Source organism: Pistacia vera, unplaced genomic scaffold (genome assembly GCF_008641045.1).
Source record: "Pistacia vera cultivar Batoury unplaced genomic scaffold, PisVer_v2 Contig160, whole genome shotgun sequence".
NCBI classification, from domain to species: domain Eukaryota; kingdom Viridiplantae; phylum Streptophyta; class Magnoliopsida; order Sapindales; family Anacardiaceae; genus Pistacia; species Pistacia vera.
This window is the reverse complement of record NW_022195685.1, coordinates 893,334-1,036,483: the sequence shown is the minus strand read 5'-3', so window position 1 is coordinate 1,036,483 and position 143,150 is coordinate 893,334. Positions and strand designations below refer to the sequence as shown.

General features: G+C 36.4%; 13 protein-coding genes, 1 non-coding gene and 2 pseudogenes across 18 annotated transcripts in view; 6 read left to right on the top strand and 10 right to left on the bottom strand.

Annotated features, from left to right (window-relative positions):
* The window catches only part of LOC116125096 (probable disease resistance protein At1g61300), a 3,730-nt gene extending 543 nt beyond the window's left edge, over positions 1–3,187 (top strand). The window contains exons 1-2 of the mRNA XM_031410821.1: positions 1–1,304; positions 2,113–3,187. The exon at positions 1–1,304 is cut by the window's left edge and continues 543 nt beyond it. Coding sequence (XP_031266681.1) covers positions 1–1,304; positions 2,113–3,187 — 2,379 coding nt within the window. The remainder of the gene's footprint in view (positions 1,305–2,112) is intronic.
* Positions 3,188–4,017: 830 nt separating this feature from the next.
* LOC116125181 (peptidyl-prolyl cis-trans isomerase CYP37, chloroplastic-like) lies at positions 4,018–19,300 on the bottom strand. The gene is made up of 13 exons (XM_031410919.1): positions 19,232–19,300; positions 18,105–18,365; positions 17,934–18,023; positions 17,347–17,442; positions 16,757–16,864; positions 16,488–16,537; positions 16,096–16,198; positions 15,550–15,608; positions 14,812–14,965; positions 14,680–14,729; positions 4,479–4,563; positions 4,236–4,284; positions 4,018–4,130 (listed from the first exon to the last, which is right to left on the bottom strand). Exons 2-13 carry the CDS (start codon positions 18,303–18,305, stop codon positions 4,018–4,020), a joined length of 1,158 nt encoding a protein of 385 aa, XP_031266779.1. The 5' UTR covers positions 18,306–18,365; positions 19,232–19,300.
* Positions 19,301–26,818: 7,518 nt separating this feature from the next.
* Positions 26,819–27,610, top strand: LOC116125095 (probable disease resistance protein At1g61300). The gene is made up of 2 exons (XM_031410820.1): positions 26,819–26,942; positions 27,000–27,610. The coding sequence occupies exons 1-2, from the start codon at positions 26,819–26,821 to the stop codon at positions 27,608–27,610; spliced, it is 735 nt and encodes a 244-aa protein (XP_031266680.1).
* A 7,951-nt stretch (positions 27,611–35,561) lies between these two features.
* Positions 35,562–37,066, top strand: LOC116125094 (disease resistance protein RPS2-like). The gene is made up of 3 exons (XM_031410819.1): positions 35,562–36,255; positions 36,360–36,496; positions 36,566–37,066. The coding sequence occupies exons 1-3, from the start codon at positions 35,562–35,564 to the stop codon at positions 37,064–37,066; spliced, it is 1,332 nt and encodes a 443-aa protein (XP_031266679.1).
* Positions 37,067–39,811: 2,745 nt separating this feature from the next.
* LOC116125192 (peptidyl-prolyl cis-trans isomerase CYP37, chloroplastic-like) lies at positions 39,812–45,267 on the bottom strand. The gene is made up of 12 exons (XM_031410932.1): positions 45,060–45,267; positions 44,040–44,300; positions 43,869–43,958; positions 43,282–43,377; positions 42,692–42,799; positions 42,423–42,472; positions 42,026–42,128; positions 41,469–41,522; positions 40,736–40,894; positions 40,531–40,653; positions 40,290–40,339; positions 39,812–40,176 (listed from the first exon to the last, which is right to left on the bottom strand). The coding sequence occupies exons 1-12, from the start codon at positions 45,237–45,239 to the stop codon at positions 40,065–40,067; spliced, it is 1,386 nt and encodes a 461-aa protein (XP_031266792.1). The 5' UTR covers positions 45,240–45,267; the 3' UTR covers positions 39,812–40,064.
* Positions 45,268–48,891: 3,624 nt separating this feature from the next.
* On the top strand, positions 48,892–59,326 carry LOC116125136 (trafficking protein particle complex II-specific subunit 130 homolog). The gene is made up of 21 exons (XM_031410852.1): positions 48,892–49,116; positions 49,837–50,066; positions 50,492–50,673; positions 51,342–51,525; positions 51,907–51,997; positions 52,632–52,792; positions 52,955–53,044; positions 53,170–53,331; positions 53,605–53,666; positions 53,846–53,936; positions 54,109–54,251; positions 54,423–54,636; positions 55,068–55,613; positions 55,709–55,921; positions 56,150–56,543; positions 56,652–56,742; positions 56,884–56,968; positions 57,258–57,447; positions 57,607–57,905; positions 58,615–58,705; positions 58,837–59,326. The coding sequence occupies exons 1-19, from the start codon at positions 49,053–49,055 to the stop codon at positions 57,726–57,728; spliced, it is 3,315 nt and encodes a 1,104-aa protein (XP_031266712.1). The 5' UTR covers positions 48,892–49,052; the 3' UTR covers positions 57,729–57,905; positions 58,615–58,705; positions 58,837–59,326.
* Positions 59,327–59,866: 540 nt separating this feature from the next.
* On the bottom strand, positions 59,867–59,938 carry TRNAQ-CUG. The gene has a single exon. It is a non-coding gene; the product is annotated as a tRNA-Gln (tRNA).
* An 8,312-nt stretch (positions 59,939–68,250) lies between these two features.
* On the bottom strand, positions 68,251–70,379 carry LOC116125141. Its single transcript, XM_031410857.1, has 3 exons — positions 70,095–70,379; positions 69,470–69,992; positions 68,251–68,956 (listed from the first exon to the last, which is right to left on the bottom strand). The coding sequence occupies exons 2-3, from the start codon at positions 69,969–69,971 to the stop codon at positions 68,574–68,576; spliced, it is 885 nt and encodes a 294-aa protein (XP_031266717.1). The 5' UTR covers positions 69,972–69,992; positions 70,095–70,379; the 3' UTR covers positions 68,251–68,573.
* A 6,730-nt stretch (positions 70,380–77,109) lies between these two features.
* Positions 77,110–81,632, bottom strand: LOC116125175 (PAP-specific phosphatase HAL2-like). 2 transcript variants are annotated; one of them, XM_031410907.1, is made up of 4 exons: positions 81,209–81,632; positions 79,164–79,851; positions 78,057–78,417; positions 77,110–77,176 (listed from the first exon to the last, which is right to left on the bottom strand). In XM_031410907.1, exons 1-3 carry the CDS (start codon positions 81,369–81,371, stop codon positions 78,114–78,116), a joined length of 1,155 nt encoding a protein of 384 aa, XP_031266767.1. In that variant the 5' UTR covers positions 81,372–81,632; the 3' UTR covers positions 77,110–77,176; positions 78,057–78,113. The 2 variants fall into 2 exon arrangements, with proteins under 2 accessions (XP_031266767.1, XP_031266766.1); XM_031410906.1 differs by lacking the exon at positions 77,110–77,176 and adding an exon at positions 77,585–77,681.
* Positions 81,633–89,250: 7,618 nt separating this feature from the next.
* Positions 89,251–89,898, top strand: LOC116125064. Its single transcript, XM_031410798.1, has one exon. The coding sequence runs from the start codon at positions 89,309–89,311 to the stop codon at positions 89,513–89,515; it is 207 nt and encodes a 68-aa protein (XP_031266658.1). The 5' UTR covers positions 89,251–89,308; the 3' UTR covers positions 89,516–89,898.
* Positions 89,899–95,147: 5,249 nt separating this feature from the next.
* LOC116125150 (receptor-like protein kinase THESEUS 1) lies at positions 95,148–98,281 on the top strand. The gene is made up of 2 exons (XM_031410869.1): positions 95,148–95,326; positions 95,495–98,281. Exon 2 carries the CDS (start codon positions 95,529–95,531, stop codon positions 98,064–98,066), a length of 2,538 nt encoding a protein of 845 aa, XP_031266729.1. The 5' UTR covers positions 95,148–95,326; positions 95,495–95,528; the 3' UTR covers positions 98,067–98,281.
* Positions 98,282–98,860: 579 nt separating this feature from the next.
* LOC116125074 lies at positions 98,861–100,382 on the bottom strand. Its single transcript, XM_031410806.1, has 2 exons — positions 99,913–100,382; positions 98,861–99,816 (listed from the first exon to the last, which is right to left on the bottom strand). The coding sequence occupies exons 1-2, from the start codon at positions 100,142–100,144 to the stop codon at positions 99,026–99,028; spliced, it is 1,023 nt and encodes a 340-aa protein (XP_031266666.1). The 5' UTR covers positions 100,145–100,382; the 3' UTR covers positions 98,861–99,025.
* A 1,684-nt stretch (positions 100,383–102,066) lies between these two features.
* On the bottom strand, positions 102,067–106,758 carry LOC116125151 (disease resistance protein RPM1-like). Of its 4 annotated transcripts, XM_031410874.1 has the most exons (4): positions 104,231–106,758; positions 103,761–104,186; positions 103,492–103,645; positions 102,067–103,123 (listed from the first exon to the last, which is right to left on the bottom strand). In XM_031410874.1, the coding sequence occupies exons 1-4, from the start codon at positions 104,850–104,852 to the stop codon at positions 103,105–103,107; spliced, it is 1,221 nt and encodes a 406-aa protein (XP_031266734.1). In that variant the 5' UTR covers positions 104,853–106,758; the 3' UTR covers positions 102,067–103,104. The 4 variants fall into 4 exon arrangements, with proteins under 4 accessions (XP_031266734.1, XP_031266732.1, XP_031266731.1 ...); XM_031410872.1 differs by having other exon boundaries at positions 103,474–103,645; positions 103,761–106,758; XM_031410871.1 differs by having other exon boundaries at positions 103,483–103,645; positions 103,761–106,758.
* A 5,731-nt stretch (positions 106,759–112,489) lies between these two features.
* Positions 112,490–113,431, bottom strand: LOC116125093 (annotated as a pseudogene).
* A 1,401-nt stretch (positions 113,432–114,832) lies between these two features.
* LOC116125092 lies at positions 114,833–128,967 on the bottom strand (annotated as a pseudogene).
* Positions 128,968–139,484: 10,517 nt separating this feature from the next.
* On the bottom strand, positions 139,485–140,624 carry LOC116125066. The gene is made up of 2 exons (XM_031410799.1): positions 140,367–140,624; positions 139,485–140,278 (listed from the first exon to the last, which is right to left on the bottom strand). Exons 1-2 carry the CDS (start codon positions 140,596–140,598, stop codon positions 139,485–139,487), a joined length of 1,026 nt encoding a protein of 341 aa, XP_031266659.1. The 5' UTR covers positions 140,599–140,624.
* Between the last annotated feature and the right edge of the window lie 2,526 nt (positions 140,625–143,150).

The following is a 143,150-nucleotide window of genomic DNA, read 5'->3' as shown; positions in this document are numbered from 1 at the left end:
CTCTTGGAAGAAAGAAATAAGTTTGATAAATTAATTTGGGCAATCGTATCCAAGGAGTATGATGTTGTTAAACTGCAACAAGACATTGCAACTGCACTGGGGGAAGATTTGTCAAAACAGAATGATAAAACCACGCGGGCAGCAGTGTTACAAAAGATGTTGAAAGGGATAAAGAGATATGTGCTAATTTTAGATGATGTGTGGAAGAAAATATCTCTAGAGGAAGTTGGAATCCCTGAACCAACTGTAATGGATGGATGCAAATTAGTTTTAACAACCCGTTCCACAGAGGTGGCTCGATCCATGGGTTGTGAGGTAATCAAAGTTGAGCCACTTTCAGAAATGGAGGCATTCAATTTATTCTTGAGCAAAGTTGGATTTGAGCTTTTGCGTGTTCCCACTTTACAATCAACTTTGAAACTAATTGTGAACCAATGTGGTGGTTTGCCTCTGGCAATTGTTACACTGGCCAGCAGCATGAAAGGAGAGCCCGATGTTCATATATGGGGGAATGCATTAAATGAATTGAAAGCACGTATAGGAAGTGTTGAGGATATGGTAGACGAGGTCCTTGAACGTTTGAAATTTAGTTACGATCGTTTGAGAGATCCAAAAATCAAACATTGCTTCCTATATTGTGCTTTATATCCTGAAGATTTTGCAATAGACAAGGAGGAGTTGATAGAATATTGGATAGTTGAAGGATTTATTGATGAATTGGAGAGTAGAAAAGCTATGTATAACAAAGGCCGTGCTAATTTGAAGAGACTAGAAGAAAATTGTTTATTAGAAAGCGTGGATGATGAGAAATGTGTGAAGATGCATGATCTGGTGAGAGACATGGCATTGTACATTACTAGTCAGAGTCCTCGATATCTGGTAAAAGCTGGGATGCAATTGAGAGAGCTACCAACTGAGCATGAATGGACTGAAGATCTTCAGAAGGTTTCCTTAATGCGCAACGACATTTCAAAATTTCGCTTAGATATGACACTTCTTAAGTTTACAGCACTCTCGACCTTGCTTTTGCAAGATAATGAATATTTAAGAGAGATTGATGACTCTGTCTTTACGCTCATGATTGAGCTTAAGGTTCTTGATCTTTCTGGTTGTCGTAGAATCAGAAATCTGCCAAATTCTATTTCTAGCTTGGTAAAACTCACTGCGTTGTTGCTTAACGGTTGTAGTGATCTACAACATGTGCCTTCTTTGGCAAAACTTGTGGCTCTGAAGAAGTTGGATCTTGGTCAGACGGGTATTACAGCCATTCCTGACGGACTCGAGATGTTGGTACATCTCAGATATCTTGGTATGCGTTTGGTTTAATATTTTTATCCCTATTCTGGATCCTATTTTTCAAATAGCGTTTGGTACAATATTCTCAAAATATTACCCTATTTTTTAATTACATTTTAACCCCATAAGGTTATTAATTTCACTAAATACCCCCTGAAAAAAAGTTTAAAAATTAACAAAAACACCCCCACCAACCCAATTTGTCAGATTCCGGCAACCACCGTCGGTGATAGCCGGAATCTGTACAACGGCCAAACTTCCGACCAGAAATGGCCGAAAGTTCACCGCTGTGGCCTTTTCCGGCCAGATCCACCACGGATCTGGCCGGAAAAGGCCAGATCTGGCCGTCAGCGACGGCCAAAGAAATGGCCGTCGTTGACGGTCAACGACGGCCAAATCTTGGCCGTCGTTGACCGAAAACGACGGCCACATCTTTGGCCGTCGCTGACGGCCAAAGATGGCCGTCGTTTGGCCTTTTCCGGCCGTCGACGGCCAAAACAAACCGTAGATCTGGCCTTTTCCGGCCAGATCCACCATGGATCTAGCCGGAAAAGGCCATAACGACGTGTTACGGCACAGATCCGACAAGTCTGTGCCGTAACGAAATTTTCCGGCCAGATTCCGGCGGTGGTGGCCGGAATCTGACACTGCAGATGGTGGGGGTGTTTTTGTCATTTTACATGTTAGGGTCTTTAGTTAAATTAGTAAACCTAAGGGCTTTTTTATAAATTTTTAAAATTTACCTCGTAATACTCCCATATCCAATAACCCAATACTACCCCTAAAATCCTATCCAAAATACTAAACCAAACGCACCCTTGATCTTTATGCATACGGTATAAAAGAGATGCCTGCTGGAATACTACCAAAACTCTTCCGTGTTCAATACTTGAGGTTAGATAATGCAGTTGCAGAAGCAGAAGAAGTTTCAAGATTGAGCAAGCTGGAATGCTTGGGTATTCGTTTCAGAAATCTGCAAGAATACCACATCTACTTTTCTCTAAAACAACAAAGATGCCTCAATTACTATTCTTTTAATTCTGTAGGATTTGACTATTACTTTATAGAAGGAAGAAGGGGAAAAGCGGTAGGAATTGGAGGATTAACAAACTTTGGAGACTCCATTAAGATACCGACTGACATTCAGACGCTATTCATTGACCGCTGTGATGATTTGAGAAGCGTAAGCGATATTTCTTCTTTAAAAGATGCAACTGATTGGAGGCAATGCTGGATTTATTGGTGCAAGCAGATGGAGTACTTCTATTATTTGTCCTCTCACACAACTGCACTTCAGACCCTTGAGTTTCTGTTTCTTGAGCGTTTTGATAATTTAATTGCAATTCTTGGAGAAGAAATAGACGGAGCTAAATCCACATTACCAACACCAATAACACCTGGAATCTTCTCTTGTCTTAAAACTATTGAGATAGGCAATTGTCCAAAATTGAAGAGACTGTTTCCGCCGAAGTTGCTGCGAAACCTACAAAACTTAGAAGAAATTGGAGTTTGGAGTTGCTCAGGACTTGTGGAAATAGTAGAAGCATCAAGTGATGAAGAAGAAGAAGATAAGGAAGCAAGTAAGAATTCTGTCAAACTGTCTCTTCCAAATTTAAGATCTATCGATTTGCGATCTCTACCGGAATTAAGGGGCTTCTGTAAGAGTTGTTACGCAATCCGTTGTGATTCCCTTAGAAGCATTTATATAGAGGGATGTCCTAAGCTGAAGACGATCTCTCCCTTGTTTCCGCAACCTGACAATGGGCAGCCATTTCCTCCCGCCTCCCTTAAACGTCTTATAGTTCGTCCAAAAGAATGGTGGAATTCACTGGAATGGGACCATCCCAACACGAAGAATGTCCTTGAACGCTTCCTTGAGTATTCAAGTTAAAATAAGTTGATTACAACTTTACAAGGTTAGTTAAAATTAAGTTTTTATTTAGTCTCTTTATAACAATGATTTAAATTGGTTTTTAAGACTTTCCTTATTCATCTCTTCTTCATTGAATTTATAAAATTTACATTAATAGTTCTTTGTTTAATTAGATAATAAGTTTTAAATGAATTAAGTTTAGGTGGCCTCACTTAATAACAACTTGAGCTTAATATTTACAGTCCATCAATGAACAAAGAACAATTTATGAAAAGTCTTTAGAAGTGTAAGAATTTTTGCAGGATTATTTTTGAACAATTTTGGTTTACTTACTGAATTAATGTTTATCGTAGCTATTTGTAATTCACAGAAAGACTGTGGTCATCATTCTAAACAATGTCACGAACACTCATATTAAGTTTTCTTTCACTTTCACTTTGCATCTCTTATTTATTTTTTTATTTTTTGGTTCTTCATCATCTAATGCTTATTTTATTTTCTTATTCCAATTTTCCCAGGCGGGGCCAGCTGACTAGTTATTCCTTGCGCAAAGTCTTTTTCTTCTATATTTATTACCATCTTTTGTAATGTAAAGTTTGTCCATCGATGTGTTTTCCTTAATTTACTATACTATGACAATTCAGTACTATGAAGAAACAAATATGTGAAGGTCTTACCATTGAAAGTGTTCGGAGTCAGAATGCAATAGCCAAAGATGGTCAAACCAATACGAACATTTCATCTAACAACACAGCTTGCACCAAGAAAATCAATACATATTATAGAAAAAAATCAAATAAAAAACAAAATGGAATGGAAGATGAAACTTAATTTTGTAAGAGAACATATCAACTCTTATTTGGCAAAACTAGGCGATCTTGACCTTGAATTAGCTTTGCAGATCGAAGCACATCCCCCGTTTTTATCTGTGGCAGAATTTCTCTCCCCACTGTCGTGTATCAAGATAGGACATAAGACAAGCATAAATATTCTTCCATACCAAAAAATTGAAATAATAAAACTTGCGGCATTTTATATAAACATATTAAAGGTTAAAGATGTTACCCAAAAACTGAAAATTGCCCTTCATCGAAAGATAGCCCTCCTAAACTGGCCCACGGAAGAAGTAAATAACAATATATATCATAACTTGGATAGATGGAAATCCAAAAGCATGGAGAAAAAGAAGGATAATGATAAGACAGAGTGTATGATACAATTAATAAAATTAGGCTTCTATTCACCATCTTCATTCTATAGTAAAAAAATAATAATAATAAAAAATAAAAAAAGAGCTACAATCACTTACATTTCTTTTATCATATAGATAGAAGAAAAACTGATATGGCGCTGAGTACTCCCCAGAAACTTCACTATGTGCCATAGTATTATGCCTGGGAAATAAAGGGCTGACGTGGAGTCGCGTGACGAAACGTGGCCTGCTCCCGTCAGAACGATACGCGTATGTCACGCTTGCCAAGTGCCCTAGAGCTCCCACGTGTCTACTAACCTACTCCAAATCGCGTAAAATCGGCTTGGGAAATGGGTAATAGGACGTAAAGCCAGATTACATCCTGACACACACACCAACCCAAGGATTTAATGATGATTACACGCATTCAGCTTGGTATAAGAAGAGGAAGACCCCTTCATTAAGGGGATTCGATCATTTTACATCTGAACTCTCTCTCACTAAACAAAGCTTTGTATTTACTTTTCAATCATTTGTAAGTCAGTCCGCTTTAGCGACCTGACCCACCATATTAATACAAATCAGTGGATGTAGGATTTGCTACCTTAGCATCCGAACCACTTTAAAAATTCTCATTGCATTTATTTCATATTCACAATCCATATTCAGGTGTGTTCCTAGCCCAGTCAACGCTGCGCACGTGTCAATTAGTTGGTGTCTAAATCACGCATCAACAGTTTGGCGCTAGAAGGAGGGCCTGATTTAGCGTTTACCCTTCATCAGGAGAATCTTTGACCTACTGGTCCTACAGCAACAAATGGCCCGCCAATCAGAACCTGAGCAAGCTAATCAGCGCGCTGAAGGAGTCCCCTTGACCCAAGGGGATACCCCCTCCAGGGTACTTCCAGTACCACAAAAGGCTGCGGGGGATATCCCGGCAGCTTCGCAACTCGACCCCGCCATCAGAAGTTACCTGGAGAGGTTCGACAACACTCTCCAGACGGTCAACCAGAGGTTGGACCGTTTGGACCAAGGCATGTCATCTACGACAGCTGGGGCGGTGCAACCGCCAAAGACGCCTACAGGTTGCGCGAAAGCACGGCAAAGGGCAATAGCCCGTGCCGCGAGCACTGCAGCGCGTAGACGTAAGGGAAAGCAAGTGGCAAAAGGTAAGCCTACGGGCTCCCAAGGACCAGCGAGCACAAATCGTGCCCCGAGCAAGGTGCTGGCAAAGCTGAGACTCGGCGAAAAAGTAAATCCCGAGCTGTCCCATGCCACGTCGCAGGCGAACCCAAGCAAAAATGCCAGGCGCGATGATTCCTATCACCGCCAGTAGAACGATCCCGATCGTTATGTGGGTGGCCCCCACACCTTGCGGGGCGGTTCGTACCACCGCGAGGGTCATGAAAACGCCCCGCGCAATCCATCGCCTTCACACGCCTCTAGCCAGCGTGTGTCGAGTGCGACCGGCAATGCCGACCGAGGCGAAAAGGAATTCGACCTCCGGACTTTCCTGAACCATAATCGCGAAGGCCGGACTCGCATGGGTGAAAGTAACCCTCAGTTGGGCCCGTTACCGCAAATTGAGGAGCTTCAGCGAGCTCTGGACAGGTTAAAGGAGCAGCAAAGCGAACAGGCCCAGGTCACCTCTGCATCCTTATTTTCACCCGAAGTGCTAGCTGCTCCACTCCTACCAGGGTTTAGAATGCCCGACATGCGACCATTTGACGAGAACCATGACCCGCAGGATCATTTGTACGAGTTCAACGACCTGATGGAGCTCCACCAGGTTTCGGACCTTGCAAAATGTCGTTGTTTGGCTGTGACGCTCACTTCTCACGCCAAGCGATGGTTAAGGTCACTCCCAGCGGGATCGATCAGTTCGTGGCCTCAGATGAGCACGGCGTTCTTACGGCATTTCCAAGCCAATCGAAAATTTTTGATGCCTTTGAGCTATCTCAGCAACATAAGGCAAGAAAGAGACGAATCCCTGCAGTCCTACATCGACCGTTTCCACAGGGAGCTGAACAAGGTGGCTCACGCTCCAGAAGAGTCCATCCGAACACTTATAATAGCCGGAGTTCGCCCGCAAACCGACCTGTGGAAAGAACTGCAGGCTGAGGACGATGTTTCCCTCACCAGATTTTACAATCTTGCAGAAAAGTATCTTCGGATAAAGAATTCATTGGCGGCACTCCGCCGCCGCGATCACGGTGCTTCGAGCAGTGTGCCTGGTCGGGGAGAAGGTAGGAGAGCTGATCGCAAAGGAGACATTGATGATCAGCGAAAAGGGAAGAAACCCCGCTACGAGCATAAAAAGTCCTATGCTCCTGTTCCTCGTCACGACAGGGACAGAGCTCAATACACTCCACTGAACGTGTCCATATCTGCGATCCTTGATAAATCCGAGGAGGCCAGCCTGCTCGGTGAGCCAAAACCAATGAAAACTCCCACTACGGCCAGAAACAGCAAAAAATACTGGCGTTACCATCAGGATAACGGGCATCACACTGATGAATGTCGAGCCCTAAAGCAGGCAATCAAAGAGCTCATTAAAAAGGGGCACTTCAAGGAGTATATTGATGACTCCCCAAAGGAGAGCCAAGGGGAGCAAAAGAAAAAACGTCGTGATCGCAGCGGGTACAGTAGCGTTAATATAATTTTTGGGGGACCACACCTCGCGGGGAACACGCGAGGAGCGTAAGAAAGGTATGCTCGCGAAGCATATCACAACCCGATCAGAGTAATGAATACTTCGCAGAGACCACAAAAGGCTCGAAAGGAGGAGTCGATCACCTTCTGCGAAAGGGAAGCAGCTCGCTTGCACCATCCTCACGAAGATGCCCTGGTGATCACACCCCTGATAGGGTGTCATAATGTCTGCAGAATACTTGTGGACAACGGAAGTGCTGTGAACATCCTGTTCAAGACTGCTTTCGATAGAATGAACTTAGACGAGGCCGACCTAAAGCCCGCCTCGATACCTCTCTACAGTTTTACAAGGGACCACCTGATCCCCAGAGGAACAATCCAGCTACCAGTCACGCTCACGCTCAGCGACTAGACGAGGTGACTAGGGTTACCGAATTTCTGGTCGTGGACTGCCCATCGGCCTTTAATGGAATCTTGGGGCGACCTCTGTTAAGAAGCTTCAAGGCAGTCACTTCCATTTATCACCTCAAGATGAAGTTCCCCACTCCAACAGGGATAAGGGAAGTAAGCGGATTGCAAAGCGCATCTCGCGAATGCTATATAAAAGCGGTGCAGATGACAGACAAAGGAAAGGGTATTTCGCGATGTGTGCCTCGCCAGGCTATGGCGATCAGTCGGATTGAGCCACAGCCTGGTCCAGCGGAGGATAACATAGATCCGCGAGTTCAGGAAATTCCTCCTAGTGGCCCGGTTGAGGATTTGACCGAAGTTTCGGTTGATCCGAAAGAGCTGAGCCGAGTATTAAAGATTGGGAGCTGTCTCAACCCTCAACTCGCTTCCGAGCTGATAGACTTCTTAAAGGAAAACATTGACGTGTTTGCCTGGTCGCATGCAGATATGGTCGGGATCAGCTCGGACATTATCTGCCATTCATTAAACATTAGCAGTGAAGCCAGACTGGTTCGCCAGAAAAGAAGAGCGATGGATCCAGAGCGGTACGCCGCACTAAAATCGGAAGTGGAAAACCTCCTCCGAAATGGGTCCATCCGAGAGGCGCTCTACCCGACCTGGGTCGCCAACTTGGTCCTGGTAAAGAAGCCAAACGGCAAGTGGCGGACCTGCGTTGATTTCAGCGACCTCAACAAGGCTTGCCTGAAAGACAGCTTCCCTCTACCGAGGATCGACCAGCTCGTTGATGCCACCTCAGGGCATGAGTTGCTGAGCTTTATGGATGCGTACTCGGGATACAATCAAATCCTGATGTACGGGCCAGATGAGGAGCATACGTCCTTCATTACGGACCGGGGGCTATACTGTTACAAAGTTATGCCTTTCGGTCTCAAGAAAGCAAGCGTGACCTATTAGAGGTTGGTCAACCGAATGTTCTCCGACCAGATCGGGAAGACAATGGAAGTCTATGTGGACGATATGCTGGTCAAATCCCAGGTCGCCTCAGAACACATTGCCCATGTCGCTGAGATGTTTGACATTCTTCGACTCTACAGAATGAAGCTAAATCCTCTCAAGTGTTCGTTCGGAGTGTCATCGGGAAAATTCCTGGGGTATATGGTTAATCAGCAGGACATAGAAATCAACCCTGAGAAGATCCAAGCCCTGCTCGATATGGAGAGCCCGACCAGCAAGAAGTAGGTCATGAGTCTAAATGGGCGGATAGCGGCACTTAGTTGCTTCATATCGAGGCTAACAGACCGCTGCTTACCATTCTTCAATGTTCTGAAGGCGAACAAGAAATTCGAATGGACTCCCGAATGCGAGCAAGCATTCCAGAGTATAAAAGAACACCTAGGGAAGCCACCTCTCCTCTCTAAGCCTCTTCCACAGGAAATCCTGCTCATCTACCTGTCCGTCTCTTAGTTCGTGGTCAGTGCAGCTTTAGTGCGGGAAGAGGAAAAGGCACAGTGGCCAGTCTATTATGCAAGCAAGCGTTTATCGGATGCTGAGAAGCGGTATCCAGAAATGGAGCGACTAGCCTTTGCTCTGCTGATCGCGTCCAGAAAGCTGCTATCTTACTTCCATGCCCATACAATCAACGTAATGACTAATTACCCCCTCAGGCAGGTCCTCTAGAAACTAGAAGCCTCGGGTAAGCTGCTCAAATGGGCCATGGAACTGATCCAATTCGACCTAAAGTACAAGCCCAGATCGACCACCAAAGGGCAAGCTGTTGCAGACTTCATCTCAGAATTTTCCTATCTCCCGAGCGAGTAACAACCTAGCGAGGTCGTGCAAGAAAGTATGCAGAACCTGTCGACCTGGAACCTCTACGTCGACGGGTCATCGAACAGGAAAAGAACCGGTGCAGGTCTTCTCCTTGTAAGCCCCGAAGGGGCTCGAATTCATGGTATTCTCCTGTTCGGGTTTAAGGCGACCAATAATGAGGCCGAGTATGAAGCCTTGCTCGCCGGGTTGCGACTTGCCAAAGAAATGGGTGCAACCGTGATCAGCATTTACAGCGACTCCATGCTGGTCGTCAACCAAATTTTAGGGGAATACCAAGCTAAATAAGAGAACATGGTCCGCTACCTGAAAGAGGCCAAGGTCGCTCTGGGGTCATTAAAGCATTTTGAGATCACTCAGATCCCCAGAGACAACAATTCTATAGCGGACGCCTTAGCAAAGATAGCCTCGTCGTTGGACTCAGAGGTTCCAGACAACATTCCTGTTCGTTTCGTGGATGCTCCAACTATCAGCTCAACCGAACAGGCCTTGAACATGACTCAACAGGATTCTTGGATGACTCCCATTTTCCAGTACCTCAAGGATGGGATTTTGCCAGACGACAAGGTCGAGGCAAGGGTCCTGCGAGCAAGATCTGCTCGTTACACACTCATCAGGGACCAGCTGTACAAAAGAATATTCAATGCCCCTCTCCTCCGATGTGTAACCAGTGAAGAAGCATACTACATTATGAGGGAAATTCACGAAAGAATCTGCGGTAATCACACAACTGCTCGATCTCTTAGGAACAAGGTTGTTCGCCAGGGATATTATTGGCCCCGGATCCAGGAAGATACGCACAATTTTGTCAAAAAATGTGACAAGTGCCAACGGTTCGTGAACATTCCGCAAGCCCCCTCGCACGAGCTGATAACAATGTCTAGCCCCTGACCATTCTCCATGTGGGGGATCGACCTCATCGGTCCCATGCCAGTTGGAAAGGGAGGGGTCAAGTATGCCGTGGTCACGGTCGATTATTTTACAAAATGGGTGAAAGCCGAACCTCTGGCCGCGATCACGACCAGAAAGTTGAAAGACTTCGTTTTCAAGAACATAGTGTGCCGCTACGGAATTCCCCACACCCTCATCTCGGACAATGGAAAACAATTTGACAACGAGGAGTTCAAACAGTTCTGCGACGAGCTGGGCATCCATAAAAAATTCGCCTCAGTCGCCAGACCGCAAGCAAATGGCCAAGTTGAAGCAATCAACAAGACCATCAAGCACACTCTAAAGGCCAAGCTCGGGGCGGCCAAAGGAAATTGGGCTGACGATCTCCCCGAAGTCTTATGGGCGTACAGGACAACTCCAAGAACTTCTACCTTAGAGACCCCTTTTTCGCTAGCCTATGGCTGCGAAGCGATGATTCCTGTAGAGGTGGGAACTGGTTCTCTTTGGAGGGACTTGTACAATGAGGTTGAAAACGAAGCACTTATGAGGGCAAGCTTGCATCTCGTTGAAGAGCATCGCAGTAAGGCTTCGCTAAGGATAGTAGCCTACCAACAGCGAGCAAAGAGGTTTTTCGATTCAAAGGTCAAGCGAAAAGACTTCCAGGTCGGGGACCTTGTGCTAAAGGAAGTTCTCCTTGGGACCAGAGAGCCGAGTGCGGGGGTAGTAGGACCTAACTGGGAAGGGCCGTATCGGGTCGACAAGGTGATCAGACCGGGGACTTACCATCTCAAAAGACTGAACGATTCCAAAGTACCCCAAGCTTGGAATGCCGAACACCTCCGGCCATACTATCAGTAATCCCGAACTCAGCTCTCAATCAGTTTTTGTTAGTTTCCTTTTTAATGTAAAGCTTAATTTTGTTCGCTGGAAACAGTTCGTATGTGTTCTGTTCGCGTGTAAGAATTCGCATGTAATATTGCCTATGTAAAACTGAATTGTAAATTGAACTTATGTATGAAAAAGCGAACTGAAATTGAAAACAAAATGTATCTTCATTTATGTACAAACAAAAGTTAGACCCAATTACAATGGAGTCGACTCATTATACTACGGCTGGTCGGGGGGATCCTTCGAAGCAGAACCAGAACCCCCTGCCTGGTCGGATCGTCGAGTAGCCGCGGCTGCCTGATCATCTTCCTCCGCCATAATCCGCAAAGTCTCTTGCCACCCCTTCGGGAGGTCGGGAATGTCCATATCTGGGTTTCTTAATCGGAGGGAATAAATGGACCTGATCGCCCAGTTGGCGGCCTTTTCCTCCGTCTCCTCTGACTGAATCCGCATTTCTTCAGTCAGTGAAGCAATCTTTTCCCGGCTCTCCTAGAGTTCGGCCTCAAGAGCTTGCCTCTGCTGTTCGGAGGCCTCTCTTTCCTGTTCAACTTGCTGGGCCCATATGGAGGTCGTCTGGATCTCCTGGTCCTTCTCCCCGACCTCTTTGGAGAGCCTGGCGGTTGTCCTTTGAAGTTCCTTCACTTCCTCCGCACGTCGCTCAAGCTCCGCCTTTTGGAAGTCCACCGTTCGTAAAGCAGCATCCTTTTGGCTCAGATACCTGTTCGCCGCATCGAATGCTTGCGTTCTTTTAGCTTCGACAGACTCCAGGCTTTTCTTGAGCTTCGTGACCTCCTCCTTTAGGTTGCTGGACCCCTTTGCAGCTCCCAGCCGAGTCTTCTCCATAGACATCCTCATCGCAAGTAGAGCCTGCGAGCAAGAAATGGTTAGAAATGAACTAGAATGAAATTTTAAGAGCAACTCGTTTACCTTGCTTAGATGCTGGAACGACGTGGTCATCAGGTCGTCGCCTGTGTCAGCAAACTCATCGTAAGATTCTGATAGTCCACACTCGAGCAGAGAATAGACTATCGGCTGCAGGTACTCAGGCAGGCTACCTAACGAGTCCAGCACTGGTGCGTCCTTCGCATTGTCGGCGGTGATCGCCTCACTTGCAGGTTCCTTGCCCGACCTCCTTGAGTCCTTTCGCGACCTCAAGGGCTCTTCTTCGGATTCGGTCTCAGACTCTTCGACCTGAACCTGTTTCCTCTTCTTCGACCTTTGGGCCGAAACCTTCCTTCTTGGGCGAGCCGGTGGTGCCTGAGCGACCTGTTCTGCCTTGGTCGCTTCTTGCACAGGTTGGGGCTGTGAAGGAGCGACAGTTCGCACCGGTCGTGCCGGAATAAGACGAGCAGCTTTGGCTGCTCTCTCTCTCCTCGATCGAGGGAAGACGAACGGTGCTCGGCGAGGCTGCTCGGACTCCTTCGGGGGCATAGTTTCTGCATGCAAGTGCGTTAGTAGACAAAACTACTCCGCGACCAAGAAAGAAATCAATGTAACTTACCTTCTAGGGGCTCTAAAGACGCTTTGCTATTGATAAAACCGTACTTTCGCAAGTTCGCGGTTGTCACAAGCTTCCTCGCGTCCCGGCTTTCCTCAGGAAGAACTCCAAAAGATACGAGCCTGTCCGGGTCATCAAGTAAGTCTTGGCTGGTCGTTCTGTTAACTGTAAAAGAATACAGGTCGTTATTATAGAGCATGCGAACAGATAATATGCCTAGCGAGGAAGAACCTACTTGGTATCTGAAAGCGGCAGTAGCCGTCATAGCAGAAAAAGAAGAATTTCATCTCGTAGGCCCCCGCGTTGCTGGGATAGCTATGTTCCCCTCGGCGATGGTAGGTCACTGGGACAAGTAGTATGAATCCTTGTCCCTACTCTTTTTAAGGTAATAGGCGACGCCGAGCTCCACTGCCGTTGGCTTGCCCAAGCCGCTTTCGCAGCACGCGATGTACATCGCGACGGCGATGACATACGTGTTTGGTATGAGTTACATCGGTGTGATCCCGAAGTGATCCAGGACCGACCTGATGAAAGGATGGAAGGGAATCATCCCTCTACCCTTGAAGATCTCTTCGGAGATCGCAGCAAGGCCATCAGTAGGATGCCATGATGACCGGGTGTGGTTGAGGAACACCTCTGCGCGGACATTGAACTGTTTCTTAATCCTATCCAGCTCTTCTCGCGTGAGCCGAGAAGACGTCAAGGGATGCGTCCTCGGGAACTTTCAGCGAGGACGAGCTGGTTCCTTCCTCGGGTCTGGATGTTGACGGTTCTATTCCAGAGTCTGCAACACCAACAGACACGGTCATTTTAGCCTTCGCATTTTGTCCCATGCGGCGGCATGGGACAAATTCCTAAAACCCTAACAGTAACTCGAGCCGCCACCCACGGCTCGAGCCCGGCAACAGTGGCGCGTCTCTGGTGGAACACCAGGAGACCCAACGCCGTTGCCCACCAACCAAACAAAAAAAAAAAAAAAAAAGAGGAAGGAGAAAAAAGAATCTTACCTTCTGGGATGCGTGACCGAGGCCGAAACTCATTTTAGATGCCTGAGAAGCGCCAATCGGAAAAGAAGAACTTCTGGTTTGCAAAGGCTTAGCACTCGAAGCAAAAGGGATTTTCGTGACCTCATCTGAAAAATGTGAGTTTTTATATGGACTGCGAATCGACGGTTACAACCTCTCAGAACCGAAACGACAGCCTTCTCTCTCTCCCCGCATTTAATGCGCCCCACGTCGCATTAAATGTCGTGATGGGGGTCGTCGTTTCAAATGCGTCGTGCAGTTAAAGCTGTCAAAACGACGTCGAGTCAGCACAACGCATTTAATGCTCCTGGCAGACACTGCAGCGCGTGCAGAGCGCCTGACAGAGTGGATGCAGGTTCATTGAATCTCTCCAAGGCACGGAAAAGAGCGTCCGACAAATCCAGGTCGCTAAAATGATGATTGTCAGGTCGTTTGAGCAAGAATTGTGCGAGGTCGTGTTCGCAAAATGTCCTGTCCCAAGCTTCTTCCATTCAGGTCGAAACAACCAGAACCTCCAATCGCGGCATGACTTAGTTTCCAAGGTTCGATCCTCAAACCTTAAAAACTAGAAGACTTCTGTTATGCCTGGGAAATAAAGGGCTGACGTGGAGTCGCGTGACGAAACGTGGCCTACTCCCGTCAGAACGATACGCGCACGTCAGGCCTGCCAAGTGCCCTGGAGCTCCCCGTGTTCGCTAACCTGCTCCAAATCGCGTAAAATCGGCTTGGGAAATGGGTAATGGGACGTAAAGCCAGATTACATCCTGACACACACACCAACCCAAGGATTTAATGATGATTACACGCATTCAGCTTGGTATAAGAAGAGGAAGACCCCTTCATTAAGGGGATTCGGCCATTTTTACATTGAGAAACTCTCTCTCTCTCTCTCCTGTAAACACATTTACTTTTCATAACTTTTCTGTAAGTCAGTCCGCTTTAGCGACCTGACCCACCATATTAATACAAATCAGTGGATGTAGGATTTGCTACCTTAGCATCTGAACCACTTTAAAAATTCTCATTGCATTTATTTCATATTCACAATCCATATTCACGTGTGTTCCTAGCCCAATCAACGCTGCGCACGTGTCAATTAGTTGGTGTCTAAATCACGCATCAACACATAGCAACAGCTCCATAAACTGATAGTGGAAGAACCGGCAATTCCCCATCCTTTCAAGCAAAAATAATAGATTGAGAATAGCTAATCTAGAAGAAGATATTAACCAAATTCTAGCTATAATAGATGATGCACCTGCACACTTAAGGTTGTTTTGTACAAGGGTTCAAATTGCCCAGATGGATTTATTTCCAAGGGAACACTATAACCGCTATTCTTATCAAGACCGCTATCCGTCAGAATGGCTTGTTCAGTGCAATTGAGTCTTGTCCCATCATATGCTCCATCAATCACTTGAAAATTTGTCAAAAATCTTTGTCTATTCTATCAGGAGAGAATGTATGGTCCAATAATTCTAAGCTCTCCATTCAAGGAAAAGAACAATAAAATTTCAAAAAACATCTTTTTTAACCATGGTATTAGCAGGACTATCAGAATTCCATGGAAAAGTTCAGCATATTAGAAGAAATCCATTGATTAATCCTCAACAAAAAGATCCAAGTCAATAACAACACTTTGTTCTAAGAATTTGATTACTTACCTAGTTATAATTACATGTAAGTTTTGGAGAAGGTAAAGGAAGAAATGAAATGATGCGCCAACAAATTTCATTTTTTTTTTTTTTTTTTCACTGTTTTTGAGCAATTTGTATTCTTAAAAAGTTGGTCTTGCTTAGTTAACAAGTCAAAGCGTTTTGTCCATTGTTTAGTCAGATCAACTACAATTGTTAAATTTCCTCTATATTCATTATTATGATGCACCGTTTAATTATAACAAAGACAAAAATAGAACGTATAGGATAAAGGATGGAAAATCAAGATCACGTGATTCATATACAGAGAGCACAATGAGGCTAAGGTGAGGTTCAACTACCTTACCAGTTTTGCGATATTCCCAGCCGTTAGTCGTGCTGAATATCCATCTAGAACAACCTGAATCCATTAATTGATTTTTAGCCAAAATTTATATTATATCGAATAATAACATTCATATAACTGCATACAAGTGCAGCCCATTTAGAGTGATAAGAGATTGGTCTAGTGATTGTGTTTAGCCACCACTCAAGAGATGATCTTGATGGTGGAAGAAAGAGTCAAAGTGTGAAAAGAGAACAGTAATCAAGATATTGGCCCTGTAGGTAACCATTACCATGCAACCACAATGAATTTGAGCGACAGCCCATAACAGAAGCAACAAGGAATCAATAGAGTTAGTGTGTGACAATAGATGAAATTGAAATATGTCCATGCTTAAGAGAGAGAGAGGGAGAGAGAGAGAGAGAGAGAGAGAGAGAGAGAGAGACTGGAACAGAGCGAGAAACAGTTTCTGGTGTTGTAAAACATATTCACGCAACCGGCCACTAGAATCATAGCAGAAAAGAAGAAGTTAATAGGACTCAACAAACTCGATTTAGCATACCTGGATTGTGGCGGTTTTCCTCTGTTCACCCCCAGCTTCTGGGGAAAATGATGAACCATCTCCTTTCTCAATGGTGAGTTCAACAATTCCTCGCCCTGTAAGCCTACAAATGAAAGAGCATCAATTTCAAATTTCAGGACAGATGATAAAAACAAAAAGTCTACTTATCTTTCACAACAAAGTTCATCATGTTTCAATCAAATAAGTCAATTTTTATCACAAAGCAGTTAAAGAAACAAATTAGAATTCTAGCACTGAAAGGAATGGTAATTTAAAATGGTTCCAGTATCAGAATAAATAGTTACAATAAATAGTCAATTTAATATGCATATAGCAATGCACATTGAAATAGAGACTGAAAAATAAACCAATCATTCTTGGAGATGACTGACCTTGGATATTTCAAGTATTGCTCAGGCAACAAAAAGGACAACCCAGGAGCCTGTTGTAAACAATGTTCAGTGAGATATTTAACATGCTCACATAGTCCTAATTAAATTTCTACTTGCTATTATTGAATTTATAGGCAAATTTATCGCAGATAAATATTATCAATGAAGTGGTTAAAATTTTAAGAAATGATGACAATTCATTTATCAAATATATATGCTGTTCATGCATCGGAAATATCATATGCTATTAGCAGAACAACTGCACTTGCCTGTAGCAACTCCAATTCTGCAACAGTATCCAGAGATGCCGCAACGCCAACAGGTACTTTATCTGGGTCCTGATCCTTAATACATTTTAGGAGTGCTTGCAAACCACCCTATTGAAAAAAGAAAACTGAAATATCATTCCAGTGGGTTCAGCAATGACCCTGTAAAATGAAGATTTTGTGGTGACATATATTAGATTTTCAAGACATTATTGCCACGCAGACTAAAGCCATGTAATGAGATGCATTAGAATAAAGAAGAAATAAGAAAGTTTTCATTCTTCAGTGATAGGTTGCTGATTTCAGGTCGTGCACCTATGAATTAGTCCAACTGCATATCTGGAAGGGATACCAGGTAGACTTGACCCCAAAAAATGCACATCAAAACGAGTAGAAAGGAAATCTAAAATGCTTGTATGGTCAAACTAAGGTCTTCGTATAATATAATATTATCTCAGTCAATCCAGCACTAGCAGTAGTTAGTGTATATGACTTATGAGTCATAGCAAATAAAAGAAGATTTAATATGAACCCGGTTGTTTTTCTCTTCTAAAGTAAATTTCAATTTCTTCTTTCAAATTAAAGTCTTATACCTTCCCATTAATGAGAGATGCATACATTTTAGAACCCTTTTCCTTTAGATCCGTTGGGATACTAGCGAGTATAGAGTCCTTTTCATCTGTTGCTATCTGAATTCAGAAGAATGAAAATTATCCATTCAGAATCATGATATCTGACGTACAAAAGGAGAAAAGAACAGAGCGGAAATGTATTAAAATAAAGAGAACAACATGAAAAATAAAATATGGCATGAATGAAGAGAAGAGTTTAACGTTTCAGAAGTAAATGAATTTAACAAGATAATACTGCCAATTATGTATGGTTTCCAAGAAAACAATACCAACGGAGAAAACTTTTCTAATTCAAATAGCAATCCGCATTAGCAGGAAATAATAGAAGAGGTACAGTAATTGGCAGCAAAAACAACAAAATGGTGAATCTACAGGACAATCTGAAAGGAGAAACTCCAGAACTAAAATTGAAACACAAAAAATTGGTAATATCCCTCGGTCAAAAATCTTCTGAATTGCATTAGACTAGGAAGTCTCTATTATCACCACTCCTTTATTTGAAATTCCTTCTCATTTTTAATAAGTTACTTTGAAAAATAAATGAATACCTTTAAAGCTTTCTTCACATTACCCTCCATGGTTCCATAAGGTTTTCTCTGAGGAATCCTTAGCAAAAATGATATGTCCTCCAGAGAATCCTAAAACAAAAACAAAGGTAGATATTGATTTATATTCAAGTTAGAGAGTATGAGAACACAATGTAATTATTATATATCTACCTGTATTGCCTTCATGTTCGTGTTTGCGGGGATTGCTCTTCTTAAAGCAAGTTCTCCAGTTCTCGGGAATTTGGTGTCAGGAGAATAAAGCACTGCCTTTGCAGGAGAAACAGACCAAAGTTCCCAGCCAATCATACACAACGGAGATGAAATTTGGACAAAAATGAAGATAGCGGCAATCAGAGTCTTAGCTGTCTTCATCCCATTTCCAAAAGCTGATATGCACAATTTGGTCGGGATACTATGCCAATACTCCAGCTCCTACATAACTATAAATGCAATTTAGATACTGTGATTAACTCAAGAGGAATATAATTTCCTCAATTATTCTGGTCCAACACTATAAAGGTCTAATCGCTATGGCGGAAACAGAGAACTGAAAAAAGAAAACCACCGAGCAGTGTACAACTTTATTAATCCTGAAAGGCAAGGCAATTTCATTCATAAAATTCTGGTTGTAAAGCAAAACTAATATCCTGGGTTTAGGTCATGGAAGAGACGACAAACAAAAGGATCCATGCCGGTAGAACACAAATTATATCTTGACAGCAAAATGCAGCTAGCAGGAAAGGAAAACGTAAGCGAAGCGCACAGCCACCATAAAAGAGCCATCACAGGTTTCAGACGGAACCCCACCACACTTAATAATAATGAATAATAAACTAAAATTATTTACAACAATATGGCATTTCCAAATGTCTGTCAATTTTTCCTTATATCCTTAAATATATTCAACATTTTTTCCACACAACTTTAAATTTACAAGGAATTCACCCCCAATCCAAGAAATATGTCAAAAACTATGCTTCACTAAGCGAAGAGAAATTATTGATTTGCCGAATCTAATAAGTAATAATATTGCCATCGGTACGACAGCCACCACCCTGACTAAAAAGTGCAAGTAAAAAATCTTATAAATCTACCTTCATTACATTGCTCTAGCAAATAATTTACCTCAATTTCATAAAAATGTGCAAATAAATGCAGTCTAACTAGCATGAGCAGCCCACATTTTTCAATACATCAAAAATATGCGCCAGTGAAAGCTAAAACACACTAAAAGAACCAACCCCACAAGCTATAATCATGAATAGAACATAGAATTAAAGTAAAATTAGAAGACCAACCGTTGTATCATCTTGTTTAGACTTGCATTGAACCTTGAGGAGGCCAAATCTTGCAGATTGTTTTCTGCTGAGAGGAAACGTGAAACGGACAGAGAGGATATTACGATTTGGTGTCTGTGGAGAAAGTGAAAGACAGGTTGTGGGAGAAAGTGAGAGTGGGAGAAGATAAAGAGAAGGCCATGAACGAATGGAAGTTGTTTGGCCGTTGAAGATGGAAAGGATTTTGGCGGGTCTAATCTACGAGGAAGAAACTTAAGCTTATCTGGAAACTTTTAATTAGCTTTGTATTATTTGGGAGTGAAATTACTGCCATGTTCGCAGATTAAACCTTTGTTTCCTATTATTTATAGGGTTTTAATTAAAATAACCAAAACTTGGGGGCTCTACAAATATAACTAAAATCCTAAGCGCTATGCCCATATGGCCACCAAATAAAAATGCCCCCATATATAAACCAAGTTTTCCATCATTTTCAACCATTTCAAAAAAAAATTCTTTGGAGCCTATTTTCACTTTTGAGTTTTCAATCAATTATTGGAGAATAATCAACAACTGATTTGTTGAACTAACTTTAGGGAATTGACTTTCAACAATTTTGTGCAAATTTTTGGTGGTGAGAACAAAATTAATGGCGACATTACGATTGCAGGTTTACGGTCAATTGGAAATTGGTTGAGATGGGTAAAAAAGCTAGTTTCTTGGCTCTTTTTTTGCCGATTTAGTATCACTGTTAGGTTTATGTTAACTTTTTAAAGTTTATGTTAAATGTCACGGTTTAAGGTTTTAGTTTTTTTTTTTTAATATAATTTAAACATTATTTTAATCGTGTTAATGTTGTGCATTTTGTTGTTTTTAATCGTGATAAAGGAAGTATATACGGCATCCAAGCACTTTAGAGAAACTTGACGGACACTGAACAAGAAGCAAAAAGCCATGTTCAAAAACACTTGTTTGGGGCCATACTTAGAGCTGGACGCCTTTAGATTCAGTGGAGTACTTACACATTCAGTACTCTTACGAGAGATTACAAGGGGAGATCCTAAGGAAGAGTTTTGGTTATGTATCAACTGTGTGGACATTCGCTTCAGTCAATACGAGTTCGCACTGGTGACTAGGCTGAGATTTAATCAACTCACAAACATTAACAAATATCTTCCATCGACTGTAGGTCGCAGGATACGAGGTCTATATTCCCCTAAAAACCGAAATTAGTAGCGTATAGTATCCTTACAAAAGTTTTTAAGGATACGAGGTCTATATGCAAACTTGACAAGGACGCAATGAAGAGGGCGGCATTGTTTTGTCTACATGTCGATTTATTAGACGCAGAGAATAGGATGATCATTAAGACAGAGGTTATGTAGTTAGTCCACTACCTTTCATTGTTTAACAAATAACCTTAGGGGATTGACGTTTGGAAAATAACGTTTGACTCTATGAAAAATGCGATCCCAAGCCGGTATGAGCAGGTCGTCAATCGGAAGACACAAAAGATTACTAAGTATATCCAGTCTCAGTTGTGTAATACCGATTAACCGGTTGGTAGAAATCCAAAAGGCATAGAAACCTTGCAATTACAGCTATGTGTGCACACGGTATCTGCTACAACTGGAACTTCCTACATGTACACGTTTGTTCCTACAGATTGACCATCCCGTGGTTTTTATTCCCACCCTGGACCTAGTATAGATGATTACTAATCGGGTGGACGATCATGTTCACCGATTTCCTTACATGGTTGGCAACCATATTTGTAGTCTGGGGAGTTAGATGTTTATCCCATTCAACTGTAATAAGTGAAAACAAAATAATGGTCAGTATAGTATGTATCGAGAACTAGGAATTAGTAGTTTAATAAACATTTTATACTTATATGTCATGTTTCGTTTCTCATAAAACCATCTCTGTAGTATCCTCCAAATGAATTCAGTGAGCATAGTGATCGACAAACCATGAGCATGTCATACCAACACGTTGAAGGACTCACCTATATTTGTTATCATTATGGTATATTGAAGTCCATTAAAATGAGACCTTGCCTATCTCTAATATCCCATACCCTATAAGTATGCACCGACACCAAGGTTCATTGCATAAATAGCAGCCATGTGTGCTCAAAAATCAAACATTAGATACGCCTTAGCCGTTTTCCAATACAATCCCTCAATGACCTTGACTTTTCTGTACCTAACTTTTATGTTCATCTTCAGTTGATGACAATAGGAGTCATGATGTGCATTTGGAAAAATGGTACGCATTACAGCCTCGATGGCAACATGACCACCCAATATCACTACTAAAGATTCAACCTCACCAATACAATCTCGTATTCGGTTCATCTATGTGTGTGCGCGCATGTGTGTGTACGCATATGTGTACGTGCGTGCGTGCATATGGGTGCGTGCATGCATATGCATGCGTGCGTGTGCGTGCATGAGTGCATGTGCATATGTGCGTCTGTATGTGTGTGTGTGCGTGTGCTTGTGCTTGTGTGTACGGACGCGTGTGTGTATGCGTGCGCGTGTGCTTATGTGCGCGGACGTATGTGTGTGTGTGTGTATGGAGATAGGTCTTCGGTTCATGAACCGAATGTAATTTTTAGTCTTTGATTTGAAATAATTTTACGATTGTTCAATGAAAAGTTACAAATAGCTATTTTATGTGCCATTTTATTACATTTTCAATAGTTGGATTGTGATTTATCAATGACTATAAATTAGTGTCTCAAATTAAGTTATATATATTAGGCTATCCTATTAGATAGAGGAAGTCTCCCATTTATAAGTCCAACATCTCCCTAATACGCTTCTAATGTGGCCCTTTATAAGCTCGAGACCTTTCCAATGCACTTTCAATGGGTTACCTTTAGAAGGGAACACCGTAGAGTTGACGTCTTCTTTTCTGCTCTGATACCAATTGTTACGACCTTATTGGGATTGCGCAACCTTAGAGCTTAAACTATAGTGATTGGCTCTAAGTAAGCTTGAAAACACACACACACAAAGAACACAATATTTAATGTGGTTCGACATAACTTGCCTACATCCATGATGAGAAAAATTCACTATATTTTCATGAACAAGAGATACAAGAGTACATAACACTATAATATCTAATACCCTGTGTACTCACATCCTCTCGTAACCTTGAATTGATTCTCATTCTTATATTTATAAGTAGTATATGTGATATTCTATTTCTAATAGAATTCATATTTCAATTTCTAATAGGACTCTCCTAATTACATTCCTAATATGATTCACATTCTTATAACAATTGTATTCCTTATTAAATTAACTTCCCAATGAAATAACAATTTTACAAGGAAACAATTAGGAAAATGAGCCACTTATCCCAATAATCTCCACCTTGCCGCTTTTGTCACGACGTTGCGAAATAAGATCGTGACACTCTAGCTCCTACACCCATTTGTATGCACGTCCTCGTGCATATTATTCTTGCAAATGCCCACAAGACAGTCGTCAAAGTTTTCAGTTTGTGGCACTACTTGATGGCTTAAGTGACGCCAATTACCTTTAGGCGTGACTCCGTGTCGTGTCAACCCATTACGACACCTCGGAAGATACATGCTTCCGCCTATGTCACACGATACCACTACTCACTTCCATGCTACACTATTGTCAATGCCCACATGTTGCACGCCCAGCATGTGTCTCGCACATGCTTCTTCGACTTCTCAAGTTGCCTGCTCTCAGTATCATTTGTTATACATCACTATGTCAACTTTCCACTCTCACAGTGTTTAACATGCGTCTTAGGGACCCCATCATTTTCTACACAAGCTTACGAGAGACATCTTTGGCCAAGGTCGTTTAGAAGGGAACACCACAATGTCGATGCCTTCTTTCTTGCTCTTATACCAACTGTCACGACCTTATTTGGATCGCGTTGTAATACTCTGTATTTTTATGGAATTTTATCAAATTTTAGTTTTTGATTTTTGGGGGTAAAGTATAACAAATTGAAACTTTTATGGGGGTGTAGTGCAATAGATGAAACGAGGGGCTGAGAAAATTTGCCAAATATTTTGATGAACGGTGTTCGCTCAAAATAAGTGGAGGACAAGAAGAGAAAGAAAAAGGGAAGAGAACAGAAAAGAAGGAAAAAGGACAACAAGAAGAGAAAGAAAAATGGGAGAGAAAAGAAAAGAAAGTAAAAGGAGAAGAGAAGAGAAGGAAAAGAAGAAGGGAGTTCGGCCGAGAGGAAGAGTGGGAGAAAGAAAGAAGAAGACTTAGCGAGGTGAGTGGATCAAACTGAATTGTCCCCTAAAAGCTTAAATCTCTATTTTGCATGTTAAGTTATGATTTTTAATTTAATGTTCTGATGAAATTTGAGAAAATTGTGAAGTTGTTTAAAATTGTCTTTTCTTTATGCTTCGGTTGGACTTTAGAAGTGTGGGGTTTGTGTTCTGAGTGAGACGTTTTCCATGTTTCGGCTGGGTTGAGCTTTACTTTGGGGAAAGTTGTTATCTAAAAAATGCTTGTTATTTGTCTTTGTTTTGATGGGTTTATTTTGGTTCTCTTTCTTATATATATGGAGTTAAATTGGTATGTATATATAAGTATTTATATATCTTGTTAAATTCTTATGTACGTGGTTGGAACAGCACACGACCAGTCAGATCTGACCAGTTGTGCACCGATCTGGCCGTTTTTGGTCAGATCTATCATTGACTTAGCCGAAAATGGCTAGATCTACGGCCAGAGATTTGGTTGTTGATGACTAGATTCTAGCTGAGATCTGGTCGAAAATATCTCTAACCATAGATCTGGTCAGAAATGACTATATCGGTGCACGATCGGTCAAATCCAACCGGTCGTGCATCATTTCGACGACAGTCGACTATCGTCCGGTGATAATGGCTGGCTGTCTTCTTGGGTGGTTGGGATGCTTTAGTTAATTTTTAAATTTTGATTGTGGGATTATTTCGCTAAATTAAAAAATGTAGGGGTTAAAAAAATAATCTTAAATATTTTCAAAAAATGTATCAAACAACTATTTTATTTTAAAAATATATATCAAACAACTATTTAGTATTTTATCAAACATTGATATACTTTTCAAATATTTTATCATTTTCATAATATGATCCAAATCGATTTAATCCAACTCAATTCAACTTAAAATACTTTTTCGGAATAACATTTTTCAGGTAATCTATCAAACACCCATTCTGTTTTGAGTGGGAAATAAGAATTGGTTAATTAAAGAATGGACAGGTTGCTTGTTGGGTGAAATTTTTGGGCGTTGTCTGCTGTGGTTGTCTTTATGGAACTGGAAAGAATGGGTGAGAGACAAATGTTTGGCTTGTTTATAAATTCCCAAGTTAGACACCCTTTGTTGGTGGAATTGTTATAATAAAGAAAGTTCTTTTATATATTGTATATGTATTTTAATATGTTTATGAACTCCATGAATTGATGGATATTGGAGGATATAAGACTTGAGATTTAATTAAATTGGTGTTTGGGTTCAATGGAAGTAATTAGGTCCAATGGTGTTTGGATTTAATTGAAATAATCGGACTTAATGGTGTTTGGTTAATTGAAATAGTTGGGCTGTTGAGTTTTATTGTTTAAAAGGGCCAGCTGTTTTATTGAGGGCCAGTTGATTGTTGGGTTATTAGGTTTTATTTATTAATTGGTGGGCTTAATTAAATTGGTGGATTTAATTATATTGATGGGCTAACTGAATTAAGGGGGTTTAATGTTTAAGTGGACTGACTTATGATTGATTAGGCTCAAAATTATGTTGATATGGTTTTTGGGTCTTATTCTCTAGTGGGCTGATCTATAAGTAATGTAGCCCATAATGTATGATTGGGTTTTTTTTTAAATGCTTTCATTTGCGAACACTGTCTTCCCTCATGTGAATTCTTCCTGTTTGGGAAGTTTGCACAGTGAATAAAGTTTGTGTTTGTTCTTATAGATGTTGTTATTATTATTCCGAATGGTTTTTTGAATGATAATGATAAGAAGATTATTATTTATAATTGGTGGAGTTTTAGGTGTTCGTTGTTGAGTTAGTACTAGACCTAGCAAAACGGCCAAGTGGACTGGGTATGTGTCAGACCCAAACGGGTATGGCTCCAAGGGGTCGATGTAAACGGGTCCAAAATATTGGACCCACACCTTACCCTATGCGGGTAGGTACACCCCCACAATTTTTGCAGTTTTAATATTTTATAGTTACACCCCTATAATCAAATACTCCAAATTCAATTAAATTCACCACAAAAGTTCACAAGGTACTCAATTTCTCATAAATTTAAGACTAGCAAGCATATAGAAAACAAATACACAAATACAAACACTCAACCAACAATTAACTTATATCTTACATACAAATGTTTATTTAATAAAATACACCCAACCAATCTTCAAAAGTTTCATATAGCAGCACTACCAAAGTAATGCCCCTTTCTAACTTATTTCAGCTTTCATTTTTTAAATATTCATAATTATGATTTATGCCATTTAATCACTGAGATTGTTTCATAGAGATAAATGAAATAAAAGTGATGTATTTAGTAACATCTCAACAATTATTAAAAGTAAAAAATTGATCTGAAAAATATTTTCAGGTTTTAAATATGGAAGAATTAGTCCACACTACTCACTACGTCACTATATGATTTTTTGTGTAAACAAACTTGGAAATATAACATAAACCTTAAAAATAAAATACCAGAAAATTGAGGAAAAAAAAAAAAAAACAGTTCAAGTCATCATTTCTATGCATTCTTGAATGCCAATATGTTATTTAGTCTACATTAAAATAATAATAATAATAATAAAAATGTAATATAAACATACATTGAAATTATTATGTTCAATCAGACCAAAATTACAACTTAAAAGTAGTTGATAATACATTGAAAACAAACAAATTTCAGAAGAACAAAAACAAAGCATAAGGAGCTCCAACTAGTTAATTAAACAAGAATGATACAAATAATGGTTGTCTAATAATATATGGATTATTATTTTAAGGGGTTGTTGATCTTGTTCTGTCTCATATATCATTAGACAACCATTATTTGTATTATTCTTATTTAATTAACAAACTATTTTCGTACTATTAAACTTGCATTCAAAATTCGAGTATAAGAATTATTCTCTCAAAAATAAATTATTGGTTTTGGCCCTAAACATGACAAACAGCATTATGAGAGGATAAAGGTTTAACTAGTCTAGTAAACATGACAAATCACCAGTACTTGAAGCTTGAAAACAGAATTCATTGTTTGATTTTGTTTTATAAAATAAGATTTTGGAAAGTAATGTTCTAAAATTTTGTCATTGTTGGAGCTTATTTCTTTTATTATTATTTTTTACCTATAGATTTGTAAATTCATCTACAAAATTGCCTAAGTCATTGTCTGGTCAATTTCTTTTTTTAATTTCTTTGTTCATTTTGATTGTCCTAAGACTTCATTTAGATTGGATATATAAAGAAGATAAAAATTATAGCTTATAAATGATATGATAATTAAAACTTTTTTGGTCTGCTACTAAACATAAATCCTTATCACCATTTATATAATACAATGCAGGGGAATTGTCAATGGATCCTGTGACAATTATTGAAGTTATAAAGTGGATAGCTCCTCCCGGTTGTAGATACTGGAAGGACCATAGAAAGTTTAATGAATTCTTGAGTTCTCTGGAAAGAGAGAAACGGGATCTTAGTACCCGCATGGAAACTATACAATAAAGATTGAATGGGGAACTTCGTTATCATAAAGTAACAAACAAAGAAGTGGAAAGTTGGTTGAGAAAAGCAGAAAAGATCTTCGAGGAGACAAAGAGAATTGAAGATAAATTCAGAAAAGGCGACTATTTTTTGCGTGGTTGGCGAGGAAAACTTCTTGATGAAAAGATTCAAGAAGTGAAAAGAGTTTATGATCAAGGTATTTTTCCAGCTGGTTTGGTAATTGATGCTCCTGATGACACTGGATTGCAATTACCAGCATCAAAAATGGTAGTTGAAGCTAGTGTAAAGGAAAAAATTTTGAAACTCTTGATTGGTGATAAGGTATGCAAGATAGGTGTTTGTGGAATGGGAGGGGTTGGTAAAACAACCATCATGAAACACATTCATAATCAGCTCTTAAAAGAAAGAAATAAGTTTGATAAAGTAATTTGGGCAACCGTATCCAAGGAGTATGCTGTTGTTAAATTGCAACAAGACATTGCAACTGCACTGGGGGAAGATTTGTTGAAACATAATGATATCACCATGCGGGCTGCAGTGTTACAAGAGATGTTGAAAGGGAAAAAGATATATGTGCTAATTTTAGATGATGTGTGGAAGGAAATTTCTCTAGAGGAAGTTGGAATCCCGGAGCAACTGTAATGATGGATGCAAATTAGTTTAACAACCGTTCCATAGAGGTGGTTCGATCCATGGGTTGTGGAGGAAATCAAAGTTGAGCCACTTTCGGAAAGGAGGATTCGATTTATTCTTGAGCAAAGTTGGATCTGAGCTTTGGATATTCCCACTTTAAATCAATTTTGAAACTAATTGTGAGGCAATGGTGGTTTGCCTCTAGCAATTTTACGCTGGCACCGCATGAAAGGAGAGCGGATGTTCTATATGGGAGAGTGCATTAAATGAATTGAAAGCACGTATAGGAAGTGTTGAGGATATGGTAGATAAGGTACTTGAACGTTTGAAATTTAGTTACGATCGTTTGAGAGATCCAAAAATCAAAATTGCTTCTATTTGGCTTTATATCCTGAAGATTTTGCAATTGAGAAGGAGGAGTTGATAGAATATTGGATTTTGAAGGATTTATCGATGATTGGAGAGTAGACACTACAAGAAAAATGACATTCTGCAACCATTTTTTAGCAACTAACCAGAATTAGTTGCAAAAAGGCTACATTTACCAACTGAATTACCATTAGTCGGACAAAGAGCAACTCAATTTTGGGGTCCACATGTTCCAACTTTTGGCCTCTAAAGTAATGTTCTGCGACTATTTTGTTAGTTGCAGAACAAGTTGCTTAGTGACTAATAAATTAGTTACAATTTTTGGTTGACCATTTTTCCCTCCATAATTTGACAATTTGCATCTAAAATATTTTATTTTGCATCTACATTATGGTTACAAAAAAACCTTTTTGGCAACTATCCTAGTTGCTAAATTAGTTGCTATTAATTGAGAATGTATTAGTAACTATTATGATTAGTTACAGAAAAATTAAATTACCAAAATATCCCATATTTGGACAATAATTACAAGGGCCCTGAGGCATTTTTAACGACAAATGTTTGTGTTAGTTGCAAAAAATATATACAGCAACTAAGTTCGGTTTAGTTGCCAATTTAGTTGAAAAATTCATCTTCCCCCCAAATATTTGTTCCCGCCAGACTTGCAACTATACTAATTTTTGTTGACTAAAAATTTAGTTACAAATTGATTTGTTTGCAAAATATATATTATTTTAAAAATTAAACAACTAATTACTAGTCATTCTTTTCAAGTTATTTACAAAAAAACCCTAACCTATATAAAGCAAACCTTTCCCAAATTCCCAAATTCCAATCTTCTCCACGCATGCCCGCAAATCCCTACCCTATTTCCCCAAATTAAACCTTCCCCAATTCCCCAAATTCCCAATCTTCTCCACGCATACCCGCAAATCCCTACCCTATTTCCCCAAATTAAACCTTTCCCCAAATTCCGCAAATCCAATCTTCTCCACGCATACCCGCAAATCCCTACCCTATTTCCCCAAATTCCCAATCTCATAACCTGACCTACCTCTTCTCTTCTCCACGCAAATCCCTCCCTGTTTCCCCAAATTTCGAATTTCTTCTCCACGCAAATCCCTGGCGATTACCCCAATAGAAGAGTTTCAGTTGCTGCTCATTTGATGGATTGATGCACCACGTCAGACTTGTATGTATTGTGTAGGAAACTGTTATTTGATTTCAGCTCTACTGGTTTCTAAATCTTTGTACATTCTGTGCGCAAAATACAAACTCCCTTTTGTAGCTTTTTACTTTTTCTATAATAATATCCCCAATTTATTTTACATCTAAAGCATTTGTGCCATGCTTTCTTTTCTTGTGATCATTCTAGTGTTTGCTTATAATATTCTATTAAAAATACATTGGTGCTGCTGTTGATCATTATGAAGATAATAAGCTATTATGGTTGTACAATAGACTAAACCAACGACAGTAGCTTCTATTCGGGTTTCTGAAGAATATGCCACAATAAACTTCTTGATTTGAAGTCTAAATTGTCATACATCCATTCTATATATATATATTTAGTATGCTCTGAGGTTGATGATTTACCAAATACTGTAATTTGCCTTGAAAATGAACCGAGCATCCTGTAAGTTATACTAAATTGCAAATGAAGGGCAGTTTTGTATATGCTATTTTTTTTATCCATCAAATCAGAGGGTTTGCTCCTCCAAGAGGTTAATGCTTGTTCATTCCTGACTAAAGTAATCTGACTTAGTCAAATGTGCATTGTAATTGTATATGAAATTAATCCTACTTTCATTAATTGTTGTTGTCATTCTTGTATAACCTAATCAGAACCCAGCTGCTTGGTTCTCCTCTTCTTCATGTGTGCTCAATGAAATTGCAATTACCTGCAATTATGATATAGTTGATTTCATATCAAGAGTGCGGTTGGAAACAGTTATTCAACTTGCAGTCTGCACCAATTGCACATAAAATCAATGTGTATTTATAAAATCATTAATAACTTGTAGGATATGAATTATTGTGATTAGTTGTGTACATTTGCTTCGTTTTCCAATATTAAACGATATTCTCATTTCCCATGGGAATTTCGGATTAATGGTTCTCTTTTATAGATGTTTATGGTTACTGTATTTTCTTATTTGTACTTAGTCTTATTATGCTGTGAGTTTGTTTTGTGGTGACTAACTGAACATGGTCTGGACATGCTATTTCTGGATGTAATGTTCTGTGATAGCTGCTTAGAGAATTACTTCATTCTGGTTCGGATTTGATTGTGGATTGTTGGACAGATTCTTGTTGTGTTGAGTAATTTGCAGGTCAGGTTCTATCAGAACTTGAATGTGATGGAACCTGCCTCTGTCTTTGTTACTCTTAGTTTATTTATTGTTTTACCCTTAATCTAACTAGATAAGGCCACGACAACACAATTATTTAAGGCTGAAATAACAATGAAAAAAGAGTGATTGTTAATTATAAATAAATAAATAAACTAATTTGTAATTTATTTTATGTGTTTTAAATTAGAATATTTATAAATTTTTTAAGCGAATTCAAATATTCTAATTTAGTTCTCCCTTCAATGGTGATTATTTTAAATTAAGCATAATTTGCAGGTCAGGTTCCTTGACTTTAATTTTAGCCTTTGCTTGCTGATTCATTTAATTTAGAGTGTGGTATTTATTTTCATATAAGGAAAATGACTATTCTTGATAAATTATAAAATTATAACCCAATTATTTGTTGTAAAAGGTATTAAGAATCTTAAAGTTGACTTGAAGACCGAGGCTAAGAAGAGTGCGGGCACCACTGCTACTAAAACCATAAAACAAAGGTATAAGTTACGTTAATTGATAATTAATTAATTTATTGATCGTTATACCCATTTACATTATCTTACCTGGTACAGTTTCTCTTATGTTGATGTTTGCAGATTCCGAAGATGGCTCCTGGTAGAAGAAGGACCGAGGTAGCGTGCAAATGTTGTTCAAGAGAATCATAGTCTTGTACCGACCTGAAATTGCTACAATCACTGGTAAAGTTATGATATGGTCCATATAACATACTGAAATATATACTTGGATTTTAGATATCGAGTACAATTGTTTGTTTAAAATTTAAGAATACATTTACTTTACCAACATGTAAACCGTCCTTGTGATAACATAGTATTAACTGTTGATGCATTATTTTGATTTTGTAGAGAATATAGTGGCGAGAATGTGAGAGGGAAGACTAGAGGAGTTGGATGTGAAAGACTCCTACAAACAGCGCAGTCAAGTTGCATGTAGATTTCAGAAAGAAGATGGAGTACCTACTGGAGTAAATGCATCAAAGTTGAGTACTGAGGTAGAATAGTTGCAAGGAACTATGCCCCCGTAAGAGTGCTTACTTGAAGAAAGTTCTACAATGTCGAAAAACAAATGATTGCTCGGATCACGGTAATGTAGTTTAATATCATTATCCATATTGTCATACTTCCTTACGAAAATAATATATATTACCCATATAGTTTAATGCATGTACATTATTGATGATTTAGACCAAGTTTGACATTGATGTCACGGAGCCCCATGTACTGAAATGGCTGAAGCACAAATTGTGTAAGAGATTCAACAGCTTCCGGAGTGCCTACACAAGAAATTCAAAGCATATGCTACAGGGAGAAGCATTACAGAATAGACCAGAAGAAATTAAAGATCCTGATGATTGGATATATCTTGTGACCTTTTTTCGAGTGAAAAGTTTCAGGTAAGGTCAACATGGCTTTTAATGCTGTTATATATGTATTGTATTTTAATTCCTTATTTTGTGGTGTTAGGCACGGTCAAGAACTTACTCAGAGAACCGGTCGAAGATGAGGTGTAACCACCGCGGTGGTTCCAAGAACTTTATCCAGCACAAGAGAAGGTATTTAATATGATTCACCTATACAAATATACAACATTGTTGTCCTGTTTACTAAATTTATTTCAATTTATGGTCAATGACGATATAATTGTTAAGGCGCAACAAGTTGGGGAAGCTGTCGGTCCTATACAATTGTTTCATGACACTCGTTGGAGCGCGGAGAAAGGGTGGATTAATGAACAAGCAAGAGAGCTATATGTAAGTTGATCATTTTTCGTAACTGTCCATATTGCCATGCTGGATTTGTTTTTATTTGAGTCTCATTGCATTTCTCTGTCATCTTTTGATCACCTGTAATTATGTTGCTGCTTATGCATTTTTTGATTTTGGCATTTAGTTTTCTGAGTGTTACCAAACTTTTATAACTTTGCTGTGGTTGGCTAGTAGGAAAAACTTGTATCATGGTTAGGAGAAAAACTTGTATCCACTTTTAGTATGATTTTCTGTGTTCACTACAGTCCCGAGAAACTAGATACATGGGGAGTTTTATGAAGTAACTGCAAAAAATTAAAAAGATAAATTATGAAGTAATTTTAAGATCATTCTGCAACAATAAAATGAGATGCCTCCAAAATCTAATATCCTTTACAGACAATGAATTGATGAAGTTGTCTCTCAATTTACATGCTACAGCTAAAACATATCCTACAGAGATATCAATCTCTTTGTTTCTCATCTCAATGCTGCATGTTGGCAGTTGTACATACATAGAATTTACAGTATTATAATTATAATGTGTTGTTAGGCTATGCATTTTGAATCAGAACTTTGATATGAAGAATCCATGATATCTCTTTATTGTTATATTGGAATTCAAATTCGTTTTATTTTGTCAACAAAGATGCATGAGTAGTTGATAGTCACACTAAAAATTATAGATTATTTATTAATGATCATAATTAACAAGAAATTAAAACATTTCAGAGACCTAAAGTTAGAAGCTCTCAATGCAATTTATAACAATAGTTGTCCACAAGGAAAGAGAATGAAAAGCACCAATTGAATTAAAACTTTTTATTATATTTGATAATCTGTTCATAGGGAAGAAGATAACCCATAAGTTTATTGAGAGGAAAGAACTAAGAAGTTAGTTCGAATAAGTGGTAGTTTAATTGGCTGCATATGTCATTTTGTTACCAAACCCTTATAAGAAACGCTTGCCAAATTAAAACAACCTCAGGTAGAGCCTAAACACGTGTAAGCGAATCTAAGGCTGCAATTTGTCTTATATAAGCCCTGTACTTACACCAACGCGTGTGGCTAGCCATGCACTTACCCCTCCTATCCAATTTTTACTCTTTTGTTGCAGAGTCCGTTACTTCACTATGAAGCTCATAGTACAGACATTTGGAAAAAGGAATAGAGAATAATTATAGCATGAAAAATTGGGTAACAACAAATGGTAATGTGCTTAAAATGGTGGCATATATATATATATATATATACATAGAAACCAAAACCAAAGCAATTGAATTGAATTAAAATGGGTAATGTGCTTAAAATGGTGGCATATATATATATATATATAATACACAGAAACCAAAACCTAAATGGATAATTTAATTAAAATAATCTATATTTTTAGTGTGACTATCAACTACTCATGCATCTTTGTTGACAAAATAAAACGAATTTGAATTCCAATATACAAGTAAATCTTGCTTTATGTGTATAAGAAAAACTTTATGTCAAAATTTCCTTTAGTATTAGATTGATAATGTTTGAGATACTTGCTTCTCTACTCCATCAGACTTATTTTTCTTTGCTGCTGTAGTATCTTTTATGTTGCTATTTTGTTTGTTGGTTGACTTATTGATTATGCATTCAATTGATGGTAGGAAAAAATGATAGAGCTGCAAGAGGAAACACAAGCAGGGGAAAGTGAAAAATAGAAGCTAGATATGTGAGGAAGTTTTGGGTAAAGCTTTCGGATTTAACAAGAATTTTGCATTTTCACAGATTAAGCATCAATCCACTGCAGCAGAAGCTGAGTTAAGGTGCATTGTGCAACAACAAGAAAATAAGATTAAACAGTTGGAGGACCAGCTAATCTTATTTGATCAACAAAAAGAGAAAATAAAAAGCCTTGAACACCAACAATTCATCATGTTAGAGATATGAAGCAGCTAACTATAGCCCTTGAGCTAGAGAAATCTGATAAAGCTCCAACTCGACAACACTTGCCTTCTCGAATTGATGATACTCGTCCTCATCAGCTACAGCTATTCAAATACCGGAAGTGGTGACACTGACATGCTAACGGTATTGAAGGTTTTTTTTTTGTTTTGTATGGACAAAAGATATTTTGACATGGGGGTAGAACATCTTTTTAGGATTGTTTGCATATTGTGTTAGATGGTGTACATGGTGGGACATTTTTTTGTTAGTTATCACAGATAGATAGATAGAGAAAGGAAAATATGGGTGCATGCTGTTATTTTGGGTTTCACATGTATAGTGCATTTTGGATTTTTATTGCTCATCATGCATAAAAATCCATGTATGGACTATATATATATGTATGAAAATATGATTTTGATTTAGTGATCAGATTTATATATTGTGCTATTATTTTTCATGTTGAATGTATAATGTAGGTCAATACGAAATGCTGAAAAAAAAAACACATTCTGCAACTAATTTTTTAGTAGCAAAAAGTCATTTAGCATAATTGCATTCCGTTGGATGTCAATATGAAATGCTCAAAAAAAACATATTCTGCAACTAATGTTTTAGTAGCAAAAAGTAATTTAGTATAATTGTTCATATTCAGCGTCTAAAAATAGTCGCGATAACATTTGGATTTCACATTCAGCGTCTAAAATGATAACAATTAACCACTAAATTTTGTCACTAAAAGATACATGCGCCACAATAAAATAGTCACAAAACTTATTGGATTTCACATTCAGCGTCTAAAATGATAACAATTAACCACTAAATTTAGTAACTAAAACATACATTCGGCCCTAATAAAATAGTCACAAAAACTTATTGGATTTCACATCAGCGTCTAAAATGACTATAATTAACTACTAAATTTTAGTCACCAAAGATAATTCGGCCACTAATAAATAGTCCCGAAAAACCTATTAGATTCCACATTTAGCATCTAAAATGACTATATTAACAACTAATTTTAGTCACCAAAAGCTACATTCGGCCACTAATATAATAGTCGCGAAAACCGTTTGGATTCTACATTCAGCATCTAAAAGAGTTACAATTAGCCACTAAAGTTTAGTCACAAAAAGATACATTCGTCGACTAATAAAATAGTTGCGAAAGCCTTTGACGAAATTACCCTTACACCTTTGGCGTCTAATTTGTGTGGGATTCGCGACAAATTATTAGACACTAAAACTAACATTTTGCAACTAATTGATTAGTCACTATAAAATTTTACACAATTACCCTTCAACTTTTAGCGTCTAAGTGGGGGGACTATTTTGAACAACATTTGCCGACTATTTTGATAGTCGCCAAAAAAAAACTTTTTGCGTCTAAACCACAATATAGACGCGCTATGAATCTACGACCAGCCTACTGCAACTAAGGGGGCGACAACCGAATTTAGACGCTAAAAATGGCTTAGCGTCTAAATGTGACTTTCTGCGTCTAATTTTGTTAGACGCAGAATGTCATTTTTCTTGTAGTGAGAGAAGCTATGTATAACAAAGGCCATGCTAATTTGAAGAGACTAGAAGAAAATTGTTTATTAGAAAGCGCGGATCATGGGAATTGTGTGAAGATGCATGATCTGGTGAGAGACATGGCATTGTACATTACTAGTCAGAGTCCTCGATATCTGGTAAAAGCTTGGAATCAATTGACAGAGCTACCAACTGAGCATGAATGGACTGACGATCTTCAGAAGGTTTCCTTAATGCGCAACGACATTTCAAAATTTCGCTTAGATATGACACTTCCTAAGTTCACAGCACTCTCGACCTTGCTTTTGCAATATAATTCATCTTTAAGAGAGATTGATGACTCTGTCTTTACGCTCATGACTGAGCTTAAGGTTCTTGATCTTTCTCATTGTTATAGTATTAGAAATCTGCCCAATTCTATTTCTGGCTTGGTAAAACTCACTGCATTGTTGCTTAACGGTTGTGGTAATCTAGAACATGTGCCTTCTTTGGCAAAACTTGGGGTTCTGAAGAAGTTGGATCTTGGTTACACGCGTATTACAGCCATTTCTGATGGACTAGAGATGTTGGTACATCTCAGATATCTTGATCTTTATGCATACGATATAAGAGAGATGCCTGGTGGAATATTACCAAAACTCTTCCGTCTTCAATACTTAAGGTTAGATAATGCAGTTGCAGAGGCAGAAGAAGTTTCAAGATTGACAAGTTGGAATACTTGGGTATTCGTTTCAGAAATCTGCAAGAATACCACATCTACTTTTCTCTAAAAGAACAAAGATGCCTCAATTACTATTCTTTTAATGCTGTAGGATTGGACTATTCTTTTCTAGGAGGAAGAAGGGGAAAAGCGGTGGGAATTGGTGGATTGACAAACTTTGGAGACTCCATTAAGATACCGACTGACATTCAGAGGCTAGTCATTCAACACTGTGATGATTTGAGAAGGGTAAGCCATATTTCTTCTTTAAAAGATGCAACTGACTGGAGGACCTGCTGGATTTATTCATGCAAACAGATAGAGTGCTTCTATTATTTGTCCTCTTACACTAGTGCACTTCAGACCCTTGAGGATCTGGTTCTTCAGTATTTGGATAATTTAATTGCAATTCTTGGAGAAGAAATAGACGGAGCTAAATCCACATTACCAACACCAATAACACCTGGAATCTTCTCTTGTCTTAAAACTATTAGAATATGGAGTTGTCCAAAATTGAAGAGATTGTTCCCCCCGAAGTTGCTGCGAAACCTACAAAACTTAGAAGAAATTAGAGTTTGGAAATGCTCAGGACTTGTGGAAATAGTAGAAGCATCAAGTGATAAAGAAGAAGAAGATAAGGAAGCAAGTAAGAATTCTATCAAACTCTCTCTTCCAAATTTAAGATCTATCGTTTTGCGATTTCTACCGGAATTAAGGAGCTTCTGTAAGAGTTGTTACGCAATCCATTGTGATTCCCTTAGAAGCATTTATATAGAGGGATGTCCAAAGCTGAAGACGATCTCTCCCTTGTTTCCGTAACCTGACAATGTGCAGCTATTTCCTCCCGCCTCCCTTGAAAGTCTCACAGTTCGTCCAAAAGAATGCTGGAATTCACTGGAATGGGACCATCCCAACACGAAGAATGTCCTTGAACGCTTCCTTCAGTAGTCAAGTTAAAATAAGTTGATTACAAGGTCAGTTAAAATTAAGTTTTAATTTTCTCTCTTTATAACAATGATTTAAATGGGTTTTTTTTAGGACTTTGCTTATTCATGCCTTCTTCATTGAATTTATAAAATTTACATTAAGATAATAAGTTTTCAATGAATTAAGTTGCTTAATAACAACTTCGTCTTAACATTTTTACAGTTCATCAATAAACAAAGAACAATTAAGAGCAATTTATAAAAAGTCTTTAGAAGTATAAGAATTTCTGCATGATTATTTTTGAGCAACTTTGGTTTACTTAGTGAATTAATGTTTATTGTAGCTATTTGTAATTCACTGAGAAATTGTGGCCATTATTCTAGACAGTGTCACGAACACTTAAAAAGTAGGTTTTCTTTCACTTTCACTTTGTATCTCTTATTTATTTTTTATTTTTTTGTTCTTCATCATCTAATGCTTATTTTATTTTTCTTATTTAAATTTTCCTAGGCAGGGCTAGCTGGCTAGTTATTCCTTGGGCAAAGTCTTTTTCTTCTATATTTATTACCATCTTTTGTAATGTAAAGTTTGATTATCAATGTGTTTTCCTTAGTTTAGTTCGTTGTACTATGAAGAAACAAGTGTGCGTGTTTTCCTTAATTTACTGTACTATGAAGAAACAAATATGTGAAGGTTTTACCATTGAAAGTGTATGGAGTCAGAATGCAATAGCAAAAGATGGTCAACGGATACAAACAACATTTAATCTAACAACACAGCTTGCACCAAGAAAATCAATACAAATTAAAAAAAAAAAAAAAATCAAATAAGTAAACAAAAATGGAATGGAAGATGAAACTTAATTTTGTAAGAGAACATATCAGCTCTCATTTGACAAAACGAGACAATCTTGACCTTGAATCAGCTTTACAGATTGAATCACATCCCTTGTTTTTATCTGTGACAGAATGTCTTTCCCCACTGTCGTGTATCTGTGTATCAAAATAGGACACAAGACAAGCATAAATATTCTTCAATACCAAAAAATTGAAATAAAAACTGGCGGCATTTTATATAAACATATTAAAGATGTTACCCAAAAACTAAAAATTGCCCTTCATCGAAAGAGAGCCCCCCTAAACCAGCCTACCGAAGAAGTAAATAACAATATAAGTCGTAATAATGATAAGACAGCGTGTATGATACAATTAATAAAATTAGGGTTCTATTCACCATCTTCATTTTGTAGTAAAAATAAAAAATAAAAAAAAGAGTTGGGTTCTAATACTGATTTTAAATTTTTAACAAAGAGCTGCAATTACTCACATTTCTTTTATCATATAGATAGAAGAAAAACCGATATGGCACTGAGTACTCCTCAGAGACTTCACTATGTGCCATAGCAACGACTCCATAAATTGATAGTGGAAGAACAGGCAGTTCCCCATCCTTTCAAGCAAAAATAATAGACTGAGAATAGTTAATGTCGAAAAGATATTAATCAAATTCTAGCTACAATAGATGATGCACCTGCACACTTAAGGTTGTTTTGTACAAGGGTTCAAATTGCCCAGATGGCTTTATTTCCAAAGGAACACTATAACCGTTGTCCTTTTCAAGACCGTTGTACATCAGATGGCTTGTTCAGTGCAACTGAGTCTTGTCCCGTCATATGCTCCATCAATCACCTGAAAATTTGTCAAATAGCTCTGCCTATTCTATCAAAAGAGAATGTATAATCCAATAATTCTAAGCTTTCCATTCAAGGAATAGAACAATAAAATTTCAAAAAACATCATTTTTTTCAACCATGGTATTAGCAGGACTATCAGAATTCCATGGAAAATTTCAACGCATTAGAAGAAATCCATTGATTAATTTTCAACAAAAAGATCCAAGTCAATAACAAAGCTTTGTTCTGAGAATTTGATTACTTACCTAGTTATAATTACATGTAAGTTTTTGGAGAAGGTAAAGGAGGAAATGAAATGACGCGCCAACAAATTTCATTTTCTTTCACTGTTTTTGAGCAATTTGTATTCTTTGAAAAATTGGTCTTGTGTAGTTAATGAGTCAAAGCATTTTATTCATTGTTTAGTTAGATCAACTGCAATTGTAAATTTCCTCTATATTCATTATTATGATGCACCGTTTAATTATAACAAGGACAAAAATAGAACGTATAGGATAAAGGATGGAAAATCAAGATGACATAATTCATTTACAGAAAGCATAATGAGGCGAAGGCAAGGTTCAACTACCTTACCAGTTTTGCGATATACCTAGGCGTTAGTGGTGCTGAATATCCATCTAGAACAACCTGAGTCCATTAATTAATTATTAGCCAAAATTTATATTGCACCTAATAACATTCATATAACTACATACAAGTGCAACCCATTTAGAGTGATACGTGATTGGTCTGGTGATTGTGTTTAGCCATCACTCAAGAGATTATCTTGATGGTAAAAGTGTTAGGAAATGACCCGGTTGCGCAGCGGAAAATAAAAATTTACAACCACGGATCGTTCCTTAGAACCCAAAATCAAGGCACAGATTTTACAGTTTATGCATAATAAGAATCTGNGCAGGGCCAGCTGACTAGTTATTCCTTGGGCAAAGTCTTTTTCTTCTATATTTATTAACGTCTTTTGTAATGTAAAGTTTGTTTATCAATGTGTTTTCCTTAATTCACTGTACTATGAAGAAACAAATATGTGAAGGTTTTACCATTGAAAGTGTTTGGAGTCAGAATGCAATAGCCAAAGATGGTTAAATGAATACAAACAACATAGCTTGCACCAAGAAAGTCAATACAAAATAAAAAAAAAACAAAAAAACAAAAATGGAACGGAATGGAAGATGAAACTTAATTTTGTAAGAGAACATATCAACTCTTATTTGGCAAAACAAGGCGATCTTGACCTTGAATTAGCTTTGCGGATCGAATTACATCCCCTGTTTTTATCTGTGACAGAATTTCTCTCCCCACTGTCGTGTATCTGTGTATCAAAATAGGACACAGGACAAGCATAAATATTCTTCCATACCAAAAAATTGAAATAATAAAACTCGTGGCATTTTATATAAACATATTAAAGGTTAAAGATGTTACCCAAAAACTGAAAATTGCCCTTCATCGAAAGATAGCCCCCCTAAGCCGGCCTACGGAGAAGTAAATAACAATATATGTCATAACTTGGATAGATGGAAATCCAAGAGCATGGAGAAAAAGAAGGATAATGATAAGACGGAGTGTATGATACAATTAATAAAATTAGGCTTCTATTCACCATCTTCATTCTGCAGTAAAAATAATAATAATAAAAAATTAAAAAAGAGCTACAATCACTTACATTTCTTTTATCGTATAGATAGAAGAAAAATTGATATGGTGCTGAGTACTCCTCAGAAACTTCACTATGTGCCATAGCAACGGCACCATAAACTGATAGTGGAAGAACTGGCAATTCCCCGTCCTTTCAAGCAAAAATAATAGATTGAGAATAGTTAATCTAGAAGAAGAGATTAAGCAAATTCTAGCTATAATAGATGATGCACCTGCACACTTAAGGTTGTTTTGTACAAGGGTTCAAATTGCCCAGATGGCTTTATTTCCAAGGGAACACTATAACCGCTATTCTTATCAAGACCGCTGTCCGTCAGAATGGCTTGTTCACTACAATTGAGTCTTGTCCCATCATATGCTCCATCAATCACCTGAAAATTTGTCAAAAATCTTTGTCTATTCTATCAAGAGAGAATGTATAGTCCAATAATTCTAAGCTTTCCATTCAAGGAAAAGAACAATAAAATTTCAAAAAACATCTTTTTTAACCATGGTATTAGCAGGACTATCAGAATTCCATGGAAAAGTTCAACACATTAGAAGAAATCCATTGATTAATCCTCAACAAAAAGATCCAAGTCAATAACAACACTTTGTTCTAAGAATTTGATTACTTACCTAGTTATAATTACATGTAAGTTTTTGGAGAAGGTAAAGGAAGAAATGAAATGATGCGCCAACAAATTTCATTTTTTTTTTTCACCGTTTTTGAGCAATTTGTATTATTTAAAAAGTTGGTCTTGCTTAGTTAATGAGTCAAAGCGTTTTGTCCATTGTTTAGTCAGATAACTGCAATTGTTAAATTTCCTCTATATTCATTATTATGATGCACCGTTTAATTATAACACAAAAATAGAACATATAGGATAAAGGATGGAAAATCAAGATCACGTGATTCATGTACAGAGAGCATAATGAGGCTAAGGTGAGGTTCAACTACCTTACCAGTTTTGCGATATTCCCAGCCGTTAGTGGTGCTGAATATCCATCTAGAACAACCTGAATCCATTAATTGATTATTAGCCAAAATTTATATTAATTTGCATAATAACATTCATATAACTACATACAAGTGCAGCCCATTTAGAGTGATAAGAGATTGGTCTAGTGATTGTGTTTAGCCACCACTCAAGAGATGATCTTGATGGTGGAAGAAAGAGTCAAAGTGTGAAAAGAGAACAGTAATCAAGATATTAGCCCTGTAGGTAACCATTACCATGCAACCACAATGAATTTGAGCCACAGCCCATAACAGAAGCAACAAGCAATCAATAGAGTTAATGTGTGACAATAGATGAAATTGAAATATGTCCATGCTTAAGAGAGAGAGAGAGAGAGAGAGAGAATTGAAATATGTCCATGCTTAAGAGAGAGAGAGAGAGAAACTGGGACAGAGCGAGAAACAGTTTCTGGTGTTGTAAAACATATTCACGCAATCCGCCACTAGAATCATAGCAGAAAAGAAGAAGTTAATAGGACTCCACAAACTCGATTTAGCATACCTGGATTGTGGCGGTTTTCCTCTGTTCACCCCCAGCTTCTGGGGAAAAGGATGAACCATCTCCTTTCTCAATGGTGAGTTCAACAATTCCTCTCCCTGTAAGCCTACAAATGAAAGAGCATCAGTTTCAAATTTCAGGACAGATGATGAAAACAAAAAGTCTTATTATCTTTCACAACAAAGTTCATCACGTTTCAATCAAATAAGTCAATTTTTTTTATCACAGAGCAGTTAAAGAAACAAATTAGAATTTTAGCATTGAAAGGAATGGTAATTTAAAAAGGTTCCAGTATAGGAATAAATAGTTACAATAACATCAGTTTCCATAATATGCATATAGCAATGCTCATTGAGATAGAGACTAAAAGATAAACAAATCATTCTTAGAGATGACTGACCTTGGATATTTCAAGTATTGCTCAGGCAACAAAAAGGACAGCCCAGGAGCCTGTTGTAAACAATATTCAATGAGATATTTAACATGCTCACATAGTCCTAATTAAATTTCTACTTGCTATTACTGAATTTATTGGCAAATTTATCGCAGATAAATATTATCAATGAAGTGGTTAAAATTTAAAGAAATTATGACAATTCATTTATCAAATATATATGCTGTTCATGCATCGGAAATGTAATATGCTATTAGCAGAACAACTGCACTTGCCTGTAGCAACTCCAATTCTGCAACAGTATCCAGAGATGCCGCAAGGCCAACAGATACTTTATCTGGGTCCTGATCCTTAATACAGTTTAGGAGTGCTTGCAATCCACCCTATTGAAAAAAGAAAACTGAAATATCATTCCAGTGGGTTCAGCAATGACCCTGTAAAATGAAGATTTTGTGGTGACATATATTAGATTTTCAAGACATTATCGCCACGCAGACTAAGGCCATGTAATGAGATGCATTAGAATAAAGAAGAAATAAGAAAGTTTTCATTCTTCAGTGATAGGTTGCTGATTTCAGGTCATGCACCTATGAATTAGTCCAACTGCATATCTGGAAGGGATACCAGGTAGACTTGACCCCCAAAAATGCACATCAAAACGAGTAGAAAGGAACTCTAAAATGCTTGTATGGTCAAACTAAGGTCTTCGTATAATATAATATTATCTCAGTCAATCCAGCACTAGCAGTAGTTAGTGTATATGACTTATGAGTCATGGCAAATAAAAGAAGATTTAATATGAACCCGGTTTTTTTTCTTTTCTAAAGTAAATTTCAATTTCTTCTTTCAAATTAAAGTCTTATACCTTCCCATCAATGAGAGATGCATACATTTTAGAACCCTTTTCCTTTAGATCCGTTGGGATACTAGCGAGTATAGAATCCTTTTCATCTGTTGCTATCTGAATTCAGAAGAATGAAAATTATCCATTCGGAATCATGATATCTGATGTACAAAAGGAGAATAGAACAGAGCGGAAATGTATTAAAATAAAGAGAACAACATGAAAAATAAAATATGGCATGAATGAAGAGAAGAGTTTAAAGTTTCAGAAGTAAATGAATTTAACAAGATAATACTTCCAATTATGTATGGTTTCCGAGAAAACAATACCAGCGGAGAAAACTTTTCTAATTCAAATAGCAATCTGCATTAGCAGGAAATAACAGAAGAGGTACAGTAATTGGCAGCAGAAACAACAAAATGGTGAATCTACAGGACAATCTGAAAGGAGAAACTCCGGAACTAAAATTGGAACACAAAAAATTGGTAATATCCCTCGGTCAAAAATCTTCTGAATTGCATTAGAGTGGGAAGTCTCTATTATCACCACTCCTTTATTTGAAATTCCTTCTCATTTTTAATAAGTTATTTTGAAAAATAAATGAATACCTTTAAAGCTTTCTTCACATTACCCTCCATGGTTCCATAAGGTTTTCTCTGAGGAATCCTTAGCAAAAATGATATGTCCTCCAGAGAATCCTAAAACAAAAACAAAGTTAGATATTGATTTATATTCAAGTTAGAGAGTATGAGAACACAATGTAATTATTATATATCTACCTGTATTGCCTTCATGTTCGTGTTTGCGGGGATTGCTCTTCTTAAAGCAAGTTCTCCAGTTCTCGGGACTTTGGTGTCAGGAGAATAAAGCACTGCCTTTGCAGGAGAAACAGACCAAAGTTCCCAGCCAATCATACACAACGGAGATGAAATTTGGACAAAAATGAAGATAGCGGCAATCAGAGTCTTCGCTGTCTTCATCCCATTTCCAAAAGCTGATATGCACAATTTGGTCGGGATACTATGCCAATACTCCAGCTCCTACAGAACTATAAATGCAAATTAGATACTGTGATTAACTCAAGAGGAATATAATTTCCTCAATTATTCTGGTCCAACACTATAAAGGTCTAATCGCTATGGAGGAAACAGAGAACTGAAAAACAGAAAACCACCGAGCAGTGTACAACTTTATTAAAAGGATCCATGCCGGTAGAACACAATTTATATCTTGACAGCAAAATGCAGCTAGCAGGAACGGAAAACGTAAGCGAAGCGCACAGCCACCATAAAAGAGCCATCACAGGTTTCAGACGGAACCCCACCACATTTAATAATAATGAATAATAAACTAAGAACTAGTTACAACAATATGGCATTTCCAAATGTCTGTCAATTTTTCCTTATATCCTTAAATATATTCAATATTTTTTCCACACAACTTTAAATGTACAAGGAATTCACACCCAATCCAAGAAATATGTCAAAAATTATACTTCACTAAGCGAAGAGAATTTATTAATTTGCCGAATCTAATAAGTAATAATATTGCCATCGGTACAACAGCCACCACACTGACTAAAAAGTGCAAGTAAAAAATCTTATAAATCTACCTTCATTACATTGCTCTAGCAAATAATTTACCACAGTTTCAATGCAGTCTAACTAGCATGAGCAGCCCACATTTTAAAATACATCAAAAATATGCGCCAGTAAAAGCTAAAACACACTAAAAGAACTAACCCCACAAGCTATAATCATGAATAGAACATAGAATTAAAGTAAAATCAGAAGACCAACCGTTGTATCATCTTGTTTAGACTTGCATTGAACCTTGAGTTGGCCAAATCTTGCAGATTGCTTTCTGCTGAGAGGAAATGTGAAACGGGCAGAGAGGATATTACGATTTGGTGTTGTGGAGAAAGTGAAAGACAGGTTGTGGGAGAAAGTGAGAGTGGGAGAAGATAAAGAGAAGGCCATGAACGAATGGAAGTTGTTTGGTCGTTGAAGATAGGTAGGTTTTTGGCGGGCCTAATCCACAAGGAAGAAACTTAAGCTTATCTGGAAGCTTTTAATTGGCTTTTGCATGAAATGACTGCCATGTCCCAATATTAAGGCTCGTTATTGGATAGTTTTTAAAATAATATTTTTTTAAAAGTTAAATTAAGTAAGTATTATAACGTAGAATTTTAAAAATTAACAAAAATACCTCTTATGTTTATTTATTTATTAATCACCCCTATAATAAAATATTCAAAGTTAATAAAAACACCCCCAACCCACTCTTTAAATACGGACAAATGGCCACCACCGTCGAAAGGTAGCCGAAAGCACCGGTCGTGCGCCAATACGGCCTTTTCTGGCCAGATCCATCTGGCTAGAAAAGGCTAGATCTACGGCTAGATCTGGCCATTGACGGCCAAATCTGGTCGCATTTGGTTGTCAACGACAGCCAAAGATACGGCCGTCGTTGACGACTATCTACAGCCAAAGATCTGGCCGAAAAAGGCTAGATCGATGCACTACCGGCCAAATTCAGCAGGTAGTGCACCATTACACCAGATTTCGGCTAGCTTCCGATAGTGGTGGCCAGAATCTGGTAAATTTGGGTTGTTAGGGTTTTTTTGTCAATTTTTAAAAAAATTATTGGGGTTGTTTAGTTAAATTAACAAATTTAGGGAGTTTAAAAGAAATTGAATAATATAGAATTATATTTTGAAAATAGGTTAACTAAACACAAATTTTGTGTTAACTTTATTAGGAAAACTATTCGAATTATATTTTGAAAATAGGTGAACTAAACACAAATTTTGTGTTAACTTTATTGGGACTATAATAGTTTTTCCAATATATGTACCAAACGGTGCCTAAGTCTCTGGTTAGTATTATATCTGTATAGGGTTTTTAATTGAAATAACCAAAACTCGGGGCTATACAAAATTGACCAAAATCCTAAGCGCTATACCCATATGGCCACCAAATGAAAATGCCCCCATATATAAACCAAGTTTTCCATCATTTTCAACCAATTTAAAAAAAAAAAAAAAAAATCTTCGGAGCCTATTTTCAATTTTGAGTTTTCAATAACTGATTTGTTTAACTGACTTTAGGGGATTGACTTTGAACAATTTTGAGTGGTGAGAATGAAATCAATGGCGATATTAAGATCACAGGTTTACAATCAACTAGGAATTGGTCGAGATGGGTAAAAATGTTCGTTTCTTGGCACTTTTTCATCGATTTTGTATAATTGTTAGGTTTATGTTAAATTTTTAGAGTTCGTGTTAAATGTTAGCGTTTAAGGTTTTTTTGATTTAAATGTTATTTTAATCGTGTTATTGTTGTGCATTTTGTTGTTTTTATACTTTTATTTGTTGTATGTGTTGGTTTGGATGATTGGTTATTGAAGTTTTGATGTCAAGAAGATGGGATTGGGTGATTTGTGGTTGGAAAAGGGGTTTCGAAACCTAGCATAGGTTTTCCAAGTCATGCAATGGATCGCAAACTAGAAATCCTATGGTATCTAATTAGCATGATAAATCATATTAAAACAAAAATTAACGCGAGAGACTAGAAAGTTTCACGCAACTCGCGTGATCTTCTATGTTAAGTGTGAAGGTGTTATTTATGTCCTAGTGTAACGTGTCATGCTAGGTAAAAAATAATCACACAAATAGACAAAAAGTTTTACGCAACTTGTGATGAGTGTCAAAAATGCACTCGTATTTAGTGATTCTGTGAATAGTATTTGTGGAAATTATGATTATATTGTCTAACTTTATTGTGAATTTCTTTATATTTCTACTTTCTAGAATTACGAGTATGTATGTGGGTTTTCAGGTTTCTAGGCGCTATAATGGTGATTTCGTATATACAATAATGATCCGAGACTTTGGAAACATGAAATGCAAATCAGAGATAAAAGAATTAAGAATTAAAGTTCCATATTGGTGTCGTAGCGGAGATTTTATGTGTCATAGCTGAAGGAGAAAGCTAAAAGGCATGTTTTGGATAGAGACTTCATGTCGCGGCGGAGGAATTCTTATGCCGCGGCATGAGCAAGGTTTTGTGCAAAGAAGTTTCTGCAGATGATTGGTGCCACGACGCTACAAAGTCATGTCGTGATGTATATCACGAAGCCATTAAGAGAACATCTAAATCAATCTGTATTCCTAAAGTTACCCATAGTGGTCTAAAACTATAAATAGGACTTTGTAACTTTATTTAACAGTTTTTTTACTTCAACTTTGTGGAGAATTAATACAAGGAAGGAGAGAAGATCTTACCTTGTGTTTTTCATCATCTTCCTTACACTTCATATTTTGGAAGGTTTTGAGGTTTGATTTCCCAATGTCTATGGGTAATTAATTTCTTTTCTAGGGATCCAATGTAGCCTAATATAAAGGCTTTATGTCATTATTAATTCTATCGTTTAATCAATTCAATTCAATTATAGTTTCATTCGTTGTGATTAATTCAATCTTTAATTGATATTATTGCTAAATCACTTTTAATGTGAAATAATTTATAGTGCGAGATAAGGTTAGATAGGCATCATATGTCAACTTTGAATAACTCTCTTGAATGAATGATTTGTATGCACACACAAATACAAATTGGTTCATGTTATAAGTGTTTCTCGTTCTTAATAGTTTTTTAATTATTAGGCTAGATTACATGTCCTAATTAGTTTAGTATTAGAAACACTTTATCAAATCCAGACGTCATACGATAATATATTGTAGATAATTATTTCACAAAAAACTCTCACAACGATACTGCCATCAACTTTCAATCCAAGCAATTATAAGAATCAAACAAAATTCCTCACAAACTACAAAGTGCACAAATGTAATGATATACGGATTTTAAGTTAAGATCGAAGTGTTGCCTTGATGTAGTGATTTCCTAAGTCTTTTTCGTAGGCTTGATTTTATGTTTCTGGTGGGAAAGTTTTAAAAATGATAGTGAAAAAAAAAATGTGAGTTTAGTTGGTAAGTGTTTGAATGTTAGGAATAAGGGCATGTTCGTATTTATACGAAGAAGTTGGTCATATGAGTATAAGGTTTGGGATTTTGGTTAATTTTTATGGCCCTCCTGAGTTTTGGTCATTTAATTAAAAACCCTTGTATACACGTCTCGCCCCCCAATGTTTAATCAAATAACAAATGCCTCCTAAAATTTCAAAATTACCAAAAACTCTCTTACCATTTATATACTATTAGAATTTATAGTATGATAGATTAATAAATATTTACCTAATTGTCCATTTGTTGTCTATTTTAACACTGATAAATTAACGATAGAGGGCTATATGTTATTTCTAAAACTACAGAAGAATTTTTATTGTTCAATTGTACATAAAGGGGATTACTGTTATTAATCATATGTAATTTTATATATTAATGCAACTCATTTTCCAAACACAACCCTGTACTACAATTTATAAGGATAGGATAATATCCTCCACCAGTGTAGAAATAACCCAACCCATGTCCAGAAATAAAGGACGAAAGAAAGATCCCAAAACCAAACACCCAGTAATATTAACAAAGGGAAGTCATCTAACGGTCAAATGAGAAGTCCCAATCATCGCGTGTGCTACGCCGCGAAGCACTAGATCCCCGGCTTGTGAATCTCGATTCTCAACGCTTGAGAGAAAAAACAAAGTTAAAGATCTTTCTCACTCTCTAATATTGCTCGCTCGCTTGCTCTCTGCATATACATTTACTTTGTAAATGTGTATGTATCGATCCATGGATTGCTTGTAGTTTATGTAGATCGATAACAGAAATGGCGAATTATTTAGCTCAGTTTCAGTCGATCAAGAGTGCGTGTGATCACATCGTAATTTCTGGTAAATCTCATCTCACAATTAGTAACTCTTTTTAGTTTCAGTGATAATTTTGTTGTTTTTTTATCTGATTGTGCCTGGATCAAGGTTTCTTTATTTTTTGCTTTTTAAGTGTTCGATTAGCAGCTTCAAATTAGTATAAAATGTAATTTTTTAAAGAAACTTGTATAGTTACGTGTATGTATCTAGGGCATTATTTGGAGAATTTGATATTTTACAATAAATGCATAGTAGTGGATATTTGTTTTTGATCTTTTTTTTTTTTTTTTTTTTTAATCTTTTAGTGCTCGATTAGTTTATTCAAATTAGTATAAACTGTAAATTTTTAATGGAAATTATATGTTTGCATGTATGTTTTGTATGGCATTAGTTGGAGAAATTTAGATTTATTATAAGTGAAAGTTGCTGGATATTAGTTTCTGCTGTTTTTTTTTTTTTTTATTTAAATGTTCGATTCGATGTTTAAAAGTTGTATTAACAGTTAATTTTATTTCTAAAGAAAATATGTATGCATATTAGTAAGAGAAGTTATTATTTGGTTTAACGATAATTGTTGGATGTTGACTAATTAATAGATGGGCATGAGTTAGTTACTACTTATTTGTTTTGATTCTCCAAGGAGTGATATGAAATCAGAATATAAGTTTACTAGAAAAGCAACTTGTGATAAATTTAATTCTGTTATGTTTGTTGTTAATGTTTTTACTGTGAACTGGTTTGCAGTTGAAGATGTGAGTGATTTGTGGCCAACTGTGAAGAGTGGATTTGAGGAACGGTTGCCGTTTAAGATAGCTTGTTTGAATAACAAGACACGTAATCTTGTATTTGTGGAGAAATTGCCTGCTGAATTTATATTAACAACAGATTCAAGACTTCGTAGCAGATTTCCGCAGGAGCAACTTTTGTTTTGGTTTCGAGAACCATATGCAACTGTAGTTCTTGTGACATGTGAGGTAACTTGCAAATTATTGAGTTCATCCATGATATTTAATTTCTTTTTCCTGGGTATTGGGTATCTTAATGTTAATGAGACAGATTTTGAACTGAAACTATTGACACTGTCTTAATGTTAATGAGACAGATTTTGAACTGAAACTATTGACACTGTGTCAATAATGCTCATTCTGCTGGGTGGTATCATAATCAATATGTTCTACTTTCGGCACTGGTTTAGACTCAATAAGATATTTTAAGAAATGTTTAAAACTCTACATGATCTTAGGTGTTGGATTCTTATAGCTAGTTTACATCTTTTTGCCTTATAAACTTATATATTTTAGTTCATTGTTAGCTGATAACTTTATTTTCTTATTTTCCCTACTTCAGTGTTTTATTGTATTATTGCTAATCTTTTCTGCTTCAATATTTTTTTCCTCAGGATTTTGATGAGTTCAAAACCATTCTTAAACCACGCTTGAAATTGATTGTCCAAAATGATGAGCGGGAATGGTTGATTGTATTTGTGTCTAAAGCTCATCCAAGCAATGATCAAGCCACCAAAATGGCAAAAAAAGTATATGCCAAAATTGAAGTTGATTTTAACGCCAAGAAGAGAGAGAGGTAATCTTGCTGTTTTGAACATTTTCTTTGTACTTTTACTTGTGCATTGAGAACAATGCACAAATCCGAGTTCGACTCAAAGTTTACTGTATTGATCAAGCTTATGCATTATACTTAATATCTACTGCAGTATATAGTTTCTCTTTACAACTTCAATATTCACACAATGGGCAATGTGATATCAGGGTATTGTATAAGTTCATTATTAACAAGGCCAGTAGTAATGATGTCACTGGAAATAGCATCCAAGGAATTTATGTGTTCTTGAGCAGATTCATAATGTCACTTTTGCTGTCAATGATTATGATATTTTATTTATGAACAAGTAAAATTTTATTAACTGAGAGATAGCAAAATTATGGAAGAAAGTGAATCTGCAGTAAAACCATCATAACACATCAGAAAAGAAATAAAAATTAGTAAGATACAGCAGCCCAGTTATCTTAAATTTTCTGATGGTTATGATTGATGATTCAAAAGCATAATTGTTTTGCCAACTCACAAGTATGGCTATATTACTGGGATAAAATATGAATATTTTATTGGGGTAGAAAGGGGTTTTAAAATGCCTACCGACGAAATCCTTTCTTCCCAATATGTGTGGTGTACCAAGGGAGTATCTATTGAAGTTGCTATTTGTTCTCTTTTAATACTTTAAAATCCTTCAGGTGCTGCAAATTAGATCTACACGGCCCTGAACCAAGTTTTTGGGAAGACTTGGAATCCAAGATTATGGAGTCCATTCGGAATACATTGGATAGGCGTGTGCAGTTTTATGAGGATGAGATACGCAAACTAAGTGAGCAGCGATTCTTTCCAGTCTGGAACTTCTGTAATTTTTTCATTTTGAAGGTTGGTTCTCTTCTCAAACTTAAAACGAACAGAATGCTATATATAAAAAGATGATGTGGCTGCAAGGAGAATATTTCCTAATTGTCAATTACAATAGTTTGCTTTTTAATGATATGCCTCTTATTTCTCATGTAAATATGTTTTCAATGGAAGAGCATGTCCTTGATTTCATGTTCTATAAATGTATGAAAGAGATAGTGCTTCATACTTGACACAGTAAATGTGGAGTTCAACTCTCAGGAATTGTTGTCATGGCATGTATCCCTCCTGTTTATTACATTCATGAAGTTTAACATTAGGGGGTGGAAAACGGGGTTTGAATCTTAATTACACATTGGAAGTTTCTGACTTAACAATTTTTTTTTTTTTCCCTGTTATCAGGAAAGCCTGGCTTTTATATTTGAGATGGCTCATCTTTATGAAGATGCATTACGTGAATATGATGAATTGGAATTGTGCTATCTGGAAACAGGTGCCTATTGTTTCTTATGTGTTGCTAGATATATCATTTTTTCTGCTTAGGTTGGAAGTAAAAAGGAGTGTGTTTATACAAGACTAGATACCTTTGAACCTTTGTGTTCTGTTTTTGGATTTTTTTGGCCTATAAATTTCCCTATGGGAGATTTTCTCTGAAAGAAATACATAATACCTTGTTCTCGATTAAATATGGACAGAGCCAAGGTATTAAATATATGCAAGGATTCACTATCAGGTATTGGAATGTAAATGTCAACTTTATTGATTATGTAGTTGTCACTTGAAAAAAATTAACTTGAATGCATAGTTTCATTTGCTAAAATTGTTCTGCCCATAAAATGGTCAGGGTAAGGCACTCTGAATAATAGTTTTTAATCATATCCTTTTTTTTTTTTAAAAAAAAAAAAAAAAAAGTTGAAACTGCTAAAGTGTTGTTCTTCATGACTTGTTCAATGTTCCAGAGTTCAAGAAATTTGTATGATAATTTGAAAATCTAGGCATGTTACTGATTTCTGTAGCAATTTCATACCAATAACATTTGATGCTTCTTTTTATTGGTAAAAGCAGTACCTTCTTTTCTGTTTTAGCCTTCTTCTCAAGTATTCATATTTTATTCCAATTTTATGTAGTCAATGTGACTGGGAAACAAAGGGAATTTGGAGGCATAGACCATGGTGATGATCAAGCCGCACTTCTTAATCCTGCAAATAAACCATTGACACAAATTGTTCAAGATGACTCATTCAGGGAATTTGAATTTAGACAATATCTGTTTGCTTGTCAATCAAAGGTGTGCAAGACTGGGAATTTCTTGTTCAACCTTAAATTGGTTGTATTAAGTTATTTATGATTGAACTGCACTTGTTAAGCTCGACATGAGGTTGGATAAAGAGGTTTTTCATTTTTGGTTAGCTTGAAATCCTTATCATCAATGATTTATGTTAATTTGCAGCTTTTATTCAAGTTGAATCGTCCCTTTGAGGTTGCATCAAGAGGTTATTCATTTATAATTACCTTTTCAAAGTCCCTGGCACAACATGAGGTATCTAATATCTTTTGTTTCATTTAGTTAATTTATACAGTTTTATATTAAGCACTTGTTAAGAAGTATTAGTTCTGATCATGCATTTCTGCTCTCTTTTTTCACTCCTCTTGGAGTTCTTCTAGAATATATTACCTTTCTGTATGCGAGAAGTTTGGGTAATTAGTGCATGCTTGGCTGTAATCAGTGCAACCTCTTCTGATTACAATGAAGGACTTGCAGCATTTGATATAGAAAAAGAGTTCTATCGGCTCCTTGGTGACCTGTATTCTTTATGTAGAGTTAAGGTAATTTTTATAGCACTTCATAATGAATCATTATATCTGGTATTTGATAACAGTTTTCTTTATGATGCTAAATTTTTCTGCCTTCACTTTAAAGTGATTGATTCAGTTTTCAACTGATAATGGGGCCAGAAATTCTGGCAGCACCAGCAACTTTCTCTGAATATATTTTGTAGAATTTCACACCATTATGGACTGTGAAACTTGTTTCTTTTCTTTTTTTCTTTGAACCTTATATATAGAAATCTTGTTTAAGTGGGTTTATTATAATTGCAGTTCATGAGGCTTGCATACCTAATTGGATATGGATCAGATATAGAAAGAAGCCCTGTCAACAGGTATGAATTGATTTTTTAAGATCAATATCATTTTGAGCCTTCTATTATGGTTGTTGGTTATATTATTCTATAAGCTTGACCTTGTGACTGAAAATAAATTACCTTTAACCATGCCGAATTTTGACCTTCTTGTCGATTTATCATTCATCTGTTAATTTATTTCCTCTTGCTTTGAGCAGTGCCTCTCTCAGTTTGCTACCTTGGCCAAAACCATCAGTTTGGCCTTCAGTTCCACCTGACGCTTCCTCTGAAGTGTTTGTTAAAGAAAAGGTAAGTTCTTAAATGATAGATGCAATTGAATGGCGAAAGAGCATTTAATGTTTTGTTTTATATTTGTAAAAGCATCAAAATTTAGCTGCCACACTATGTCTCCTTTGGCATGTTGTAATTCTATTTGCTTCATAAAAGACATGAAATATTCTGGCTTGTTTGTATTGTGCAGCTGATTCTTCAAGAAAATCCAAAAGTCAAGCACTTTGGTATCCAGAGAAAACCTTTGCCTCTTGAACCTTCAGTACTACTACGCGAGGCCAATCGTCGAAGGGCTTCTCTTAGTGTCGGAAATATGTTAGAAATGTTTGATGGGTAATACAAATTAGTAATATGAACCAAATATAGCGTTTTGGATTTTTCCACATTGTTTGATGTTGATTGCATTTTAAAGGTTTTTATTTCAAGTCATCTCTATTTTTATTTATTTACTTTATCCTTTTGGGATTTTCAAGTTCTCATTTGTAGTGGTTTGTCAATTGGCAGATCAGGTTCTGATGCATCATTAAGGATGTCCCCTTCAAATAAATTACAAGCAATTACTATGTCGCGCACTAACTCTTCTCCTGGAACCTTTGATAGCCCAATTGATAGACCTATGAGACTTGCTGAGATATTTGTTGCATCTGAGCATGCTCTGAAGCGTACAATTTCAAATCCTGATCTTTGGAAATCGTTGTCATCTGTGGAGGAATTTGAGGTATTAAATTCATGCAGTTTCTGCTTAAAGAAAAATCTGTGGTGTTTTAAGCATGCAGGATCCTATCAAGAAATAAAATAAATAAATAAATAATAAAAAAGAAGAAGAAGAATTTCTTCTCACTTCTCATGCTCAATTTGAACTTGTATTTCATGAGATGACCCCATGATCTGGTGAAAAAGATACGCCACTGCTCATTTAAAGTAGAATAGCTCCTTCCAAATTAAATTTTATGAGAACTTCTACAAAGTCAGCCTTTTTTGTTAGTGGATTAACTTAGAATATCAGAAGTTATAAATTCCGGACATGTTATATCCGGATGTGGTTGATCACTGGGGGATTTATTGGCATTCATGATTTAATCTGTTTCGCTCTTGCAACCTTGATTTATACCTCTCTCTCTTTTTAACTTTGAACCTTGTTCATGGCAGCAAAAATATTTGGATCTTTCAAAAGGTGCTGCTGACAATTATCATCATTCATGGTGGAAAAGACATGGAGTTGTCCTTGATGGTGAAATAGCAGCTGTTTGCTTTAAGCATGGAAACTTTGATCTAGCTGCAAAATCATATGAGAAGGTTTGTGCCCTTTACTCAGGAGAAGGATGGCAGGATTTATTGGCTGAAGTATTGCCCAATTTAGCTGAGTGTCAGAAGATTCTAAATGATAAAGCCGGTTACCTATTATCTTGCGTGAGACTGCTTTCACTGGATAAAGGATTATTCTCTACAAAGGAACGCCAAGCTTTTCAGTCAGAGGTTATTAGTCTTGCTCACAGTGAAATGAAGAATCCTGTGCCCTTAGATGTATCATCTCTAATTACTTTTTCTGGTAACCCTGGGCCACCTTTGGAGTTATGTGATGGTGATCCTGGTACTCTATCTGTAACTGTTTGGAGTGGCTTTCCTGATGATATAACCCTTGATTCACTTAGTCTCACTTTGACTGCTACATTTAATGCTGATGAAGGTCCTAAGGTATGCGTTTGTGATACTTATATTCAGTATTATATAGATGAGTGGTACACATTTTGTTGCATCTTGATTAATCAATTATTACACTGATAATTCAGGCATTAAAGAGTTCTAATGCAACTGTATTAAAGCCTGGTAAGAATAGCATTACAGTTGATTTACCACCACAAAAACCAGGTTCATATGTCCTGGGAGTTCTTACTGGGCAGATTGGACTCCTGAGATTCAGATCTCATAGTTTTTCCAAGGTTGGGCCAGCTGACAGTGATGATTTTATGAGCTATGAAAAGCCAACCAGGCCTATTTTGAAGGTAGTTTCTCTCATTCAATAAAACAATGGTTCTAAGAGTTTAAGAGTAGTATCTAATAATTTTTATGATGATTCTGATGATAGCAACTATGTTTATGCGTATGATGTCTATCTGCATTTTTTTTCTCTTTCCATTACTTTTTTCCGCTGTTGAGTCAAGAGTCAATCCATTCAAGTTTGGGTAGATAGTATGTATTATTTAATCACCTAAATTTTCCTTTTTCTTCAGGTTTTCAATCCAAGACCTCTGGTTGATCTTGCTGCAGCTATATCATCTCCTTTGCTAATAAATGAAGCTCAGTGGGTTGGCATTATAATACGCCCGATTGACTACTCATTAAAAGGTGCTGTCTTGCATATTGATACTGGTCCAGGTCTGAAGATTGAAGAATCACATTTCATTGAGATGGAGAGCTACAATAGTGTATCACAGAGTGTTGCCAACTTGGGAAACCGTCATAGTACTCAAAAGGACAGCTCGTTGGCTTTTAATAAAGACTTTGAGCAGCTGCGTCTCAATGATGGTAGAATTCAACTTCCAGATTGGGCAAGTAATGTAAATTCTATTCTGTGGATCCCAGTTTGTGCTATCAACAAAAGTCTTGCTAGAGGATCATCTTCAGGTTAGGAATGAAATGAAACTTTTGATGGTTTTGATTTATTGTGTCTGCTGCATATATTTCTTTCTTACTGTTCAACTGTTATTAACAATAATATATGTTAATGTACAGTAACCCCCCAGACACAGAGCATCGTTGATGGAATGAGGACGATTGCTCTAAAACTTGAATTTGGAGTATCCCACAACCAGATATTTGAGAGGCATTCTCTTTTTTCCGTCATTCTTTTAGATGTCATTTTAAATTTTTGTTTTCTGTTTCCTGTGTGTTTATTTGTGTGGAGATTTCTCATCTGTTATTCATCTGTATAAAATTTATTGAATTACCTGGCATTGATCTGCAGAACAATAGCTGTGCATTTCACGAACCCTTTCCATGTGAGCACACGTGTTTCAGACAAATGCATTGATGGTACTATACTTCTGCAGGTATTTATTCTGACTTTCATGTATGGTTTATACTTATTTGAGCTTGTACTAGATTTTTATAAAGTATTACTGGATGGAATTGAGCTTAAAGTAGCAAACATCTAGGGTGTAGAATTTCCCATATTTAGAAGTACATATTTATGTAGACATCAGCTAAAGAGGGTAATTTAATTCAAAAGGGGGTCTTTTGAGATTTACATCTTTATTTTATCGCTGTGATTGGAAAATATTTGAGTTTCTCATGTCAAGTTTTATTTGTTTAGTTATAAATTCCACTTGTTTCTTTCAGGTGATACTTCACTCACAAGTGAAGGCCTCATTGACTATATATGATGCTTGGCTTGATCTTCAAGATGGATTTGTTCATACAGGACAAACTAATGGGAGGCCAACTTCTGGCTTTTTTCCACTTGTCATTTCTCCAACTTCTAGAGGAGGAATCCTCTTTAGTATATGCTTGGAGAAGACGCCTACTGAAGGTATAGACTTTTGACTCTGAATAGAAATTGGCCTTTTTATTTCCATTCAAACTAGATTCAAACTCCCTGCAGGACTTTTGGCTTCATCTTTTCCACTTTAATTGTGATCTGATGCCTTGTATTTATGACAAGTAACCAAAGTGATTTTGTGATTTACAGTTGAAGTTGAGGTAGTCAGACCAGAGAGTATATTAAATATCCAATATGGAATTTCTGGTGATAGAACAGCTGGAGCACATCCTCCTGTGACTTCAAATTCCACTGGAACTGAGGATGCTTGAGGCAGTTTGATCTTCAGGAGTGCTCTTGTTTTGCAGCGGCCTGTGCTTGATCCCAGCCTGGCTGTTGGGTTTCTTCCTCTTCCTTCCAGTGGCCTTAGAGTTGGGCAGCTTGTTAACATGCAATGGAGGGTTGAAAGGTTAAAGGATTTTGAGGACAATGAAGCTTCTCAAAGCAAAGTAAGTCAATTGAACGTTCTCATTTATACGAACACTAAAATAAGCCAATTGAACAGTCTAATTTATACGAACACTAAACTAGAAATTTTCAATTAGAACATCGAGGGATTTAAAATTTCTTTTATAGCAGAGTTAAAAAATTTCAACCTAAAACTGGGCTGATAGTCCCTGTGCCTTTTTAGTAAAAGCTCATGTCACTTCGATAGTTCCGTATGATGGCTGAAATTTTTAACCACCTACAACAGTATGAGTTTTCTTTTCCCATATCTTCTCGCACATTTAAGTTAGGAGGTTACATTGATAAGGGAGGTATGAAAAGAAGTTTAACTAAGTTTACAAGTTTTTTGTTGATTTGGATTCCTGGACCTTAAATGTGGAAACCTCATCAGTGCCTTGTGAAAACTTTTATACTTAAGGTGAGTTTTCATCATTTGGAGACGCAGACCGCATAAAACAGGGAAATTCAGTGTTTCTCCCTCAGTTTGCTCAGCAAAAGATTGAAATTTATTCAAATGAAACCTTATTTATGTTGCTGGTCACTTTTTCTCAATTCTTCTGTCACCGCTCTGGGTCAGATAGGTTATAATTGAAGATGGGGTGCAATTACATTGGCATTTGTCATCAAATGCAAGGAATTTGTGATTCTCATGATTTCTGTGCTGATTTTTTGGAGGCTATTTATTAATGATACTTATCATTTGTGCAACAGGATGAGGTGTTATATGAAGTAAATGCTAATTCTGACAATTGGATGATTGCTGGGAGGAAAAGAGGGCATGTATCTTTCCCCACAAAGCAAGGTTACCGAACAAACTTTCATTTGCTTTCAAATTTTCATGTACAGAATAGTTTAAGTAGCTTTTCTCTAGCAAAAAATGTTCATATTCTCCATTTCTGTGGCTTTCTTAACCATCTCTTTTCACTGTAACAGGTTCAAGGATAGTTATCTCTATATTATGTGTGCCACTGGTCGCGGGTTATGTTCGTCCCCCACATCTTGGCCTCCCAGATGTGAATGAGGCAAATATAAGTTGCAATCCTCCTGGACCCCATTTGATTTGTGTCTTGCCTCCAGCACTAAGCTCCTCATTCTGCATTCCAGCATAATATCTCTGAACTTGTCCGGCATGCCACTTTTCCCAGGTCATCGTGATTCTTTACACAATATAATGGAAAGTTTTTCAACTTGATCAAAGTTTGATCGTTACAGAGATAAATTTAGGCATTAAGTTTTGATATTTGTAAATTTGTATTTTTCCTGATTGTTAGAAAAATCACGAGTAGAGTTGCATTTCATTTTTAGGTAGTTTTGTGGGAGTTCTCAACATCGGCTGTTACTGTCATGTAGCGCCCTGACTTATGTACAGCGGAACTTTGTACTCTTCAATGTACAACACACCGGATAGAGACCGAGAAATACATGATTTACTTGTTTCACAAATTAATTTAGGTAATTTTTTTTTTTTTTTCATGTACAAAAATGAATCCAAAAATTGCAGTTTGTATTGATACTTCTTGATGTGGTGTACATTCCATGCATAACAGTTGAAGTGCTTGATGCTGAATATGTAATCTACACAGGGTTTTATTTTCTGGGGAAAAGATTCTTGAATTTAAATTTGAATAAATCAGAAGTTAAATGTCACTCCCTTTCGCACTTCGGGACCTTGCCCGTTCAAACAATTTCATGATGTTAACCAGAAGTAGATTTGCTTCAAATGTTTCAGAATTTCGTGTGGTTGATTTAGGTACTTCAACTAAACATTTGTTCAGTTACTGTATACACATGGGCATTTTATTAGAAGTTGATTATGAATACGATAATATTAGACTTATGAACTTTTCTACAAACTCGTATGTTAAAATCTAGATGTTTTTCGTTTATTTGTGTTAAAAAAATAAATCATATTTATAGTATACAAAAAACAAGTTCGTTTGAAAAAAAGAATGCAAAATTAAAAAGGTCCCACCGAGATTTGAACTCGGGTTACTGGATTCAGAGTCCAATGTCCTGACCACTAGACCATGGGACCGTTCTTGGAAGAAAAATAATTTTCAATATTATTATAAATTAAATACCGTAATTCTTTTCCCCTGTGTTCCCTCCAAATCTTACTCAAAATTATGCTGTAAAGTATATATTTTACAAATCAACATTAATTCTGGGGTGACATTGTTCCTGTTAATCTATAGTTTCTTAAAGCCAATATAATTCCACCAATCTCTTCAATGTAATCGATTGTTGGTTCGGTTTACATCTTGGAATTTTGAAACCCGAACTGAAGAACTTAAAAACAATTTCTCTTTTAAAACTCCATGCCCTCAATTCATTTTTACAAAAACGAACCCTAAGCAACTACAATAAAACACCTAACAAACAAAACCTCTCTTTCAAAATCAAAACTCAACCTTTCAAACTCCTCTTTAATTCAGGTAAGCGATTAACGTGTTTAGATGATTTATGAAGCTTTGAGCTTATGTATGTGAACTTTTTGTATTTATTTATTATAATTTGTGTTATAATCAACCAGTAAACACAAACTATCCACCAAATCAAACAATCACAAAGATTCACATAAATCACATCAACAAAGAACACAAGATATACCGTGGTTCACTTATCCAAATTGGATAAGCTACGTCCACGTTGAGCTCCGGAAATGGGAGAGCTCGCTGCACTAATTATTAGTAAAGATCCAACCAAACGATTACAAGCCTATCAATCTCTCTTTGTTACAAGAAACCCACACCGTAACTTCTCCTAGAGACACTCACCTGGAATCCCCAAGAATAAGCAAAATCAGCCCTCTGATTGATTACTAAACCACCCAATCAACCCAGTTACAAGAGTTTCAACTGAACCAAACAGCTCAAAACAGAGAAAAAAACGCGAAAAAAGAGTAAACTGTAAAGCAGAAGAAAACAGCCGCAAAAATTAATTCGTTGACTGTGCATCTCTCTCCTTTTATATTGTTGACTCATCTTGATTCTCAGCCATCAGATTTGAAAGAAATCAATGATCAGGATTTGTTTCAGTCAAATGCCAAACGTTGCGTTTCATTAAACTATAGAGAGCCTTATTTCAGTCTTACTTCAACAATCTCCACCTTGAGACTTGAAACTTGTAGTGCAGCTCACTCTAAACCATATCCCTCATAGCTCCAAGTCACTTGTGATTACTCCACTGACAGCAACTTCAGCAATGCTTGAACTTTGCTGGTGTAATGACTTTTGTCCCCATATCTGCTGGATTTTTCTTCAGTGCAACCTTCTTCAACTCAACTACTCCTGGCAACTAGATCTCTCACAAAATGGATCTGACATCTACATGTTTGGTTCTTTCGTGATAGACGGGGTTTTTACTGAATGAATCGCACTCTGGCTGCAGAGTAGATTATGACCTTCCCATCAGAGAGATTTGCTTCTAACAACATTCCCTGCAACCACACAGCCTCCTAAACACATCTGCTATGGCTATGTACTCTGCCTCTTGATGACAACGCTACAATGGGCTGCAACTAAGATTTCCAGCTTATACAGTTTCCTCCAAGTGTAAAGAATAGGCTGTAGTGGATTTTTATGTGTCCTTATCACCTGCAAAATCAGAATCTACGAATCCACAAGATCAAGCATAGTAGTTCTTTTGGAGTACTTTAAACCAACACTTAATAACTGTTAAGGTACCTAAGACCCATTTCAGGCAGTCTAATGTCACTGCCAGGGTTGGACATAAATCTACAAGCATTGATATGGCAAAAGAAAGATCAGGTCTAGTGCTTATCATTGCATACATTATAGAAGCTATTACCCTGTTGTCTATAGTACATCATTCATCTTTATCATCTCAGCTTCAGTTTTAGGACATTGACTTTTACTTAGCATAAAATGGTTTGCTAAAGGCATGGAGACAGGTTTACAGTCAGTCATTTCAAACCTATTTATCAATTTTTCCAGGTATGATTTCTGTTCAAGTTTTAAGCAGTTATTTCTCCTATCTCTAGATATAACCATACCTAACATTTTCTTGGCATTACCCAGGTCTTTCATAGCAAATTCTGGGCTTAGTTTCTTCTTCAAGTCTTGTATTTTTGACTTAGATCTACTAATAAGCAACATGTCATCAACATATAACAGTAGATATAAAGGCAGATCCTCATCTAAATCAAAATAGAAGCAACTATCATATCTACTTCTTTTGAAACCCAAGCCCACTATGAAAGTATCAAATCTTTTGTACCACTGCCTAGGGGCCTGTTTGAGGCCATATAGTGACTTGTGTAACAGGCATACATGATTTGGCATTTTATAATCAATAAAACCTATAGGCTGACACATAAAAATCAGCTCATCTAAGCTGCCATGTAGGAAGGCAGTGGTGACATCAAGCTGCTCCAATTCTAAGTTTTGGTGAGCAACAATGGAGAGCATAACCCTGATGGTTTTGTATTTCACTACTGGGGAAAAGACTTCACTAAAGTCTATTCCCTCTCTTTGGGTGTAGCCTTTGGCAACAAGTCTGGCTTTATACCTAGGGGGATCAGAAACAGACATACCATCCTTTAATTTGTAAAGCCATTTACATTGAATAAGTTTCTAGTCTTTGGGTTTGGGTACCAAAGACCAGGTTTTGTTTACCTCTAATGAGTGCATCTCTTCCCTTATTGCTGCTTTCCATTTGTCTTTAGCTTTAGACATCATGGCCTTCTCGTATGTTTCAGGTTCTGTTCTTTGAACTTTTGTACCTGCAAGCAAAGAAGTAAAGATTAGGTCAGCATAGGAATATCTGGCAGGTGGCCTTACCTCTCTTCTGGTTCTATCCCTTGCAAGTTGGTAATGATATAGATCACTTTGTTGATGTTCAAGAATTTCTTCACCAGTTTCTTCTTCTGGTTGTCCATGTTCTAACTGTTCAGTTTCAGTTTCAGTTTCAGTTTGGGGTTCTGTTTCTGGTTAGGTAGGGTAAGGCTGATATGTAAGTTGCTCCACCTCAATTGGTGTACTTCCTGTGGGGTTAGGGTAAGGTTCAATATTCCTAACAGTTTCTTGATCAGTGACAGTGTCTTTACAAGGGAATTTACTCTCATTGAACACTACATCTCGGCTCACTATGATTTTTACCCCAGGTGTTTCCCTATCTCATAATCTGTACCCTTTTGTGCCTTCTTGGTAACATAGGAATATGCATTTGGGGGACCTAAGCTCAAGTTTTTCCCCCACAGTGTGTGCATAAGCAGCACACCCAAATATTCTTAGGTGGTTCAAATCTGGTTTCCTCCCAGTTCATATCTTTTCAGGGCATTTCCCATTAATAGCGGTGGATGGGCTTCTGTTTACAAGGTAGACTGTGGTAGCTAATGCTTCTCCCCAAAATGAGTTTGGTAGTCCTAAGGTAAATAAGAGGCACCTAACCTTTTCTAGTAAGGTTCTATTCATCATTTCTGCCACCCCATTTTGTTGAGGGGTCCTAGCTACAGTTCTATGCCTTCTACAGAAACTGTCAAACTCAGTGTTGCAAAACTCTAGCCCATTATCAGTTCTTAAGGCCTTTACACTCTTACCAGTTTGGTTTTCTACTAGTAATTTTCACTCCCTAAACCTGTTCAAAGCTTGGTCTTTGGTTTTCAAAGGGAAGGTCCAAACTTTTCTGATATAATCATCAACTATCGATAAGAAGTAACTATTTCCACTATGAGATTTAGTTCTTTTAGGTCCCCAAAGGTCAGAAAGAAGGTATTCTAGACAGTTTGTGGCTAAGTGAGTCCCCTTTGAGAAACTCAGTCTGTGTTACTTTCCTAACACACAGTTTTCACAGAATTCCAGGTTAGAGATAGTGTCCATATACCAGACATCCCCTGATTACTTAGGATACTCATGCCCTTCTGACTCATATGCCCTAACCTAAGGTTCCATTTTTCAGTGGCAGACAGTTTACTAGGAAGCAGAGCAGCATTAAAACATTCAGAGTCAAAAGCACCACACAATATATAGAGACCATTCCTTTTTTCCCCTTTAAGAACTCGGTTCTGATTTTTATACACATACAAGCATCCATTATTAGCCTTATAAGAACATCCAGCCTCATTAAGGGTCCCTAAAGAGATGAGATTTCTTTTTAAATCAGGGATATACCTCACCTTGGTTAGTTTTACAGTTTTTCCATCAGTTAATCTAAGGGTTATACTATCTATTCCCTTAACACTACAAGGCTGGTTGTTTCCCATATAGACAATCTCATTTTCATGTAATTCTAGGTCCTGAAACCAGTTCTTGTTTGGGCTCATATGGAAGGAGCAGCCTGAGTCCAGGACCCATTCCTTAGCAGTGTTGATGTTGACACTGTCAAGACCTCAGGCTCATCCAATTGGTTCTTACTAGATACTAGGTTGCTTTCAGTGTTACCCTGTTTTTGTTTCTTTAACCAATCAAAACAATTCTTTTTTATATGACCAGGTTTATTGCAAAAGAAACACTTCCTAGTGTCAGATTTTGTTTTATTGTTACCTTCCATTTTTTCTTGTTTTTAGACCCCTGTTGATACTGATTTGTCTTTCCTGTTTGACTAGATTCTGACCTACTTTTTACAAACAGATTACTCCCAGATCTTTTCTGAACCTTAAGCTCTAGTTCCCTGGCTTTGAGTCCAGCAACTATCAAATCTAAACTAGTTACAGTCCCTGAATACTGCAAAGCATTCTTTACAACAATATAATCTTCGGTTAATGAATTTAGTAAAATCATTGCTAAGCTGGTGTCCCCTAGTTCCTGATCAATTCCTTTAAGAATTAAAGTCATTTTCAAGAATTCATCTAGGTTATCCTCAATTGATTTAGAACTATCCATTCTATACGAAAATAAAGCACCCTTTAAAAACGCAAGATTATGTGCTGATTGTAAAGAATAAAAGGTTTCGAGTTTACCCCATAGGGCTAGAGGAGCTTCTAGCCTGTCTACCTTTCGCAAGACATTGTCTGACAGATTCATCACTATGAGGTTGTACGCTTCCTCGTTGATCTCATCCTTCTTCTTTAATTTCTTCTCTGGCCACTTGGATGCGTCCTTCTCCAGAGCAATCCCCACTTTGTTATAGGAAAGTAGAGCCTTCATTTTTTTCTTCCAACTGCCAAAGTCAATCTTCCCGTCGTATTGAGTGATTTCAAGTCGTGTACTTGACATATTGTAGGTGTTTGTGTTTAGATTCACGAAACCCCAAATTTAAACCCAAAAACAGGGGGAGATGCGAATTCCCCAAAATTGATGAGTGAAGAACCCTAATTCTTCCAAGAACCTTTCAAATTGATGATTTAACACTTGAATCTATACTCCTAGGACTCTAGATTACAACGAAATGACTCAATTTGAAAAACCCCCAAATTTTGACAAACCCTAGATTGTTCCAAGATTCACCAAATTGAACGATCCTCACACCTATTGGCTCTGATACCACTGTTATAATCAACCAATAAACACAAACTAACCACCAAATCAAACAATCACAAAGATTCACACAAATCACATCAACAAAGAACACAAGATATACCGTGGTTCACTTATCCAAATTGGATAAGCTACGTCCACATTGAGCTCCGGAAATGGGAGAGCTCGTTGCACTAATTATTAGTAAAGATCCAACCAAACGATTACAAGCTTATCAATCTCTCTTTGTTACAAGAAACCCACACTGTAACTTCTCCTAGAGACACTCACCTGGAATCCTCAAGAATAAGAGCAAATCAGCCCTCTTGATTGATTACTAAACCACCCAATCAACCCAAGTTACAAGAGTTTCTAAACTGAACCAAACAGCTCAAAACAGAGAAGAAAAACGCGAAAAAAGAGTAAACTGTAAAGCAGAAGAAAACAACAGCAAAAATTAATTCGTTGACTGTGCATCTCTCTCCTTTTATATTGTTGACTCATCTATGATTCTCAGCCATCAGATTTGGAAGAAATCAATGATCATGATTTGTTTCAGTCAAATGCCAAACGCTGCATTTCATTAAACTGTAAAAATGCCTTATTTCAGTCTTCACTTCAACAATTTGCTTAAATGCTAAGGGCATCACAAAATCAGTGTAAAACACCAAAATAGTGTCCAAATGTTGCTTGAACCCAACTCTAAAAATCACACCAAATTGATGTTTGGAAATTGGAATCTACAGCTATGATTTCATGCAGCAAAAAACCAATTGGTATGAGTTAATGATATTCTAAATTAGTTCAATATTGATTTTCACACTGTATTCTGAGTAGAAAAATCAAGTATAAAAACTTGAAATAGCTTATTGACTAGGTCAAAAAAGTGATTACAGGAGCCCATGTTCTTTTGTATCTACAATTACAATGGTCAGCACTCAGCAGTGAATAGTTTCTTTCTGGGTTCAACAGTAAAGCCCATAATCTATGATGCCAATATTTAAGAAAAGCATTTTACTTGTTTCCTCATTGTACAATGAGCCTAATTTTCAGGAGTACAAATTAAAAAGATGTCAGAACTTCATGGGTTCAGCTTTGCTCAGTTTGGGCCTTTTTAAAGATCGGATAGGAGACTAACCCTATATTAAGGCTCACATTGTAACCTGGAAATCCTACAATAATAAATACCGGTATCAAAAACTTTTGTTACTTTCTAACTTTGTTTAGTTTCTTGATTCAATAATTCACTTGAACTGTTCTGTAAACGTTTTCATTGCTTTGTTATACATTCTCATTATACATTTTTTTGCCAATGGTTGCTGGTTTGAACAACAGATACAGATCTTTGACGGTTGTTGGAGAGACTGATTTGATCTATAAAGAGCTCGAACACTGTTGATCCACTCTATCTACTTCTATTCCAGCCATCTCGGATTTCCCAGTACATGAAAGGTTTTCAACTTCGCCATTTGAAAGACTCTATCACTGTGAATTGTAAAGCAAATTGACAGTACTTTTCATTCCAAGACAATTCTGAAGTCATTTCCTCAACATTTTTATACTATATTTCAGTGGTCTAGCTTTCACTAATTTGAAATTGATCCTCGAACTTTCACATGATTCTCAGGAAAAATACATCGTAGAAATCCATCAAAATCTGCCTTTAATTGATTCTATATCAGGTTGCATATAAAATATCAAAAAATTACAAACTAACCCCATGACCCTTTTGTGATTTGGCAAGATAATACTTGAAATTGCATTAGGAAAAAAAAAAAAAAAAAAAAAAAACTCGAAGTTCTCTGAATTTCCCTAATGCTAGAACTTCAGTTAGTGATTTCTTATTGCCTAAAACCTTAAAAATTTGGCAGTAAATAAAGGTTCTTACAATTTTTAACAAATCACGGGATTTTTCGTCTTTTCAACTTCATGACGTGGAAGTAATTCGGAGATTGCCATTAATGAGCTGTAGAGACAGGTGACTAAAACCAAACCACAGGTTTCTGGAACACATGATCTCGAACCTAGTTTAGCTCAAGAAACGAGGACTGAGTTTATGTAACATGAAAGTTTTAAGTTCATTGTACAAGGAGGATGCCTTCTGGATTTTTGGTTAAACAACCAACCCCACATGAGGCAATTAAAATTCTTCAGGTTCATTCAGGGTCTTTGTTTTATTTATATCTTTTATTCAGCGCTAAGCTTGGATCTTAATTTCCTCTCCATTAAAGGCCACAATTCCAAGAAGAAGAAAAAAAGATTTATTAATATAAATGCAAACCGATGTCACATGATCTGGGTTCTAAACCAACCCATCAATGAAAATTACTGTAATTTAGTATGATTGATAGGGAAAAATTTTCATATTAATTGAGAGGGGATTTGACAAATACCCAGCACCAAATTTTCAGTTAAATTCCCAACATTATTTAATTGACAAACCTAACTCAATCGCACTCATCATAATGTAATGCAATAGCAGAGATCTAAGATAATGACTTGAGAATTCCCTCCAGCCCCACCTCAATCCCATCACCTCTTAACCTCCACAGAATCGGCATCATCGCATCCTTCCAAAATTTATAACTTTCTTTTCAGAAACCATCACCATTATTTCACATTTCAAAGCAGGCAACTTCACATGAACAAAATCAATACACATTCAAACAAATTCCTCATAAACCCATTTACATTATCTGTCCCATAAATTATCATCGAGCCAATTAAAACTTAAGTTCTCTAATTTAGCAGTTGTTTTGGTTTAATAAATAAATAAATAAATAAAAAGGTTTCACGAGTTCTTGAGTTTAAATTCCTACAACCACTAATAAATGATCACTAAAAAGTTTTTTTAATCATCAACTTCCAAGTTTTAAAGGATTAATTAAGATGCACACAATTTGGTTAGACCACCCTAATCACCAAAAAATAATTAAATAAATAACACATTAAATGTCATAAAATTTTGTACATCTCAATCAATTTGATTTGAACAAACTTTGAACTACCAAAAGCTTCACTCTTAAATTCAGTTCTGGGACTGAAAGAAACTAACCATTAACTTCAAATTACAACTATATATCTCATTCATCAAACCATCTGGGTCGGCTTCGTCTCCCCAGATTTTTCTTTTTCTTTTAACTAAAAATTAAAAAAAAAAAAAAAAAAAAAAAAAAGACTAATTATATGTATACATTTTATAATTTCTTTGGTCATTTCAAATTTGACTTTGGGTTTTTGGTGTGTATTGCCAAGTCAAATTCTCCAGTCTAGTCGGACCTCGCCGGGGCCAGCAAAATGCTGACTAGGCTTCCGGAATGATACCATGTGGCTACTGACCATGAAGGCAGTTACACGCTCAGAAACCCTTATGTCTTCCATTTTCAATTCTTGTAATCGCCGGACGTATTCTGGTACGTGTAGTAGGTCCCACACGACGCCAACGCCACCTGGCTTCAAAACCCTGACCATTTCTCCTAACACTCTCATTCTCTCGGCCGCGGCTTCGACCGTGCGGTGGCCGTACTCCTTCCCCACCGTGTGGAAGAACACGGCGGACACCACCACGTCAAAATAATTATCCCCAAATGGCAAACTCCTAACGTCGCCTTCCCTGCATGTCACGTATTCTTGTACACCTGTTTCCACATACCATTAACTTAGTTAGTTTATATAAAAATAAATCTGTAATTTATTTTACCAACTACAAAACTATAAAATAAAGGAAGATAAAAAATCCCTCATTTGTCAAGGTTGAAACAAATTCCCGGAATTTTAAGAAAGTGAAAAGGTAGTAATCTGAAAGGTTTCAATACCCAAGAAAAATCAGAAAAATTCTGATTCTTATGAATAATACACATCACAAATTGATGCTTCCAGCTTCAGACTTTTGTCCCTTTTTGATGACAAAATTCAAAATAAAAATTAACAAAAATATATTGAAAAATATATTTTCCCCATGATCTGTAACTTCAATATCTATTTTTCTTCTGTGACAAATCCAGAAAGGAAAAAAATTACATTTTTGTTAATAGAAGATATTAGAGTGATATGATTTTAATTTCATTTAAGAATTTACTAATTTAAGAGGTTTCCAAAATAAGAACATAATTTAATTTTAATTATTAGCTTATTTAGAATTAGAAAGTTACCTTCTATATTAGCCGTTCGGAGAGTGGAGAGACTGGTCCGTTTAGAGCGGTCCAACCCGACGACCCGACCCGAACTGCCAGTCTTCTTAAGCTGAGTGGCCACCGTATTCAGCAAAATCCCCCTCCCACAGCCAATATCAAGCGCCATCTTCACCGTAGACCAGTCGGCGACCGACCCGACCATGCGCTGCGCCATGTCGTAATGCAACGGCACGGCGGAGTAGAAAAAATTCCCCGCCGCGAAGAACAAGCACACAGCCGAGAGAGCCAGGAACGCGCCGCCAAAACCGGCGGCAAAACGCGCCGCGCCGAGGCTGAGATAGGAGTGAAACGTCACGCATATCGGCTCGAAATAAACGAGTAAAAGAACCGATAAAACGGAGAACAAAATCGCGTGACACAACAAAAACACTAACGTCTGCCACTGCTCCATCCCGTAGATTGCGTAGATCTGTCTCCACTCTCGGTTGCTCGTCGTCGACGACGCCGTTTTACTGCCCATTCTAGCCTAATATTTACAAAGCTAAAAGCATCCACAAGTCAGTGAAATATAATAATATATTCATTTCATTATTTGCTCAACCAAGAATACACAGTTATACACACACTTAGATAATTCACATACCAGATCCAACTCGTACACTAAAATTAATGCGATGTCGTTTCGTTTGAGTAGACAGATAGTGAAGAACAACTCAGCCAATTGTTGATTGGCTAATGAAATAATGAGTGAATGTGTCAGAGGTTTTCGTAACAGAAGAAGAAGGGAAGGAGAGAACGATGATGATGATCTATTTATCGCAGAGGCTCAGGCTCAGGCTCAGGCTCAGTACCCTTTCACGCGCTTTTACGTCGTCGCTTTGTTGTTTTTCAAATTTTTTATAGAAGGGAAATCTTTTCGAGACAACTAACTTTAGTGTGAGAAGTTGGTTTAGTGTGTACGGAGAGAGGAAATTTGGTGGGTAAGTAGGGGTAAAATAGTCAATATGGAAAATCCTTTTAGTTAAAAGTAAGATGGTAACCGGGTACTTGTTTGGTAGGTTGTTTATACCTTTTTTCAGGGTTTGAAAAGCTGTCGCATTTTTTTTTTTTTTTTAAATAAATGTTATAATTGACTACGTTCTGTATTTTTCGAATAAAATCTTTTTATTTTTAAATATTTGGAGAATTTATTTAACTTAGGTTAATTGCAAATTCTATATGGTCGTACAATATGAGTTTTGGGTTTTGACTAATGTGAAGATAGTACTACCGTCACATTTGACTTCATTTAAGAATAAATACAACATTATTTATCTAATATATTGTTGGTTAAAATGGCATGAACAAAAATATTATTTTTTTTAACATATGGGTTGCATAAATGGGATGTTATAGTCTTTTTAGCACGACTTATTTGAGCAAGGGTTATAAAATTATAGCTTATCAAGTATTTTTTATAAAATAAAAAAAATTGTTATTTGTTTGATTAATATAATATATAAGAGTTTTATAGTATTAATTTATCAAAAAAGAACTTTAATATATAATAGTAGATCAAATCAAATTTATAAAATAGGCTATAGATACCTTTAAAATTTCAATACTTTAAATAAACGAGTTAAAGACTTTTTCTTATCCAAATAATGGTTTAATGACATTTTTCCACGTACAGACTCTTAAAATACTATTTTACTATCTAAATTTATATTCTGGTGGCAGCAAACAGAGAACAAATTTTATTCAAACTGTTAAGGCTTTTAAAGAGAATGACCGATGAATCTTTTGGTGGTAAAATATTAGATTTTGTTGATTGAGGTTGATCGGATTTTGACTTGGGAGAGGTGGCTGTACAAACCCTAATCGCTCGATTGCTTATGATTAGCGGGGTTGACGGAAGAAATGTTTGAAGGGCTTTAATGAGTGATGAACGAATAAGAAAATAATGATGATATGGGATCATAAAAATGTTAGAATCGAAAACAAAATATGAATTTAGATAATAAACTAATATTTTAAAAATCTGAAAGTGTTATTAACCTATTATTTGGGTGAGAAAAGGTCGTTTACTCTTAAATAAACTCTATAAACTCATAATTAACAAATCCCATAAAAGCAACAAAATATAGGGCTTTATAAAGAAAGCGGGGGTGAGTTGAGTAAGGAGTGAGGATTCATAATCAATCTCCGGCAATTATGGAGTAAGATAATCATGGCCGTACTGTAAGGGAGTGGACCCCGTTGATTTTGAATTAATTGAAAATCCTTTTTCACGTAGAGATTATTTTGACCAAACCAAAAGCTTGAACACTGCACCGTCACAACACCACCATCACCATCAGTCATTTACTCATTTACACTCACTACTGCTACCTCGCATGGCCGTGTTCCCCCCTCCCCTCCCCTCTTGATAGCCATCATGATGAAAAACGCCATCTTCTATCTAATTCCCATTTTGCCCACGCTGTGCAACTTTATGTTTTTTTAATGACCGAAATGCCCTTGCTTTAGTTAAATTTGTCCTCTTAGCGGGCTTAGATATATATGCTTCAATTTTTTCAATATTGGAGGACAAGCTTGCCACTATCAATGATTTGATAGAGATAAAGTGCTTCATAGGAGACAATATATTCAAACAATATTTTAAAATGGAACATTGGGTTCTTTGTATTTTTTTATTTAAAAAATAAGTATAGCACAATAGAGGGATATTTTCATAAATCTATAATTTAAAAAAAAATAAGAAGGTGGGGTGGGTTGATTTGATTGGGTAAGAGGACTTTAGTCACATGGCGCACCACAAAGAGAACAAAAAAATGGAGTAGAGAATTCGATATACAAATAAGATGAAAATGGGAGTGAGTTTTGAACCGAGATTTGATGAAGGTGGGAGTGGGACCCTTCCTAATTGAAAGCAAAGTAATAATTGGGTCCCAACTAGGAGAAACGCGGGAACCCAATGAAAGCGACGGGTTGAGGAAACCACGTACTCCGCCTTTTTTATAATTTTGATTTTTATACTCTCTCCCTTCTTCACCGACTTACTTTCTTTCAAACTCAACACCCGACCCATCAATTACCCGACAAAATACTTTTTCAGTCCAAAACAAGCTAAGTTTCCCTCTTTTTAAGTATCAATTAGCATTAACAGTCAAAGTAAAATATTATTAAAAAAAAAAAAAAAATATATATATATATATATGGTTCTATAAAATATTATAAACACATACAAATATTAAAAAATCCTGAAAAACACTCAATAAAGTGATTTGTCATTTCCTTGAATTCTTCTATTTAAACTTTGAGTTACTTACTATAATAATATTGTGGTTTGTTTAATTTTTTAAGTTGATAGAGTATTCAATGAACTCTAGAGATTAGTTGAGATACATATAAACTGGTCCGAACACTCCGGTTAAAAAAAAAAAAAAAAATCCCCTAAAAATAGTTTTAAAAAGGAAAGATAATCAATCAGCAAGGTATTTTGTATTTTCTTATAATTATGGGAGCATTTTACTTAATTAACTTAAAGTAATGATAATGTATTACTGCAATAATTCATAATACTATGGGACCATAAATAAATAAATAAAAACCCAACTAAAATTAGCAACTTTAATAAAGGAGTCAATTTATAGCAAAAATATATTCGTATAATAACCATAAAATCTTGTCCCAATCAAGTAAAATTGTATTCATTCAACTGTTCACCAAATTAGGGCTTCCAAGTATTAAATTATGTTAAATTTTAACAAATAACGTAGGATCACCTGTGACCCTTTGTATAATTAATGTTGTAGAAGACAGATTATAATTAATTAAGAGTGGGTTTAGGATAATTAATTAGTAGGGTGGTGGGTTTTGCTTATCAATAAAACTACACTTACAACTTTTTTATATAATTTTTTATACAACCGAAAGATGGTAACTCACGATTGGTCAGTTTACATTTGGATAGACGAGACCCATTACGAAATGACTAATTACGAGCTGTCACATCAAGATTGTATGAAAAAATTATATCAAAAAGTTATAAGTGCAGTGCTACTCTTTGCGTATACAGTAACATTACGTCTACTACCTAATCTCACAACTCTCAACGTGACAGCTCGTAATTAGTCATTCATAAATTGACAAATAAGACCCATAAAAAGCAAACAAAACCTATTTACAAGTTGATCAATTGCGAGAGAAGATTATGAGATTAAATTGTGAACCTAATATAAGTCTTTGCGTATATTTTAGAAAATGGGAAGTTTTGGTTAGTGTTAGTGGGAGAAGCACAATTATTGAGGAATAGGGTTAACTTTATATAAAGCAATTACACTCTGAGTCAATTTTTTTCACATTGGAGTAAAGATGGACCATTCCATAACCTTGGCTACAATTTTATTCATCATTTTTCTATGAATTTCAGGATTTCACTATTTTACGCATTTTTAAAGCAATTATTACTATATTGATTACAAATAATTCAATCTATAATTTAACGCGTTATTGATATATCATCAAATCATATCAATTATGATCAATTATATATATTTAAGGTATAAAGTATTAGTTGTTTGAAAACCATCTATCTTGAGTTTATAATAATAAAAAGAAGTTTTAAGAATATGGTATGGTGGTAAGATTATAATCCTATGCTTTTAAACAATTAACTCAATTTAGATTAACCAAATTTATACTTAATATGAACCTTATTTACTTTAAAATAAAAACCCAATTCTGAAAAATATTTTTAAATTTCTCATTTCAAACAATATGTTATCTTATGTAATGTGATCATAAATAAACTTACCATGTCATGTTGTAATTAATTAATATGTCAATCTCACGTAGAATAATATATATCATAATTCTCCGACTAATTAAAACAAACAATAGTGATGGATTATGATATTACAAAGACAACCCTGTCATTTTATAGAGATAAATAAGGATCTCATTCTTGGAAAAAAAAAAAAAAGCCTTTATTGTTGGAGGTATTATCTGGTGGTAATGTAATAGGAAGACAGAAGGCATGAACATTGGTTAGTGTCGGCACAGCTCTCAAATGCGGGTTCTAGTGAAGCTCTCACTGTTTATTATTATTATTTAATTTATTTTTTTATTAATTCTCATGTGAGCCCACTGCATTTTATCATTAAACGTCTCTTACCTTTGACAAGTGTATATATATATATATATTTTTTAGAATTAAATTAAATTATATATTTTTTAAGTTGTTTTAAGGATTGAATGGATTTTAATTAAAATATTTGCCTCCCATTGACTACTACAAACCACACATGACCTTCTTATTTTAATTTATCTTTTTGCTAAGTAATCCCTTATTCCTAACTCCATATGCCAACATGATTCATATAATATAATATATAATTTAAATTATAAGTTTTTAAAGTTTAAAAAGTCAATGTTTTTATAGGTCATCACCCAATGTTATCATAGTTAGATTTGTAAAAATTAAATGTTAATCAACATTTGAACAATTACATGATTTTTTTTTTTTTAATCACCAAGAATGTCCGGACCAGCTTGCATATATCTCAACTAATCCTCCAAGCCTGAAACAGTCAGTTGGGTAATAGTCTCAATGGTCACCCATATTAGTAGGGGTGGGTGAGTGCGGGTAGCCGCCCAAATCCCATGAAATTAGAATCGGAACCGACTGATTCCTGGGATTTGGAATCGGAACCTGAAACACAGATTTTGGTTTCAGGTACACGGGAATTTATGATCACTCTCTACTATTCACAAAAATGACAAATACACTCCAAAAGATTACCAATACACCTAAAAAGTTTACAAAAATTACAATTCAATCCTGATTACCTGGGTCTCGATTCTGGTTCCGGCAATGGTGGAACTGGAATTGAAATCACACAGTAGCAGTTTCGATTTTTTAGAATCAAAATTGGAACCTCGACCCCTAGTTATCTGTCGATTTCGGTTCTACGCTATTTTTTTATACACCTCTATCTATTAGTGTCTGAAAAACTCGAATTCAAAAGCTCATAAAACTTCATTTCATTTTTTTTACTGTCAGCGATAATGACACAATCACTCATTTAATATCTCCTCAAAGTTAAAACTTCGCTATAAAATATCAATAAACCAATCTGAAGTATTTCTCCCCCAAACTTTGAAAGAAAAGACACTGAACTATTAAAACCATTTACATGAAAAAGACAAACAACAATACCTAGACATTCTCCAAGTGGAGGAAGTCCAAACAAACACCAAATTCTACATATTTATGTTTGGAGTATTATCTAAAACTTAAAATGGTCAAACCCAATTGGGCAAATCTCTATAACCATTTGTGCTTAATTGGAGCATCATGTGTAGCTACCTAACCCCATTATTATTGTAGGATTAAACCTAACATTGACTTCAATCAAATTAGTCTCTTGATTCAATAAAAAGAGATGCATAATTAAAATTCTAATTCATTATTATTTATGAATTTCATGTGGGAGTTTGTCAAACAACAAAATTTAATATTAAAATTAAGAAAGATTTGAATTTTTCAACCCTTATCAGGCTGTGGATAATAAAGAGAGATGGTCCTGGTTTTGGCTTCTAGTTACACAGCCTTTTATTTTTATTATGTTTTTTGTTTCATGTTGCAGGCTTACAGCTGTAATATTTTTTATTTTATTTTTTGGGATAAAGAATCCTGCATGCCTGGCAAATATTTCTTTGATTCAGTTTGCTAAATGGGCTTTCATTGGTGGAGTAGTCCATGCATTGGTCCAATCCTTTCTTTATGTGTTTCTTCTTTCTTCAAAATAAAATCAAGATTTAAATGTATTATAAATAAAATGTTTTTTTTTTCTGCAGGATATGATCACTGGAAACATGATTATAGCCACAGAAGGACTGAGAGCGAATGAAAGAAACTTAACTTGAGATTGCCAAAAGTCAGATTGAAGGAACTAAGTTTTCAAAATTATTTCATATTCAAAAGGGAACATGTCCTTTTTTTCTGCTTTTTTTTTTTTCAACAAATTGAAGGGAGATTATTTTTCTGGTTGTCTATTAATGAAAGTCGAGTCCTTTTCAGCTGAAGATAGTCAAATGACACGTCGTGAAGCTTTTTCTTCACATCGATGAAAAAGGGTTTTGATATTCCTTTTAAACGAAGAGAAGTCTCATGAAATCTGGAAGCTTTTTCTTGAAATGGGGAACAGAGAGTGAAAAATGTGCAGAATATGTAGATTGTTAAACATGCTAACAAGATGTCAGCTTTTCACTCACAACATGTTCAAGGGGAAAATTGAAAGTTAACTATGTACTGCAGTTCCACTGATGTAAAACGTAAAACACAATTCAATGAAAACTATTCATCACAATGAATACTAAACTGAGAAATCTTTATCTACTGAAAATGCAAGAACAGAGTTTGGTAAAGGCTGAGCACCATAAATAAAATGGAGCAAAGTTTACCAGTAATTACCATGTACACAGATAGGATGAAACTTAATCTGGGGAAACAAAAAATTTTAAACCAGGAGAAAGGTCACTTAAAATTTAAGAGAGACTTCTTTCCTTAGCCATGAAGAGTATCCAGAGGAAAAGTTAGCAGATTAGGTTTATGAAATGTAGTTATTGAATACAGAAGTGTAGTTCAGACACAAATACTTTATAGAGAAAAAAAAACTAACCCCTTTCTGGGATATCATTAACAAGCAGGGAGTTCTGCACCTTCTTCGACATAAAACCCTGCATCATCAATCAGGACTTGAACATTTCAATGTAGATCACTAGATTTTATATCTTTATATACTCTCAGGCAAATAAAAACCTACTTTAATTCCAAAAATCTCACTTGTCTATGTTTTCAAACAATCATTAAATATCAGCGAAATGATAGAAAACTATCTCATTGCTCTTGCATAGAAGTTATGACTATAGACGTTGCACCAGCCAGATGCAGCTCTACAGCAATCCGAAAGCATTAGTAATCCTGGATACGCATCTATGCAAAATTTCCATTAAAATATCATCATAATTGAGATATTGCCTTTGAACTATTAATGATACTACAAAATTCAGATGACACTCAGGTGCGCTTATTGTTTCTGTGCAAAATAATATTTCGGCAGCAGCTTGTATCCTTGAACTATTGAGTTAATTTAACCCAGCACCCCTTCAAAATTATACAGATCAATGCTGAAATCGTGTGTATGACCTTAGTCTGATACCTATTCAAGAAAATTTGGTTCCCCTGAAAAGGTTTGAAGAATTCCAAGTAAGTAAAGGATCTTGAAAAATTATTAATGAAAACAATGCAAAATTTCAGACAAATAAACATTAAAGATCCTAATATCTGCCAAGAAAGTGACTTTATATGAGTTTCAAATCTTTTATTCTGCCTGCGTATTCCAAATTTCCACAAGTTATTTAAGTTTCCAGCAAATTAACTTAGAAGTTTCTCATTTCTTAAACTATAAATTAACGAACCCAATTTTTTCAGCTTAATTACAAAATACAATGAATCAATAAACTAATCAAATTTGTTCAATGGCTTTCAGCTATGAGTAATATAAGTTACATTAGAATTTGAAAGTATGCAAAACACTAATTGCTAATATAATCTTACCTTGCCAAAGGTACCAAAATGTTACCACATCAGTGTACGAGCATGATACAAAAAGTTTCATAGATTAGAAGCTTCCCAACTAGCATAAACAGCACCAATTATTTTCTCATGAAGTCTGGCACCACAACAAGCAACAATGCCTCGATCAAGACCTTCTAAATACAACCCCTGAGAGAAATCTAGGGAACACCCCCCTGCATCAGTTACTACACCACCAGCCTCTTCTATGATGTTAACGGCAGCAGCATGATCCCATATTTTCTCTTTGTACCTTGACCTTGCAAACTTCATAAAAATCTCAACATCTCCACACGCTATGGCTGCATATTTGACCATACTATGGACACGCATAGGTTCAGTTCTGCCATTACAGAGCAAAAGGAAAAATATGAGAAGCAAATTGGAACACAACTTCAGCAAACTACACAACTTCCAAGACCTCCTACTGCAATAGGTAAAGGCATCTTAAGAGAGAGCATCATTGCAAAAATCAAGCCCTACCGTTAACTATAACTCGAGACAACAATTACTAATAACATCACAATTAGAGGTGGAAACATCCTACTACAAATATCGTCAATCTCCTTGTATCAATGAAAGCATCTTCCAAGAAACTGCCTCAAAGCAAGGCAGGGCAATTTAGTTCATCATAAACTTCTTTTATTCTGTGAATACTCCACTTCCCAGATCTTGCTAAAATAACAATAATCTGAAATTCCTCTACAACCTAAGCTACCCATTCTGTACATTATGTAACTTTTGTTACAAAGGAAACTGCATATCCTTCATAATCTTAACCAACCAATAATTCTTATTTTTTGCTTTACTATTATCCTTGCACATAGAGATTTCTTCTTTTGATACCCACTAAGTAAAGAGACAGACAGCTTATATCTCTAGTATGATTCTATATCTAAGGAAACTAGTGATTGAAGTGTTAATCTTTGTTTAGTATTTCTTTTATTTTGTCCTCCCAATGCTCATGCTAAGTCAATAGTTTAACAAAACCATGCTTTTATCTTTGGAAGTAATTTCAAAACCATGGGAACAGAAGAAGTAAATTCAGAATTCAAGAACTTAGTGACTGTGAGAAGAGTTGTGGCAAACCTAAGCCCCATGGTCTGAGCAACTCCTGCTGTAAAGGACTGGTCTGTATTTGCCCTCTCCACTGGTTCACAAACTGTTGCTAGAGCTGGATCAACACAAGGAGAAACCCTGATCTGTCTAGCAGAATTCGGCCACTCAAGCTTTTTGTTTCCATGGATTAAAGGCTGCATCCAAGCCTCACCAGCACCTTTCCTGGCATACATCACACATCCTTTTTCTCGTGCCTCAGATGTTGATAGAGACTGTGTTGAAATAGTTTGGTTGTCCTTATGATGATAATTTAGCAACTCCTTCTTCAGGGGGTAATTAGGACAACCAAGAACTCCAAGTACAACTTTACCATCCTCAATCAAGGCTAGAGCAATAGCATATTGATCTCCACGAACAAAACCCAATGTTCCATCAACAGGGTCAAGCACCCAATGTCTTCCTGTTGGACCACCAGATGAATTGCATCTGCTTATGGCTTCAAGAATCTGTGAAGTCCCAAGGGCTCCATCAGGAGTCCGAAGACCATATTTCGGTGCTTCAGCTAAGCATTCATTTACAGCCTTCACAACAGCAGCCAGCAAACCTTCTGAATCAGCCTTGGAGAGGGTTTGGACATCTTCTTCAGCAACAATAGACACATTTTCAGACCCAAAGGTTTCTGAAAGTATCAAGCTAACAGTTGCCTGGACGCTCCAATCTGTTCTTGCAGTGACATCAATTAATTAGCCAGTTGATTGAAATGACAGTTACCCCATGCACAAAATCGATACACCAAAATGAAGCAACACAAACACCTTTTACGTAGTTATTTTTCACTCTTGACTCAGAAGAGTCACCAATAAAAACCTGCAAGTACAATGCTAATGAATATGGTCATAGGAAAAGGAAAGCCAGGAGGATCCAATCATCAAAATCACCGACTTAAAGCTCACTGATAGTATGCTAGAAATCCTCTATAGACCCTATTGTTCCACAGATTTAGAATCAGACAAGATATTACCACTCTTAATGCTACATGTCTCATTCCCCTCATTGGAATGTAAGAAAAGCAGTATTATAATGTACTTGAATAATCTCGATATCCTTCCAAGTATGAAACAAACACCATAAAAGTTTACGCACAAAGCTACAACCATGATATGGGTAAGTGTGTTTTTGTGTCTGTTATTATTTCCACCTTGTATAATTACACCACAGGTTGAATTTGATCTCAACAAGAAAACCAGTATATCCTCCCAGGCAATGTTTAATTGACAATAACCACAGCCCCGACCCAATAAACCGTGGAAAAGGATTTAAGAACACTAGCAAATTGACAACAATCTGGCTATTTTTAGCAGAACCAGTATATTCTTAAATGTCAAAGACATTTTTTGGACTCCTTAAAATCACATATCATATATATTCTTTCCGCACTACCGCACTACAGTATTACTTTCGATTTTCCAACCAAGTGATCTCAAACTACATTGAACTAAACTTAATTTCTCTTCCCTTAAAATATTCAGTTATGAGTCTTTTTTTTCTGAATTTCTTCTTTTATAGGGGAAAAAAAAGGGAATCTCATCCGTAACACTCATCAGCAAAGAGATTCTTAGGTGTTCTACATCATATCATAAAGAGCAAAACTGAAGGCTCTAAGCATTATACTCAACACCTAAAAGTACAACATTGGACGAATTCAATCAAAAGAAAGCCAATGAGAATGCGATTCAACACAAATTAAAAACTCCCAACTTGTTCACAAACACTAAAAGCTGCTAAAAAAAAAAAAATGAAAAATACCCCCAAAAAGAAAGAATTATTCAACTTTATTTTTAATGTCATCTAGCTGATCTTTCCCCAAAACTATTTAAGCGCTAAATCAAAATCATTTCAGTCCAATCCTTCCTTTATTTAGAACGAAACAGACATACAAAAGAGCAAAACAAAAGCAACGCAAACCTTTACGGAACTACTTACTCTAAACACACCGACCCCATCTGGGAAATTAAAGAACAAAGTGCCAAAACACAAAGCAAAATGGTGGAATTGAAACTTCAAAACCCACATACCTGCAACAGTAACTGGAGAATCATCATCCTTAGACTTAACATGACCACCGCCACCATTATCAGAAACCAGCTTCTGTTGCACTCTTTGGCACAGTGAACACGCCATGTGCACAACTCTCACCGCCACTTCCAACTCTTCAGCGTACTTATCATCCTTCCCCATTACAAAAACCAATCTCAACAAAACACACACACACAACCAAACCCAGATGGAAAAAAACCCCTTCTTTAACGACACCCACCTCAGGATTCGTCAAAAGAAACAGGAATAAACACTCCTACATTACTGGAATCTCGATGTTTATAATGTTTTTGCAGTTCTTTTGTTCTAGTATTGTTCCCATTCAGCTGTCAACACTAACAGCGTGAGAAGGTAATTGAAATTTGGTTGCGTTTTGTTAGTTAAAATTTCTGAGAAAAGTAAAGCACGAAAGCGTGGCAAAGTGTCTTGTTGTAATGTNACCTGCAACAGTAACTGGAGAATCATCATCCTTAGACTTAACATGACCACCGCCACCATTATCAGAAACCAGCTTCTGTTGCACTCTTTGGCACAGTGAACACGCCATGTGCACAACTCTCACCGCCACTTCCAACTCTTCAGCGTACTTATCATCCTTCCCCATTACAAAAACCAATCTCAACAAAACACACACACACAACCAAACCCAGATGGAAAAAACCCCTTCTTTTACGACACCCACCTCAGGATTCGTCAAAAGAAACAGGAATAAACACTCCTACATTACTGGAATCTCGATGTTTATAATGTTTTTGCAGTTCTTTTGTTCTAGTATTGTTCCCATTCAGCTGTCAACACTAACAGCGTGAGAAGGTAATTGAAATTTGGTTGCGTTTTGTTAGTTAAAATTTCTGAGAAAAGTAAAGCACGAAAGCGTGGCAAAGTGTCTTGTTGTTGTGTAGGCTTTGGGGGCTGAACGATATTGACTGCAGATTTTGGAAACTTCTTTTGTCCATCCAGAGTCTGCCACGTCAGTTTTTTAGATCAATGTAGGGTCCATCCGGTTTTCAAGCATATTCGTCTTTTTAATTTATACTACAATTTTTTATTAGGTTTTGGTATGTGAGGGTTGATTGATGATAAAATGGTCAAACGGTTTAGCAATTAGTTGAAAGAAATTATGTTAGTCCATGAGTATAGGATTTTAGTTATTAAATTAGAACCTAAAAAGGAATATAGTTATATATTAATCTAATTACTTTCAAGAGTTGGTGCTTCTATATGATATGCTTTGGCATTCAGTTGTTCATACCATCTAAAAATTCTATGTCCAAATTTAGATGAGTTGTTATGTTAATTGCAATTAATATAAAAATATTTTAGTAAATTACCTCTGGTTGAGTAGTTCAAAAAAATGACTCTTGAATATATTACTCAAGAGGTCTTGAATTTGAATCCCTCATTAGTTGCTAATAGAGATAACCACTGAAACTCTTATACGGTCAGTAGTTTTAAGGTCTCGAAGGGTTAATCGAAGTACGTGTAAGTGGCTCAGACACCTCCGTTATGAAAAAAAAAGAAAAAAAAAAAAAAACTATAGCATATCCCTGCTAGTGTGGCCAAATTGAAAAACACCCATTTATATAAAAATTTTATAATATCTGTAATTTTTTTTATTAAATAAAAAACTCAAGAGTGACCTTTAACAAAAGTCTATGTGCTTAAATATTATGTCAAATTATCAAATTCTTAGTTAAAAAACAAAACTTGATGAATTAAGTTTAAACACACAAACTTTAAAAATTGACAAATAAAACCCAAAATGTTTAACAAAATCCGACCCTGTAGCAACCGTTTGAGGCTGGGAACTACCTCTCAGTAGCTACTTGAGGCCAAGAATGGCCACAATTAAGTAAGCGCATGGAGGCAATCATGGGGAGGCCCCTACTAGCCTCATTGTAGCGATGCAAACCCACATTTGGCCTCGTCGCAGCCGTTGGAGGTCAGATATGAGAACAGAAAAGGTAGGGAAAGTAAGGAAGGAATAAGAGGGAGGACTGAGGAGAAATAGAACAAAAATCTAGAGCTTCCAACAATCTCAAAAGGACACTAATATCCTTCTAAAAGTTTGAAAATATCAAAAATATTTTACCATCAATTAATTTTAATAGTAAAATATAATGGAATTTCCAAAAAAAAAAAAAAAAAAAAATGGTTGTACTATTATTTAGCAAAACCTATAGGAGTTTTACGTAATTACACACATTAACTTAATATCCCTCAAAATGTGACAGCATAGTGTATGGATGTTTTTAAATAAATAAACATAATATCATTCAATGGAATTTCTATGTACATTAATGCATTATTGATTTGATAGATCATGTGAAAATGATAGTAATATAGACAAAATCAACATGTTAAATAGCTTTTAAGATAACCATGAGCCGAGGTCTAATTGGTAACTTAACTCTTAGTGGACGAACTTTATCTGTAATGTCAGGGTCTCAAGGGTTTGAATCTCACTGGAAGCAGTTTGTGGTCTCAGACATTTACCCAAGCCCCAATTAGGAATTTGTTTCATACCTTCGAGTGTGGACACATCTCGAGGCTTTCATTGAAAAAAATTGCTTTTAAGATTAAACTTAATTAAAAAGTAAAATGAAAAACAATTACACATTGTGACTAGAAGCAACTGTTTTATTAAAAAAAAAATACATACTTAATATAATGAGATTCATAATTAAAATGTATAATTTGTTTTTTTTTTTTTTTTTAAAAAGGGAGAGAAATGAAAATTGTATCTACATAATAAATGGAATTAATTATAATATTAAAAAGACAAAATTAAGGATTAGAATTAAGATATTTTAAAATAAAAATTCTAAATAATTTATATTTAATAAAAAATAGTAATAATTATAAATATAATATTTAAAATCTGATTTTTTTCCAAGGTTTTCACCCAGGCTGTAGCCAGAGCCACCCACTATGACTAATGTACAAGATTAATACACATATAACATATGGATTTTTAGTTTATTATCCATAAACATATTGAATTATAATAGAGTAAACGATTTTTTCCCACCCAAATAATGAATTAATAACTAGAGGTGGAAAATTTGGGCCGGGTTAGGTGGGTCAACCCTAACCCGGCCCGGGAAAATGAGGGTTAAGCCCGGACCACCAAGATGGCGGTCCGGGTTGACCCTAACCCGGCAGCAACCCCCGGGCGGGCCGGGTTGCACAATGGCAACCCGCAACCCGGCGGGTTGCTATTTTGTCTCTTTTGCAAGAGACCCGACAACCTGCCGGGTTGGTTGTGTGCAACCCGACGGGTTGGCCGTTACAACCCGCCAACCCAGCGGGTTGCAATAGCCAACCTGCCGAGTTGGCTGAAAAAAATAAAAAAAAATAAAAATTTTTATTTTATTTTTCAAATTACCTCTTTACCCTTGAAATATAGCCGTTTTATAGCCATTGAAAGGGTCTTTTTCGTCATTTCTCTTTCCCATTTTTTCCTATAAATTGGCCCTAAGTTCTCACATTTTTCTCACAACTCAAATTCTCTCATTCTCTCATATTCTCTAATCTCTAATCTCTCAATTATTCATTTATTAGTTTTTGCAATTTGCTCATATTTTAATTTTTATTAGTTTTTGCAATTTTTAATCCATATTTCCAATTTTCCAAATTCCAATTTCCATACTCCAATAAGTCTAATTTTTCTTATATTATAATTTTATTGTATCAAAATTGAATTAATATTTGAAATGTTAACAAACAAAAAAATTGAATTGAATTATTGATATTAGAAAAGTTAATTAAAAACAATTATATTTATAATTATTTATTTGAAAAGTTAAATAAAAAAACAAAAAAAATAAAAAAAAAAGGAAAATCGGGCTAACCCGGCCCAACCCGCCACCTAACCCGGCGGGTTAGGGCTGGCGGGCCGGGCTGGGCCAGCCATTTTGGGGAAAATGGCGGGCCTAACCCGGCCTGCCTTTGTTGGCGGGCGGGTTAGGCCCAGCCCGCCAAACAAAGTAACCCGCCGCGGGCCGGGCCGGGCGGGTTACTTTTCCACCTTTATTAATAACATTTTTCCACCTATAGACTTTTAAAATACGATTTTACTATCGAAATTTATATTATGATTCCAATTTAAGCATCATTGCGATCCCATACTACCAACATTTTCTTTCTCGATCATCACTTATCAAAACCTTTCAACCCTACTCTCAACGACCCACCAATCGCCAACAATCGAGTGGTTAGGGTTTGTGCAACCGCTCTTCCCAAGTCAAATTCCGGTCCATCCCAGCCACCAAAATCCAACATTCTACCACCAAAAGACTCATCAACTTCCTCTCTTCAAAAGCCCCAACAGCCTGGACTGAGTTTACTCTATGTTTGTCATCGGAATATAAATTTTGATAGTAAAGTGGTATTTTAAAAATCTGTGGGTGGTGAAATGTCACTCAGCCATAATTTGGGTGGGAAAAGTCGTTAATTCATTATAATAATATAAAAGTAACATAAATTTATTAAATTGAGATATTACTGTAACAATATTCTAGATTTTTCTTAGAGGTGAACAGTTCCGGGTACCCTGTATTTTTTGGAAGAATTAAAATCGGAATCACATAGTACAAGTTCCCAAAAAAAGGAACCGAAACCAGAACCTCATAGTGCAGGTTTCCAAAAAAAGGAACCGGAATTGGACTTGACATAAATTCAAGGAACCGAAACCTAAAATGTAAGTTCTGGTTCCTTACCTGGGTACCCTATAAAAATCAATTACCCCCCTTTTAGTTTAAAAAATGACAAAAATACTTTAATAATTTATAAATACACCCCTAACAAATTAAGAAAACTTATATTTACTAGTTTTCAACTTTTGATTACTCATTCATTTGTTCAATGTGACTCATAAATCATCTAATCTTTAGGCAATACTTGAATTCAATCAATTCATCACAATTCACATAAAATTTCTCAATTAAAACCAAAACATAAACAAGTTCCAAGTCGAGTATCTGCTTCAGGTTCTTCTCCCAGGTTTTAGTTTCAGTTTCGGTTCCACTTCTAAAATCTGTAGAAACCAGAATTAAAATCATATAATATCGATTCCAATCAAATGGAACCATATAGTAACAATTCTGAATAGATTTTTTGTTTCAATTCCGATTCCAACTCCACCGGCTGCCCGTGCTAAATTCTAATTTTTCTTCATGAGTTAAAGCTGTAAGTAAAAGTTGAGATATCCATCTAGGTACCACATTTATTGCCTACCAACTAGGCCAATTGACGCCTGTTCAAAAGCGGAGTCTTTTATTGATTATTTATTATCAATTGGTCACTGTCTTTCTGTACAATACACAGATGTGAAACATGTGGAATATTCTCGCTCTTCAACAAAAGCATAATTTGAAATGTTGTTGGACCTTATATTATGTCCTTATTTATTAAATTTCCAAACTTATTTCAAAATTAAATGACAAAAATTATTCGATTTCTGATTTCATTCCATTTTTTAAGAATAAATTTTTGAACGGAAGCATAAAAATAAAGTGTTATGTCATTCATCATTATTTATTAAATTTGACTTTTTATATTAGTCCATAATCTATTTAACTATATTATGTTAGATCACTTTTATGTAAGATTTTATATAAACTATTTATATATTTATGAGCATCTCATGATCTACACTCTTTATTATAAAGAGTTTGTTCATAAAAATAAGAGTCCAATAAATTTTTTATTTTTTAAATATAAATTAAAGAGTGAGTTCTCTATTCTAATTTTATTTAATAAATTAAAAATTTCTATGTATTTTATTATTAATTATCTTTCATATTTATTAAATATGATTTAAAGAGTCTATTAGATTTGAATGTAAATTTTGTTATTTATATTTAAAAATTAATAAAGATACCCTTTAAAATAAAGAGCATAATTAGAGATACTATTATTGTTTCTTATAAAATACTCATTAATATGCATAAAAGTTAAGCAAGGAGAAGATTAATTTAATTATTCAGTTAAATTAATTAGTCCTTATTGTGATGAATTAATTAAAGAGCAAACGATATGTTTCCACCCAAAAATTAGCGAAGTGGGATGTGTCTACCTGGTTTCATTTATTTCAGATATCTATCCTTAAAGTAACAATTTGTTTCATTTATTTCAGATATCCATCCTTAAAGTAACAGAAAATTGTGTTATCTAACGGTTAACGGTTAAAATGGTAATTTCAAAACCCCTATGATTTCCAACCCATTACACCGCCGGCGCCGCACCGGTTTTGACCACCAAATTCGACAAGACTTAGCTCCCTATCACCATTTGCCGCCCGTGACCTCCCTCTGCCGCCGCAAGTCAGTCACTTCTTCTCCCATTGACTTTTAGACAATTGTTTTGGTTATCTTCAGGTTTGTTCTGGGTTTTTTTTTTTCAAATGGGTGTTTGGTGTTTTATTCGTTAGACAAGTATTTTGTTTGATTTTAATTCATTAATCATGATTTGTAAGCTTGTAGTTTTTTAATGGTGTTCATGTTGTTTTGAAGAATCTGAAGTTTGTGTTAAAGGATGTGAACGTGAGTTTATTTTTGTTAGACTTTCTTCGAACAGTTGGCATGCCAACCTTCGAAGTTGCAGAAAAGTTGCAGATGGGGAGCATCGGCAACCGGAAATCAATCACACAGATACACACACAACAAAACTACTTCCACAATCAAAATCTAATCCAAACAGCCATCAAAAACTCAAAAATCTCAAACCTTAAGTCTTCCAAAAGGCGAAATCCTAAATGGTGGGGGCGACGACCAGCAGGCAATTGGTGTCGGGGAGGATAGGGCTTTTGGAGGTGGGAGGTCGGTGAGATGATTGGTGATCGCAGGAGGGATTTTCGATGCGGGAGCAGTCCGAAAAGGGCAAAAATCGTGCAACTAGGTGGTGGTGGCAGTGGCAGTGACAGTGGCTGACTGGCTGGTATGAAGAAAAAGATGATGAAAGGATAATTTAGTAATAACACCATCAGCAATTGTGTCAATACTTAACTCTCACTACCGGCGTTATTATCAGTGAGGGAATCTGCAATGAATGTAACCAGGGGTGTACAGTCATTTCGCTAATCTTTGGGAACATGTCGGTTACTCGTTAATTAAACTTTAAATTTTCGTAACAAATTAGGTATAAATTCTGCTGTAGAAATAAATTCCAGCCAGGTACGGGCCATGAATGAAACAATTAATTAATTTGTACATCATAAGAGTAAACGATTTTTTCCCGCCCAAGGTTTGCCTGAACGATACTTTCCTATTAAAAAAGTTTCAAAATACAAATTTTTTACTCAAAATTAACATTATGTTACTATCCAAAACTAAATATTCTCTTTATCGTCATCATTTGAACTGTTAGTCTATTCTCTATAAAACCCTCTCACTTTGATATCTGATTTCTCATTGATTGCAAAACATCATAAAGTTAGAGTTTCATGTTCTTAGCTGGTTTCGATGACGAATATTCAATCGATCATCACCATTCGATTCATTGGCCTTCACTCTATAAAGCTTTTCTTACCCTGACTTCTAATAACTCGCCAAACGCTAACTGAGAAAGTGAGGTGTATTTTAGGCATTAAAGGAATATAAACTTTAGATGAGAAAGTAGTATTTTAAAAACTCATTGGGTGGGAAAATGTCATTAAGGCAAAACTGTTTAACATGTTAGATAATTTAATCACAATGAGTGACTCATTAAGTTTACTTAATTAGATAATTTAATCACAATTATTCATGTTTATTTGTTATGATAACATGTTATGTATTTTTCTCATATACACGTGGCAACCATCCACGCCATTATTATGAATATACTTAGCAGGTTTCCTGCTAAAAAGACATGAAACTAAACATTAAATTGCTTCTTCTAGAAACCCTAATTAACACGTGGCGATCATCAGATGGCGTGATTAAACCCATGACTGATCGATCGACGGTGAACATGTTCGTAGCTAACTGTTATAAATATCTTAGTCTGCTTCCATTAATATTTGTAAGTACCATGTAAGCAGACGCTTATTATATATAACCAAGTGGTGGTAGCTGAAGTCATTTATCTCTTCGTCAATGGTTTGTTTCTGCTTTTTGGTGGACCAGAAGAGGAAGGTTAGGAGCTGCAAGCCGGCGGCAGGGACGTGTTCACGCTGCCGGAGTGGAGTCAGCGTCGCCGACATGAAGACCATCACCCGGTTTTGTTATCTTCCCTTTTACTGCAAGTCCTGGAAAGCTATTATCTGTACATTTTGTGGAGCTTTACTTAAGTCCTACAGATAAAATAAAAGCTTTATTATGTATTAATTCTGAGTTTGGAAAGATAATAGTATTATTCTGTATGTTTAGTTCAGATAAAGTTTGAAGCTCTGAGTGTAGCTTGAAATAAAAAACCTGAGTTTGTTTTGTAAGGTTATGTTAATATTTTTAACTTTTGTTGTATGATATATGAAGGATTTTGCAGAGAAAAATGGCGACGGTGAAACGCTACAGGTTTTTGCAGACTTGTAGTTGTATTGTATTGTGGAAAGTGAAAACAACCAAAATCGACGAAGGTGGTGGTTGTGCGTCATCCCTTAGCTTGAGATGATGGTTATACTGTTGCTTGAGACGATGGCTATACAATTATTTTTGGCGTTAATTTCTTCTGTGACAAATTAATTATAGATAGAACCTATGTTTAAGTATTTTGAATTTTTTTTTTTTAATATCTGTGTTGATATTATAAAATGATTATTTGTTTATTTATATGTTTAACAAATTAATATAAGCTTTGTTATACCAATGTTTTTGAGGCATTTATAACACTTTCTTTAAAGGTTTTATTTAATTGTCACCTCTATTATAGTTTGTTAACGCACATTTTAAGATATTTATAGTACCTTTTTATTAATTTTTGGGGTAACCCAAGTGATCGGGCTAGATTGTATGCACAGTAACAAGATCCGTTGATCATCCTACAAGTCTAAAAGATCAAATAAATTATAATGATCTTTTGGTAGGTGACTTTAAGATTTGAACCTAGAAACGTAAGGACAAATTAATCTCTTGAGGTTAAGACATACGAAAAAAAATACTTTCTTTTAAAGTTTTATTTGATTTTTGAAGTCTCTTAAAGGTCTATTATCTTGCGGTTTTAACAATAGGAAAATTAGAGAGGATTAATTTTTCTGACTAATTAAAAAAATATTTCCATCGTTTAATATTTTACATATAAACTAAATTATTTCTGATTTAAAAAAAAAAAAAAAGCAAAAACAACCTTAATTGGGTAGAAGAAGGATAATGTCTGGTGGAATAACGAAAAAAAAATGACGGTTGAGGAGAATAATTAAGGAAAGGCGCAGTTTGATGGAGATTAGAAGATTAGTACCTATGAGAAAAAAAAATGTTGGCCGCCCCCACTTTGACAAACGTACTTTTTCCACCACAAACTTTGAATTTTTTTTTTTTTTTTTTTGTTTTCACCTATCACAATATTCATCAATGAAATCTGTTATCTGACAGGGGTAAGTTACGAAAAGACTATAATGCCTTTACTATTTACTTTTATTTTTAACGAGGTTGAATGACATGTTCCCACCCCAACTTTATATATATATTTTTCACCCCTAAACATTTTCTCACCCGGTTCACTAACTTGACCCGACCCAGCTATGGGAATTCAGCTTAGTCTCTTATTTGGGCTTAGTCGAAGTCAACTCCCATAAGTAGAAGCCCAATCTCAAATTTTAAAAGGAAGTTATTTTGCCCATTAAATTCTCTTTAAACCTTATTTAATACAAAAAAATAACCTTGTTTAATTAGGGTTTTATTTGCAACCCTTCCTCTCAATTTCAAACTTAATTAGGTTTTCGGTTATACTACTTCCCTTTAAATAGGTTTTTTTTTTTTTTTTTATTACCATTTTTCTCAATTTCAAATTTGAAACTTGCTTTTTTCTTCTTCAAATTCATTTTATTGTGTGATTACTTCTTCCATAGCCTTAGTAATATATTTTCATCAAACAAATAATTATTTGAGATAATTTTTTTTTCATTGATTTAGAAAATTTAGATTTAGAGTTTATATAAAAATTAAAAATTAATAATTAATAATAAGAATAAAAATAAAAAATGAATGTATTTAAAAATTATCATGTCAAGGATAAACATGACAGAATAAAAATATATTTAAAAGTGAGAGATACGGGGATAAAAATCGCTGCCCTTTTTAAAAAGAAAATGGGACTTGCTCGGTAGATATTTGTTTGAACCGGCCCATTATCATAATTTGTCTAGAAGTTTCGTGGGAAGATAATCAGATACGCGTCAGCGCACAACAGTTGGAGAACAGCGCCCACAGAATCTTTGACAAGAGCTTACGTGTCGTGAGTCTAATCAATGAGGAAGATGACATCACCCATGTGGCATTTTACTTGACAGTTCATGCAGTTTTCTGTTATGTCGTTTTCGCCCACTCTTCAAAATTCTTTTACTTTGTTTCATCTTCTCTGCCTACCACTACACACATAAATGGGCTGCTTAATTTACAACTATAACCTCGTAATTATAATTAACAACCTTTTAAAAAAAAAAAAAATTTAAATGAGTTTTGGAGTCTATTAGGGGTGAAAACCGATTTTGGCTTGAATTCAATTCGATAATAGTCGAGTCGCGTTTGAGTTTGAGCAGCTCAAATAATCCTACGAGTTGAGTTCGATCATTGTATAAAAAACTCGATTAGGCTCGAAAAGCCTAATTAAAACTCGATTAAGTTCGAAAAGCTCAACTAAAACTCGATTAACCGAACTTGAATTCAACTTTTAGATACCGAGTTCGAACTCGAACTCGATTTATTAGGTTCAACCAAGCTTAAGCTCGAACTCGAACTTGGTACACTGGCAATCGCATCGAGTTCGAGTTCCGAGATACTCGACCCAATTTCAACCCTAGAGTCTACTTTTCCTATGAGACAAATGTCGTTTATAGTTTCATCAAATTTCAAGGGATATTAATTAACAATATTCTCAAAATTAATTTATGAGCATTTAATAAGGTTATTCAAAATATCGAGTTTTATTTTTATATTTGTAATTTCTAAAAACTAACTTTGTTGATGCTTGATTTTGATATCAATGACTTTGCATGTGAGCATTAGAGAGAATGGATAAAATACTGTAATAACAGTTGCATGCAAGTATGTAAATAAAATTGACAAAAGAGTTTTTATAGTGATTCGGATGCTTAAAAACGATTCCTACATCTGCTGTGGTTGTTTATATGAGTGTTATTTTCTAATTGTTACACAAGTTTACAAAGGTCGCGATTTGCAATTACAAGTGTTTGTGCACAGAATGTTAAGATAGTCTCTTTTAGGGGCAGATCTAGAAATTTCTGTTAGGGTCTGTCAAAATAAAAACTAATTACACATTAATATTTTGTTCATTAATATTTCTGTTAAAGTGGGCCAAAATCCAGAAATTGCAAATAGTTATGTTTTTTTAGAAAAATTTGAACTAGTGTAGTATCCACCCCTGGTCTCTTTCTAATAGTGTGTTTGTTATTTGTTTTGTATAATTTGTGTGTATCTAACATCTATTTTTTGAGGGGGAACTACCTTTTTATACCCGTTTTGCTCAAGATAAAGAGTGGTTTTTGCAAGTGGTCTAATGTCGTGTTGATTCTTCCTGCATTCCCATTCCAAGTATATTCTTAATTAAATAGGGCTTGGACAGATGTGCGAACCAAATTCATTCATGATTATTCTTGAGGTTGTTTGGGTTTTGACAATTAATATTCTTATTATCTTTGGGTGCGTGTTGAATTTTGATTGATACAGAAATATGCTAAATCCTGATTGACGGAGATGACATCAGCGAATGTAGGCCCTTATTTATAATAATAACAAACTTTGACATAACAAAAAGCTCAGGAAATCAGAAGAAAGGTCTTTTTTTATTTTTCAATTTTCAGACTTTAACAAGTTTTTATGAGGGGAAATATTAATTTATGGTGGCAAATATATGGTGAAATTCTTTTAAAAAAAAAAGAAAAAAGAAAAGAAATTAAAAGTAAAGATCACAGCAACAGCATTAGTTGACTTAAGTCATTCTTAGGCAGACAAGTTAATTAGTTGACTGATGTTGCTCACAACGACACCGCCGCTCGGCTGTATTCACGGACCCAAACGTGATTAGCGGTGTCTTCTAATCTTTTGACAAAATTAAATAATAAATTAATACACGTAACCAACCTAACACATGCAAATCCCTCACCCACTCTTTCTCCAAATTGCTCATCACCATACAATAATAACAAGAAAATTCAAAATTTTTAATATGATAATTGACAAATGGCACGAATAATTGGCCCTTGTGAAAAATCATGTCTCGCTTTTCCCTCATTGAGTGACCGATTAATATGAATAGGATCCCTCCAGCTTAATCTCCATCGTATATATGAATTAACAATTAATAGAACTGGAAACTGATGGGGACGTCTGTGTTCGTGGCCATGTGCGGCGGTTCTTTAAAAAAATGGTTTAAATTACTCACTGTCTGTCACACATATTGACGTCAGTTATAACGGTCTTTTCTTTTACTGTCTAGATTCTTTCTCGAGGTTCCTTTTTATCCATAATTATGTCACTATTTTTTTTTTTTTTTTTTGATAAAGATCTGTTAACGTCGTTATGATTACGTACTTTCCATTTGATGCTATGCTTTACAATTATTATTCTAAATGGTCTTTTTATTTTTAAATAAATATTTCTTTCAAAAACAAAAAATATTTTTTAAAAAAAGTTTTCACTTTAAACATGTTAATGTTTGGTATATTACTTAAAAAATAATTTAAAAGTTAAAATCTATATCTTTAATTACTTATTCGAAACTTTAATTAAAGGAAGGTACTTTATGTTTATGATCTTTACAGTTTCTAATTCATATGCATATCTAATATTTTGACGACATAATTTTTAAATTAAATAAATGTACGGTGTCTGTTTACGCAAATGCATGTAACATTATAAGTATTTGGGTGAAATTCAAACACTCATCTCGATTAATTTAACTGTTTTAAGGAAAAACTCATCTATAAATGAATAGTATTTTTAGTTTGAATTATTTAAATGTAGATTTTGAAGTAATTTAATTAAAATTACTAGGAAGATGGTTCTTAGTTCTTACCATAATAAAATGTATTTAAAATTATTTTGCTTTTAATGAAACTAAATAAAGAGACAGGATTTAAAATATCAGATTTTCATAAAACTATCAACGTCAACGTCAAAAACGACATCCTGAAACGCCACAAACGACAAACACAGTCACGCGATCCGACCACCGTCCCAATCGGTCGTTATGAGCTGTAACACCGTTTACTTCACACCGTCAACTCTGCTTCTTCTCAATGAAAAAGCCGCGTAAAAGCGGGTCCCAATTCATAGTTGGTCCAGATTTCCCAGCTCACTTCTCTAGCATTTATTCATGCATTTATATTTCAATATTTATTTTTACTATTTTCATAAATACATTAATATTTCTGAACCACAGACACAGCTATAATATTACTATAATTGGGATTACTTTATAAATTATCATGTTAATGGTATAATTATGGATGTTAAGTAGAATTTAAAGCAACATGAGGTTCAGAATTCAGAATAAGGATGATAATATAAATAAAAACTGACAACAATGTAACGCTTGGTTGCAGAACTTTCATGGCATCTTCGTGTTAAAATATTCCAATGTATGCAATATCAGAATCGACCCTACAGGCCTACAACAAAATCCTTAAATTAACAGCTGGGATTGGATTTAATGGGAAGTCATGTTTATCCCTGTATGGCTGTATCTACGTATATGTTTATTGTGAGTGCGACTTTGAATGAAATTGTTCTAGTGGGGTCCTCTCATTTCCTCTCTGTAGTGACAGCCTAATCAACAGCCTGGAAAGGGTTGTTATTGTATGTAGTTACACTAAAAAAGCTTTTCTTCTTCAACTTTGATTGCGGCAGTCTTGTTTCTTCAACTGGGTTTTTCCCTGTCTATCTTACCCAGTTCAGCTTCTACTTCGTTCTAACCATTTTAGCTCTCTTCCTGTTCCTGAGGTGAGTGTATTCTTAAAGCTTTCATCCTTATTCTTAAAGAAGTTGTAGTGCTTTTTGTTTTTTTTTTTCACATTGTTTCTGAAAGTTTTTAGAGAGGTTAGTTGGATTGGCATTGGTTGGATAGATCTGGAGATTTGAAGATATAGTTTGTGAATTTGTGCTTTTCAGATCTCATTATATTAGAAGCTAGGCTGTATTGCCAATGGTGAAGATGAAATCGGGGAAGTGGGTGCCTATAGTTCTAGCTATTTTTCTCTTTGAGTTGGTATGTCGAAGTTCATATGCCTCATACAGTCCAGCTGATAACTACCTAATTTCTTGTGGTTCTTCACAAAATGTTACCTATCTAGGTAGAACTTTTCTTCCTGATTCTGCACAATCTTCTCGTGTGTTGAAAAGTGCCAATTCTGTTGTTGCTAGCTCCAATTCTAGTGTTCCATCTCCTGTATACCAATCTGCTAGAATCTTTTCAGCCACATCTTCTTACAAGTTTGAAATTGAGCAAAAAGGTCGGCATTGGGTCCGGCTTTATTTCTGTCCTCTTTCAAACTCCGGAAACAACCTGAATTCTGCTTCATTCACTGTAGCCACTGACCAATTTGTGCTCTTGAGCAATTTCACTTTCAAGAACTATAATGGTTCTTCTATGTTCAAGGAGTATGCAATCAATGTGACTTCTGATACCTTTACGCTTTACTTCGTTCCCTCAAACAATTCAGTTGCCTTTGTTAATGCAATTGAAGTTGTCTCCATCCCAGATGCACTCTTCCCTGACCAGGCATTGGCTCTACATCCATCTGCCCCTTTTAGTGGTCTTTCTGATCTTGGCTTTGAAACCATTTATCGGTTAAACATGGGGGGTCCGTGGATCTCTGCTCAAAATGATACCCTTGGAAGAACTTGGGAGAATGACGAGAAATACCTTCATGTAGACGGCTCTGCTGTGAGAGTTTCTGTTAGTCCTTCCTCCATTCAATACCCAGCTTCTGTCACAAGTGAAACAGCTCCGAATTGGGTTTATGCCACTGCTGTAGCCATGGGGGATGCAAATGTTGCTGGTACGAACTACAACATAACCTGGGTCTTCCCTGTTGATCCAAACTTCAGGTACTTTGTTCGGGTACATTTCTGTGATATCGTGAGTGAGTCTCTGAACAATCTAGTGTTTAATTTATACATCAACGATTATATTGCTATGGGAAGTGTTGACCTCTCAAGCTTGACCAGTGGCCTGAAGGTACCCTACTACAAAGACTTTGTCTCCAACTCATCCACAGATTCCCATACTTTGAATGTTAGTGTTGGTCCAGATATTGCAGCAGATATTACTAACGCAACTATGAACGGGTTGGAGATTATGAAGATCAGTAATGAAGCTAAAAGTTTGGATGGGCTCTCTTCTGTTGAGGGTCTCCTTCCTAAGAAACCCTCTAATAACAACAAACTTCGAATTATAATTGGCTCGGTTGGTGGAGCTGTAGCTGCATTGGTGCTAGTTGTTGTCTGTTATTGTTGCTTAGTAGCCCGCAAATCAAAGACTCCTCACCAGGGGCATCCATGGTTGCCTTTGCCCTTGTATGGAAACTCTCTGACCTTGACGAAGATGTCCACAACTTCCCAAAAGAGTGGGACAGCGAGCTGCATTTCCTTAGCTTCCTCCAGTCTTGGCCGCTTCTTCACGATCCAAGAAATCCTAGATGCAACCAATAAATTTGATGAGAGCCTGCTTCTTGGGGTTGGTGGTTTTGGCAGGGTATACAAGGGAACACTGGAAGAGGGGACTAAAGTTGCTGTCAAAAGAGGAAATCCTAGATCCGAACAAGGTCTCGCTGAATTCCGAACTGAAATTGAAATGTTATCTAAGCTCCGCCATCGCCACCTTGTCTCTCTTATTGGTTACTGTGATGAGCGTTCAGAAATGATTCTTGTTTATGAATATATGGCCAATGGCCCCCTAAGGAGCCACCTGTATGGAACAGATCTACCACCTCTATCATGGAAGCAACGACTTGAAATATGCATTGGGGCTGCTAGAGGACTTCATTATCTTCACACTGGTGCAGCTCAAAGCATTATTCACCGAGATGTGAAGACTACGAACATTCTCTTGGATGAGAATTTTGTAGCGAAAGTTGCTGATTTTGGCCTCTCAAAAACAGGTCCTTCTCTTGATCAGACCCATGTCAGCACTGCTGTTAAGGGTAGTTTTGGTTATCTTGATCCTGAATACTTCAGAAGGCAGCAGCTTACGGAGAAATCAGATGTGTATTCATTTGGAGTAGTTTTGATGGAAGTTCTTTGCACTAGACCAGCTTTAAATCCTGTTTTGCCAAGGGAGCAGGTTAATATAGCAGAATGGGCAATGACCTGGCAAAAGAAGGGTATGTTGGATCAAATCATGGATCCTAACCTCGTGGGCAAGGTGAATCTAGCTTCTCTTAAGAAGTTTGGGGAGACAGCTGAGAAGTGCCTAGCCGAACACGGGGTTGACAGGCCATCAATGGGAGATGTCTTGTGGAACCTTGAATATGCTTTCCAGCTCGAGGAGACCTCTTCTGCTCTCATGGAACCTGAAGATAACAGCACAAATCATATCCCTGGTATTCAGTTGACACCACTTGAGCCATTTGACAACAGTGTAAGTATGATTGATGGGGGGAACTCTCGCGCTGATGATGATGGCGAAGATGTTGCCACAAGTGCTGTATTTTCACAGCTTGTAAATCCTCGTGGAAGATGAGAAGACGACTCCCATGCAGCAGTGATCTCGGCCACCCTTCCTAATGAAAATTTGAGTCATGGCCTTGAGCATTTTTTGAAATATCCCAAGTGAACAATTGAAGGTTAATTATCACATTTACTCTGTTCTTTTACCTCAATTTTTTGCCCATACAATATTCAGTTTGTATTATAGTTGAATGATGGGTGCCAATTAATCCATCAGATATTGCATGTAAGGTGTTTTCTGTTTGTCTTGATTTAAAATTTAGCTGGATTTCAGTTGTCCATATTTTTTCTTTACACAATTACCAGATGATGAAAAATGTATTGCCTTATTTATCTTTTTATTCACTGAAGTAGTACAGAATATAAAGCATTCCTTACTATCTTGTGATTTCATTGACTTGTGTAGATATATTGTCTTTATATTTTTCTTTGATTAGCACAAAGAGTAGACATTTTAGCCAGCCTTTCTGACAATAGTCCCTCTACATTTTAAGTTCTGCAATGCAAAAATTTGTAAGTATTCGCGCTGGGCAAATACTGAAAGAACCAGCTTAACATTTTTGTGTACATCACTACATCCATCTACATCAAGAGGATTGCCAAAGAGAAATTCTTGGCTTCAGAAATCAGAATGTTACAGATACTAAAAACTAACACTTTTTGTCAATTATATTACAGTGTTTTGACCAAGCTCTTTTGAGAAGTTTTTAAGTACAAAAGTATATAAAAATACATGAGATTTTGATTAGAAAGATGTTTCTATCATGTGTCGGATTTGGAAGCAGTAATATAAGTCTTACGTTTAAGCAATGAAAATTTCAATTACAGATATAAAAGTTAACGAAAGTTGAACAACAAAATACTATTATTCATAACAGAGCAAAGTCCATTTCGTTTCTATTGGCCAATCTTCAAATATTTTTTAGGAACAGTAGATTGAATTGTTCTGTAAGCATTTTACAGTTCTCATTCTCATTTCCTGCAAACTATTCCATTTCCACTGGTGGCACTACCAGTACAATCCAGTGTGCTGTAATCCATCAGCAATGCATTCTTTTGGTCAAAAGCTCCAGCTGGGTTGAAGAGGCAAGAATTACAATTTGAAGAGAGAAGTGATGAAGTTCTGTACTTGTCTTCACCTCCCGCAACCGGCATTGCCACTCCTGGCTTTGCAGGATTCTGGAAATCTGGCCGGTAAGTCCTGCCAAGTACTCCTTCAACTTTTGAGGATAGGCCACTGAATCTGAATTGTATCTCCAAGTGAGCAAAACAATTATCAGAAGGTATCTGGTAGTTATGAATTCTATCATCTTCCTTTGTCACAGGTACCACATTAACTGAAATTTCAGCAACTTCCGGGAGAGTGATCAAGACGCTGTTCTTGTTTGAAGTTCTCTCAACTCTCAGGTTGCCTTCTTGAGATTCCCAAGAAGAGAGATGGCCTTCAAGTATGACAAATTCTTTTCCATTGTAAGTGAATATCAGATGGTCAACGTCATCATTCCATGTGGCTGCTTGAGTAGCCTCGAGAGAGAAGGTGTGGGAATCAAAGAGGAAACCAAGGGCTTGAATCCAAGTATAGTCCCTACTTCTGCCTGCTGGCCTGAGGCCAGTGAAACGAGCATTGATTTGAAGGTTAAAATCGGATACTAAGCTGAAATGCTCATCTCTCTTTCCATGGAAATAGAACACAATTCCGTCTCCACCAATGAAGCGGGGGTCCAAGCAGGCTGCTCCAGGGCTATTGCAGTTTGGTTTACGATCTGCAATTACCAAAGCATTAAGTGGTTAGTTTTAAAGCTCATTACATCAATAATTATTTGCGAAGAACATAATAGTTGGAATACTAATGATCTTACTTCTGCACTCAGCCTTGCATATGGGAGAATTACAATTGATATAGCAAACTTTCGCCTTAGGATCACTTGGTGTTGTCGTTGGGCATTCGTATGGGCAAGTAATCTTCTTAAGAAAGCACGGGCTTTTTCTCGTGCTACAGGTCAAACTCTGTGGTGCTGCATTGATTCCTACCGCAACGGAAACTGCAATTAAAAGAATGATCAAGAAACTATTGCTGCTTGAGACCTTCATGCTTGAAGATATCAAAGACCAACCAATTAGATGTTAAAACTCAACTGCACAAGTACTAACTTTCTTAATTGCTCATTTTATAAAAGTCAACAAGTGGGATTATTTATTCTTAAAGAATCTGGAAATTTGTTGGTTACTTAAATTCTTTTGCCAGATAGTTAATCTTGGTCAATGCTTTGGAGCTTGTAGTTCTGATTCGAAATTGGCAAGTTGACATGTTGCCTTTAGGCCCATAAGAAGGCAGATTGTTTATCTCCGCGAAGAGTCTTGCTTATAGCTACTTAGATTCAACGCGTATAACAAGACTTTACAACGTTCAACGTTTTCTGGGGCTACAATATGCGAGACTGGTTTCTTTTATTGAGAAAGTGAAGGCAATAAGCCATCTACAAGCACATGTAGGGGCATAATATTCAGTGCCACAAAAAATGCTTAGTCCATGTGATAAAAACACGGTTTCCAGCTCTGCAAAACTTATGCACATATTGTGTTGTTTCCTGTTGCACCCTAATATCACGGTTCTTTGTTGTGAATATAATCATTCTTCAACTTGTTCTGCAGTTTCAATATCCGTTCATTATTATTTGCAAAGAAACAACCAGCCATTTTCTAAATTGCTGTTCTGTCTCAGCATTTTGATTATAAAGATTGTAAGTTTCTGCAACATGGTTTACTCATTAGAGAAATAATGGTGATACAATTATTCATCTGCATATATGAATATAAGACATTGTTCATTACTCCACTCTAACAAATCTCATATTTTACAACAAATATTTTAAATCGAAGCTGTGAAAACAGGATCTTCATACAATATATATTGAGATAAAGACATTGTTTATATAAATTTTTGTCAGTACTTATTTGCAAGGTTGAACCCAGTTTGAATTAAATCTTATTGTTTAGTGTATTAAGACGATCAATCATGAACCTTAGGATGTTATTTCATTATTGGGTTGTCAAATAATCACATATGTACTCTTGAAGATGAAGCGGCCCCATAAGTATGAGAGTTGAAGAAAAAAGATAATGGAGAAATGGAAGAAACTAATTGAGAAAGATTTGAGACAAAAGTAGTGAAGGTTGATTGAATAAGTGAAATATCATAAGAGAATTGCAAGATGCGTTCTAGGGAAATGCATAGGTTTATTGAAACTACGTCTAAATATTTACATTGTTCTTTGGTTGTTAATAGGAATAGTCACTGAAACTCTTATATAATCGATAGTTTCAAGGTCTTGAAAGATTAGTTGAGGTGCATATAAGCTGACACAAATACCGTGGTTATTAAAAAAAAAAACTTATGTCATATTTTATGTTTAAGAAGTGACATTATCACTTTATCCCTATAGTTAATATTTTTATATACAATACATACAATAAAGCAAATTACTAAACGTTACTCAAGCTGAACAAAAAAAAATCATTTACCTTTAGTTTATCTGTTTAAACATGAAAGTGTTAATTATATAGTAGGATTGAAAAGGTTATATATGATTTTAAAGAAAATATATAATTATATTTAAAGAAAAGTAGAGTACGAATTATATTAAAAAAGGGTATGTATGGTTTTAAAGAAAATAATAAATATATAATTATATTTAAAGGAAAAAATAGAGTAAGAATTATATTTTTATTTAATGTCAGGATTTAGACAAAGGCGAAAGTGGAATCTATTACATATGGGGTGGAGGGTGGGAATGGTAAAAGAGTAAAAGGTTATTGAGTTTGAGTTTTCATGAGTTTCAATAGAGGTGGTGTTTGAAGGAATTTATTCAATTACCAACTTTAAAACTTGAAAGATTAGTTAAAATATAAAATATACATAAATTGACTCTAAGACTTCTAATTAACAAAAAAAAAAAAAAAAAAAAAAAAAAAAAAAAAAAAAAAAAAAAAAAAAAAAAAAAGGGGAAGGGAGTTTAATGCCTTTGTCCTCCATAAAGAAAGATGCCGTGGTGCCCTATTGTTATTATTCATTCTAAATACGTACAACTTTCTATACATGATTCTATCACTTGAGCTTGTAAACTTATGTAATTTCTGTAAAATCACTTCTCACAGACTTGCACAGGAGCGGGGCATGATGAAGGAAGTATTTAATGAAGAGTAAAGAATCATTTCCACGAGGAAAGTAACCTATTAAATACCGAGTTATCTAGTTTAAACACTTATTGTAGAATCGAAAGTTGAGTGATTGAATACTGAAACTAAAATTAAAAAACTAATGAACAATAAAACAAAAAATTAATAACAACCCAAATCTAAAAATATGATTAATTCTATAAGAGAAAAACACTAGAGCATCCGATTTCACCTAATTATTTCGATACAACTTATGAATTCTATTAATCCAATCATCTCTTTCTGACTGATAACCGAATTCCCTAACTTGTTTGATGCTCCCACCGCACCCTTTCGTATTACCCTTCCGAATCAAAATGGAAGTTTAATAGTTCTAGATTAACTAAACTCTATGGAATTTTATCTAAGGTCACACATATCGCATTTATTTATCTCTAGTTTTCGCTCAATCTAAAATGTTTATTACACGAGGCTAACATCACAAATCACTTTTCAGTCTCATCATCAACAACACTTTAATTGAATGGGGATCAATCATTCAAAGACATTAAACATAGTAGTAAACACTCAATCATGAAAATAGTACATGAAATTATTCAAACAACATAAATCGTATCTTCATAACATAGGCTACATCTTAGTCCTAGCAAAATAATTTAGTTCATGCTATAAAAGTTGACAAACATAATAAAATCTGAAAACATTCTGAAAAACAAAGAAGAAATGAAATTCTTATCTCTCTACGTTGCTTGACTTGCTTTCCCAAGTAGCCGCTTCCAAGAGTGAATTTCCGAACCCTCAAATCTTCTTAGCTTTCCGTAGTTTCCAAATTTAGATCATTCTGAGTTGTAGAGCTCAAGTTATGTTACTTACGCTCAAAACTGACATTTAGACCTACAAAACACAATCATCTCATTAAATAACATATTCAAACCAAAATGAATAAAAAGTACCGTGAATCTATACATGTAATGTGGCGTTGTGCTTTGCAAAACGCCACATTACATGTATAGATGCATATTACTGTACTGAAGAATATAATATTTCTTTAACCTGTTCTGCGACATCCATACTAGTTTTTTTTTTTTTTTTTTTTCAACGGAGCGAAACTAACGATCTTGCAAGTTGTATTATATCTTAACATTTTTAATTATATAGTGATCTGTCCAATGACGAACCTAATTAAACAGAAAGCAATAAAGGATGAATTTTACTTCCTAAAAAAATATCAAACAGTTAATTACCCATACTACCTCATTTACCCGTTCCTGATTGTGTGATCCTTTTCCACAGTTATTAATTCGGCATAGCCAATCTTCTTACGTATGGCAAAGATGAGGTCAATAGGATCGAATTGATCTCCAATTGCCACCAATCTGTCTTTTTCTTCCCCTTCAAGTGCCACCAATGTTACACCTATTTAACAAACGTAAGAAACTCGATATTAATTTAGGAAAGTGAAAATATTGTTCCCTTTAGTACCCTGTACCTCGTATGCAGAACAAAGTTATAGATAAATATTACTATTTACCATTAACTGCTGCGGCAATCTTCAGGGCTTTGGATCTGTATTTGTTACAACCAAGCGCCACCTTGAGGACTATCTTCGTTAAATACTTTCCCATCACAGTTGAGCTCAACTTGTAGATAGATTTAAAACCCTCCAGTTTTCCCAGATGCTCAATTCCGGTTATATTATCCTTCAACAATGGGGATGGGCCAATCTCCAAATGTCTGAGATCAGGTATTGCACCTTTGTCTATTGTCACCATTTCCAGTCCGCTAAAGATGAGGAGACTCAACTGTTGGAGTTTCGGGAACCAACCATCTTTGAAATGCAGGTGCTTATCATGGTATGTATCTTTGAGCCTAAGCTCAAATAAATTAGGCAGGGAGTGAAGGATGCTGATGGGATCTTCACGTAATCCCGATAAATCTAAATCTATTCTGTTTAGATCTTCAAGCTCACGACCGATAAATCTAAATCTATTCTGTTTAGATCTTCAAGCTCACGAATCCAGATTGGCATTTTCTTCATAGTCCCCGTTAAGCAGAGGCGTTTAAGATATCGAGGAGGAGAAGACACGCATTCTATGTCAATAATCTCTTTTCTACTTGTTGAATCTACAATCAGAGATTCAAGATGTTCCATTTTTGCGATGAAATCACATAGATACTTCCCACTTCCATTTGTTAAAGTAATGCCCAATTTTCCCAATTTCCTTAGCATCATTAGCTCTTTTAGTACTTCAGTGTCTGCTCGCACAGAATATAGCTTCTGCAGATCCGTTAAAGTCCCAAAACCCTTCTGTATTGTAATTCCTCTTCCAGTTCCGATAACATCACCGATAATGTGCAAGTTGTATACCCTTAGATACCGCAATTTTTTCAGGTTTTTTATCTCAGCTGGAAGTTTTTTCACGCGAGACAGCGTCAAATCCAAAGTCTCTAAGTTGACAAGCTTACCTATGGACTTGGGAAGTTTTTTTACTCCTGTATTTCTCAGATTTAAATAATATAAATGGAACAGTACTTTTCCCACTGCTTCAGGAAGATAACTTAGAGAAGAATTTTGAAAATCGAGCACCTTTAAAAGCTTGAAATCCCCAACAAATGTAGTCATGAAACTATCAGGCAGAATAAAACAGCACGGATCTTTGAGCCCTTTATACTCTCTGTAACATGATCAGTTCTTTTGTGTATTGAAATGCGCCGCGTTGTACTACTGTGGAGACTTGAATGCTCTTCTTTCAGGACTCGACAAAAATCCAATCCTTTCGTCTTTTGGAGTATGATCTCATACATTAGACCATGGACTTTGCAGCTTCTGATTCTTCCAGAAATATCTCTTTTCACAACCTGAACCAAGCTTCTGTCAATGAGCTCAATCAAATAATTTTCTGCAACTTCCTCAAGTGTTTGGTTTTCGTCGTATTCGACAAAACCCTCGGCTATCCACAGGCGCATTAGTCTTCCACATGAAATTGAGTAGTTATATGGAAACAAGCCGAAGTACAAAAGACATAATTTGATGTGGAGAGGAAGATCATAATAACTACTGGATAAAATTTTAGTACAACTGATTTTTAGATAGGGATCGTTTCCTAATTTTGAGCTCAGGCTATCTAAAAACTTTCTCCATTCATACTCAGACTTGTCTTTGGTTGACAGAAGACCACCTACAGCAACAATTGCTAGTGGTAGTCTTCCACATTTTTCAACTATGCTTATAGAAAGTTTCTCCAACCTTGGAGGACAACACGCATCAACGCCAAATGTCTTTTTACAGAAAAGTTCCATTGCCTCTTGCAAAGATAGAGCTTCAAGCTCGTGGATTATTGAGAATGGTATTACCTTAGCAATCATCATCTTCCGCGTCGTGATCATTATCCGGCTCCCTGTATTGTGATCAGGTAGAGCTTGCTCTACATTCTGCCAAAATGGAATTGGCCACACGTCATCAAACACAACCATGTAACGCTTGTCCTCCAAGTGTTTTTCCAACGTGCTGATCAGCTCATCTTCTTGCATTTCTTTTATCTCTCTTTCTGTTGGACAACGAAATTTCTGTACAATTGACCTCAGCAGATTTATCTTGCTGGATTCTTTCCCAACGGTGATCCAGATCTGGTAATATTCGAAGTACTTTTCCACGGTGGGGTCGTCATAAATTCTTCCAGCTAGAGTGGTCTTGCCAAGTCCTCCTTCGCCCACCACCGCAATCACCGAGCGTTTCGGTGTTCCTTTCACCAAGAGATCAGTCAGTTTTTTTCTTGTAGAAACAAAGCCCACAACATGATGGTCTTTGATGAATCGGGAACCAACTCGGGAGTCATGTTGACCATAAGTGGTTCCACTGTTTGATCCTTGACCTATGAACCTCAACTGCTGATAGCTTTCTGCTCTTCGTTTTATTTGAGCAAGTGATGATTTGATATTCTGGATCTCCTTGATGATTTCACGCCGCAGCTTCAGTTTCTTGAGGAAACGATTGATTTTACCAATGACAGCAAGAAGGCCACTGCCATGCTGAAATTTTGCCACAGCTAAAGAGAACTCATCAATGGCATCTTCAATGCGAAAAGCTTCTTCTCTCACTTGTTTTACCCAAATTAAGTCACCTTCGTTGCTTTCTCCTTCTTCTTCTTCAGCTGCTGCTCTTGCGTCTACGTCTTTGAGGAAAGCTCTAATGCTCTCCAATTCCCCTTCCATGTCTTTAACTTCTTGTTTTGCACTTCCGAGCAACTTGATCTCTTGTTTAAGCAAGGAACCCAAGGTGTCTAGAGCGAAGCTCACTGCAGCCTCTGCCATATCTCACTTTTTCTTACTTACTTCAATGACATCAAAACCAGATAGATGTATATGATCACTGATCACTATGTGTAGATTTTAAGTTTTTGACATATGTAATTCTCCTTCGTTTACTTACCGGCCTCTTATCGGAGATCCAACCAGTCAACCACTACAATACTGCACCTTTTCCTTATCTTCTTAGACTTTTTGAGAAAAGTTGGAATACAACGAGCCACTTAGAGATAACACGGGGTAAAACTCATTAAAACTTCTATTTAATGTTATATTCTTTTTTATTTTAAAATGGGAGAATTTTAAAACCATCCCTACTTTTGCTTAATAATCAAATTCGTAGCACTTATATAAGAAATCTTCAAAAGCTACCCCCTGGTCCAACACAATCATATATAACTCTTCTTTCTGCAAGTATTCTCTCAGCGTAGTGACCAGTTCATTTCGTTCATTTTGTCTATGTCTCCTGGTGTTGGAAAATCAAACTTTTGTGTGATTTTCATCGGTATATATATCTCATTGTTGAAGTGAAGACTGAAATGAGGTCATTTTGGGGATTAATGAAACACTCTGTTTTTTAAATTAGTCTGTATTGGATCCTGGTCGTTGATCCAACTCTGATCGGATGGCTGAGAAGCTTCATTGATTCAACGATATAAAAGAGGATGTACAGTTATTTTTCTGACACGCGACTTTGTCTCTGTTGAAAGAACCCTGCTCTCTTACTCTTTCGGTTAGGGTTTCAGTCGATTTGGGAAAATCTTTGTAACTTGGGTTGATTGGGTAATTGGTTAGTCAATCAAGAGGGTTTTTTGCTCTTGTTCTTAGGGATTCCTAGGGAGTTTCTCTAAGGTTAGTTACGATGAGATTTTCCTGTAATTAGTGAGAGTTAGAACTAGTTTGTAGTTGTTCTTGTTTGGATCTTAATTAATAAGTAGTGCAGCGAGCTCTTTCATTTCCGAAACTCAACGTGGACGTAACTTATCCAATTTGGATAAGTGAACCACGGTAAAATCCGTGTTATTGTTGTTCTTGATTTTCTTGTGGTTTGTGTGTTCAATTGTTTGTGTTAATTCATTAGTTACAACACTCATCAAACCTTGATGGTAAAAGAGTAAAAAAATGATCTAATATGGTCTCCTAAGAGAAGGATCCAACATGGTATCCCAAATTCGAGTCCCTGAAAGTTGTGTGCTATTGTTGGTTTTTGGAGCTGGAGAATGCACCAGGAGCTACGGAGAAGATGAGAAGAAAGACGAAACAAGAGAGCTGAAGGCAAAGTTGAAAGAGCAGAGAAGAGTTGTTATGTAAAATGTGCTCTACCTTTTCATTAAGATAAAAAACAGAGTTTATACAATCTTTTACATCACTGTTGTACCTAGTGTGCAGACATATTTTAATATCAAATACATTTTAACCATACAACTTTAACAACTAAATTTACATCACATTAACATAAAATAAAGTTGACAGCTTAATGTGTGCTGAATCCACCAAAAACAACCACTTCTTCATGTCCAAAAATCAGCTTTGGTGAACTGCTACGAGGCCATTCTTCATCACTTCAAATTCTGCATTTGCCGCCAATTTTCCAGCTTCAGCTAACAACCAAAACGGTTTGTTTCAAGCACAATATCACCCCTTTGAACAACTACAATATTTCTGTTTCCACTGCTTGATCTATGATCTGTGGAGCTGAATTTATATTTGTCAGCTCTTCCTATCATGTAATCAAGTTATAATCTGATATCTTGGATTTCATTACCAATTTCACAACCACGTTCATTTTCTTTACGAACGAGTGATTTTATGGAGAACACCCATAAGGCCGGCCGCATTGGGAAGTCGTGCCACGGTGAAAGAGAACCCGTGAATGACATCTTCAATACGATACGCTTCTCCCTCACTTGCGTCACCCAAGTTAAGCATCGTCATTGTTTTCTCCTTCTTCTTCACTGCTGCTCTTGCGTCGGCATCTTTGAGGAGCTCTGATGCTCTCTAATTCCCCTTGCATGATTTTACTTCTTGTTTTGCACTACCAAGCAACTTGATTTCGTGGTTAAGAAGGAACCCCAGTTTCTATAGCGAAGTTAACCACAGCCTCTGCCATACCTCACTTTTTCTTACTCACTTTACTCACTTTAACGATATCAAACCAGCAGAATGTGATTTTTTTTAAAGATATACAATAAGTTACAGCGCTAGTATGAATGAATAACTGCTGATATCAATTAAATAAGCTTTCGTCTTTTGATCAGTAGCAGAGTGATGATCACATAAGCAATTTTTGGTTGACTAGGGCTAACGCTCCCCAGTTGGCCACTGCCTCGTGTTGCATCTTGTAAGCAAGCTTGATTAATAGAACAGAAAAAGCCTTATATACTAATTCTAATTAGTTAATTATTGGATTTTGTAGTTTAACATCTTATATGGTACAATGGTAGATGTGTCTGTCAAATATGAGTTACCAACCTTGGGATTTCCGCATATAAACAACTTTCCAGCTGACAGCAATTGGAGATAGAACAGAGAATTTGATTGTGCATGTGTCTGAAGAACAAGAGGTGCCAACATCAAAGACAACTCCTTCTAAAGGGTATGGTCAACCATGGAATAATGGAGCAAATTAGTCTCCCTGCAGGTTGACTATTGGTGATGGATTAAAAAGGCATTGATTATCACAAATTAGATGAATTTTGAAAATATAAAGGGTGATAGTTGGCACAGATTACATGAGTGTAAATATAAGGATGTTGTTTAAAAGGACATAGTTGGACAATTTTGATAATGACATTTTCCCACCCAAGGTTTCCCTTTCAAACCCTTTCCCACCCAAAAAGTTTCAAAATACCACTTTCCTACCCGAAGTTTATATTCCGTTAATACCCAAAGCCGATTTCGGCCAATTCTGATGGCAAAAATTCTCTCCGTTCATCATTTGAACTTTTGATCTCTTCTCTATAAAACTCCTCTTAGTTTGATACCTAATTTCTCGCTGATTGTCAATCGTCGCAAAGCTAAAGTTTCTAGTTCTTAGTTAATTTTCGACTGATTCCAACGGTAAATATATCAATCGATCACCATCATTCAATCCTCTAGCCTCTATTACAAAACCCTCTTACTCTGGCTCTTGATAACTTGCTGAATGCCGGTTGAGAAAGTGAAGTATATTTTGGGTATTAACGGAATATAACACTTGGCTGGAAAATGGTATTTTGAAACCTTTAGGTGGGAAATGATATTTTGAAATTAAGCAAACGTTGGGTAGGAAAAAGTCTCCCTAGAATAATTGTTTAAAATAAAATACGTATTATTAAATAAGGTTTAGAGCAAATGACGAAATTGGAATCTATTAATGTCACTTTAATGCCTTTGTCCTACATAAAGAAAGATTACCCTGGTGCCCTTAATTCCTCATTCTAATTATGCGCAACTTCCTATATATGATTCTATCAGTCGACCCTGTAAACTATGTTGATTTCTGTAAAACCACTTCTCACAACTCGCACGCAGCGGCATGAGAGGAAGTTAAATCCCAAGTAAAGGCTGGTGTTGAGATGGGAACATTCTGGAAAGCTCTGACAAAGATATGAGATTTATCATTCCAAAGATTGTCCCAAATTTAGTGAGGAAGTGGAACTTGTTGAAGAGATGGTGGCCTCGTTCAGTCCTGCTCTTCAAGTTTGGCTCTGGTGAGTCTTGTCCCTTCATTCTTAGTTATTTATTTTCAGTTACATAGAATAGTTAATATGGTAGTGGGTTTTATGTTTAATTCTCTGTTAATCCTAATTGATCAATTGTGGTGAAATTTTCTGCCATTCTCTATGGTACAAACGCTAGTGTGTCAAATATGAGTTACCAGAAGGAGAATTGTTGAGCTTGATGAGTGTCTGCATATAATCTCACTGCAGTGGTTGAAGGGGCCACCTGAATCTTGGTTTCTCGTATATAAACAACTTTCCAATTGACTGCAATAGGAGAACATGAGACTTCGATCGTTGTCATTGTGGCATATGAGTCGGAAGTTGAAGAGAGTAGCAAGCCATCAAAGACAACTGCTTCTGCATTAGGTTTTAATCAATGCCTAGAAAGTTATCTGCTGAATGCTGCTTCCTAATTTTTATTATTTTGAACTACTCTATGATCTATCCATAACTGGTCTTCCTAATCTCAAAAGCTTGATACATGTAATAGAAAAAACATGTTGGTATAGCAGTTTTAGTATGTCGAATACAATCACTCTTCAACCTGTTCTGCGATTCCAATAGTAGTCATTTAAATCCAATTTGATCCTGTCATTAGGTCCATAGAGATTATGTGCTGCAAGCATTATGTCTCTGTCAACGGATTACCCATTCTGGTTTCTAGACAAGTCGTTTAAGATTCAGGGTTTTTCACTTCACTGGATAAGTGTTCATTTTTATGACACCAGCATCATATTTGATGTGGCTTCTTCAAATTGTTTATTATAATAACAAGTTTATGATAATAGAACGATAGTTTTGTGTAAATTTGTTAGTTTTTGGGTTAATAAAATGTAAAAGAGTTTTTCAGTATTAATTTATTAAAAGAGTGATTTTGTAAAGGACACACAAAGGCATTGCTGTGGGGAAGTTATGCCACGGTGAAGAGAACTCACCAATGACATCTTCAATCCGATAAGCTCTTCCCTCACTGGTTTTACCAAGTTAAGACACCTTCATTGCTTTCTTTTTCTTCTTCAGCTGCTGCTCTTGCGTTCGCATCTTTGAGGAAAGGTCTGATTGTCTCCAATTCCTTTTGCATGCTTTTAAATCCTGTTTTGCGCTTCTAAATAACTTATTCTTGGATAAGAAGGAAGTCAGGAACCCACGGTTTCTACAGCAAAGTTCACCGCAGCCTCTGCTATATCTCACTTTCACTGACATCAAACCTTCAGATCCAATTTTATGATGCATAGGCTCATGTGAGCAATTTTGATGATTGATTCTATGTTTGACGATTGTGTAGACTTTTTAGTTTGATGGTGAAAAATATGTGATTATCCGTTGTTTGGAATAGATAAGAGAATGTCTTCTACAGTTCTCTGCATGTTGATTCTTCTATAAAAATTATACTACACTGTAACTTCTTCCTTTGTTTTTATTAGCTTATCCGGAATTCTCTCCTATACGAGCAGCGATTTTTCTATCTGAACTTCTAAAGATTTGTGATTAGTCCAATTAAAAGCTTTCAGTATTTAGAATGTCAGGCAAAATGAGCCTTTCTGGAATAGTAATTGAAAGAAGGCTCTGTCTTTTACGACAATTTTTACAATTGAGGAGAACCTGAAGTCTAAAGATTCATTGTATCATTGAGTAGGACCGCAGGTGTAGGTAAGTCCTTGGCGGTTGCAAACAAGCAACAACAATTTTTTTTTTTTTTTTAATGACCAGACTGTCAAAGCCAGCTTGCCCGCACCTTAACTATTTTTCGGGATCCATTGAACACCTTCAAACTCAATAATTACGGTAATCACAATGTGGTAGGTGACCTAAGGTTCGAACCACAAAAGTAATGAAGGAGCAAACCTCATTGATCGCCAAGCCAACCCCTTGGGTTGAAAGTCATCAATTGATACTGCTTCTTAGTTTTGCTTTATTTTAAACATGTCCTATCAAACTGATACTCCACAATGTCTTAAATGTCTTCACCATTGTGAGTTTTCAATGTTAATTTTTGGTAAATAAAAGATTTTGTGTTGTCATTGAACGTTGATTGTAATGGGAAATTGTATACGACTCCACGATCCCTACACTTCAACGAATATACTGACTTGCACTAATTGAACCAACATTACACCATAAGAACATAACAGACTGTTACTTGCACAATAAACGATAGTACCCACATTACAATGCCATATCTTTTGCACATCTGTAGCAATTATTCCAGTAACGAAGATACTCCATTTAGTTGCATAGCAAGCAACTTTTTTCAGCTTTCATTTCTTGCAAACAATTCCGTATCCTGCAGAGGACCTGCGGGTGCAGTCCAGGGTGCCATACCTATCCTTCTGTGATCACTTGGTCTGCACCGTACTTTCTGTTGAGAACATCTACCAGTCATTCTGTGGAAGAGGGTATCGGTTTTATACTTCTCTTCGCCTCCCAAAACAGCCATTGCCACACACGTTTTAGCTGGGTTCTCGAAATCAGGCCTGTAAGTCCTGCCAGAACACTCCATCAACCTTTGCGGACAGATTAAAAACCTAAATTGAACCTCCAAGTGGCAAAGCAGTCATCAGCTGGAATATGGTACTTGTGATTCTGTCGTCTTCTTTGGTTATTGGCACCACATTGCCCAAAATTTCAGCTTATCCTTCAGGGAGACAATGGCACTATTCTTGCTTGAAACTCTCTCCACTTTAATTTCTTTCCTTCAGAGTCCAGACGTAGTGGACCCTCGGGATGTCTAAGTCCGCGCATTGCAAGCGAGCTTAAGATGGTCAACTTCACTGTCCCATCAGCAGCCTTGGTGGCCTCAAGAGAGATTTGTGAGATTTGAGAAGAGTTCCCAAGGCCTGAATCCAGGTAAAGTCCCTGGTGCGGCCGGCTGGGCGGTGGCCAATGAAACGGCCATTTTTGCATTGGGGTCAGAAACTAGGCTGAAGTGCTCATTGCTCTTGCCATGGAATTAGAAGACAATGCCGTCGCCACCGTGAAACGAATCATAGCAGCTGATCCAGGGCTGTCCAAGTTTGCTTTCTTGTCTGCAGAAAATAAAAAAATACACATCATTATACCAAAACAATATTCCAAAACACTTTATGTTTAGTTAATTGTTAACTTACGTTGTCACTGAGCCTGGCAAACGGCGAATACAATACATAGCAAACTTTAGAATTGGGGTCTGAGGAGGAAGTGTACGGGCATGCATATGGGCACTCTATTTTCTTGCCATAGCATGGACTTGTTGGGTATGTGCAGGTAAAAGTACCCCGGCCTCTGAAACTTGAGCTACACCTGAAACCAAAACTATTGCAACGATTACTAAGAAGCTAACTTTTACGGTCTCCATGGTTTTCAATGCTGTAAAAAGACTAGAAGGAGGTTGAGAGATGCCACAGCTCAGTTTCTGCAATGCTATTTATAGGATCTAACCAGGTGGTTGTTTTCTTTCATTATCTTTTCTAGAGGTATGACTTTACTCAACAGTAACATGGGATTTGTCGGTTATATTTTCAGAGCTTAATGGTGAAACAAAAAAACACATGCCGTTCCTTTATTCAGAAGGTACAGAGTACTCTCATGGTGATTTATGGATGCCTTGACACAGCAAAATTTGCCTCCCTCCCGGACGACTGGCAAAAGATTAGGAAATTGAATATTTAAATGTAAACGTAACTTGGATAAAGCTAATGTTGCAATTTGCAGAAGAATCTCTGATAGGAATCACGTCAACCAATAGAAAAAAAATCCATAAATTTAAGTCAAATAGATAATTGAGTTGTTACACGGGGTAGTGTTTAACTGTATCCTGGAATTGCAATAAAAATAATTCAACTCAATCTGGCATTATTTTTTGAGATGAAGAGAATTGGAAGAGCAAGTTTGGCTTCATACAATCTTCTTCTTCAATCTTAATTACCCCAAGAAATGTTGGACGACTTTCTAAATGTATCTATTTATCTATGCGTACATGTTTAATTACCCTGAATAATCTCAGTAATATTTTGTGGAAGCTTTCGTGATCCTTTTATTCTTTCATTTGGGGAACTTAACAAATTAGAAACATGAAAAGTCGATCCATTTTTTTTCCTATATTTTGATAATGTAAAATGTTTAATGAGCAACTTTGTTGCTTGTACACAAAAATTTGAGTATTAGATGTGTTATTGAGAATATAACACAGCCATACAGGGTGCTTATTGGTGATTATTGATGTCTTCGGGGAGCAAAATTTGGCCGCCTCCAGGATGGCTGGCAGAGGATCAGGACACTGATTATTTAATGTAAACGTAACTGGAAAAAAATAGTGAACGTTGGAATTTCCCAGACATTGCTAAGTTAGGAAGAATTCCAGCTCGATATGGCTTTATTTTTATGGGATGAAGAGTATTCGGAGAGAAAAATTGGGCCTCTTGTTCCCCCCCCCCCCCCCCCCCCCCCCCAAAAAAAAAAAAAAAAAAACCGATAGAGGATCTTAGACGACACCACCGTAAGGCTGGTGGTAACATACAAGAGTTCCGGAGACACTCAAATATTTATAAAATTGTAACTGACAATATTTTTATATTTGAGTAACTCTAATAGAAATAGAATGAATATAAGAGTCTGTTTATGACAACACAGTTAATAGTTTTGGATTAACTATTACACCAGAAGAACATATCAAGATTATTACATAGCACAATAACGGCACAAAGTGCCATATCTTTTGGCAAGCAGGGAGCTATTATTCCAATAATGATGCTACAACTTCAATTATTCAGTTGCATAGGAAGCAACTTTTTTCAGATTTCATTTCTTGCAAACAATTCCATATCCTGCAGAGGACCTGCGGGTGCAATCCAGGGTGCCATACTCCATCACTTCATTGGTCACTTGGTCTGAACCAGTACTTTCTGTTGCGAACACACAAGTGCCGCATTCTGTGGAGAGAAGGGATTCGGTTTTGTACTTCTCTTCACCTCCCAAAACAGCCATTGCCACACCAGGCTTAGCCGGGTTCTCGAAATCAGGCCTGTAAGTCCTGCCAAGAACTCCATCAACCTTCGCGGACAGATTAAAGAACCTGAATTGCACCTCCAAGTGAGCAAAGCAGTCACCAGCAGGCACTTGGTACTTATGAATTCTATCATCTTCTTTGGTCACTGGCACCACATTGACCAAAATTTCAGCTGAATCCTTCAGGGAGACAATGACACTGTTCTTGCTTGAAACTCTTTCCACTTTAATCTCTTTTCCTTCAGAGTGCCATACCGATAGTGGACCTTCTGGAATGTCTAAGTCCTGGCCATTGTAAGCGAAATGAGATGGTCAACTTCACTGTCCCATTCAGCAGCCTGGTGGCCTCAAGAGAGATTTGTGAGATTTGAGAAGGATTCCCAAGGCCTGAATCCAGGTAAAGTCCCTGGTGCGGCCGGCTGGGCGGTGGCCAATGAAACGGCCATTGATTGCATATTGGGGTCAGAAACTAGGCTAAGTGTCATTGCTCTTGCCATGGAAGTAGAAGACAATGCCTCGCCACCGATGAAACGAGGATCATAGCATGGATCCAGGGCTGTCACAGTTTGCTTTCTTGTCTGCAGAAAAAAAAAACACATCATTATACCAAAACAATATTCCAAACACATTATGTTAGTTAATTGTTAACTTACGTTTGCACTGAGCTGGCAAAACGGGGGAATAACAATTACATAGCAAACTTTGTTGGGTCTGGGGAGGAAGTGTAGGGCATGCATATGGGACTATCTATTTCTTGCCATAGCATGGACTTGTTGGGTATGTGCAGGTAAAAGTCCCACGCCTCTGAAACTTGAGCTACACTGAAACCAAAACTATTGCAACGATATAAGAAGCTACTTTACGGTCTCCATGGTTTTCATGCTGTAAAGAAGACTAGAAGGGGTTGAGAGATGCCACAGCTAGTTTCTGCAAGCTATTTATAGGATCACAACCAGGTGGTTGTTTCTTTCATTAATCTTTTCTAAGAAGGTTATGATCTTTACTCAAAGCAGTAACAGGGATTTGTCGGTTATATAATTTCAGAGAGCTTAATGGTGAAAAAAAAACACATGCCGTTCCTTTATTCAGAAGGTACAGAGTACCTCATGGTGATTATTGATGCCTTGACACAGCAAAATTTGCCTCCCTCCGCGGACGACTGCAAAAGATTAGGAATTGAATATTTAAATGTAAACGTAACTGGATAAAGCTAATGTTGCAATTTGCAGAAGAATCTCTGATAGGAATCACGTCACCAATAGAAAAAAAATCCATAAATTTAAGTCAAATAGATAATTGAGTTGTACACGGGGTAGTGTTTAACTGTATCCGGAATTGCTAAAAATAATTCAACTCAATCTGGCATTATTTTTTGAGATGAAGAGAATTGGAAGAGCAAGTTTGGCTTCATCAATCTTCTTCTTCAATCTTAATTTACCCAAGAAATGTGGACGACTCTTCTAAATATCTATTTACTACTACATGTTAATACCTGAATAATCTCAGTAATATTTGTGGAAGCTTTTGTGATCATTTTGTGATGCTTTATTGTGACCACCAACTAATCACACGTGAACAAATTGAGCTGACTTCAGAAAACATACGTGTATATGGGGTATTGAATTGATTAAGAGGATGAAGAAACAATGTGTAAAGTGGTTAGGAGGCTTAACAAGCGAATCCTACAATTCTACTGATATGGTATTAATATATGAAACAAAGTCACGTTCAGCGAGTGATTATAGTTTGAGAGAATACAAGTGAATACACGAGAGAGAGAGAGCGCCGAGAACAGAGAGAGAGCGAGAGAGAGACGACGGAGAGCAGCCGATGAGGGGAGAGAGAGAGAGAAGGAGGAGAGAGGAGGAAGAGATGAAGTGATTGAGAGAGAGAGAAGGATTGAGAGAGAACGAGAGAGAGGAGGGGCGAGATGAGAGAATGGTGTAGAGAGAGACGGAGGAAGGAGGAGGACTGTGAGAGAGAACGAGAGAGAGAAAGGGATGAGGATCTCGCTCGAAAGCGAGAGGGGAATGAGTGGAAGAGAATGGATTGAGAGTCGGTTTGAGGGGATATGTGGGAGAGAGTGTAAGGGGAGGGGGGGGGTGTGAGGGTGGAGTCGGAGAGAGGAGGAAGCTGAGGTTTGACGGCGAGAGAGAAGAGAGAGAAGAGAGAGAATGCGAGGAAGAGAGTTATCTGAGAGCGAATGAATACGAGAAATGTGGAGAGGAAGAGAGAGAAAAGATGAGGTAGAGGCAGAGCGATGAGAGATGTGGCAGAGAGAGAATGAGTGAAGACATTCGGTTACGGCCATTAGCTGAGATCGTCCGAAAGGAATGGGCAGAGAGAAGAGACGTGATTTGAGCGGGATTGAGAAGGGAGAAGAGAATCTATCGCGAGTTGTATGGAGAGAGAGATGGAATGATGAGATCCGTAGATGGAGGTCGAGAGAGATTTGAGAGAGAGAGAAGAGAGAGATTAGGAGAGAGAGAGAGAATGTATGCTAGTTCTGAGAAAAATTAGTCTAATCTCACAAAACGGGAGAGGAACCCAATCTGTATACAGTGGACAGATATGAGGGTAATGATTATAATATGGTGATGGGTCAGATTGCGTGCCAATGCCTTCTTTATGTCCCGTTGTCAACTGCTCGAGTGATTTCCTTGCGCAGGATTGGACACGTGGAAGTTTCCAGCCTTTCGTCATTCTGGCGTATACCCATACACTGGTAGGACCATGCTACTCTACGTCAGCATGCGACGTGGCTGCACGGTGCGTTGAACGGTGCATAAACCTACCTAAGCTCTGACTGCCCACGCTGACAAGGCTTGGCGTCAACCCTACTTTTCAGGCATAACACTTTATTCTTTCATTTGGGAACTAACAAATCAGAAACATGAAAAGTCGATCAATTTTTTTTCCTATATTTTGATAATGTTGAGATTTCTTGATATTTCCAAATATTTGTAACTCTTAATTTTTTCACTTTTAGATATCATAATATTTTGATATCTTGTAATCTCTAATTATGTTGGTATATTGTAATTGACATAATTATGAGATTATGTGATTGTTCTCCCCTATATAAAGCTTGTAATCTAATTGTAAATATCAATGAAGAAATATCCAATTTTTCACATGATATCAGAGCAGGTTCTGATCTAAAAAATTGCCTTTAGAGCAACCACTAGGAAATCATTGGCGAGAAATAGTACATCAGCCATCATCAATCCAAAAGGAGAAAACGCGACATCCAAATTCTAAAACCACCAACCCCACCACCAATTGGCCGCTGCAAACCACAAAACACCAAAAAAAAAAAAAAAAAGAAAAAAACCCATCCCAAACAAATCAACAACGCGCAAGCCCAACAACAACAAGAAAGAAGGTCTATGGCGCTGTTTGGGAAAAGGAAGAAGATGCCAAAACAACCTTCATCATTTGTAGCTACAGTTGGAAATGAGGTAAGTCTTTACATATGTGGTACATTTGTTTCTCATAGTGCATGGATAATTGATTCTGGTGTTACTGATCATATGACATTTGATTCTAGGCATGTTTTAATCTTAAGTCATCTCACAAAACTGTTGTTCTCAACAACCATGGTGAATCTAACTGGGTTTGGGGAAGGATCATAACCCTTAAAAACTCCATACACTTAGATTTGTCTTAGTTGTCCATCCTTAAATTTAACTTGTGTCAGTCTTTAAATAACCAAAGCCTTATCTTGTGTGGTGATTTTTTGAGTTTAAGAGCATTCAAACAAAATAGACTATTTGTCATGGTATTAGACGAGGGCAATTGTATACTTGAGATTTAGAGGCAAAAAACTCTTCCATGTCAAGCAGGCTTAATAGGAGATTACTCTAAAAGGGTAATAAACAAAATTAATGCCCAGCAGGGGGTACAATGATTTAATTATGTTTTTATAGCCCTTAGTTAATTTGTTAAAGTAATTTTAAGAGAATGTGAAAAAATGCCTTAAACTTGCATTAAGGGTAAAATGGTATTTTCGCTCAAAATAGTTGAAAAAGTGGGGAGTGAAAAGAGATAGAATTCATAGAGAATGCATTAAAATGAGGGCATTATGGTAATTGACTAAGGGACATAGATGAAATTTTAAGAAAGAGTAAGGCAAAATGGGAAAGGTGTGTTTATAAACTAAAGTGTTAGGGTTTGAAACCCTTATTTTCTCATTCACGCCACACTCCTCGCCCATTTTCTCTCAAATTTCCATTTAATCTCCAAGGATTTTGAGGCTTTCGAGTGGTTTTTCATAGGGTTTTGATTTTAGGCTCAAGAGATAGGATTCTTGCTCCTTATCTATGTTGTTATTTGTGTATGAAAGTTGAGTTCTTGTGGAGTTATGCTTAAAGTTAAGAGAAGATTTGAATACATAAGAGTAGAGAGCTTAGTAGAGACTACTCAGCATAAGGTATGTAATTCACTCAAATTCCAACTCAAGTTAAAGTATTTAAGAAAATCAAGTGAGTATTTCTTTTAAATGCTATGTTATGATTATGAGAAATTAAGATGAGATGGATGATTAGTTGCTTGTTGTTAGATATATTGAATACGAGGAGGTATGTGTAGTTTGATGATGGGTTGTGAAATTGGAAGAATTGGAGAAACTTTTGGGAGTGTTTTTGCCGTGTAGGTATGGTTATGTTACAAGAGAGTTTTTCTCTCAATTTGGATGTTTTAAGTAACAAATAGAATGATAATTACATAGAGTTTGTTTATGCACAAGTGTTGTTGATGAATGCCTAAGAAAGTATAAGTGAGTAGAAACCTTAATTTTATGCAACATTGCATATGTGCATTTCATATGGGCATTTAAGTAAAAATTGTTAGAGTCATGAAAGTGACCTATTTTGGGGATAAAAATACCCCATGTGTGATTTAATTGAAGTATATGAGATAATTAAAGAATTTATGATTTATTCACGAAAATCGCTTCCTAATATGTTTCTATGAAATTAACGTGTTTGGAAGATTTTGGAAAGTATATGAGTTGATATTAGGTTGTGGTTTGGATTAAGGGTGATTTTGTCTCATTTATGCTGTTTAGGGGGTAAAATGTCATGTTTAAGGGGCTGATTTTGTCACTTTTCAATATGTAGGGACTAAACAATATTTTCAAATATATTAAAAGAAAAGTGCAGATTGCTTTCCAGGGAGGTGTTCACCCAGTTTTCCAGCGACCCTTCGTCTCCCTCCGGCGATGATTCATCTCCCCATGCATCGATCCGTCATCAACCACGCAAACCACCAAGAAACGCCACACAACACCGCGACGCTTCGCCTTCCACCACCGCGTCGTTTCGTCTTCCCGGCCAGTTTTGGCCGTTTTCAATGACGTTCTAGTTCCCAAGGGTAGATCTTCATTCCCCACGGCCGGATCTACACTTCCCTAGCTCAGTCGCCGCGAAAACGTCGGAATCCGCGATTTAGCCGCGCGACTCTTCATCTTCCAGGCAGATCCTGCTCATTTCCGGTGACTTCTCACCTCCCAGACCTGATCTGAACTCCCATCATCAGAGCTTTCCATCGGTACCTTCGGATCCCATTTTGCCACCGTTTTTCAGAAGACCCGCCGAAAAATTACGTTTTCCAGCGAAGAGCGGTCTATCGTATTCCGGCTATCGTTGTCATTTTTGGCCCTTCTTCGCATCATATCGCTGCGGTTACCTCCTCTCCACCATGATCAGTCTGTTTCCACCGTTTTGGCTCCGTTATCACTACCATGAGCGGCTAAGCTCCCGGTTGTCCGTTACGGTGTAGGCGGAGATCGAGATGACTCACGCTCCCCTCATCAGCTTTGACTAGTTGGATGAGCCGAATGTTGGATATTGGGTAAGTTCTTGTATTCAGATTATATTGTTTTCGTTTCAGTTTGTTTGCGATACTTTAAATTATTTGATGCTCGACGTGTTGAATTGATAATGTCATTGAGAACGTTTATGTATATAACTTTTCACATAATTGAATGTGCGGTTTGAGATTATTGAATGTGATTAGACTTTAAATTGCTTCGTAGTATTGCAATCAAGTTGTAGTAGCGTTAATACATTTCTACTAGGAATGCATTTATTGTGTAATTAGTTGATTGGATGATACAGGTTCGTATGCTGTACTTGTTACATTGTACCAACTAGTGGTGTTTAAGGGTTTAGCATTTTTCGGTTAGTCAATGATAATCTTTAACCAATCGATCTGTAACTAAGACGACGAGGAGACAGGATAGAATGCCTAGATTTCCGGGAGATATTTCTATTGATTTGCCTAGCCTTGTAGGATTAGGAAATTGAGAGCGAGGAGAGGAATTGTGAGAGTGGTCTTGAGTCAAACCGAACCCGTAGCGACAACGCTTTTAATATGTTTTAGTTAGCAATTTATTTAATGCTTTTAATTTCCTGCAAGTAATTAGTTTCCTTTGTTTTAATCAATCATTTTGCCCATTTCTCTTTCGTTAACTCAAATATACAGTAGGTCGTTAGTCTTGCTCTTTGTGGATTGACCCTGCTACACGCCTAACTACGGTATTAGGTTAATTTGTGACCGTGATGACCGGTCTAACAGAAATTTAAGCATGAGCCATCCATATGCATATAATTGTGTATGTGTGAGAAACTTAAGAAAGAATAAGAAAGAAAGAATAAAACATTCTCGAGAATAAAGAGAAAGAAAGAATAAGCATTAAAGATTAAAGAAAGAAAAGAGTTAAAGAAGAGAAAAGAATAGGTTGGTGTGATGGGGGAACCGTGAGTGTTAAGAAGAAATTCCACATACACGTCACCTTAATTGAGTGGCATAAGAAAAAGAAGAATTGTATGAACCATAAGAGTGTATGTGGATGAGGGTTGTACCAAGAAGAATTCCTATATGCACGTCATCTAATGAGTGGCCTAAGAAGAAAGAAGAATTGTATAGTCCGCAGAGTGATGTAGATGAGGACTTACTCATCACACGGCTAGGTTCCGAATCCATACATCAAACCAAGTCCGATCGACAAAGATAAAAAAAAGAAGGAATAAAAAAAGAAAAGAATAAGAAAAGAAAGAATAAGAAAGAATGAGAAAGCTTGAACAAGCAAAGAAAAGAAAAGAAAGAAATAAGAAAGAAAAGAGAAGCTGGGCAAGCAAGACAAGAAGAGAAAAGAAAAGCAATAGAAGAAAAAGAAAAGAATAGAGAAGAAAGAATAGAAAAGAAATAGAAAGAAGAAATAAATGCATTTTTATGCATTATTACATATGCATTTCATTTATGCATATTCCCATGAATTTTATATGGTTAGAAAGAATAGAAGAGTAGCAAGAAGAGAAAGAATAGAAAGAGTAAGAAGAAAGAAAGAACAAAAGAAAGAAAGAACAGAACACAGAGAAAGAAAGAGAGAATGAGAGAAAGAAAAGAAACAGTGAGAATAGAAACAGAGAAGAAAGAAGAGAGAATAAGTAAGGAAAGAATCAAAGAAGAAGAAAGTTAAGAGATTTACTTACGGAGCTTTTTTATGCTCACCCGTGTTTTTCAGTTTTGTGAGGAAATAGGTGAGCAACGGTCGGAAGGACGTCGACAAGCAGAGAGAATGGCATACGTCCACGTTGCTAAATTTTTGTACTTGTATTTTGATATATGTAAAGAATTATATTTTGTATGTAAGAAAAATTGGACACAACTATTTTAATATGCTAATTATGATGTTTTCATAGTATATGTTATAAAATATACTATTAGAAGAAAGAAGTATTACAAAAAAAGTGACATCGGTTATGGCATCGGCGCCTGGACATGCTTCGTTAAGTTATCTGAAGAAACTTTTTCCAAGTTTGTTTGAAAAAAATGATACAGTAACTTCCACTGTGATGTTGTGAACTATCAAAAAGTCATCGAGTCCTATTCCCAATAAATTAAACAAAAGTCCAAGTCCTTTTATGCTTATACATTCAGATGTTTGGGGGCCATCACAAGTTACTACTTTAGGTGGATCTCGTTGGTTTGTTACTTTTATTGATGATTGTATAAGGACGACGAGTATGTTTAATGAACCAAAGGGGAGGTTAATTTGCTCTTTCCGAAATTTCACAAAATGGTTCATACGTAGTATAATGCACAGAATTAGGTCCTCCGAAGTGATAATGGAGGAGAATATCAAAGTTAGATCTTCAATAGTACTTGAAACATGATATCATCATCAGACTAGTTGTCCCAACACACCCCAACAAAATAGTGTTGCTGAGCGAAAAAATCGGTACTTATTGGAGGTCGTTCATGCTCATTAATAGTAGCTCACATGCCGTTATCTTTTTAAAGAGAAACACTTACTTCTGTAGCCTACCTAATCAATCGGGCGCCCTTTAGTTCTATGAGTTCCATACACCTTTTTAGGCTCTGGTAAATAGCAAATGCTCCAACGGTCCTGAACTTACCACCTAACGTTTTGGTTGTATCGCCTTTGTCCCCTCCATAAACATCAACGCAATAAGTTCTCCCCTCGTGCATTGAAATGTGTTTTTGTTGGGTATGGTGTTCATCAAAATGGGTAGCAATGTTATCATCCTCCAACTCAACAAATGTTGTGTACGATGGATGTTGTTTCCATGAAAAATTGATGTGTTTTTCCTCTAAGTCTGAACTTTAGGGGGAGTATTGTGAGGAAGAATTCAGACTCTTGACTATGATGTTGCAAGATGTTGTTCAAGATATATGAGACTGATGGTCACAAAAATAGACCTGTTGTTCAACAGAAGATGAAGTGGATGTGAAAATGTAGAGGTGGTATCAAACCCGTCTGTAGAAAATTCTCAGTCCAAGTCTCTCTCCTGGTATGTCACACAACCACCATCTGTTGAGAATATTCCTAATTTAGAGTTTGAACCAATGAGTCTGAACCAATTAGGAAATAGTTACCACCACGTAGTACTAGAGGAATTCCTAAACCAACATACAAACTTAAGCTATCTAGTAAGGTGAAATACCCATGGTCATTATGTGTCCAACCTTTGTTGTCAAAATCAAAATTTCATTTGTGAATCAATTATTTGCTGTATCTATTTCTAACAGTGTGCAGGAAGCATTATGATCAAAATGAAAAGCTGCCATGAATGAAGAGATGAAATCATTACAGAAGAATGAGATTTGGGAACTTGTTGACGTCCACCAGGAAGAAGACGTTGGATGTCGATGGGTTTACACTGTGAAGTATAAAAACTGATGGTACGATAAATGATTTAAAGCAAAACTAGTAGCAAAGGGTTCACCCAAACTCAGGGATAGACTATATAGAGACCTTTGCACCTATAGCCAAAATCAAACACAGTATGCTCTTGTTATCTTGTGTGCAAACCTAGATTGGTCATTACAACAGTTCGATGTGAAGAATACTTCTTACATGGAGATTGTCTGAAGAGATCTATATGGATCCTACCAGGGGTATTCTTCCAGGGAGGCATAGCCAAAAGGTTTGTAAGTAAAAAGTCATTATGGGGTTAAAACAATTCCGAGGGCATGGTTTGGGAGGTTCACCAAAGCTATGAAGTTTTTTGGCTACCATCAGAGTAATTCAGATCACACACTATTCTTAAAAAATAGCAAGGAAAGATCAAGCACTTATCGTGTATGTGGATGATATGGTGGTTACAGGAAATGATTCAGAAGAAAGAGGCTCTACAAAAGTACTTTTAAGAAGAATTCGAGATGAAGGACTTGGGTTCTTTGAAATATTTTCTCGAAATCGAATGTGTCGATCTAACAGAGGTATCTTTCTATCACAAAGAAAGTATTGCCTTGGATGTACTGCAGGAAACTAGTATGTTAGCATGTCAACTAGTGATACATCAATCGAAGAAGGTTGAAATTAGGAGTCGAGACTGATCAAATACCAATTGACAAGGGAGATACTAGAGACTGTGGGAAGATTGATGTATTGTCTCACACTAGGCCAGATCTTGCGTTAGCATGAGTATAGTCAGTCAGTTCATGTATAATCCTGGAGAGCAGCATATGAACGCAGTTATCGGATCTTGAGATATTTAAAAATGCTCCTGGAAAGGGAATCTTATTTCTAAAAACAAGGAACTACCAAAATGTGAATGCATATACTGATGTGATTGGGCTGGAGCAGTGGTGATAGACGATCTACTCTGGTTATTCACTGTAAACCCCCCTCTAGTCAGGTACCTCTGAATATCCCTCAATGAGAATCCTGAGGATACATGCCGAGAACGAGTTGTATTTAGAAAAAATTGTGTAAGGTAATAATAATAATATCCAAAACCTGCATATAAAACGTCACGCAGGATCCAAACTATAATTTACAAACTTTAGAAATTATACAATCAAAACATATGTAGAGGGTGGAAGCTTCAAAGGTATTTCACAAATATTATCATTTACTATTTACATCAAGATAAAACATCGAGATGACAATAAATCATCTCCCCTCACGTGTAGTTCCACTGTCTTCTAGCGTCCCTCGCTTCTAGTCTACCTGCAAAACAATCAACAATGAAGATGAGCGCTAATCGCTCAGTAAGGAATGATGTTTCATTCTTAATGTACTATTTGATCTTTATTAAACCTATTATTAACACATCACTTATCTTTTACATCTAGGGTACTTCCCGTTTTATTATTAATTCATATGCTTTCAATTTTATCCATAGCTAGGGAAACATCAATGTGTACACATACAAATAAGTATGTAAACATAGTACCACACGTCACATGTCGTGACATAACATCTAAAATCATCTAACATGAGTATAAATCATTCATGATGTAAATAACATCATAAACTCATGTAATGCAACTAAATGCATATGAAACATTTAACGTTAGCCGATCGGACCTTTCTTAGCATCTTAAGCACTTTATATCATTAGCCTCAAATTCATCTAGGCTCATATCATCAGGAGGCGTGTTTACGCGTTATTTAGCATCTAAAGCATATATTCATCTTTCCTCAACCGATATATGAGGATATGCTTACGCGTTTTCCAACAGTCTATATGCATCTCTTACATGTCTATTGCATCTCTATCATCTTATGGCATGTAAATCATATTTGGTGAGCTTAATACTTTTAATTCATCTATGGATTATCAATCCATTTACATTACCTCTTGCTCACATACATCATCTTAAAACTGTATTACATTGCATCTTCATGCCATTCATAACATTAATCATGCATTGACTCATGAATGTATATCTTTCAAAGATCATCTAACTAATGGGTAACATTAGGACATGGCAACTTACAATAATACATTAATAATCAATTCATAATATAATAATGATATGTTAAATCTTAAACTTCAATAACTAGTTTATAATTCAGGCCATTTCCATCTATTTCTAAAACGAATTGGCTTCTGGATAAACATAAAGTTACAGGTCTGTGTCTTAGCTTCTAATGCTTCAAAAATCATCTCATTTCGATTTTTATAACTCAAGTTATGGTCAAAATACTGAGGCAGGGTTAACAAAACCCCTAAGCCCACAAATCCGAATTTTCATATTAACTATGCCACATCCATTCCTATTGACATTAACCAATGTTAACTTAAGATCAAATAAACCTCTCCTTAATAGTCTTTAACATCTAAAGGAAGTGTAAAATCATTCCATAACCATCCATATTGCTATAACATTGTAAGCTAATACAAAAAAACATCAACACTTCTAATAGCAACCCTTCAACACCATTGGCCTCCATACTACAAGTTTTGCCACAATCCGCATCTACACTTCATTTTCTTCCATCAAACATAACAACTCATAAACATAAATAGCCATAAATCATGTATAATGAATTCAAGGCAATAAGTAGAATAAATGAGTTCAACTACACTTGCCATCAACTAATTCTATGCCTTAAAGCTTAATTTAAGGTTTCTAAAAATACAAAACCTAGCATAACCCTAAAGTCATGGGAGGTTCTTCCTTACCTTTTTAAAGACTTCCTCTAACAAATCCTTTGCCTTTGACTCTTTTAACCTTAATCCTACATATAAACATTACCCAACATCTACTTCAAATCTTTAAATCACATCAAAACTAAAGTTTTAATCCTTACCTTAAACCCTTCTAATTGAAGATCCAAGGCTCCTATCTGTTCTCCTTGAAAAATTAAGCAAAACTCCTTTAAAACTTAGAGAAAGAAAGTTGTTTCATGGAAGATTTGGAGAGAAAATGGAAGAAATGTTGAAGAAAGGCTCTCTCCCTTTGGCTTGAACGAAATCATCTCATTTATAGGAAAATATTTCATTTATTTTCCAAAATTATGCAATTGGCCCAATTATTTTAATTGTATAACTCATAAGTCCTTAATTCTTATATAAGGGCATTTTGGTCATTCACACTAGACATAATATTTACTTAATTAATGCCATTAAATGCAATGAAGCCTACTCATCCTTGACTTTTTCAATGCTTATCATAAGCAAAATAACCATTTTGCCCCTAAGCCTCTCTATGGATAATTGATTCATACCGTTCTAAATGAATTGACTATTTTGCCCTTAGTTAGATTTTATGCTTTTTAACATAAAATTAACATCTAAAGGACTATGTTGAGTTTGGAACATACCTTTGATATCTTGGGTATTACATTTCCTCCCCCTTACAATAATTTCGTCCTCGAAATTATAGAAACAGCTCCGGTATCGACTTCTCATATCTTGCTCCATTTTCCAAGAGCTTCTTCTATCTTGTGATTCCTCCAAAATACTTAACATAGGGAATTTGCTTGTTTCTGAGCTCTTTTACTTTCTATCAAGGATTTGAACTGGGCGTTCCTCATAAGCAAATTATCCTATAATTCCACTTCCTCCATCTGAAGCACATGTGAAGGATCACTAAACATACTTACGCAACAAAGAGACATGGAAAACATTATGGACTTTCCATGCTCATTGGTAGCGCAAGTCTATAAGCTACTTTGCTACCTTTCCAATACTTCAAAGGGTCCAGTGTAACGTGGAGCGAGCTTGCCTTTCTTTCCAATCTCATAATATGTTTAAAGGTGCAACTTTTACAAAACTTGCGCCCACTTGAAATTCACTTTTTTCTTTCAGGTCGGCATAGCTCTTTGTCGATCTTGAGTTGCTTCATTCTTTCTCTAATAAGCTTAACATCTTCAATCATTTTCTGGGTATCTCTGGTCCAACTGCTGAATCAAGGAGTCTTTTCTCCAATATCATCCCAATACAAAGGGGATCGCACCTTCTTCCATATAATGCTTCAATGGGGCCATCTGGATAGTGGATTGGTAGCTGTTGTTATAGGCAAATTCTATTAGTGGAAGTACATCACTCCATTTTGCCTTGTGATCCATACAACAAGCTCTCAGCATGTCTTCAATCACCTGGTTGGTCCTTTCAGTTTGGCCATCAGTTTGAGGAGATAAGCGCTACTGAAGGCAACTTTGTACCCATGCTCTCTGCATTCCAACCCAGAAAGCTGATATGAACCTGGTATCTCATCTGATACGATCGTCTTGGGTACTCCATGTAATCTCACAATCTTTTTGACATATAATTGCCCCAATCGAAATGCATCTATCTTATCCGTCATAAGTAGAAAATGAGCTGTCTGGTCATCTATCAACCACCACCCAGATTGCATTATATCCTTGCTGAACTTTAGGAAGTCCACAATAAGTCCATTGAGATCCTCCCATTTCCATTTAGGAATCTCTAAGGGTTGGAGTATCCTGATGGTCTCTGATGCTCTGCTTACTGTTGACATGTTAAACATCTGGCAACATAATCGGCATGTCGTTTTTCATACCTGACCACCAATAACTTTTCTTCACATCTTGATACATTTTTACACTCCCAGGGTGGGCTGTTAAAGTGTATTGTGTGCCTCACTAAGGATTTTATCCTTAGTTCAACATCTTGAGGTACACATATTCTATCTCTAAACATCAGTGCTCCATTGATATTTTAAAGTCTGTTCTTTACTTATTATCCGTTGGCAGATTATCTTACAGGTATCATCTTTACTCTGTTTCATCTTGATCTCCTCCACCAAAGTGGGTTTGATCTCCCATTTGGGCAATCCTCCTTGATCACAATTTCAATTCCTTCTTGGTGATCTCCTGCTGTAATTGTCCCGTACAGTGATTTGAGATAAAGAGACTTTTCTACTAAGGGCATCTGCTACTGCATTAGCTTTCCCTGGATGGTATCTGATGTCACCGTCAAGTCTATCACCAATTCTAACCATCTCCTCTGTCTCATATTCAACTCTTTTGAGTGAAGAAAACTTCAAACTCTATGGTCAGTGTATAGTTGCATTTCACTCCACAAGTAGTGTCGCCATATCTTCAAAGCAAAAACCACTGCTGCTAATTAAGTCATGGGTAGGAGAATCTGCTTCATAGTCTTTCAATTGTCTAGAGGCATAAGCAATGACTTTCCCTTGCTGCATCAACACTGCTCCTAAACCATTGTGGGAGGCATCAACGTAAATATCATAATCAATGCCTTTCTGGCAATGTAAGAATTGGAGCTGTAGTTAATCTTCTTCAACTCCTGAAAGCTTTGCTCGATGCCTTAGCCATTCAATGGTACTTTTTCTTGGTGAGAGTTGTAAGTGGTCTGGCTATCTTTGCAAAGCCTTCCACGAACTTCCATAGTACCCTGCTAAGCCCAGAAAAACTTAACCTCTTCATGTCTTTGGCCTCTGCCACTGAGCGCTTCTACTTTACTAGGATCCACTGATACACCGTCTTTAGAGATCACATGACCCAAAAAGGTAACCCGATCCAACCAAACTAACATTTTGAAAATTTGGCAAAGCTGTTTCTCTCGCAATCTTTGTAACACAATCTCAAGTGCCCGGCATGTTTCTCTAAAGTCTTGGAATAAACTAGGATATATCAATAAACACCACTATGAACTTGTCAAGGACATCATGAAAAACTCTGTTCATCAAGTCCATAAAAATTGCAGGTGCATTAGTCAATCCGAAAGGCATCACAACAAATTATAATGCCCATACCTTGTTCGAAAAGCTGTTTCGGTATATCTTCCTTAGCCACTTAATTGATGGTATCCTGACTTAGATCAATTTTAGAAAACACTGAGCCACCTTTAATTGGTCAAACAAATCATATCGGCCAATGGGTACTTATTCTTACTGTTACTTATTCAGCTCACGGTAATCTATACACATCCTCATAGACCCATCCTTTTTTTCACAAATAGAATTAGAGCACCCCATGGGGAATGACTCGGCCTGATAAAGCCCTTGTCTAACACTCTTGTAATGCTTCTTCAATTCTTGGAGCTCAGGGGGCCATGCGATAAGGAGCCTTAGAAATGGGTGCTATACCGGGGGCTAGTTCTATACTCAAACTCTATTTCTCTCTCTGGAGGTAAACCTGGCAATTCATCTGGAAAACAGTCAATAAATTCATTTACCACAGGTACCTCATGTACACTTGAGCTCGAACTCTCTCCCTTATTTACATGTGCAATGTACCCCGAAACACCCATTTTCAACATCTCCTAGCTTTTGTTGCACTAATCATCATGCTAGTTGGGTGCCCTTCTCCAAAAATGAAGTTATCCCATGGTCTAGCTTAAACTTGACTTTTTTCCTGCGACAGTCATCCTGCTCCATATCTACTAAGAAAGTCCATCCCAAGAATGATGTCAAAGTCTGGCATATTGAAGACAATCAAATCTACCATCATTTCGGCCTTTAATAGTCACTAACTCCCCCATTAAGACTCATTTGTCACTACACCCTCACCATCAGACAATTCAATCTAATGGCTGTCTACTCTAATAGGCATTAACCCTAATCTCTTATACATACCATAGGAGATGAATGAATGAGTAGCACCAGAATCAATCAAGGCATACAGGAGTATCATGGAATAATAACTGACCAGGGACTGCTGAAGGGCTGGCATCTGCTGTATCTGGGCCACATTATATACCCTGGCTGTCGTGCCTCCAACTACAGGCACTGAAGTTGCAGAACCAACGGGATAATCTCTAGCAATATGACCTGGCTGGCGACACCTGAAACAACATGGTCCCACTAGACATTCACCCCGATGTCTTCTTGACATTTCTACAGTAACTGACCCCACCTTTCCTTTGTTGGCCCTTTTTCTTCATGTCTTTCCTGTGGCTTTAGGTAAGACTCCTTTCTTACCTTTACCCTTACGTTTGCCAACAACTTGTTCTGCACTACTAGGTTGGCCAAGTGGAGAGGATACTTGCCACTGTTGGGGAAAGAGCTAATCTGGTCCCTTCTGTAAGTACACCTCTGCTCTGATGGCTCTGGCGAGTGCTTCATTATATGGTGGGAGGGCTTATGACCTGACATAACATCTGGCAATAGTGGGATGAAGTCCCCCACAAATCTCTCCAATCGGTTTGTGGTGTACTGACCAGTGTGGGTGCAAACTTAGCCAAGGAGTTGAACTTGATTGAATACTCTTTGACCGTCATATTTCCTTGTTGCAGACTAATAAACTCTTGTAGTTTGAGGATATCATGTCTACTGTCCGGTACTGCTCCTCAAACAATCCTTGAACCTGACCAAGTGAGAGTGGTGGTATCTGAGTCTGCTCCATAAACTCCCACCAGTCATAGCATCTCCTCTTAACAGGTACGTAGCATACCGGATTCTCTTGATCTGTCATAGGAAATAGAGCAATAGCTTTCTCCACCAACTTGATCCATTGTTCGGCTCTACTGGATCATTAGTACCACTAAATTCTAGAGGGGATGTTTACTTGAGAGGCCATAAATTGGTTCAATCTGCTCGGGGCAACCATTGCTTCTGGAGTACTCGTCCTTATTGCTTACTTGGTATACATTGGTTGTCACTGTTGTCACGGAGTACTTGTACTTTCTGGCGGGGCTCTCCTTAAAGCTCTATAACACTCTTGGATCATACGCTCAATGTTGCAACATCTAAACCGGAGTGCTTGAAGTAGTAGCTGCTGGTTAGGAGCTTTAGGTGCAGTTGGAAAATTTTGTGCATTTGAAGCATCACTGCGACTGGACGTTCTCCTGGTTTTCCTCATATTTATTCCCTATCACAGTCACCCATATAACGTTAATCATCTAATCAATCTTACATAAAATTAGGTAAACATACTTACAGCGATTGGACAACTTGAGCAGCAGAACTTTACATGAGGGATACTGTCATCAACTCTCATAAATGCCTGACTCCGAATAGAAACCATCTTAAAAACCCCTTTTTAAAGTAATAAAAAAAAAATATTGCTCTTGATACAGAGTTAAAACCCCCTCCAGTCAGGTATCTCTGAATACCCTCAATGAGAATCCTGAGGATACATATCTGGAGAACGAGTTGTATTTAGAAAAAATCTGTGTAAGGAATAATAATAATATCCAAACATGCATATAAACGTCACGCAGGATCCAAACTTATAATTTACAACTTTAAGAAATTATACAATCAAAACATATGTAGAGGGTGGAAGCTTCCAAAGGTATTTCACAAATATTTATCATTACATTATTACATCAAGATAAAACATCGAGATGACAATAAATCATCTCCCCTCACGTGTAGTTCCACTGTCTCTAGCGTCCCTCGCTTCTAGTCTACCTGCAAAACAATCAACAATGAAAGGGTGAGCACTATCGCTCAGTAAGGAATGATCGTTTTCTAATGTAACTATTGATCTTTATTTAAACATATTATTAACACATCACTTATCTTTTACATCTAGGGATACTTCCCGTTTTATTATTAATTCATATGCTTTTCATCATTATCTCATAGCTAGGAAACATCAATGTGTAACATACAAAAAGTATGTAAACATAGTACACACACGTCACATGTCGTGACATACATCTAAAATCATCTAACATGAGTATAAATCATCTCATGATGTAAATAACATCATAAACTCATGTAATGCAACTAAATGCATAGTAAACATTTAACGTCTAGCCGATCGGACCTTTCTTAGCATCTTAAGCACTTTATATCATTAGCCTCAAATTTCATCTAGGCTCATATCATCGGGAGGCGTGCTTAGCGTTATTTAGCATCTAAAGCATATTTCATCTTTCCTCAACCGATATATGAGGATATGCTTACGCGTTTCATGTCTATATGCATCTCTATCATGTCTATTGCTCTCTATCATCTTATGGCATGTAAATACATATTTGGTGAGCTTAATACTTTTAATTCATCATGGATTATCAATCCATTTACATTACCTCTTGCTCACATACATCATCTTAAAACATGTATTAATTGCATCTTCATGCCATTTCATAACTTAATCATGCATTGACATCATGACCATGTATATCTTTCAAAGATCATCTAACTAATGGGTAAACATTAGTACATGGCATTACAATAATATATTAATAATCAAAAAACATAATAATTGATCGTTAAATTAAACTTCAATAACTAGTTTATACTTCAGGCCATTTTTCATTATTCTAAAACGAATTGGCTCCTGGCATAAACATAAAAGTTACAGGTCTGTGTCTTAGCTTTCTAATGCTTCAAAAATCATCTCATTTTGATTTTTATAACTCAAGTTATGGTCGAAATACTGAGGCAGGGTTAACAAAAACCCTAAGCCACCAAATCGAATTTTCATATAACTATGCCACATCAATTCCTATTGACATTAACCAATAGGTTAACTTATAGATCAAATAAACCTCTCCTTAATAGTCTTTAACATCTTAAGGAAGTGTAAATCTCATTCCCCTAACCCCATTATTGCTATAAAATTGTAAGCTAATACAAACAACACATCAACACTTCTAATAGAACCATTCAACACCATGTGGCCTCCATACTACAAGTTTTGCCACAATCAGCATCTACACTTCATTTTCTTCCATCAAACATAACAAATCATAAAACATAAATAGCCATAACTTCATGTATAAGAATTCAAGGCAATAAGTAGAATAAATGAGTTCAACTACACTTGCCATCAACTAATTCTATGCCTTAAAGCTTTAATTTAAGGTTTCAAAAAATCCACAAACCTGCATAACCCTAAAGTCATGGAGGTCTTCCTTACCTTTTTAAAGACTCCTCCAACAAATCTTTGCCTTTGACTTCTTTTACACCTTAATCCTCCATAAGCTCCCACCAGTCATAGCATCTCCCTTAACAGGGACGTAGCATACCGGATCTTCTCTGATCTGTCATAGGAAATAGAGCAATAGCTTTCTCACCAACTTGATCCATTGTTCGGCTACTACTGGATCATTAGTACCACTAAATTCTAGAGGCTGATGTTTACTTGAGAGGCCATAAATTGGTTCAATCTGTTCTGGGGCAACCATTGCTTTGGAGTACTCGTCCTTATTGCTTAACTTGGTATCACATTGGTTGTCACTGTTGTCACGGAGTACTGTATCTTTCTGGCGGGGCTCTCCTTAAAGCTCTATTAACAGCCTCTTGGATTATCGCTCCAAGTTGCACTACTAAACCCGGAGTGCTGAAGTAGTAGCTGCTGGGTTAGGAGTTTAGGTGCAGTTGGAAAATTTTGGCATTTGAAGCTCACTGCGACCGGATCCGTTCTCCTGGTTTTCCTCATATTTATCCCTATCACAGTCCACCTATAACGTTAATACATATCAATCCTTACATAAAATTAGGTAAACATACTTACAGCGATTGGACAACTTGAGCAGCAGAACTTACATGAGGGATAATGTCATCAACTCTCATAAATGCTGACTGAAATAGAAACAATCTTAAAAACCCCTTTTTAAAGTAATAAAAAAAAATACTTGCTCTGATACCAGATGTAAAACCCCCCTCCAGTCAGGTATCCTCTGAATATCCCTCAATGAGATCTGAGGATACAATCTGGAGAACGAGTTGTATTAGAAAAAATCTGTGTAAGGATAATAATAATAATATCCAAAACATGCATATAAAACGTCACGCAGGATCCAAACTTATAATTTACAAACTTAAGAAATTATACATCAAAACATATGTAGAGGTGGAAGCTTCCAAAGGTATTCACAATATTTATCATTTACATTATTTACATCAAGATAAAACACGAGATGACAATAAATCATCTCCCTCACGTGTAGTTCCACTGTCTCTAGCGTCCCTCGCTTAGTCTCATGCAAAACAATCAACAATGAAAGGTGAGCACTAATCGCTCAGTAAGGAAGATCGTTTCATTCTTAATGTACTATTTGATCTTATTTAAACATATTTATTAACACATCACATCTTTTACATCTAGGGATACTTCCCGTTTATTATTAATTCATAGCTTTTCATCATTTTATCATAGCTAGGTAAACATCAATGTGTACATACAAATAAGTATGTAAACATAGTACACACACGTCACAATGTGTGACATAACATCTAAAATCATCTAACATGAGTAAAATCATCTCATGATGTAAATAAACTCATAACTCATGTAATGCAACTAAATGCATATGAAACATTTAACGTCTAGCCGATCGGACCTTTCTTAGCATCTTAAGCACTTATTATCTAGCCTCAAATTTCATCTAGAGCTCATATATCGGGAGGCGTGCTTACGCGTTATTTAGCATCTAAAGCAATATTCATCTTTCCTCAACCGATATACGAGATAGCTTACGCGTTTCCATCATGTTCATATGCATCTCTATCATGTCTATTTGCATCTCTATCATCTTATGGATGTAAATACATATTTTTGAGCTTAATACTTTTAATTCATCTAGGATTATCAATCCATTACATTACCTCTGCTCACATACATCACTTAAAACATGTATTACATTGCATCTTCATGCCATTTCATAACATTAATCATGCATTGACATCATGACCATGTATATCTTTCAAAGATCATCTAACTAATGGGTAAACATTGTATCATGCATATTACAATAATATATTAATAATCAATTCATAATCATAATAATTGATCATGTTAAATCTAAACTTCAATAAATAGTTATACTTCAGGCCATTTTCATCTATTTCTAAAACGAATGGCTCCGGCATAAACATAAAAGTTACCGGTCTGTGTCTTACGTTCTAATGCTTCAAAAATCATCTCATTTTGATTTTTATAACTCAAGTTATGGTCGAAATACTGAGGCAGGGTTAACAAAACCCCTAAGCCCACCAAATCCGAATTTTATATAAACTATGCCACATCAATTCCTATTGACAAACCAATAGGTTAACTTATAGATCAAATAAACCTCTCCTTAATAGTCTTTAAAAATGAAGAAGTGTAAAATTCATTCCCATAACCATCCATTATTGCTATAAACATTGTAAGCTAATACAAACAACACATCAACACTTCTAATAGCAACCATTCAACACCATGTGGCCTCCATACTACAAGTTTTGCCACAATCAGCATCTACACTTCATTTTCTTCCACAAACATACAACTCATAAAACATAAATAGCCATAACTTCATGTATAATGAATCAAGGCAATAAGTAGAATAATGAGTTCAACTACACTTGCCATCAACATTTCAGCCTAAAGCTAATTTAAGGTTTCATAAAAATCCACAACCCTAGCATAAACCCTAAAGTCATGGGAGGTTCTTCCTTACCTTTTTAAAGACTTCCTCCAACAAATCCTTTGCCTTTGACTTCTTTACACCTTAATCCTACATATATACATATACCTCAACATCTACTTCAAATCTTCAAATCACATCAAAACTAAAGTTTTTAATCCTTACCTTAAACCCTTCTAATTGAAGATCCAAGGCTCCTATCTTGTTCTCCTTGAAAAATTAAGCAAAACTCCTTAAAACTTAGAGAAAGAAAGCTGTTTCATGGAAGATTTGAGAGAAAATGGAAGAAAGGTTGAAGAAAGGCTCTCCTTGGCTTGAACGAAATTCATCTCATTTATAGGAAAATATTTCATTATTTTCCAAAATTATGCAATTGGCCCAATTATTTTAATTGTATAACTAAAGTCCTTAATTCTTCAATAAGGGCATTTTGGTCATTTCACACTAGACATAATTATACTTAATTAATGCCATTAAATGCAATGAAGCCTACTCATCCTGACTTTTCAATGCTTATCCATAAGCAAAATAACCATTTTGCCTAAGCCTCCTATGGATAAGGTTTCTACCGTTCTAAATGAATTGACTATTTTGCCCTTAGTTAGATTTTATGCTTTTTAACATAAAATTAACATCTAAAGGACTATGTTGAGTTTGGAACATACCTTTGATATCTTGGGTATTACATTCACTTTTGTAGGAGGTAATCTAGTCACGTGGAGAAGCAAAAAACAGAATATTGTGGCACGCTCAAGTGCTGAAGCAGAATTTAGGGGAATGGCACTTGAGATTTGTGAAGCTTTGTGGCTAAGATTTTTGTTGCAAGATTTGGGCTATCAACTTAATCAACCAATCCAGTTATACTGTGACAATAAAGAAGCATGTGATATTGCTCACAATCCAGTTCAACATGATCGTACGAAGCATGTTGAAGTAGATAGATTTTTTATCATAGAATACTAGATGAAAAATTATTAAATTGCCCAAAATTCGATCAGAGGATCAATTGGCCGATATTCTTACTAAGGCTGTCTCTAAACGTATTTTCTTACAAGTTTTAGACAAGTATATCATGTGTGACATCTACGCACCAACTTGAGGGGGAGTGTTGAGATTTCCTAAATATTTTCAAAATATTATGTAATCTCTTAATTTGTTAGTTTTAGAATACTCATAATATTTTTGATATCTTGTAATCTCCTAATTATGTCGGTATACTGTAATTGACATAATTATGAGATTCTGTAGATTGTATCTCCTCTGTATAAAGCTTGTAACTATCAGTGTAAATGTCAATGAAGTAAAATATCCAATTTTTCAAAGATAATGTAAAATGTTTAATGAGCAACTTTGTTGCTTGTACACAAAAATTTCAGTATTAGATGTGTTGTTGAGAATATAACACAGCCATACAAGGTGCTTATTGGTGATTATTGATGTCTTCAGGGAGCAAAATTTGGCCGCCGCCAGGATGGCTGGCAGAGGATCAGGTCATTGATTATTTAACGTAAACGTAACTGGAAAAAAAAAAAATTGTGAATGTTGGAATTTCTCGGACATTTCTAAGTTAGGAACAATTCCAGCTCGATATGGCTTTATTTTTATGGGATGAAGAGCATTCAGAGAGAAAAGTTGGGCCTCCTGTTTTCCAAAAAAAAAAAAAAAAAAACCAATAGAGGATCTTAGACATCACCACCGGTAAGGCTGATGGTAACATACGAGAGTTCCGGAGACACTCAAATATTTATAAAATTATAACTGACAATATTTTTATATTTGAGTAACTCTAATAGAAATAGAATGAATATGAGAGTCTGTTTATGACAGAATGTTTAGTTGGTGAATTCTTGGAGTAATCCAAGCGTCAGAAGCCCCAACACAGACAAACCAACTTTAAACAATCACAACTTTTGATCTGGGAGGAGTTACGGGGTCCATAATATATCAAGGGAAAGCTCATTTCAAACTCTACAACCTGGAAATAGGTTCCCTAGTTGAGGATCGTTTTCGGACAAAAAATCTACCATTTCGACGTGTTTTGGGGCCGTTTTAGTTTTCTATGCGTTTTTTCCTGGTTTATTTAGGATTTCCTTTTTTTAATTAATATTTTATCTCCTTGTTTATTGGGAGTTGTTACGGTTGGTTGTCACCCTATATAAACATATTATTTGTTTTTGGATTTATGCAATGATTATTCAGATTTTATTTCACACTTTATGATAGTTTTTGTGATTGAGACTTGTTTGTCGAATCTAAATATATAGTCGAGTGCTAGCCTTATTGTTATGCTATTGTGATTGAGACTTGTTTTTCGAATCCAAAGGTATAATTGAGTGTTAGCCTTATTGTTATGCTAATTCGCTGCGTCAGCCTACCTCTTATTTATAGACTTTGAACAAACATAATCCTTCAACAAGAAACAACCGTTATTCAACTCCCAATAGTTGCTTGGAACTGTTAATTCACCATATCCTAAGAATCACAGGGATCGTGGAGTCATATAATTTCCATTACTATCAATAGATGACAACACAATTAATAGTTTTGGATTAACTATGACACCAGAAGAACATATCAAGATTATTACATAGCACAATAACGGTACAAAGTGCCATATCTTTTGGCAAGCAGCAAGCTATTATTCCAATAATGACGCTAGAACTTCAATTATTCAGTTGCATAGGAAGCAACTTTTTTCAGATTTCATTTCTTGCAAACAATTCCATATCCTGCAGAGGACCTGCGGGTGCAGTCCAGGGTGCCATACTCCATCACTTCATTGGTCACTGGGTCTGAACCAGTACTTTCTGTTGCGAACACACAAGTGCCGCATTCTGTGGAGAGAAGGGATTCGGTTTTGTACTTCTCTTCACCTCCCAAAACAGCCATTGCCACACCAGGCTTAGCCGGGTTCTCGAAATCAGGCCTGTAAGTCCTGCCAAGAACGCCATCAACCGTCGCGGACAGATTAAAGAACCTGAATTGCACCTCCAAGTGAGCAAAGCAGTCACCAGCAGGCACTTGGTACTTATGAATTCTATCATCTTCTTTGGTCACTGGCACCACATTGACCAAAATTTCAGCTGAATCCTTCAGGGAGACAATGACACTGTTCTTGCTTGAAACTCTTTCCACTTTAATCTCTTTTCCTTCAGAGTGCCAAACCGATAGTGGACCTTCTGGAATGTCTAAGTCCTGGCCATTGTAAGCGAACTTAAGATGGTCAACTTCACTGTCCCATTCAGCAGCCTTGCTAGCCTCAAGAGAGAATTTGTGAGACTTGAAGAGGATTCCCAAGGCCTGAATCCAGGTAAAGTCCCTGGTGCGGCCGGCTGGGCGGTGGCCAATGAAACGGCCATTGATTTGCATATTGGGGTCAGAAACTAGGCTGAAGTGCTCATTGCTCTTGCCATGGAAGTAGAAGACAATGCCGTCGCCACCAATGAAACGAGGATCATAGCATGCGGATCCAGGGCTGTCACAGTTTGCTTTCTTGTCTGCAGAAAACAAAACTAAAAATTAATACCAAAACAATATTTCCAAACTCCATTATGTTCAATTATGTTCAGTTAATTGTTAACTTACGTTTGCACTGAGCCTGGCAAACGGGTGAATAACAATTTACATAGCAAACTTTTGCGTTGGGGTCTGAGGAGGAAGTGTAGGGGCATTCATATGGGCACTCTATTTTTTTGCCATAGCACGGACTGGTTGGGTATGTGCAGGCAAAAGTACCTACAGCCTCTGAAACTTGTGCTACACTTGAAACCAAAACTATTGCAACGATTACTAAGAAGCTAACTTTTACGGTCTCCATGGTTTTCAATGCTGTAAAGAAAGACTGGGAGGAGGTTGAGAGATGCCACAGCTCAGTTTCTGCAATGCTATTTATAGGACTTAACCAACAGGCCAGTTTGTCTTCTTTCATTAATCTTTTCCAATTAAGCCTGTGATCTTTACTCAAAGAAGTAACGTGAAATTGGTGGGTACTTAATTTCAGAGTGCTTAATGGTGGGACAAAAAACATGTGCCGTTCCTTTATTCAGAAGGGTGCAGGGTAGGGTACAACCTTTGGTGATTATCGATGCCTTGAGAGTTGAGAGAGCAAATTGAATATTTAATGTAAATGTTAGTGTGAAGCACAAAAACGATGTCGTTGAACTTTTAGTGCAACGCTGTCGTTTTACGCAGTTGGCGACAAAGAAAAAATCCTGACCATTGAAAGCATAGAGCATCTAACGGCCAGGTTCATCTCTCCTCAAAACAGAATGGAACGCACTACTTACCCTGCTGCAGAGCGAGTTTTACATATTGTTTTTTAGATCTTTTTGTTCTCGATTAGGGTCTGCAGTCTGCTCTGTATCTCATTGTTTGATTGTAATCTTGGGTGGTTGGTTGGTTGGAATCACGTTTTAAGGGTTGCGTTTCCCTTGAGTCTTGAGGATCTGCGTATAGTGTTCTCATAGGAAAGATTGCTGGTTATCGTGAGAGAGAGATTCGCAGTGTATGAGTGATTGGGTTTGGATCTGGTGGTATTTGTGTGGGATTAATTTTTAGTGCAGTGAGTCCCAAGTTTCTGGAGCTCAACGTGGATGTAGCTTATCCTATATTGGATAAGTGAACCACGGTAAAATCCGTGTTCTTGTTTCTCGATTCCTTTTACAGTTTTGATTGTGTGTGTTGAGTGTGGAATTGTGGATTGATAGGTTGTTAGATTTGCAGATTATCTCTACCGTAAACGTAACTGGGATAAAGTTAATAATATTGCAATTTGCAGAATTGTAAGAAGAGGGAATCTATGACAGGAATCATTTCATCCAATAGAAAAGTTCGATAACTGCTCGGGGTAGTGTTTAACTGTATCGATCCTGGAATTTTACTAAAATTAATTCAACTCAAATGTGGGATTATTTTTCTGGGATGAGGAGATTTGGAGGAGCAAGTTTGGCTTCTTGTTTTGCTTTATTAATTCTTCTTCTTAAATCTAAATTACCCAAAGAAATGTTGTTCAAGGTTCTAAAAACCTTGAATAATCTGGATAATATTTGCTGTCAATCTTTCTTTATTCAAAATTTTTTTTTTTGGTTAACTGGGTGTCCGAGTCAACTGCACTTATTTCAATTAATCCTCAAAGTCTCTGGAATACCCTACAAAACCTAGTCTTCAATTAATCTCTGAGATCTCTTAAATACCCTATAAACTTAAAAGATCGGTAAGTCATAATATTATTATAGTACATAGTTTCAAGGTTTGAACCTAAGGGAACAAATCTCTTCTGACTGTCAGCACAAACCCTTGGAGTTCATTCTTTTATTCTTTAATTTCCAGTCTTAATACCTAAAAGGTCAACGAAGTTTTTTACTGTATTTTGATGAAGTAAATTGCTAAATAAGAAATTTTGTTGCTTGTACACAAAAAGTTGAGTATTAGACATGTTATTGAGAAGGACACAGTCATACGGGGTGCTGATTGGTGAATATTGATCGTTGGCAGAGGAAAATTTGGCGGCCTCCAGGAAATTGAATATTTAATGTAAACGTAACGTAACTTGAAAAAATGATGAAAGTTGCAATTTCCAGGACATTGCCAAATTTAGAAAAATCCAGCTCTGTATGGGTTTAGCTTTATGGGATGAAAAGTATTCGGGGAGAGTTGGGATTTTTGTTTTCGAAGAAAAACCCATGCAAACTATTTATTTATAGGCTTTAAATAAACATAATCCTTTAATATGACACAGCCCATATTTAATTTCCAAGTTAATTTATGGTTAATTCATTTTGTCCTTACCTTTTCACGTGCATGTACCCATATGGCAATTTTGCTTCATATAATATTGTTTTTTGTTGATAAAGATATTTATACCAACTAAAGGTATGTGATTGACATTGTTAAAATCATGTAGAATGTGTATGTAATTCTTGTGGATCAACGACGAAGCAATATGATGATGAATATGCTAGACTTAACACAAAACACGAAGAGCCAAGAGGCTTTTAAAGTGATTTGACAGCTCGTAATTTAAGGCCTACGTTCAGTTTTATGTTATTAAATGTGTTAAAGTAGTAATTTGATTTACAAAGAGTTTGCCGTTTGCTTTCTGCAACTTATTTTTTATCCCTAAAAATAGATTATAACTGAATTTATATAGTGTCAGTCACATGGTTGAGTTGGAGATAAACTCAAATTCGATTAAACAGAAAGTTGCGTGATCATCGAGCTTGATTATGAGATTCATATCGCAAGATATCTTTCTACCAAATCGGGATTTTATCTGCTACAAATCTTCCGCACAACATTTTTAATTACCCAAAGATATGTTGTGTACGTAAGTTTAAAATAAAATTCTAAAAAAAATTATATATTTCAAAT

Bases quoted from the DNA above. Each gene is read 5' to 3' on its own strand.
- LOC116125181 (XM_031410919.1), bottom strand. From the start codon at position 18,305: ATGAAGACAGCTAAGACTCTGATTGCCGCTATCTTCATTTTTGTCCAA. The intron at 18,024-18,104 runs GTAGATATATAA...TTTTTGTTTTAG, and splicing joins CGAACATGAAGGCAATACAG to GATTCTCTGGAGGACATATC. The intron at 16,865-17,346 runs GTATAAGACTTT...TTTTTTCAATAG, and splicing joins CATCTCTCATTAATGGGAAG to GGTGGTTTGCAAGCACTCCT.
- LOC116125095 (XM_031410820.1), top strand. From the start codon at position 26,819: ATGGATCCTGTGACAATTATTGAAGTTATAAAGTGGATAGCTCCTCCC. The intron at 26,943-26,999 runs GTACCCGCATGG...GTTATCATAAAG, and splicing joins AAGAGAGAAACGGGATCTTA to TAACAAACAAAGAAGTGGAA.
- LOC116125094 (XM_031410819.1), top strand. From the start codon at position 35,562: ATGTATAACAAAGGCCATGCTAATTTGAAGAGACTAGAAGAAAATTGT. The intron at 36,256-36,359 runs GTTGGAATACTT...TTAATGCTGTAG, and splicing joins AGAAGTTTCAAGATTGACAA to GATTGGACTATTCTTTTCTA. The intron at 36,497-36,565 runs GTAAGCCATATT...TCATGCAAACAG, and splicing joins ACTGTGATGATTTGAGAAGG to ATAGAGTGCTTCTATTATTT.
- LOC116125192 (XM_031410932.1), bottom strand. From the start codon at position 45,239: ATGGCCTTCTCTTTATCTTCTCCCACTCTCACTTTCTCCCACAACCTG. The intron at 42,129-42,422 runs GTCAGTCATCTC...TTTCATTTGTAG, and splicing joins CAATACTTGAAATATCCAAG to GCTTACAGGGAGAGGAATTG. The intron at 41,523-42,025 runs GTATGCTAAATC...TAATGGATTCAG, and splicing joins GGAAAACCGCCACAATCCAG to GTTGTTCTAGATGGATATTC.
- LOC116125136 (XM_031410852.1), top strand. From the start codon at position 49,053: ATGGCGAATTATTTAGCTCAGTTTCAGTCGATCAAGAGTGCGTGTGAT. The intron at 51,526-51,906 runs GTTGGTTCTCTT...CCCTGTTATCAG, and splicing joins GTAATTTTTTCATTTTGAAG to GAAAGCCTGGCTTTTATATT. The intron at 53,667-53,845 runs GTATGAATTGAT...TGCTTTGAGCAG, and splicing joins GAAAGAAGCCCTGTCAACAG to TGCCTCTCTCAGTTTGCTAC.
- LOC116125141 (XM_031410857.1), bottom strand. From the start codon at position 69,971: ATGGGCAGTAAAACGGCGTCGTCGACGACGAGCAACCGAGAGTGGAGA. The intron at 68,957-69,469 runs GTAACTTTCTAA...ATGTGGAAACAG, and splicing joins CCGAACGGCTAATATAGAAG to GTGTACAAGAATACGTGACA.
- LOC116125175 (XM_031410907.1), bottom strand. From the start codon at position 81,371: ATGGGGAAGGATGATAAGTACGCTGAAGAGTTGGAAGTGGCGGTGAGA. The intron at 79,852-81,208 runs GTATGTGGGTTT...CTGCAAGAACAG, and splicing joins TTCTCCAGTTACTGTTGCAG to ATTGGAGCGTCCAGGCAACT. The intron at 78,418-79,163 runs GTTTGCCACAAC...CTGTAATGGCAG, and splicing joins GCTCAGACCATGGGGCTTAG to AACTGAACCTATGCGTGTCC.
- LOC116125064 (XM_031410798.1), top strand. From the start codon at position 89,309: ATGGTTTGTTTCTGCTTTTTGGTGGACCAGAAGAGGAAGGTTAGGAGC.
- LOC116125150 (XM_031410869.1), top strand. From the start codon at position 95,529: ATGGTGAAGATGAAATCGGGGAAGTGGGTGCCTATAGTTCTAGCTATT.
- LOC116125074 (XM_031410806.1), bottom strand. From the start codon at position 100,144: ATGAAGGTCTCAAGCAGCAATAGTTTCTTGATCATTCTTTTAATTGCA. The intron at 99,817-99,912 runs GTAAGATCATTA...TGGTAATTGCAG, and splicing joins ATGCAAGGCTGAGTGCAGAA to ATCGTAAACCAAACTGCAAT.
- LOC116125151 (XM_031410872.1), bottom strand. From the start codon at position 106,540: ATGGCAGAGGCTGCAGTGAGCTTCGCTCTAGACACCTTGGGTTCCTTG.
- LOC116125066 (XM_031410799.1), bottom strand. From the start codon at position 140,598: ATGGAGACCGTAAAAGTTAGCTTCTTAGTAATCGTTGCAATAGTTTTG. The intron at 140,279-140,366 runs GTAAGTTAACAA...TGTTTTCTGCAG, and splicing joins TTGCCAGGCTCAGTGCAAAC to ACAAGAAAGCAAACTGTGAC.